Genomic DNA, 142,393 nt, shown 5'->3' with positions numbered 1-142,393 from the left:
ACTTGGCAGCACTTTGTGTATAGTCAGTCTCACTGGTTCCCCAGGTGCAGACCGAGTTGGTTTCTCCTGCTGTTGGAATGCTCTTTCCATTAACAGGAGATGGGGAATGGGTGGAGGGAAGCGGAATGGGAAAACGCGGATGCAAGCCCTTGCAATTTGCAAGATGGGTCTTGGACAGGCCTGAAAACTGCTTCTGATTTGCCCTTTAAAGACTGTACTTCAAATGGAAGGTCTCCGTGTGGAGAATCATCTTGACACCTCCTTTTCTCATCGTGACCTTCAGAGCAACAGGCAAAGCTGTTCACAGTCTCTTTCCTTGAGAACAGTTCCACCAGCACAGCGTGGCGTGGAGAAGATCAGGATCAGTAGAGCACTGTGACAATGTTTGCCTTGGGGATGTTGGTTGGAGTCCACGCAGGTTCCTTTGTCCTTTGTTCCTCTTCTTATGTCCCACATGACTAAACTGATTAGTGATACTTAGATTAGTCTGTCAGAACTTGACTTAAATGATCCTGAGGGGATAAAGTCCTTTTACTAAAACATGCAATAGGCCTCATTACCAGTGCACTGTTTGTTAGTTAAAAGTCCTTAGCAGATCTGCTACTCAAGTTAGTGGTAGAAGAGGAAATCGAACCATACAGCTATATACCTTGTTTAGTTTTCCATTTCATGCTCATTATATGGACTCTAAAGTCTTGTACAGTATCTGATGCCTATGCTGTATTCATTACAATGGTACTCCTCCCCCTAACCTGCACTAACACGATTTGTTTTTCATGCCAGTCAGGTTGCTAGTTGCTAGCCCTGCTTCACAGATCTGCAGCAGCCATCAGATGGCATTCAACTGATTCAAACACCTGACGTCACCGTTGGCAGTGTGATGGTTCTCAAATAGGAGCAGAGTTCTAGGTGGATGCTAGACAAGCGCTGGGTTTATTCACAGTCCCAGATAGCATAGACCAGGTAATTGCTAGCAGAACGGCTGTCCTCCAATTCCTGCCACAATTAGATCGAAACTGCCGGATAGGTTAAGATCTCAGACACGCTTACACGAAATACAGTCTTGTCTTACTCCTGTGTGCTGTTTGTACGTTCACAGAGAAATCTGGAGTTCCTTAACATCACTCTCGTTCACGCTTGGCCTCGTTTTTCTTTTCTTTCTCTAGAAGTCCTGCAAGCCGAGCTCTGTGCAGAGCTTAACCTGTGCATTTCAGAGTCCTGAACCTCGATTGTTAAATCTCTTCCATCGTGACTTGCTCCAATATCAAAGGGAAAGGACCGAGGGGACGCACGCTGTGTGTGCGGGAGGTGGGGAGAGAGACGTTGAAAAAACTGGAATTGTTGTTGTTGCACATAAATTGGGTGGTGCTGTCACTGTCCTTCCCCCCCCTCGCCAGAAATACCACGTGCATGAGAAACACGATGCATTAAAACCTTTATAACGGAAGTCATGGTGGCCTCAGTGCTCAAAGGGTTAACTGCAGTTTAATAACAGCTCATGTTTTTAGATTTGCAGTACACAACTGTTTAAATACTGTATTCCTTGTAAATGAAGTAAAAAAAGAAAAAAAAAAATGTTAAGGCTGGTGCCAATATTTTTGTTAATGAATTGTTCAGCATTGTCTCACTACAGTCTGGTCAGAACTCTTTGTGTATAAGCTGGGCCTGAAGCCATTTTATAGCTTGTAGGCCTAATTGTGTAACTTTTCTTTCATAATGTTTTTGTTATAATATCTACTGTCATTTCTTTCATATAAATATGACATGTAAATTGTCATAATAAAAAAAAAAAAAAAAGAAATAACTGGATGTACAAAGTATAATGTGTATTGAAGCAACGAGTGCTCTTTCATGGTGGTCGCCTCCATCCAGGAGGGATTTCTTTCAACATAAGCACCAAGAAATGGCTGCTGCTTTTTCCCAGCAGTGGCTCAACGGCTGCCATGGGAATGGAGAATTCATGGTTGGCAGTAATTTTGTTAAAATCCAGTTTTCCTCTCCTTGCCCAGCTCTGACTGACAATGAGGAAGACCTGATGGAACGATTCTTGCAGTTGTTCATCATTTTAAATCCTGACTTCAGGGCGATGTTGCAGTCAGTTGACAAAAACCAGGAGCGAGGATGGAATTCAGCATTTGCTTGAGGCCACATCGTGGTTTTTATTTGCCAGTGGTGAATTCTTGAAGGTGAGGGCCCACCCAGCACTTAGCAGTACTTCCTGCCATGGCCATGGAGTCCTCTGCTAGGCTTTGCTAGCAGACATCCCTGAGGTTTCCATGTGGTACTAAGAAGAGGAGCTAGGTTCCTTTATTTAGTAAAGACTAAATGTATGTTGGCAGAGAAGCTGTGTGGCAATGAACACTGACAACATCATGAAACTTAACTGGAAGAAATCAGGGAGAGAAGCATGAACCGGGAGAAGTGTGATTTCTCTCAGCGTTAACCATGGAAGCCTGCTGATCCTTTTTCTTTTCCCAATGCATGTGTGGTCAGAGCCAGGCTGTGGTGCATTCCTGTAGCGATGAGAGCTCCATCCTCTTCCTTGAAATGAAATGCCAAAGTTTTACATTTGTGTTTTCAACGGCCTGAGCGTGATGATGATTATCGTGCACTGAATGCTGAAGTGCTGTGCAAGCAGTGAAGAGAGTCAGGCACGGTGAGCGCTGTGTGCTGTGCTAAGATGGCTCTTTGCCACTCTGGGTGGGTGCTGGCTGATCCCTCCTGGCTCTAAACATGTCTAAATCCCTTTTGGACATCCAGGGTTCACTCATCAGTGTGGGGGTGAATGCTGAGTAGCTTTGGTAAGCTCTTAAAGCCGAGGAAAAGAGCTTTCAAATGGTGCCATTCTGTTCCGTTTGTGAACTTAGAGGAATGTCTGCCTACTCGTGCTAAACTGCCTTAAGATTCAAGACTTGGCACTGTGTCATGAAGTAGATGGGTCTTGTAAACCAGGACAATGTGGCTTTTTCCTCCTAGCCTCAAAAGCAACCTCTCAAGCTGGGCTTAAACCACGCTTTTACCCGTCCTCTTCAGGGAGGGTGGTCCGTGACACACGAAAAACGCATTTGTGTGCAGGAGGAGAAATGAACTCTGTATCACTCCACCACACGGGCTTAATTCAACTCGAGCAACGCAGAAAGATTCATGTAAAACCGTTGGAAGGAGCTGTGACCATTTCCAGCTGGCTACAGAAGAGCTGCAGATCTCCATGGCAGATGTGGACTGTCCAGTCAGGGAACGCGGGATGAGAGAGCAGAAATGCTGATTTCTAATCCCTGAGTGCAGTGAATGGGCGTTTCATACAGCTGCACCTCACCCCGCCAGCTGCTGCCGCCTGGGCTGTGCTCAGGGACAAACTGTACCACTGTTTCTGGGTGAGCACTTCGGTATCGCCTTGGCACGACACACATGAAGATGGTTGAGAAGCTTCAGCTTCCTCATCTCTTCCCATCTCAATTCTTGCATTGTTTAAATGTCACTTCATTACTGAAGTTGCTTTGATTTCTGCCAAGGTCGTTGTTTCTATGAAGAGTAATTATCGGTTTAATTAGAATCCTAAATGGGTAGGAGTGGCAGAGTGCTCACAAAGAACCCCTGGTGTTCTCATTGCCCCTGGCTTCTTCATACATTCTCTTCTTCCAGATTATTCTGCTGGGGCATTTTGCTATCAAAAATTATGAGCACCAAAATCCAGAGAAGGAAAAGCATTCAGTATTTTGACGGAAAAGTCTGTCAGCGATCAAGAGGTGCCTGGAGCATGGCCTCACAAAGATGCTTCAGCCTTCTGCCAGCCCTGAAGCGCTCAGGCCTAGAGAAGCGGTTGCACCAGATGGTCTTTGAAGGTCCCTTCCAAATTAACCCCTCCCCTCCTCTCCCCTTTCCTCCCCTCCTCTTTCCCTCCCCTCTCTCGGCCAACGACAGCACGCGATCGGCCACAAGATGGCGGCGCTGATACACGGTCCTCCTACACCATAGAGTCAAATCCAGAGCGGCCCGACAACGCCGGCACTTCCGCTTCCGGTGACCACTGCTTCCGGCGGCGGAGGGAGGAGGAGGGGGTGGCTGCGCCATGAGTTTTCTCAAGCGGTTCCCGCCGCCGGCTGATGGTGTCCGCCATCGGCAGCCCGACACGGAAGCGGTGCTGGCGGGGCGCAGCCTGGGCGCCGGCACGCTCTACATCGCCGAGAGGTGCGCGGGACCACGGGGGGGTGAGGGCTGTGGGGACCGCAGTAGGCCGCGGGGAGCGCGCTGAGGGGCAGCTGTGTGGGGCGCAGCCCTTCCCTCGTAGCCCCTGGCCTTCCTTCATGGGGCGGCAGAGCTCAGCGCTGCCCCTCCTCGCGCTGTGAGGAGCCGCAGCCGCCTGGCTCAGCCCGCTGTGCTCAGGGCCGAACGAACCGAGGGCCCTCAGCCGCTTCTCTTGTGTTAACTTAATTCTGTGGGTGCTGCACGTGGTCACCAGGCGTTGGTTAACGTGTTCCAAAAGGCGATAACTGAGATGCTGTCTGAGCGCTTCAGTTATCGGTTTTCAACTAAAAGAGGGGAAATTCAGGTTAGGTGTTTGGTAGAAGCTCTTTACTCAGAGCTTGGTGATGCCCTGGAACTGCTGCCCAGAGAGCTGTGGGTGCCCCAGCCCTGGAGGTGCCCAAGGCCAGGCTGGATGGGCCCTGGGCAGCCTGAGCTGGTGAGGGGCAGCTGGGTGGGCTTTAAGGTCCCTTCTAAGCCAAGCCGTTCTATGATTCCATTTATGACTTCTTTAGAAGTTCGGAACCCCAGCTTGTTCATTAAGGCAATACACCTTTCCTTACTCTTTGAAAAGTGCTCTAAATGTGGTGCAGTTGACACGGTGGAAGGAAGAGATGCCATACAGAGGGACCTTGACAGGCTGGAAAGGTGGGCCTGGGTGAACCTGATGAGGTTCAACACAGCAAAGTGCAGCTTTTCACTTGGGCCGGAGGAACCCCAGGCATCCATACAAACTGGAAGGAGCGGTCCTTGAGAGCAGCCCTGCAGAGAAGGACCTGGGGGTTTTGGTAGAGGAAAAGCTTAACATGAGCCAGCAGTGAGCCCTTGTGGCTTGGAAGGCAAATGGTATCCTGGGCTCCATCAGAAGACAGGTGGCCAGCAGAGAGAGGGAGGTGGTTGACCCTCACTACTCTGTTCTTGTGAGGCCCCATCTGGAATACTGCGTCCAGGTCTGGGGCCTCCAGTACAAGAGAGACAGGGAGCTGTTGGAGAGGGTCCAGAGGAGAGCCACAAAGAGGATCAGGGGACTGGAGCACCGCTACGAAGACAGGCTGAGGGAGCTGGGCTCATTCAGCCTGCAGAAAAGAAGGCTACGGGGTGACCTCATAGCAGCCTTTCAGTACCTAAAGGGAGCCTACAAACAGGAGGGGAACCAACTCTTTGGAAGGGTTGATAACTGCAGGACAAGGGAAAATGGATCCAAGTTGAGGGAGGGAAGATTTAGGCTGGATGTCAGGGCAAAATTCTTTACAGAGAGAGTGGTGAGGTGCTGGAACAGCTGCCCAGAGAGGCTGTGGATGCCCCGTCCCTGGAGGTGTTCAAGGCCAGGTTGGATGGGGCCCTGGGCAGCCTGGGCTGCTATGAAATGTGGAGGTTGATGGCCCTGCACGTGGCAGTGGGGTTGGAGCTTCGTGATCCTTGAGATCCCTTCCAACCCTGGCCATTCTGTGATTCTGTAAATTGAATGCATTTCTGCAGCACAGAGAAATGAGTTGTCACACTGCTTTCAGACTGAGACGTTCCTGAAGTGGTTAGTGTTATTTGAGGACTTTCAAGCCACTGGAAGTTGTTAGTGCTGTTTTATCCCTGCTGACGGGGAATCTGTCTGGAATTTCAATTTTAATGGCTGTTTATGAGGGTGCATGGTGATAGGACAAGAGGGAATGGTTTTAAACTGCGACAGGGGAGGTTTAGGTTGGATATCAGGGGGAAGTTTTTCACAGAGAGGTTGGTGAGGCACTGGAACAGGTTGCCCAAGGAGGTTGTGGATGCCCCATCCCTGCAGGCATTCAAGGCCAGGCTGGATGTGGCTCTGGGCAGCCTGGGCTGGTGGTGCACATAGCAGGGGGTTGAAACTGGATGATCATTGTGGTCCTTTTCAACCCAGGCCATTCTATGATTCTGTGACTGTTTTGTTGAGCTGCTTGGTTGCAGACACGATGGCTTCTGTTTGCACAGCATCTGCTCTTGCTGGGTATGGTGCTGTGTTTCCTTCTAACTTGATTTCAGTAGATGTCACAAAGATCAGCATCTTTCAAGCAGCTGCCAAACACAGTTAGTGTGGGGTATCTGTGAATGGTGAAATCACAGAGCTGCATCCAGGGAGGGTCAGGGGGCTGTGAGGAAAAGGCTGTGCCCCAGAGGGCAGTGGATGTGGAGCAGGCTGCCCAGGGCAATGAGTGCCCTGAGTGATGGAGGGAAGCACTGGGACACCGCTCTCAGATGGAGGTTTTCTCGAGGAACGGTCTGGGACCTTTTCACTGGTTTTGTCCTTGATTTCTGCTGCTCAGTGTTTCTGTTCGCTCTCACGGAATCACAGAATATGGGGCGTTGGAAGGAGTTGGAAGGGTCCCATGAGAATGACTGAGCCCAAGCCCTGGCTCCACACAGCACTGCCCAAAATCCAAACCTGCTGTCTGAGAGCGGTGCCAAAATACTGAGCATTTGAGGGCTGAGATTTGAGAATGTTTGATAATTAGAGCAGCAAACGATGCTCTGGGATCTCTGTAGTCGTCTTTGGTATGGTGGATATCTACAGAGAGTGGGAAACGAAGAAGTAAGGAGAGAAATTCAGTCTTCCATCCAAATGGGGTGAAGCTGAGATGTGCTTGAGGTGCTCAGGTTCACGTTCTGTAAGGAAAGATGGCCTTTCCCTTCAGCTTTGAGATAGGCTGTGGCAAGGTTGTGCTGAGGCAGTTCAAGGATTGCTCATTAGCTCAGTAATTCCCCAGAATGTCTCACTTTTTGGGTTTGGTTTGGTTTCCTACAGGTGTGAGTCGGGTCCTTTTATTCTTCTCTTGATTTCTAACTTCTGTTGGTGGTTTTTTTTTTCCTATTTTTTTTCTTTCCTCTTTTTTAGCCGTCTGTCATGGCTGGAAAACTCAGGAGTTGGCTTCTCCTTGGATTATCCCACCATAAGCTTACATGCTGTCTCCAGGGACCTGAATGCGTACCCCTGGGAGCACCTGTACGTCATGGTGAATGCCAGGTTTGAAGGTAAGCCCCACCAGTGCAATCCCTTCCTCAAAAAGGGAACAAATTCCAGTTTTTAAAGCTTAAGCTCTTAATTCAAGTGATATCTTTTCCTTTTTTTTTTTTTTTTTGTAAGAAGTGGGAGATCATTATTGTGGCATTGAAGTTTTACCCTTGTTTATGCCAGTGTTCTTTGGTATCCCAGCACGTGAATGGGTACAGCCAGGGCCACTGAAGCAGGTTCTCTCCTTTCTTAAAGCCATTTCAAACCACTCTGTTCTGCTGCAGCCTCCCTGTGATTCCTGTGCTTACGTATCATTTTTGCTTCATTACATTTATGCTAATGTTTCCACCCTCTGCTCCGGCTTCCTGAGTTCCTGCTGTTTGCCATTAGCCTGGAAGCCTGACTTCTACTTTCTCCTACATCTTGCTTTTATTTTTTCATTAAAAAAGAAAGACAGTAATTCATGTAATTAAGCTTAATAGATATTCATAGCATTCCCAGTTCTGCCAGACCCTTTAATGTTTTTAAGTCTGATTAACTCTGCTGTATCGTTTGAAGAGCAATGAGTGCCAAGTCTTGAGCTGGCCTGAAGAAAGATGTTATTTCCAGCTTCTAATGGTTACAGTGGTGCTTGGAAACATGTCATCTTTCCTGTGATAGCTCCTAAAACCTCAGTAAAACCTCAATAGATTGACGTGAAAGAATTCTGGCCACGGTAGGTGCCCAGCTAGGGTGAGCCTGAGTGTTCAGCTCTCATGTCTGCCCCTGGCCTGTGGATTTTAACTGCTGAGTAGTGTTACATGGAAATGTCTCTGCTTTGTAGGCTGCAGGAGTCTTGATTTCAGTCAGGCAGGATACGTCCTGTTCGTCCTCGGATGTTTTTGTAATGCTCTGTGTGTATATTTGCCTCGTCCTCAGCCTTAGAAGAAGGCAGGCAGGGGTTGACTTGGTTGAAAACAAAGAGCTGGACGTAGCAGCAGCAGCAAGCTGAGCCTGGGGAGCTCAGTTCCAAAGGGATTGGGTGAATTCCTTGGACACTGCATTGTTTGGGGTAGCAGGCTGGCAGCTTCTTGGCTTCTTCATGTTCTTCATGTTGCCAGTTCTCTTTGTAATGAAAGGCACTCTTTGTGGAACAGCCTTACTGTAGTCCTCTCTTTCTGTAGAAAGTAACCACGCAGTTCTGAGGCTGTCGGTTCAACCTCCCCAGCCACAAAGGGATGAGCTGCAAGCTGTGTTCTGTGTGGATTTTGTTTTTACATAAAGTAGAACGTCGTGTTTTTGCTCAGTTATTCAAATATGTGGTGCACAGAAATCAGGAAGCAAGGTTTCACCCGCAGCTGACTTGGGCTGTGAGGAGACTTTCTGCTTCATTGCCTTGCTGGTTTGCTAAGAACACGCGAAATTAAATCACAGATCACAGAATCACAAGGTTGGAAACGACCTGCAAGATCATCTAGTCCAACCACCCTCCCATTCCTATCAGTGCCACAAGCACTAAACCATCTCTCGTAGCTCCACATCCAGGCACCTCTTGAACACTATCAGGGACGGCGACTCCACCACCTCCCTGGGCAGCCATTCCAGTGCCTGACCACCCTTTGAGAGAAGAAGTTTCTCCTAATATCCAACCTAAACCTCCTCTGGTATAACTTCTTGCCGTTTCCTCGGGTCCTACTATTTGCCTGGGAGAAGAGGCCAGACCCTTTTGCACCACAACCTCCCTTCAGGAAGTTGTAGAGTGCAATGAGGTCTCCCCTGAGCCTCCTCTTCTCCAGATTGAACAATCCCAGCTCCTTCAGCCGCTCCTCATAAGACTTGTGCTCCAGACCCCTCACCAGCTTTGTTGCCCTTCTCTGGACACGTTCCAGGACTTCAATATCTTTCCTGTAGTGAGGAGCCCAAAACTGAACACAGTACTCGAGGTGCGGCCTCACCAGTGCTGAGTACAGGGGATGATCACCTCCCTGCTCCTGCTGGCCACACTATTTCTAATGCAGGCCAGGATGCTGTTGGCCCTCTTGGCCACCTGGGCACACTGTCGGCTCATGTTAGCCGAGCATCAACCAACACCCCAAGGTCCCTTTCCTCTTCGTCCACTCATCCCCAAGCCTGTAACGCTGCCTGGGGTTGTTGTGGCCAAAGTGCAGAACCCGACACTTGGCCTTGTTAAACCTCATCCCATTCATCTCAGCCCAGCGATCCAGCTTACCTAGATCCCTCTGCAGGGCCTCCCTGCCCTCAGGCAGATCGACACAACCTCCCAGCTTGGTGTCATCTGCAAACTCAGGGTACACTCAATCCCTTCATCTAAGTCATCAATGAAGATATTAAACAGGATGGGCCCCAGTACCGACCCCTGGGGGACACCACTTGTAACAGGTCTCCAGCTAGACTTCAATCCATTGACCACCACCCGTTGAGCACGGCCCTCCAGCCAGTTCCTTATCCAACGGAGGCTAAAACTGTCCAAGCCACGGGCAGCCAGTTTCCACAGAAGGATACTGTGTGAGACCATGTCAAAGGCTTTGCTGAAGTCCAGGTAGACTACATCAACTGCCTTTCCCTCATCTACCAGTCTGGTCACCCAGTCGTAGAAGGAGATGAGGTTGGTGTGAGTGTGCCTTCTGTCAGTGTCAGTCCTCTGTGAGAGGCCAGACTGGAAATGGGCTGATCTGATGGCAGCAGCGCTAGGGATCCCTGATATCTGAGACTTTTAAGAAGTTAATGATTTTATATGTACCTCAACCACTCTGCAGGTAAGTGATAAGGATTCTAGATTACATGAACACTGTAGGAAACTTGGCTCCTCAAATTGAAAACAGAGTTCTTGTGTGCATTGCACGTTTTTCCAGGCTGCTGTGAGAGGACCTTGTTGTATGTATTGTATCCAGCATGGATGGGAGCGGGTTTGTCGCAGACTGTGCCCAGGTTCCTGATTAGCTTACGATTCTAAAGGCAAAACCTGTCTTTTTTTGAACAAAATAAACATTTTTCTCTTTAATCCTGAAGAGGAGGAGACGAAGGAGGCCCCCATGGCTGAAGGGGAGGAGGAAGACAGCGATGACGATGTCGAACCAATTGCAGAATTCAGATTCGTACCCGGCGACAAATCGGCCCGTAAGTGAAGGGAAGCTGTGCTGCACCCGCTGTGAACGGCACGTCCTGCAGTGTCTGTTAGTCAACAGTGTCTGTTAGTCAACAGTGTCTGTTAGTCAACAGTGTCTGTTAGTCAACAGTGTCTGTTAGTCTGCTTAGCATTGCGTTGGGAGCGTGCTGATGTTTGATGCTGCCACTGGGAGCCAATCATATCTTGTCTTGTAGGCAGCTTTCAGTTGGATCCACGTTTTAGGAATGTGATGCATTAGCTACTGCAGGGGATCCTGAGGAGGGTAACCAGAGGCTGAGTTGTTGCCGTTGCCTCTGCTGAGCCTTTGTTGTCAGTGACAGGAAGCATGCATGGAGCACCAGGCTGCATCTAGGAAGTTTTTTTCCTCTGGCCTGGCTGCTGGCTTGTTGGATGATGAGTGTGAGCTCGGTGGCCATTCTGTTAAAATAAAAGTCTCTCATCACTCATTCCAGAATTTCTTGCTGCTGCCTGTGGGGTATTAATGGAAAAACAAAGAAGGTTTTTCTCTAAATCTCTGTAACTGACTGCCTTGATGTGTTTTTGGTACTGCTGCCTTTAGTATCTTATGTTTTCAGAATCTGGTCACGTCACGTCTGGTCACCAGCTGTTGTGACTTCATAACTTTGGAGTGTGCCAGGCCCTTAATGTCAGATCAGACTTCTGATTTTCAACTCATGCAAGCAGAGCAAATATTAAAATGCAGTGTAAGAAGCTGCTTCTAGCAGCATCTTAGCTGAAGTTGCCACTTCCTAGCTGAGGTGGGAGCCTGATTCTGCAGGTGTGGTTCCTGGAAGTCCAGCTGTGCTGCCAGCTGCTGCAGGTTCCCTGCTCCTCAGTTGAGAGGTGCCAGCCCTACTGAGCACTTGTGCTTCACAGCAGCCAACTGAAAGCACTACAAGGTAACTACTGGTGTCTTTCTTTTGGGCTGCTTGCTGAGATGATTCTGTTTTGTTCATACAGTGGAAGCCATGTTTTCAGCAATGTGTGAATGCCAAGCTCTGCACCCAGACCCAGAAGATGAGGATTCAGACAATGACTACGAAGGCGACGAGTACGATGTTGAGGCCCGCGGTTCGTAAGAGTTGTTTCTTTCCAGATACCTTCGGTACCTGGTACAACTTCTGTGCTGTTAGGAGACTGTTTTGATCTCTTTAAGTTGTTCTTTGTGTATTACTCATCTTGCCCAAGCATTTCTTGTGCAACAGGCACAGTATAAAACATGGAAATCCACAGAAAATCTCTAACCGAGTGTGGCCTATCGCTGGAATTCAGCAAAAAATGTTCTGATTCTCATAAGCTGTTTGCAGTGAACATCCTAGCAGGAGTGTGTGTTGTCCTACTGAGCCAGACTCCTCAGTGCAGGTCTGATAAACGTGCCTTTGTCCTGCAGAGCTGGAACAGGGCGACATCCCCAGCTTTTACACGTACGAGGAAGGACTGTCACATCTAACGGCAGAAGGTCAGGCCACACTGGAGAGGTTAGAGGGCATGTTGGCCCAGTCTGTCAGCAGTCAGTACAACATGGCCGGGGTGAGAACAGAAGACTCCATAAGGGAGTTTGAAGGTAAGATGCTCTTTTCTCTTCCTAAAGAATGCATGAGAGCAGTGGTTCTCCACTCTGGTGTCCGTGAACACCAGGACTGAGCAACTACTGTGCTGTGGGTGATGGCAAACCATACTGGATGTATGGTTTTATTTTTCACAGCCATGGGTTGTAAAGATGGCAGTGGTTCTGCATGCAGTACGTTGCCTGTGATGGGTTGTGGGCAGCGAGGGTTGCTGTGGTAAAGATTGTCAGTGGGTGCCATTTCTTCTGCTTGGAGGAATTCAGTGTCACCTTTGCTTCATATGCACTGCTGTGTCACATGCCACTCTGTCACACTGCCCCTCTGCTGCCATCCATTGCAATGCAGCAAAATATAATGGAACATCTGTGGGAAGGTTCAACCTCTGCTGCCTCACCACACCACCACCGTGCACCTCTGACACTGTGGGCCAACAGAGTACAAGAGGAGGCATTCCTTTTGGAGCAGCTCTCGTAATATACACAACATCATTAATAAAAATCCAAGTGTTTTGTTACTTAGATAATATTTTTCTTAAAACATTAAGAAAAGCAAGAAAAACATAAAACTAGTGACATATTTGACCTTGTTTTTGTGAAACTAATGCATCAGGGTCGTTCGCTGGCAATGGTTGCAGTTCTCAGTGAGCTGTCAAGGTGTTCATCAGGGATTTTTGATGTAATTTTGCTCTTCCTGTACTCCATCCTTGGCAATTGTTCACAAGTGTGCGTGCTGCCAAAAAGCCACGGCACGAATGTGGTGTGGTTTGAAGCAAAGGATCTTGTGCTCTGGTAAGAGAAGTCTTAGGGAAGTCTGGTAAAGAGACATGAGTTGATTTTCTGATCACAACTCGATACATGCCATTTGAAAATTGGCTGGTGATGTATTTCTATCAACTGAAAATGGTGTTGCAAACATTAGCTGATGAATTTTTTGGCAATCTTAAAAGCTATTCTCAAATTCCTTTGTGAAACAAGCTGCTGCACGTTCCTCACTGGTCAGAGCTGACGTATAGAAATGCACACAACTGTTTGCCAACACTGTGCCCTGCTTTCAGTTGATAGTGTTAATGGCACGTGAGAATTAAAATAGAAGTGAACATCAGTCATTTATGTCATTTATCTTTGAGCCATCTGGATAAGTTTGATGAGCCATCCTGATGTTATTTGCTGCTGTACCACTGCTTGGTTTTCTGTGCTTATTCGTATCCCCAGGGCTGCTCAGTTCCAGACCTGCTATCTAACACAGGGCAGTTTTCCTTTTTCTCGACTTGCTGGTTGCTGAAGGCAGTTTCAGAATGAAATCTGGCCTCTTTCTGCTTGAGCCTAACTGATGCTTTTTAAAGGAATCACATTCGTAACACGGAACTTTAATTTAAAAATTATTTTAAGTCTGATGCTGAAGTCCTTTATTAGGATAGAATGACTCGAGGTTGCAGGAGGTGGTGAAATCTTTAAGGAACCTACAGGTACACCTGAAGTAAGGCCATGGACTTGTGAGCACATCAGTGTCTTAGGCCACGTTCTGAAGTTCAGTCGAGGCGTTTCCTGCTCTGATCATCTCTTGTCAGCAGAGGGCACTCGCTCTCTTCTGCGTGGTAACACCTGCTGTCCTGCCTGCATTTTGTGTAGCCTTGGCTGTTCTGTGTTGTTTTCCAGATGGGATGGAGGTGGACATTGCACCAACAGTTGCAGGGCAATTTGAAGATGCAGAAGTTGATCACTGAGGAGGACGTATGCTGCTGTAAGTTCTTCTGTCTTCTGACAGCAAAGCTTTTCAGTCTTGCAGAGCGTTTCATCTCTAATTTCTGTAAAGGAAGTAACTGCAGATCTGCAGGAAATGCCTTGTGGTATCAGAAGGATGGTGACATAGAGAAGGAAAAGGTCGCTGTAGTTGTTGCAGGTATGGGGAGATGCTCAGTGATCTGTCACACAGGTGTCCAAAACTGACTGTATAAGCATCACCCTGTATGGGAATGCGTGTCTGGAAGATGGGTCAGCTCCTCAGTAGGTTAAAATTTGTCTCATCTTGAATGTTTTTGGATGCTGATATATGAATTTTGGAGGCAGTACTAGGAAGTTACTGTCCTCAGTATCCACCATTTCACCCTTGGTGTCTGAGCCTTCCCAGGGCTTTCTAGGGGCCAGAATGATCCATAGCACCACAAGTCCATCTCTTCTTTCACTCTAAGTGGAGCAGGAACTCTTCCTGATTGAACCTATCCAGCCCCCTGGGTGGCACTGTGGTCAAAAGTGCACTATGGAGAATCAGCACCCTACTTAGGTGTTGCTGTGCCCTCTTGCCTACCAGCACTTGTACTGCATCACTCCTCTTGTGGCATTACAGAGTTTGTTTCCTGGCTAGTGCTGGATGGGAGAGGAAAAGCAACTTATCTGGGGAGTGCAGAGCCCAGTGGGGATGTGATCTTACCCCTCCTCCAGCAGTGCTGCATTGTCCCACCTCTGAACTGTCCCACTTGAAATGCCAGAGAAAGAACTTGTGGAGCAGACTGCGAAAAGCTGAGGGGAAGAGGAATGGGGCAGAGGAGGAAAGGGCAGAAATAGGAAGAAAGCTGAAAAAAGTCAGTGGAAACGGGTCAGAAGTAGTTGGAGATTATAGTGGTACTGAGGAAGAGTCTGCAGCTCTGAAAAAGGCTGTTATTTGGTGTAGGAGTTCTTCCAAATGAAGTCTAGGTTCTGGTTGCCCTACGTCTGAGCAGCTGCCTTATTTGATATGAAATAAGGTTATGAAATTAAGAAAACTCTTCAGCTGTGGTTGTTGCGACTCGTAGATTCTGAATGAAAAGCTTGGCTCTGATGGCTGTCTCCAAGATTATTTCTGCCCATGGTTTTTCAAGCTAAAAATAAGAATACCCATCTGTTTTAAATTCAGATCTGAGTGCTTGTTGTGCTGGTTTTAAGTTAAGCAGGTTCAGGGTTCTGGCTGGGAGCAGATCTCTAGGGAGCCTGACAATGCAGGTAGAAGTGGTTTGGATTGGTCTCCTAGCAGAGCACACAGTGCACTGTCAGTAGTTGTGGGCGGTGGGGTTCTCCCTGCTGCTCACCCTGGGAGGTGGCTGGCTGCAGGAGATCAGTACTGCCAGAAGTGGATGGGTAGAGAGTTCTTTGGCTTGCTACTAAGCTGCTGCTGACCTCAGGATGGAGCTGATCCCCATCAGGATGGATCAGGAGATCTGCACGTGCTGTAACAGGTGTTACACCGAGGCAGCAGCTCAGGAGCTGAAGAAGCTTTTAAATGCAACCATCCACCTCCCTGAGTCAATGTAATTTAAGGAAGCTCAAAACTGTGGGCTGTACTGCAGCAAGAACTAACAGAAGGTGTGACGTAGGAACAGCTCTAGGCCTGTGCTCATCATCCTAACAAGCCTGAGCATGAAGGCTGCTCGCTTCCACGTCCTGAAAACAAGGGCAAAGAGTCTGCTGTTACTCTCAGTAATCTGTGGAGCAGCTCGGTCCTTTTAGCTTCCTGAACTGCAGCAACAATTGGCAAGGACGTCCTGCTGGTGATCCTTCAGAGAGCAGTGTCCTTGTGGGTGCTGCTGGTGCACGTCGCTGCTCGTTACCCAAATGAGATGTGGCAGCTGCCTGCAGAAGCTCCTGGAAGACTTGCTGATGCGAGACATGGGCAGAGCTCATGTAACAAGAGGTGTTTTGTCTGTCACATCACGAGGCTGTTCTGAGCAGTGCTGTGTCTGTGTGCTGTGAGGGGGCTTCCCAGGCACAGGCACACAGCAGCTGACCCCAAGTGCTTGCTGTTCTCAGCTGGTCTGAGTTCAGATCCGCTGTCAAAGGTGAAGATGATGCCCAGCCGTTCCAAAAATGAATGCATTTGATGTGAAGTGCTGTCTGTGGCTGTGACCAATGGATAGTTGCTGCTCTATGTAAAGATTACTGATCTCTTCTTTTAATGCCAATTATGTAAACTTTGGTGTCTTGTATCTTTCAGATTCTTCTTGTGGCACTTCCAGAGTAAGCTGTAGAACTGAAGGCGTTGCAGTGACTGTTGGCAGTTAATCTTTAATGGCTCAAGCTCAGACATCAAGGTCTATAAATGCTTTTATATATGTTTAAAAAGGGTTTGACATTTGTGACCACTATGGGGTTATTTAAAAAAAAAAAAAAAGCAAAACAAATGAATTCTCTCCCATCTAACCCTTGACTGGGGCTAACCAGGGGTCATTTGGAAGAAGCCTTTGTAGGAATTCTGGGACTTCAGAAAGAAGAGTGTAAGTAGAACAGAATCTTAAGTTTGTCCTGGAATTCTCCATATTTTTGTACCTTTGAGTAAGTGGAATAGAATGGCAGTGTTACCATGTGAAACTGGAAGGAAATAAGGTCAGCCATGAATTAAAAGCAAAGCTAAAGGTAATGCCCCTCAAGTAATTGCTTTTGTTGGTTCGCTGCTGTCCCTCTGAATTCTCTGGGAGCAAAGTTTGGGTAGTAGAATGGAGATGGAATGAAATCTCTCAAGTCCTTCAAATGAGAACTGTTTTGTCTTTGTATTAAATGTTAACAACGTTGTTAAATAAACTTAAGATTTTTGTATCTCACAGTCAACTCTGCATTGCCATTCTCAGTCCTTTACTTCAGCAAGCTTCTGGCAGCTCTGACATTGGCATCCATTGGCTTGTTAGCACTCTAAAAGAATAATTAAAAAAAATCAGTGAAGCCATTTCCAGTGTTTACCCACATGTGAGAATATCAGGGCCAAACGTCTGTACAGTGCTGAGAGGTTTGTTCTGCTTCTCCCGTTTCACTTCTCTCTGCTTGGTGCTGTTTTCGTGCTGGAGCAATGGCAGCAAATTTATTGTTTTGTTTTGTTTTTTTTCCCCTGGAAGTTTGATACTAAATGTTGTCCGTTTTGATTTGAAGCTGACTGACTTCAAAATTTTTTTTGCAACATAATGAAGTTGGTAAATGAAGAGTTTTCCTTCCCTGTCCTGTGCTCTCGGAGTGTCACAGAGCGGTGCTGTCCGGCCTGGTATGTTGGGTTTGGTTTCAAGCTATGTGAAAACGAGAACCAGTCTGAATATTTGCTGATTACTTCAATTTGAGATAGTTAAAAAGTGAGCTCTGTTGCTGACTAACAAGTATTCAGCATGTCAGGCAACAAGACGTTCTTCGTGAAACTCCGTGGTCAGTTTTGAAATTCAGAGCACAGTGAACACGCAGAAAATCTATAAGCTAATACTTGGAATTATGGATATTCTTACATTTCTACATTGCACAGCCTGCATGTGGACTGGTATAATGTGGGTGTTGGCACATTGCTGTTTATAAACATGCTCAGGACGATGGGGAATGGTTTTAAGTTGAAGGAGGGAAGATTTAGGTTGGATGTCAGGGGGAAGCTCTTCAGTAGGAGAGTGGTGAGGTGCTGGAACAGCTGCCCAGAGAGGCAGTGGAGTCTCCTTCTCTGGAGATATTCAAGACCCACCTGGGCACCTACTTGTGTGACCTGCTGTAGGGAACCTGCTTTGACAGGGGGGTTGGACTCGATGATCTCTGGAGGTCCCTTCCAACCCCTACGATTCTGTGATTCTGTTGTGGATGCCCCATCCATCCCTGGAGGTGTTCAAGGCCAGGTTGGATGGGGCCCTGGCCAGCCTGGTCTAGTATTAAATGTGGAGACTGGGGGTCCTTCCTGTGGCAGAGGGGTTGGAGCTTAATCCTTGAGGTCCCTTCCAGTCCAAGCCATTGTATGATTCTTCTGCAGATATTCCTGCTTTTAATGTGGAGGAACAAACGTTCTGCAGACTTTAATACTTTGTAGTGTGTTCCAGCACTGAAGGAATACCTTGAACTTCTGGCAGTGAGCAGTTCATCACTTCGGACTGCACAGTCCAGATAAGTTGTCTGAGGACAAAGTAAACAGTCACAATCCTGTAGAGCCAGCGTGGAGTGGCAGAGCTTTAAAGTCATCAGCACTGTTGCATGCAACCTGTACTCTGTACTTTGGGTTACAACAGTGGATGGGATCCACAGAAGCAGCAGAAATACCATCTACCACTTTCTACTGTTCTACTCTGACCTGACAGGGAAATGAAAGTTCTGTGCAGCTAACACTTAATATTTTGTTCTTTGCTGAGCCTCCCAGTGATGAGCTAAGTGCACTGGACCAGTGAGGCCAAGCAGCTGTCTGACTGACGTTTAGAGAAGAAAAACTGTTGACTGAGACAGAGACCAACATCAGCTTAGCTCTGGGATTAAATCATAGAACAGAATTACACAGGTTGGAAAAGACCTTAAAGATCATCAAGTCCAACAATCATTGTGGTTGAAGTAAAAAGGTTACATAAGGTACACGCAGGCCCTACCTGGGTTCTACTAATCACACTGCCTTACTGGCACCTTCATATACAGGAGTAGATATGCATTACTTATATATATGACTTAAAATATTCCAGTGCCCAGATTTATACAAAATTTATTTTGTTTTAAACTATAAGCTATGCCAGAATAATAGATGTACAGATGGACTTTGACTGCAGGCCTTCAAAAATGGTGTGGTAGTAGGGACTCTAATCTGATAGAATTTGGCTTCCTCTGAGTCTGTATCAGTGCTTTCTCTTTCCTTCTCACTTAACTTTTATACTCCTTGGAGTTTACTTCTGAGAGCTTTATCCCATGGGCCTTATGGGCTCAAAGGAGACATGCAGATGAATTCATGGTGTAAGGCTCATTTCCTTAAGAAATGAAGCTACAAACTGGGCTGAAGTACAACAGTGAAGGCAAACCCAGTGCGGAGAAACAAAACGTGTAAAGTATGGATCATCTTGAAGTAGGTAAAAGGGATAAACAGTAAAGCAAGAAAGCGATAGGTAGCAGCCTACCAACGTCTGCTTTAGAAGCAGTAAGTGGTTTTCAATTAAAGGTAATGTGCATTGGTTTGGTTCTGTTCTAGCAGCCCTTTGTGGTTGTTGTAAAGAAATGGATGAATGTAAGAATGGCTGAAAGATGGAGTGTCAGCAGGCTCAGCCTGGGGTGGGCTGTTTGCTGTACAGCTTCTTGCCAAGAGAAGTTTCCTTTAGTAAGCAGTGGTAAAGAGCTCTGAAAGACAACTCCACAGTTCAATGCCATTTTGCTGTATTTAGCAGGCATTTCTTCCTTCTATTGCTCTTAAATGAAAGAACAGAGGGTCCATATAGTTGATCATCAATGTCCATATAGTTAATTTTGTAATATAATCTGTATGAACCTTGGGAAATCCAGGAAAAACGTTATTGCAAGAAGTATGAAATGAAACTACTCAAACTCTTGCAAAAAAGATACCTGACAGCAGCAGCTGCTGGAGACTTGGTTCACAATTGCAGTGCAAATACCTCATCTGCTTCCCTTTGTTCACCATATTCAAAGCCTGAAAAAAAAATCCCTAAAACAGAGAGCAGAGGAGCCTGGAACTGGAATCTTTGTACAACTTGTTGACCATCTTGCCTCTCAGAACTACTTGATCTTACATCTGAAATGTGTTTTGATGTGTTGCTTACAAAAACGAAACATCCAGAAGAAGCTTCACACTGGAAGAGAGCTTGAAGGCTGGTACTACTGGTGTTCTTCAGCTACAAAGGATGTGTTTGCCCAGTTCAGCAGTCAGCTTTCCTGGTTTTAGTCCTTTTATTACCTTACTATATTGCAAATACATTTATTTCAAGAACAGCTGGTCAGGGTTGCATAACATCAAGGATGCATCAAATTCCATGTGATTCAGCCCTATGCATTGTATCTGTTTCTGTCTGTGCAAAAGACTATCTGGGATAAAGTACTTTTTTTTATACTTAAAATGAGCTTTTAGCTGTGTGACTACAGAACTTGCTGCATTATTATTGCTCTTCCCAATCAAGGTAAACATTCAATAGACTGCAGTGAGACAGGGTGGGGCAAAACCTTCCTGGAAGGAAGGGGAGGGTTACTTACCTGCACTTCACTATTAAAACACTGCTGGTCCTACAGGTTTGTACTTTTGCTGTGGGTCACCTCTAGAATACAGCTGTGTCAGTTCTTCCAGGGATCAGAAAACAAATCAACCTGTTTTCCTCTCGGAGGTTTGTATGTGGCTTGAAAGGGATTGCTGAGGTCGCTACAGAGGGAAATCTTCAGTTTTGTTTCTGCAGCTGCTGTCTACACGAAGAAATCCAATAAAATCAAACCCCAAAAGGTCTGGAATTTATCTAAACTTAAGTTTTATGTGCCACTGTAATTCAGGTCAGCAAATGGCACTTATGGCTAAAGTGACAAAGTTTCAGTGTTCTAACAGTCTTTTGCATTCATATGGCTTAACAGAAATGCTGGTAGATATTCTCTGATCTAGTGTTACAAAGGAAGGTTTTGAACACAAAGCTGTAAGTGAAATTTCAATACATGAAATCTGAAAATACAATTGAAAGGAGGTGTGGAAGTCGATGTCAATGCTTTTTCTGAAAGCCTCATTTCATTTGGAGGTGGCTGCAAGTTAACTTGTTTGAAAATACTTCTTTCAATGCAGTTCTACTATAATTCAGATTTTAATGTCTTCTGATGTCCAAGAAAGGATTTCCATACAAAAGCCACAAGTACTGTACCTGGAAAGACAAAATACAAAACCAGCATTTCTTTAAATGCATTTTGAGGATGACGTAGTTCTTCACAGTTTTTTCAGCTGCTGCTGAAAATAAGCATTATGTTAATCACAGAATTGTAGGGGTTGGAAGGGACCTCCAGAGATCATCGAGTCCAACCCCCCTGCCAAAGCAGGTTCCCTACAGCAGGTCGCACAGGTCGGCATCCAGGCAGGTCTTGAACATCTCCAGAGAAGGAGACTCCACCACCTCCCTGGGCAGCCTGTTCCAGTGCTCCGTCACCTCACTGTAAAGAAGTTCTTGTGCACATTTGTGCAGAACTTCCTATGCTGCAGTTTCTGGCTGTTTCCCCTTGTCCTGTCTCCACTCACCACTGAAAAGAGTCCGGCCTCGCCATTCTGCCCCCCACACCTTAGATATTTATAGACCTGGATCAGGTCTCCTCTCAGTCTTCTTTTCTCAAGGCTGAACAGACCCTTCACTCAGTCTTTCTCCATAGGAGAGATGCTCCAGGCCCCTCACCATCTTTGTGGCCGTCCACTGGACAAAGTAGTATCTGAGCATCCAACATAAAATAAGGGTTGCTGCAGAATGGAATTCTCAGCTGAAAGTGCTAAAGATAGTCAACAGTTTCTGCAAACACAAACTTGTTTGCAAAGAAAGCTTCAATCAGCCACACCAGCGATCCTGAGGAGCTGATAGAGCAGTGTTTCTTGGGATGATAAACCAAAGATGGAACAGTTTGACCAAGTGAAATCAAAGTGTACACGACCCCTTTCCAGGTCAATAAGGACAGACAAGGATATACAAATATACAAATGCCCCAATCTCAGCAGACAGGTGAAGGCTGAGTCAGTGGGCACTACGTGTGGACACAGGATAAGGTGAGTTGACTGGCTTGCTTTTTAAGGTCACAATGTAGGGTTTATTCTGAAGCTGAAAGCTGGTGAAAGTGAGAACTTCAGTTCTTCATAAGAAAGGCACCTAAGTGCAGAAAAGTAGACTGACTACTTTCTAGCTCTCTTGACAAAATATGTTCTGCTTCAGAAAGGATGGTTCTGAAGGAGAGTATTCCTCACCCACAGCTTCTATTTTATTTTTCTTAGAAATGCTGCCTGGTAACCTCCCACTGAGTGCAGGGTTGTTGTCTAGGCTGCGTTGGGTCAGCGTGGCTTTGTTCAGAAAAACTCCAAGGTTGTTTTAATGTTGCTGCACTCCTCCTGAAGGCTTTTTCAGTGTCCGAATCTCCCAAGCCACAACTGCCTGCCAATACTGAGAAGATTTAATCTGTCATCTTTGTGACTACTCCTCAAACAATTGTTGACAGCTATTAATCAGCTCTTCACTTCATCTTAGTCAGACTAAGTAAGACCAGTTTCCTCAGCATCCCCTTGGTGACCAGCTACTCCAGGCCCTTCGTTGTTTTCCTTGTCTTTCATGGAATCTATTCTGAATTAGGGGATTTCAGCTCAGACATGTTCTACATTTCATAGAATCATAGAATCACCAAGGTTGGAAAAGACCTAAAAGCTCATCCAGTCCAACCGTTCACCCATTCCCAACAGCTCCCACTGAACCACGTCCCTCAACACAACATCCAGTCTTTCCTTGAACACCCCCAGGCTCGGTGACTCCACCACCTCCCTGGGCATCCATTCCAGTGCCTGACCACCCTTTCTGAAAAGTAATACTTCCTCATGTCCAGCCTGAATCTCCCCTGCCGTAGCTTGAAGCCATTCCCTCTGGTCCTATCACTGATGACACGAGAGCAGAGGCCGACCCCCAGCTCACTACAACCTCCCTTCAGGAAGTTATAGAGAGCAATGAGGTCTCCTCTGAGCCTCCTCTTCTCCAGGCTGAACATTCCCAGCTCCTTCAGCCTCTCCTCATCAGTTCCAGACCCCTCACCAGCTTTGTTGCCCTCCTTTGAACATGTTCCAGGGCCTCAATTTGAATAGAAGGAGGTAGCAATATCCCACTTCTCCAAATCGTGTAGTTTGTGTTACCTGCAGATAGAATAAACATTTGTGCCCTTGATAAATCTGTGCTGTATCTTAGTTCCAGCAAAGTCATATTTCAGTTGAGCTTTGACCTTCCTGATTCTGTTCCAAAGTTTGTGTATGCTTCATTTGCTGCCTATCCCTGTTTCTATACCTTATCTGCTCTCCTTTGCTTATGGTGAGACTTCTTGTCAACAGGGAAAGGCTTTTCATCAAAATGTTCAGGCTGTCTGATGGATTTTTCCTGCAAGTCAGAATGTTACTAAGCTCTCAGTAAGCTTTTTGGAAAAAAAAAAAACACCTTTTCATGGAACTTCTTCCTTTGTGGCAGCTTCCCAGGGAATTCTACCTCGCAATTCCCTATCTAAGCACAATTTGGTTCTGAAGTCCAAACTGCTCTGCTGTTTACCTTTCCAGTCTTCTGAACCCTGAACTCTTGCGAGGACTTCAGCCCACACTGCCACATTCACCACCAGCTCTTCTCAATTTGTGAGCAAAAATCACTCACTGACCCATGTGTTTTTGAATTAAAACTTCAAATGAGTTTTCTAGGCACCTCCTGGATTGCACTCACTCAAATGCATGAGTTTTGCTCTCTCAGGTGATGCCTCCATAGCTGAAAACTTCTGGGAGTACAGGAATCAGGGAGGAGACTTCTGCTACTTGTTTGCTGAAAGCCTCCTTTGCTACCTATGCTTGTCCAGATGGTCTACAACAGTCCTCCACCAAGATATCCCAATCTTGCTTGCCCTCCAGTCTAGATCCAGCAGCTCTCAGACAGGCACATCCCTGGTGTTGCACTGAAGTTCTTTTCCTGTGGTCAAGGAACTTGTTAGCACAGAGCACAGTTCCCTCCTTCCTTTCCCTGCCCCATGAATCACACAATTACCAAGGTTGGAAAAGACCTCCAAGATCATTCTGTCCATCTGTCCCCACACCACCAATATTTCCCCACTAAACCATGGCCCTCAGTACAGCATCTGAACATTTCTGGAATACACTGAAACGTGCTCCAGCTGTGCTACCCCACCGAGTCACTGGTGTCCCTGAGTGCTAAAAGTATCACTGCAAATGGACTTGAAATTCTTGTTTTCTCACTTAAATTTCACGTGTAAGTGTCCTGAACCTGCTGGAAGCTCAAATATCCTCTCAGCAGAAAGATGAAAATTTTACCTGTACCTTTGCTTACCTCTTCCATTTACATCTACTCCAGTGTGACTTTCGTGGCATTTATTTTCTAATCTGATGTTGAAGAAATCATTTTCTTTTAAAGAACAGCAGTAATCTTTCGGGTAAAACCAATCCAAATGAGGATCAGTGACCATTTCTCTTACAGTGTTAGAAATCTAGCAGGGCAGAGCCTTATTTCATTGCTCTCATGCCCAATATCTTGCTACCAGCTCTTCCTGCCATCTCCCTGATACTGAAAGAGAAGCATTAACTCAGTCACAACCATCATTAATGCTGCAATCATGCCTGGACAACTGGCATGAACTACACTGGCAGTGAAACAGCAACTGCTTTTGTTCCACCAGAGCTTTTACATTCATGGTACCTATTCAAGTTGTAAATATTTTGCTGACATCTATATTCACTACAACTGTTGGCTGCTTTAATGCTACTGAAGAATCACCTTCACTGAAACTTCAGTGAAAACGCCTTGAAAAATGAGTTCTTAATTCATAACTCTAAGATAATATGCACTGAAGACTCTTATGACACCAGTTGATTTGCTTATCCTACTAGAAAACTTCAATTTCCTGCTCTTCTTGTGAAGGTGATAATCTTCCTCTTGTTCCAAGTTTACTTTCTATGAAAAGTTCAGAACTGGCTTGCTGGTAGCTCTGGGTATCCATCAGACACTGACTGGTCTCTCTGGTCATCACTGCATTTGCTACACTCATAAATGAGATGCTATACTTGGCACAGGCAGTTGGAAGTTCCATGGCACACTACTCTGTGTTTCTGCACGTGCTGATTATTGAGGCACATCACAAAACCCCCCAGCAGTGTCCTAACGGAATTTTCTGAGCAACAAAATAATTCCACCATCTAAGATGCCGATACTGAGAAAAGTGAGACCTCAGATGAGCAGATAATGATGGCTCTGGGGGTGTCTAGGAAGTCTGGGATTATCCACAGACATGTGGACTCTGAAAGCAGTCCTTGCAACTACATATAAAATATTCCTTCTCTCATCATTATCTTCTTGAGCGATTTGTAGTAGAAATCCTTTCAATAAGAATTTTCTTGTCCTAACAGGTACCTTCCTAATCACCTTATCATTTAGCCCAGTTCTGGAAGAATTATTTATATTATTTACTTATTTTCAATAAGTGCCAGTAAAATGTTATTTCAAGTTAGGTGAAATGCCTCACATCTCACATTTCATGCTAGAGTTATAGATTTGCACTCAAGTATTAATTCAGTTTTGAAAAAGATCTATACGCTTCCACCTCAGGCACCTTGACATTCTTGGTTTGTAAAATAAGGCCTATGTACCCATGAATATCCATGTTTTATACCTGATCTGGTGGTTGGTAACCCTGCACGTAGCAGGGGGATTGAAACTAGATGATCATTGTGGTTCTTTTCAACCCAGGCTATTCCATGATTCTATGATATGACTGCTGAGAGACTGCCGTGCTCTTCAGATAATCCACAGGCCTGACAACTGCACCAAACTCTTCTACTGCAGTAGTGACACTTCACAACAAGTGCTTTGTCCCCCATCCTTACAGCTACTTGGTCTGGAGTTCCTTCTCCTGATAAACTGGAGACAGTATCTGACATTTTCTGTATGTGTTCTCTGCGTGTTGCTAATGTTAAGCTGCTCTCGTGCATCTTCTGCCAGGAACCAGGTGGTGCTCACCAGCTTTGCCTAGGACATTCCCTTAGCTGTATTAACTAGAACAGCTGTTGTCAAGCTTATTCTGTTGTGCAGTTATCCTGTTTGGATGTGTAATTTTTAAAAACTTTAAAAAAACCCCGCATTTTAGTTAAGACTTCATTCAAATATTCTTTCTCCATTTTTGAAAGTCACCTCAAAATAACTTTTTTCCCCCTCTCTGTGCATGTTATTTGTTACAACTGAAGCCTTTTGCAATGTTCTCTGTCCATGTTTTACTACTCACCTTGTTTTCAGTACCACAATAGCCCCTTCTAATAGGATCAACAGTCACAAAAGGACTTGGGATTGGCTGAATGCCTCTTTATATACTCTCTAAGCTCAAGATTTGGAGGGAGAAACTGTAAACAATCAACAGCATGAAGCATTTTCATCTGCACCAGATGAATCAGAATGTAAGTTAGCAAAGCTCCAGTGACTCGTGGGTATTCCTTATTCTTGAACTAAGAACAGAGTGTTTCTAACAGTGACTGGGAGAAAGACAAAGTGGGAAATGTAAAGCTTTGACAGGATGGAGATGAAAAAGATTTGACATTTGATGATGATAATTGAGATAGCATATTGCCCTAATATGATTTATCTTTAATTTAATCATCCTCTTGCGTACAAAGTAAGACAAAAACTGAATGCTAAGCAGTTTGTCTGTCTTGAGCTTTTTCAGGCTAAGAATTACTTTCAGGTTGCCTCTTCTCCTTTTTAGTACTCTTTTCAATCACATACTGAGTAACACTTTCTTAAATACATGAAGTATTATGAACTTACCTAAGCATGGGGCTATCCAATATACCAGTGAATAAGTAAGAAATCTGTCATAGAAACAATGTGGATGTAATGAAAAAGCCAACGCTGGGTTAAATATTGCTCCTGTAAGATTTCCACCTGAAACGAAACAGGAACAACATGAAGTCAAACAATCTTTCTTAATGTTCATTCTAAATGAAATACAGAAACACATGTGCACAACACTACAAGAAATGCATACCTTGCAGTGAAATACATTAGCAGAAACCATCTGAGCAGATGAACTCTTCTGCAGTTTTTTACTGTATTTGTTTAACCGATGCAGGAAGTGAAGCATCTTTCCTTCTCTGTCTTCAGATGTAAATGAAGTTGCCTCTGTTTTCTTACTAACTGCCCCACATCTGTATTATCAATCCTACACAGCAGTCACTGTGTCTATGTACATCGTGGTTTCTATTTAGTTTCTTTAACCTTATTCTTGATTGTCCTAGGCCAATTAACCAGTGTGAGCTTTCACACTGCTCCGTGTACAAACACTGTGTTGCTGTAATCCTCATCTGTCAGGAAAGTTTCACTAAGCTCTTTGCTGTTCTCTTTCTCCACGCGCTCCCCAGTGTTTCTCTGGCCTTTATTACAGTACAGAAAGGTTTTAGGATGAAATCTAGAACTGAAAACATCACTTGAACATTTGTCACTTGAAAATGTCAATGCGTGTTACTTCAACCTCAGGACATGAGATGCAGATGCACCTCAGCAATTTCAGACCATTCTGCCTTCATTGTAATACTGCCTGTAAATTAAGAACAGAACTCAAAAAGGGGGGGTTTGTCTTTCAGTCATGAAATATTTTCTCCAAGTAAATACCCAGATATTAGGTTAGATATTAGGAGGAAGTTTTTCCCCCAGAGGGTGGTGAGGCACTGGAACAGGTTGCCCAAGGAGGTTGTGGATGCCCCATCCCTGCAGGCATTCAAGGCCAGGCTGGATGTGGCTCTGGGCAGCCTGGGCTGGTGGCTGGTGACCCTGCACATAGCAGGGGGTTGGAACTGGATGAGCGCTGTGCTCCTTTGCAACCCAGGCCATTCTGTGATTCTATGTCCTTTACCAATCTGTGTGTGGCCTGCATCCTTAGCTTCTGAGTCATTCTTTTATATTCAAAGGCATCATCTTCTCTTTCTCCTATTTAGTAAAAAAAAAACAAACCTTCCTATTTGCAGCATCAGAGGGTTTGTTTTGGTCTGATGTGTACTGTGTTGAAAACTACGTCAGTGCAAGACAAAATGTAAAAAAATAACAAAAAGCAATCCAAATATTTTGAACTGAGAATAGAAATCTAAAGGGAGAGTTGGCAGTTTTCAAAATACTTACTGTAGAATCTGATGTTATTTGTTGGATTAAGTTGCATGATATGCTTAAAGTAACTTACACGTGTACCCAGTGACATACAAACACTTATTTCCACCAATTTAACTCAGTCCCTTGTGAAAAAAAAAAGACATTTTCATGTTCTGAAGCCCTTCATGTTTATCATTTAGATGGGTATAAGCCATAAGAATATGGCTATGCTTTAACACTTCATCCAAATCAAAGCTGACATAGAGGCAGAGATATTCCTTCTTACAGTCCCTTTTCAGACAGCAGTCATCCACACAGCTTTTAGACCCACAGTAGAAGATAAATCATGCATGGAAATGTGATACAATACGCATGAGATGCATTTTGTAACATTTCTTATTCATGCCTGACTGCAGTGTACACGTCCTCAGGGCACAATCAGTATAAAAAGAAACCATGAGCATGGAGGTTTTTTTCCCCTAAGTTTAATTCACCTTTCAGAGGTCCCAACTAAACCACTGCATCTTTCCAACAGAAGTTATGAGGAGAGGCTGAAGGAGCTGGGAATGTTCAGCCTGGAGAAGAGGAGGCTCAGGGGAGACCTCATTGCTCTCTATAACTTCCTGAAGGGAGGTTGTAGTGAGCTGGGGGTCGGCCTCTTCTCTCGTGTCATCAGTGATAGGAGCAGAGGGAATGGTTTCAAGCTACGGCAGGGGAGATTCAGGCTGGACACGAGGAAGTATTACTTTTCAGAAAGGGTGGTCAGGCACTGGAATGGATGCCCAGGGAGGTGGTGGAGTCACCAAGCCTGGGGGTGTTCAAGGAAAGACTGGATGTTGTGTTGAGGGACATGGTTTAGTAGGAGCTATTGGGAATAGGTGAACGGTTGGACTGGGTGATCTTTTAGGTCTTTTCCAACCTTGGTGATTCTATGATTCTATGATTCTAAGTCTTGGTGGATCATCATTCATACAATATTCTAAATTAACTGATGCTTTTTGTAGGGAAAATGATGTTGGAACCAGGTTGCCTAAATCAGCGCTGGCTGCCTAACCTTTTGGTGCTGAGTGAGCAAGAAAGAGCCATTTCTCTTAAAGAAGTACTCCACTTCTTTATGCACAGTTAATGGAGAGGCACAGATTTCCTAACAATCCAGCCCAGCTAAGAATTTGTCCTTCAAAGCATGGGTACCAGAGGCTGGCCTGCTGCAGGCCTCGTTTTCTAGGTGCTCATTCATTCAAAGCACTGCTCCTCCAACTGGGGAAAGGAAATATTTCCTTAGCAGAGCTGGGGAATCAATCTGGGGTGAACACAATCATCCTGTGGAGTCAGCAGCTGTCGATGCAAAGCATGAAGCCCCATATTTGGCACAGAAATACATAGAAATGGTGTGCTATTTCTAACCTGGAAAAGGGAAAAAGCAGCACCTGCAAGCTGTAATGAAGCACAGCATACTTAGCACATCATGCAGGAGAGAGGAGGTGGACAGATGGTGGCTGGGGCCACGCAGAGCTGCACACTGACACTGAATGCACCACGCAGGTTGTGGATGTCTCCCAGGTGCTATCGCTGCTGCTTGGTGTGCCATCAGCAGCCTTCTGAAGTGCAGGACAGCAGGTGCCCAGGGGAATCTATGTGTGTATGTGAGCAGAGGGAAAGGGGCTGGAGGAACGGTCTGAGAACCTGTCAGGAGCCCTGTGTGTACCTGGCCAACCTTCCACTGAAAAGGTCTGCTACAGTGCAAGCTTCTCACTTCATCATAGAAATACACACGAGCGGGCTCCCACGCTGCCTGCAATACCTCAGCAGTAGGAACACTGGGGTTTAAGCCCTCCATTGCTTCAAGAGGCTTCAACTCACAGTTTGGGAGAGCACAGCAGGGGGAGGATGCCACCTATCAGTTCCCCTTTGAACCTGAGTGCATGGCAAAGAACACAAACCCTGGGAAGCCTGGAGCAGTGAACAAGAACTGTTTTCTTTACAGCAGCCTTCATAGATTTTAAAATAGTGGGAAGGAAAACATCCAGGGCACAGCAGATCTGGTATTTCCTAGAAATCAATCTCTGCAGATGGACTGCACTGGATAATCAGCCTTCTGCAAGAAACAAGAGAGGAAGCCAGCCTGTCCCACAACACTGGGCATGAAGACTTTGTATGAGCTAGCTAAGAGAAAGCTGTGTGGCACGTATTATTTTACAAGAATATTTGCTCAGCAGCAAAGGAATGTTAAGAATCAGGAATCCAGCTTTCTGTGCCTGGAGAAGAGGTAGCAAAACCCTTGGCTCCACTTTCACCTACCATTTCAGGACTGTTCTTAGTGTGATAACACGCAGTTACACTTTGCTTCTACATTCAAATACTAAGTTTAGAAAGTAGTTCAAGTTGCTAATTAATGAAATTCTCCACAGGGTTTTAATCTTTCAGATATTACCTCACTTGAGCTAAGCATAATGAGCAAGGCTTCCTTTTTTTTTTTTTTCCCCCCTCATGATTACATCTGAAAATTTGAGTGTGCTTTTTATCTTATTGTATTGGTTCAACCTTTGGGCAAAGAAGTCAGCAACACTGCAGACATCTGTAGGTAAGGCAGTGATCTCCTCTCGTAGATGGCTCACTTTCTAGGTGACTTGGGGGTCCTGCTGGATGGACACGAGCCAGCAGTGCGTGCCTGCAGCCTAAAAGCCATCAGTTCCCTGGGCTGCATCAACAGAGGGCCATGAAGATGCTCAAAGGGCTGGAGCACCTGTCCTATGAAGAAAGACTGAAAGAGCAGAGGGGGTTCAGCCTGCAGAAGAAAAGGCAAGAGAGACTTTATTGCAGCCCGCCAATGCTAGAAGGGAGCCTATTAGCAGGAGGTGGACTCATTTTTTACATGGTCTGATAGTGACAGGACAAAGGGGGAATGGCTTTAAGCTAAAAGTGGAGAAATTAGGTTAGATTTAAGGTGGGAATTCTTTACTCAGAGGGCAGTGAGGCCCTGGCACTGCTGCCCAGAGAGCTGTGGGTGCCCCATCTCTGGAGGTGCCAAAGGCCAGGCTGGATGGGTCCTGGGCAGTCTGAACTTCTGGGGGCAAGCAGCCCATGGCAAGAGGTGAAACTGTGTGGGCTTTGAAGTCTCCTCCAACCCAACGATTCTGTGATTCTATGACTTCCTCTGTGGAGGCTGTAGCCAAAGATGGCATGAGGAACTCCATAACCACCTCTGTCTCATCCCCCCATGCCCCAAAGCACAGCATCTCCTTCCCTGAATCTCCCTGTAATGCAGTCCCAAGTGACCAGTGACACAATTCTGACACCTCACTGGGGAGAACACAAAGAATCCCACTGACTTCACAGGAGTTCCTTGCCCTGATCTGCAGTGCAAGGGACAATCCCAGCTCTGGGAGGTGACGCAGAGGCAAAAGTAAGGACAGGGACACAGAGAGCATTGCAAGGACATGAGATTTGTAGGTGCTGTGATACTACAGGCAACAAACTTTTTTTTTTTTTTTGCAACTTTGAATTGTGCACACATTCTACAAATAACCATTCCTGCTTCTAATATTTTTTAACAGTTAACCACTGCACTGATATGAATTATGCATTATTTTAATGCAGAACCTCTCTTCTGCAGGCCTGCACGCTCAGCATCTTTCCCTGATCCAGACTGCTGCTGTCCTGCAATGCCTCTTCAAAATCTGAGCAGTGTGGTACACATGGAATCCTCAGACTGTATAATGTCAAGTTATGAAACAAACCTTCACTGAAATATTTTAAGAAGGGTTAAGAGCTTCACAGAGCACTTGCAGATTACATGTTTTGCACGCACAACTCATTTCATCCTTAACACACACCACAGGAGCTAACCAAACTTTAAATATAAACTCCAAATGAATTCAGAATTTCTAGGACCATTTCATAGAATCACAGTTTGAGCTGGAAGAGATCAGTAAAGGTTATCTAGTCCAACTCCCCTGCAGTGGTCAGGAGGGACAAGTACAGCTCAAAGCCCTTTCCAGCCTGACCTTGAATGTCTCCAAGAAGGGGGCATAAGCCACCTCTCTGGGTAACCTGTGCCAGTGCTTCACAACTCCTATCATAACAAAACCTTTTCCTCATATCCAATCTAAATATCCCCTCTTTTAGTTTGAAGTCATTTCCCTTTGCCTTATCACCACAGACCTGCTCTGTCCCCTTCTTTCTTACAACCCCCCCTTCATATCAGGTCACCTCCCAGCCTCCTCTTCTCCTGGCTGCACAGCCCCAGCTCTCTTAGCCTGTCCTCATCATTTTCGTGGCCCTTCTCTGGATGCTCTCCAACAGCTCCATGTGTCTCCTGTACTGAGGACTCCACATTTGGATGCAGTATTCCACGTGGGGCCACATCAGTGCAGAGTACAGGGGCAGGATCACCCCCTCACCCTCTGGCCACAATGCTTTGGATACTGGCTGGCTTTCTGGGCTGTGAGGACACAGTACTGGCTCATGTCCAGTTGCCACCCACCAGCACCCCTAAGTCCATTTCCATGATGTTTCTTTTTTCCTAATTGAAGAAAACAAATTTCACGTCTTGCTTTCCTGCTTTAATAGGAGAGTTGGACTAAATGATCTTCAACCCCTTTGATCCTGTGATATTTAAATTTCCTGACTGCAATAACAGTGAAAAAAGGACTAACCTGCAAACACCAGCATGGTGATGAGGAGAGCAACCGCGTGGACTCTGTAGCTGGGCTTAATGTTTTCCACTTGCAGGATGGTCAGCTGGAAAACGACAGAGAACAGCAGCTCTATGCAGAACGCCTGCACCTCTGTCGTCTGCATGGGGTTGCCACAACCCTGAGTGAGCACTCCCGAATGGGATTCCGCCATCTCCAGCCTCCAGATTAAGTGCATAAAGACCCTGGCCAACACAGCAGCGACGAACTGCGCTCCGATCTTCAGTCCCTTCGCCCTGACTGAGGTCCGTCCGCCCCACAGGGGCTGCAGGGTGCCACAAGGGTTGCACGTGCTGCCGGGCAGCGTCAAGCCGTGCAGGACGGTGAAGCCGTAGGTGAGGGTGAGGGCGGTGTGAGGCCTGGGCTCCGTGTTACCCAGCAGGCTGAGCTCGTTGGTGCAGGCGCACACCTGGAAGGTGCTCAGCAGCTCCAGGAGCAATGAGCAAAGATCTGGGTGTTTGTACAGGCGGCGAAGAGCCAAACTCCGGCACAGCCCCACGGCCGCCACGATGGCCACCATCAGCCCCAGCGACGTCCAGATGCCGCCCGCAGCCATGGCCACAGTCCCACTCGCTGAGTGACTGGAAAAAGGAGTTCGCTGCGCTCCAGCCTTACTGCCTGCAGGGAGAAAGGAAGAAAGAGGGAGGGAAAATAGCAACACTTGGCCTTACAAGGTAGGAGGCGGCTTCTTTCCCCACCTGCTTGCAGCTGCGAGGTCTCTGCCCTCAGCTCGGCTCAGCCTGAGGCGGGAGCGGGCACGGGGATCCCCGTCCCACAGCGGCGTGGGAAGGAGGACCGCTCTCCCCTCAGGAACGTCTCTCCCTTCAGTCTGCGGGGGAAGAGGGGTGCCCTCTCTGAGGCGAGGACAGCCTCACAAGAGAAAGCCCCCCCGCGAGAAAAGAAGCCACAAGCCAATTCCTCTCGCAGCCGTATATAAATCAGAGAATAACCGCGCAGCAGGGCTGGAAACACCCCACTCCGCGCTCACCGCCGCCCGCCCTCCTCTCAGCGGGGCGGCCGCGGCCCCCGGCGGTTTTGCGCATGCGCAAAGTCAGCTCCGGTGCTTGTGGTGGGGGGGGCGCGCGCAGGGTGCTTTCCCGCCCTTTGGCGCAGCGGTGAGAACGGTGGCAGCGCTGGGGCTTTACGCCTCTGCGCCCGCCTCTCCCTCTTGCACAACTTCGGGCGTTGCTCTGCCGGGAGCGTGTAATAGTGGAATAAAGCAGCGAGTTGGCGTCCACGGGGTGAAGGAGGGGGGGGGGTTGTGTGAGGGGAAGCTGACAGGGTGTTGAGGACCGAGCCCAAGAGAAGGCTTTGAGAAGTGTTTCCCTGAGGGCAGCGAGGTGCAGGTGTGGTTGGACCCGCCGCCTCCGTGCTGCCTGTGGGGGAAGACGGTCCTGACAGGGTGCCGGGAGGAGGCCAGGGGCAATCCTCCATGGAAATAACGCTAAAAATAGCTGTTGTCCTCATGCTCCAGATCTTTTTATCAGGGAGGCCCCGAAGGATCTCAGGTGGCCTGGAGAAGTTGAGATTTCCTCCTTTAGGCTGTGTGCCTGCGTCTTGTGGCTGAGAAGAATCATGGAATCATAGTGTGTCCCAGGCATGCATCCCAGGGTGCTGAACGAGCTGGCCGAGGTGGTTGCCGAGCTGCTCTCCGCCATATTTGAACAGTCATGGCTGTCAGGTGAGGTCCCGGAGGTCCCAGTCGGAGGAAGGGTCACATCACTCCCACTTACAAGAAAGGGAGCAAGGAGGACCCTGGGAACTACAGGCCGCTGAATCTCACCTCTGTGCCTGGGAGGATCATGGAACAGATCATCCTGGATGACATGCTTGACCACATGAGGGATGGGCGTGTCATCTGTGACAGCACGGCTTCATCAGAGGAAGGTCATGCTTGACCAATCTGGTGGCCTTCTATGATGGAGTGACGGCACTGGTGGATGAGGAAAAGGTGACCGATGTCATTTACCTGGACTTGAGCAAGGTCTTTGACATGGTCCTCCACCACATCCTCATCTCCAAACTGGAGGGATGTGGATTTGATGGGTGGACCACTCAATGAATAAGAAACTGGTTGAAAGGCCGCAGACAGAGGGTAGTCATCAATGGCTCCATGTCCAGGTGGAGGCCAGTAACGAGCGGCGTCCCCCAGGGCTCTGTCTTGGGACCGGTGCTCCTCAACATCTTTATCAATGACATCGATGTAGGAATCGAGTGCACCCTCAGCAAGTTTGCTGATGACACCAAGCTGAGCAGTGCGGTCAACACGGTTGAAGGAAGGGATGCCATTCAGAGGGACCTCGAGAGGCTAGAAAGGTGGGACCGGGTGAACCTAATGAGGTTCAACACGGCAAAGTGCAAAGTTTTGCACTTGGGCCGGAGGAATCCCAGGCATCCATACAGGCTGGAAGGAGCGGTCCTTGAAAGCAGCCCTGTGGAGAAGGACCTGGGGGTCCTGATAGATGAAAAACTTAATATAGCCAGCAGTGAGCTCTTGCAGCTCAGAGGGCAAATGGGATCCTGGGCTCCATCAGGAGAGGTCAGCAGGGACAGGGAGGTGATTGTCCCCCTCTACTCTGCTCTTGTGAGGCCCCATCTGGAATACTGCGTCCAAGTGTGGAGCCCGCAGTACAAAAAAGACAGGGAGCTGTTGGAGAGGGTCCAGAGGAGGGCCACTAGGATGATCAGGGGACTGGAGCACCTCCCCTATGAGAACAGGCTGAGGGATCTGGGCTTGTTCAGCCTGGAGGAAAGAAGGCTGTGGGTGAGCTCATTACAGCCTTTCAGTACTTAAAGGGAGCCTACGGAGGGGAGGGGAATCAACTCTTTGAAAGGGTTGATACATGTAGGACGAGGGGAAATGGTTTTAAGTTGAGGGAGGGGAGATTTAGGTTGGACATCAGGGGGAAGTTCTTTACTCAGAGAGTGGTGAGGTACTGGAACAGGCTGGCCAGAGAGGTTCTGGATGCCCCGTCCTTGGAGGTGTTCAAGGCCAGGTTGGATGGGTCCCTGGGCAGCCTGGTTTAGCATTTAACGTGGAGGTTGGTGGCCCTGCATGTGGCAGGGGGGTTGGAGATTCATGACCCTTGAGGTCCTTTCCAACCCTGGCCATTCTGTGATTCTGTGATTCTGTTGGGAGGTACCCATAGGGATCATCAAGGCCAGCTCCTGCTCTATGCGGGGTGTGTAGGCTGAGCTTCTGTGAATTACTCATTTACTTTGTTTCCGCTTCAGATTTAGTCCTTACATCCTTACAAGAGAAGAAAATAATCCCAGAAGTTTCTTTTTTTGGGCTCTTGTACCTAGAAGAAGTATTCTTAAGGTTTTAGTGTGATCTCCTGGAAGCCAAAGGGACTCAAATGCCCAAATGTCAGACGCTGTTTGCTTTTAATGACAAGGACCTTTTTGCAGTGTGGAAAGAGTAGAAGTGCTTTAAATGGACCTCAAGTTTGCAGATGACCCCAAGCTGTGTGGTGCAGTTGACGTGTATGGGGGATGGGATGACATACAGGGAGAGCAGTGGGATCAGGAGAACCTTGTGAGGTTTAACAAAGCCAAGTATAAGGTCTGTATCTAGGTCAAGGCAACCCCTAGTATCAGTACAAGCTGGGGGATGTAAGGATGGAGCACAGCTCTGCTGGAAATGACCTGGGAGTGCTGGTGGATGGCAGCTCCTATGAGGACAGGCTGAGAGAGCTGGGGCTGTGCAACCTGGAAAGAGAAGGCTGCGGGATGACCTGATAGCAGCCTTTCAGTATATGAAGGGCGGCTGTAAGAAAGAAGGAAGACTCTTTAACAGGATCTGTTGTGATAGGACAAGGGGAAATGGTTTCAAATTAAAAGAGGGGAGATTTAGATTGGATATAAGGGAAAGGGTTTTTTACAATAAGATTGATGAGGTACTGGAACTGTTTGCTCAGAAAGTGGTGTATGCCCCCTCCCTGGAGGTATTCATAGTCAGACAGGACCGGGCTCTGAGCACCCTGATCTAACTGTAGATGTCGCTGTTCATCCGCAGGGGAGTTGGACCAGATGATCTTTGAGGCTTCCTTCCGACTCAAACGATGACCTCCAAAGAGAGCTGGGTGTGGAGTATTTTCATGATTCAGTATTCTTACCACAAGGCGACACCAAAGATGGACTCTCACCACACCTCACAGGAATCACTTTTGACCGAGATCTGCGCAATGTAATTATTGCAGGAAAGCAGAACACAGACACGTGGCTTCCAAGCAGCTAAAGCAAACCCTTACTTTTAGGTGAAGGTCAGTCTGCCATAAAAGCCAATGTTGCAAAATACAGAATCGTTTCTCGTGTAGGGTATCCCATGACAAACTCTTGTCTTCTGAAATGGAGGATTGTTGAGACATCTCACCTTAAGAGGTTTGGATAGAAAAGTATTTGGATCACCTTCCAAGGTAATCATTTGGCTTTGAGAAATGGGGATGTTTTAAACCACAGGGGTAAAAATCTCCACAACAGTTGAGCAGTGATAATGTAAAGAAGGGAAAGGGATAAGTGGCGGAGTGGTTAATGTTTGGCTTTTATTGTTTCTACAAGATCAGACGTCAACAAATGTGAGGCAAGGCTGGAGACATAACAACTGTGATAAGTCTTTGAGAAGTCCTGAAGCACTTTTGTGAAAAAGCAATTGCTTTTTGCAGTGGTGGCTTTCTGTGCTCTACAATGGTAGTAGAGGGGAAAAAAACAGTGATATCCAAGATTTTGGAAGAAATGAAGCAATGCTATATTCGAATAGAGGGTCAGTATAATAAAGTGATTGTTTTGTAAGTGGCAGCTGCAGCTTTAGGAGACAGGGACTCACTTCTAAAAGGCAATAATGGAAGGAGTTAATTCTCAAGGCTTAAAAAGCGACTGGGCTACAAATACTGAGCAATATCAGCATCTGAAAATCATGTACTTTCACAGCCTGTATCAAAACATCCCCCTGCAGCTTTGAAATGCCTCTTTCCTTATGCTTCAGACACGCTTCTGTGAGAAGTTCTGTGCAGGATTAGTGACACTTGGGTTTCTATAGCTTCATGTGCAACAGCAGTAGTCACTGTGTTCATTCCAGCTTCCTTACCGAGAGAGTGGTGAGGTGCTGGAACAGCTGCCCAGAGAGGCTGTGGATGCCCCATCCCTGGAGGTGTTCAAGGCCAGTTTGGATGGGGCCCTGGGCAGCCTGGTCTGGTATTAAATGTGGAGGTTGGTGGCCCTGCATGTGGCAGCGGGGTTGGAGCTTCGTGATCCTTGAGGTCCCTTCCAACCCTGGCCATTCTGTGATTCTTTGATTCTGTGATGTCACTGCTGCAATGAGCTGTGTTGTCTGTTGTCACTTTCCTACACCCTCTCACTTCTGTAATCTGTGGTGCTGTTCCCCCAGTACTTACAGATCCTTATGTATCTACAGCCTGCTTTCAAACAAGCCTTAGGGGTCTGTTGGACTCCACCCTCCTGAACACTGCGTTTTCTTTGGCCACCAGATGGTAGTGTCATTCCAAACAACTGCTTTTGGTGTCCTGTGGCAATTTTCTTTTGTGCTCTTGACACTTATAGGTGAGAATCTGGACCTTCTAGGTACAGGTGCAAGCCTTTCAGTTTATAATCTGCAAAAATGCATGTTCACGCCTGGAATATCTTTTAAAGATCATTTAATAACTTCTCTCATAATTTCTGTAAACTGAATGAGTTGAACTCATTACCTGGGGTAGGGAACCTGCTTTGACAGGGGAGTTGGACTCAATGATTTTGGGAGGTCCCTTCCAACCCCTACGATTCTGTGGTTCTGTGATTCTGTGGTTCTGTGATTCTGTGGTTCTGTGATTCCGTGGTTCTGTGATTCTGTGATTGTTTTCTTCTTTCCTGTAGCACTGCTGGCTTCATATCTTATTCCAGATCTTCCTTGTGCCTTCTCTCTCCTCTCCTCCATGTCCCAGATTCTCCTCATGCTCCTGCCTGCTCTGTACAGGGATGTACGTATTTTCTATTCTCTCCAGTACTCAGTTTTCTTTTCTTTCCATTTGAGTTAATCCACGTATTCTTCCACTTTTTCTTCCATGCATATCATTGCTTGTGTTTTTATTGTGCACATTCCTATTTCTCCGCCCAAGTCCCCATGTTTTCTGCTTTTCCTGTAGCTCTAATGCAGTTAACTGTTCCTAGCTCTGTGTATGGTCAGCTCCCTTCCTTCCTAAAACTCCCTGATCTGCTTCCTTTTCCTATGGGAGGCTGAGTCATTCGGGGCACAGATGTGGCAGAAATTCTTGGATGGGTTTTGCAGGGCAAAATCAAACTCTAGAATGCAGGAAATTGTTGGCCAACACTGGGAAAGTGTCTCCCAGACACTTTAATACCAATCAACAACTGCAGATGAGTTCACAGAATCAGAGAATTGTAAGGTTGGAAACAACCTGCAAGATCATCTAGTCCAACCACCATCCCATTCCTATTAGTACCACGAGCTACTAAACCATATTGTGTTGAATGAGTGTTCATTGAGTTGAATGAGTAGTTCAGCTAAGTATACAGTGGGGAATTTGTGTGCCCTGTGTTCTCTGTTGTGCTTTCATCAATTTCTCCCCAATCAGTAGTTTTCCTTTGATACTTCAAATCTATCTGGGAAACTGGTACAGAAGCTAGAAGTAGTCAGAATGCTCCAGATAGAAAAACCTTGCTGAGCACAGGCCTGGCAAACTCAAGCACAGCTTTCTTAGCAAGTGGCTGTACAGGTTTGGGATGTGATCCCTTTCCAGCTGCTTTTGGCCATCTCCAGTTGGCAGGCTGTTTGCTGTGCCCATCTTCAGGAGGCCTCAATAAAATGGACACTGGACGTCCTATGCTGCTGGCCTCAGGGACAGACGCTGCACCTGATGGGTTATTATCCCCATCTGTTCCCCTCTGCTACCAGAGGTTACTGCTTCCTACCAAAGGGTCAGAAGATTTATTTGCTCTTCAGTCATTTCTGGCCACTCTGCCCAGTAAATGAGAGCTACCAGCAGCTTTTGTTTTCTGATCATGCTGTTAGCTTTGAAGAGAAACACTTTGCCCTTAAAAGTATGAAACACATGAAGTTATTTGAATGATTAGGTGAGAAAGGAAGACTGTCCCCGATCTTGTCTTCATAATCTCTGATGCAGCAAGAAAAATACAAATTCCACATTATGCAAAAATAGATAATTTGCAGTAGAAATATACCTGATTTAGATTTTAACAGAAAAGTCCGAATGTAACTGGAGCAAAAATGATAGAATCACAGAATGGCCTGGGTTGAAAAGGACATCCGTCCAGAATTCAGGATCTTGGTCTTCAGGGAAAATAATGTAAGGGTCTTTTGCCAGCAGCACTTGCCTGCAAGTCCTTGTACCCCATTCCTGGAGGCATTCAAGGCCAGGCTGGATGTGGCTCTGGGCAGCCTGGTCTGGTGGTTGGTGACCCTGCCCACAGCAGGGGGCTTGAAGCTGGATGATCATTGTGGTCCTTTTCAACCCAGGCCATTCTGTGATTCTCTTATTCTAATTCAGTGTGGTTGTATCTTTAGGTTTCATTTAAGAACAGAAGGATCTAACATCCCTGGGTTTGAAGACAAGCTGGTAAGCCAAAAGGCTAGAAAATAAACAGGCAGAAAGCCAAAGGCACATTTTGCAAAGGCTGGGTTTTTTAAGCCCATTTATGCATTCTTTTCTTTCTTCCTTTAGTTCTCTTTTTTTTCTTTGGAGTCCCACTTGTAAGTGTGGATATTTGGATGAAATATCTGCTGACAAAGGGTACGAAGGATCTCAGGACCTCTTGGAAGGTTGTTTTTTTCTGGAATGCAATTAAACCAGCTTCTGTTCTGGCTGAAGGCTGCACTCTTAAATGGTGCAGAAAATGTCTTTGTTATATTTGGGATGTCTGTCACATCAGTGCCTGTGCTTCTACAGAAACTTCTGTTAAAAGAATCTACATTTCGTGGACTTACTGCTGATCATTTCTCAAGAGGCGCTGTGTTATTTTGCCAGATATTCTTCTTTTAAAATAAGAGGGAGCAAATCCTCTGCTATGGGAACTGAAACTCACAGTCTGTGATGTCTTAAATAACTTATCCTAAAATTGTGGGAGGTAGGTGATGGACCAGGATGGGAAGCAATCTGCATTTTCATAGGTATACTGAAATATGCAGCTCACAACAGCAGCTGAGTAATTTTCTTTGTCTAATCATAAATATTTGTGATAGAACACTAACATATAAATCTAAAATCAGTCGCACAGTATTTTTTTCCAAGACAAATGCTATTTTTTCCTCTTGAAGTCAGATGGATTATGTCAGAATTTGTATAGAGAATACAGAGATCGTTTTGCTGTCGATGCAGAGTGTTGTTATTTTGTGTGCATGAGACAACTCCATCTTTTATCACCAGCCGTATGACTTGTCCACACAACTGACATTCTTACCAAGGAATGGATTCTGTCCTGTGGATTTTCGTTTCTATGCAACTGTGAAAATTCCATTTAAATTTGAGTTCTGTTTAAATCATCATGGAATCATAGAATGGCCTGGGTTGAAAAGGACCACAATCCAGTTTCAACCCCCCTGCTGTGTTGCTAACCATCAGACCAGGCTGCCCAGGGCCACATCCACAGAATCACAGAATCACAGAATCACCCGGGTTGGAAGGGACCTCAAGGATCATGTAGCTCCAACCCCCCTGCCTAGCAGGGCCACCAAACATCCACATTTAGATCAGGTTGCCCAGGACCCCGTCCAACCTGGCCTTGAACACGTCCAAGGACGGGGCATCCACAACCTCCCTGGGCAGCCCGTTCCAGAGCCTAACCACTCTCCTTGTAAAGAACTTGCCCCTAACATCCAACCGAAATCTTCCCTCCTTCAACTTGGATCCATTTCCCCTAGTCCTGCTATTGTCAGCCCTTTTGAAGTTTACTCCCCTCCTGGGTGTAGGTTCCCTTCAGGTATTGATAGGCTGCAATGAGGTCACCCCGCAGCCTTCTCTTCTCCAGGCTGAACAAGCCCAACTCCCTCAGCCTGTCCTCATAGGGGAGGTGCTCCAGCCCCCTGATCATCTTAGTCGCCCTCCTCTGGACCCTTTCCAAAATCTCTACATCTTTCTTGTACTGAGGGCTCCACACCTGGACACAGTACTCCAGATGGGGCCTCACAAGAGCCGAGTAGAGAGGGACAATCACCTCCCAGTCCTGCTGACCACCCCTCTCCTGATGGAGCCCAGGATCCCATTTGCCTTTCGAGCTGCCAGAGTGCACTGCTGGCTCATGTTAAGCCTGGAAGCAGAGGTTTCATTGCCAACTCTCTTGTTTGAAGTCTCACCTGTCTAACATTTGAGAAATGTGGCAGCTCTGTGAGTGATTTCTGGGATCTGTGATACAGAACACCCTTAGCTTTCTTTCCTTAAGCATTAGTGTTACCCCATCCTTGATAGTAAAGTGATAAACTCAACAAAATCATAGCCCAGAGTTTGCTGATAACAATTGGACAGTGTGCACTCCTTCATCTGAAGTAGTTTTCCACTTCTGCAAAGGTAGCATCAGTTTGAACTTTAATGCTTAACTTTACATTAATACCTAAAAAAAAAGGTTCTACCTGATAAGACGGTAAAGATGCTCTGAAGAACATCAGTGTGCAGTTTTTTTTCCTTGCTCATACTCAATCATACTTAGTGACGTAAGATAACATAGAAACACACTTCTAAGAATTGTAAATGCTGAAGAGCCAGCAGAAGGCCCCAGGAGGTAAAAAGATTAAATTTCGAGTGTGTTTGGAAAAAATCTCTCAAACTGCATTTGGACTGAATTCTCTGCTGCTGTTTATGATGCACAGTGCCACAGATCAACCAAAATAGTCATTGCTGGGTTGTATTTTTATCTGTGGGTGTTTCTGGGAATAAATACGTAAAAGTGAAATGCAGCATTCTGCTGAACTGGGACAGAAACAATATTGACTTCCAGTTGCTAGGAGTGATGATTACCTTTCTCTGACTTTGTGCATGGGAACAAAACCAACAAATAAATTGCCACTGGTATTTAGACAGGCTTAAATTAGTATTTTTGTACAAATATATTTAAGTATACATTTGTTGTGGGGTTTTTTTGCTGGGCTTAATTAGAACTTGGAGCCCAGCTGTCGTTTAGCAGAGCACTTAGATCCTGTGAGAACTTCCCAGACTGATTCATGCCCATGTTTGGGTTTTTTCTTCATAGATCAGGGCCGTGAGCAGCAGGGTTTGCCTCAGTGTTCCCTTTTGCTCTTGGTACCAAAGCAGTGTTTTGGTTCAGCCAAAGCAGTTTTTCAATTTAGGTTTAATTACAGGTGAACTGTTTATGTTAGTACAACTTACTGATGTGTGCCTCAACCTGCCGAGTGCCCTTCTGAGCCCGCTGTCAGATGGCAGGTATGAAAGAATGTATCCAAAACAGTGTGATAGCAAGTGTGGCAAAAAGCTTTGTGGGAAAGAAGCGAGCTTGTTTGTTCTTCTCTCAACTGTTAGTGATAATGACTCATGTTGCTTATAGCTTCCAAAATACAATAGAAGTAGATCAAAAAGCAACTGGGAACTCTGCTTTCTTTATGAACAGATGAGGAAAGGCTTAAAGAAAAAAAGAGGAGGAAACACATCTTAGGGTTTGAATCAGACAACTGCAACAGCAAGTTTGACCAAAGGTGAATGAAGAAACATGTTAGGGGGTGATCACAACTTTTAGTTGACTCTGATGTTGTCTTTGGCTGATGCCAAAGGAAAGATTTGGAAAAAGGAACATGACTGATTTGATGCCTGCTTAGTGTTTACATATTCTGTTCAAGCTTTACCGTGCCCATGTCCTCTGTGGTTTCCTTCAGGGAGAGCATTGTGTAAGCTCATCTTTTCTGCTATCCCTGCTGATCCAGGCACATTTGTTCTTTGGGAAGCTGGGAAACTGAAGAAAATGAAACCTTCAGCATTAGACAGAAGGAGCAGTTTGAGTGAGTAGCTCCCTGTGGCAGAAGATCTTGTGAATGCAAATGCTGCTCTTAGCACTGAGACATATCATGCCTGTTTATCATTCTGCTCACATAATTGTTTTGAAAGTTTAATAATATGAAAGCCTTATTAACACAACTGCTTTTCAGTCAGATACAATATTTATCCGTGGGGGATTACCACATCTTTTGTTTGCTTGTGTTTTATACTTTAATATCTACTTTTTTTCCAGTGTGAGAAGGTTTGCTAAATGGAGAACTTCTATTTAGAAGTATAACATAGCTATGAAAGGTGAGTTAAGGTGGTGGAAAAGCACTGGCAACAAAAGTAGCCAACAGAGGTGTAATCTAGTCTTTTTCTGCATTATTTTTGTTTTGTATTGTCTTAATTTGATCTCTGAATATCTGTATCCTTCTGCTTGTCTGTTTGCAGTGTAAACATGTGGATGTGTGTATCATCATTGCAGTGGATTATCTGAGACAGTTAGGTCTCAGACGAGATCACCTGGTAGAATGCAAATGATTGTTACTAACAGCAATCTTAGAACGTTGCACAAACAGTAGAAGTGTGTTTTGCAGCCCTGTTATGAGACGCGGTGGAGAATTACTTGTTTTCCTAGTTATTAAATCAACAGACAGCTAACTGCCTCGCCTGAGATGACAGGAGGGCTGTGGATTATGTGGAGGAACTAAGCAGCAGCTAGACCTCCAGGCTCCCAAGTCTGTGCAACCCCAGATACTCCCTCCAGCCACTTCAACCCAAAAACTGAGATATCAGAACATGTAACCCATCTCAAGAATGGAGAGTGCAATCGTTGCTGTGGGTGTGATACTGTTTGTTGCTTTTTTACCTTCAGCTGCTGCTGCATGGCTATTCTTGGCCTTAAAATTGAGCAGTAGCTTTGCTGTTTGCTCTGAACCCAAGCTCCAGTTGAGTCAAGCGGAGCTTTGAAGGTTTTCATGAGGGTAAGCTGAGGGCACTGACTATAAGAAGACTTCTTTCCTCACTAAAAACCTAGGCATCAACTTTGAATACAGATAATGAGAGGTAACTTGAAGGATGACACTGAGACACTGAGTCTTTGAAACAGCTTTCTGTGCCAAGCCTGCCACTTCTCAATTATTCTGTTTCTACTTCTTTGTGAGTTGCAGCCTGTGGAGAGATGCCATGTTGAAGTCTCTGAAGCCTGACCTTCCATGTCGCCTTTAATTGAAGGTTGGACCAGGGTCAGATTCAGCCAGAGCATAACTACAGCCAATCACTAATTTTCTGTAATGCCACTGCTTCCCCAAATTGAAGCTTCTGTTACACACACATTTCTCCTACCTTCTCTGATTTCTAGCCCTCAGGATTTCAGAAAACAATTCAGTGTGGTGCTGAGTTGAGTTTTCAGCAGTCTTAGAAAAATAGTTCTGTCAAACAACAGATACCTTTCTTCTCAGTGGGCAGCATTTTTGAACTTAACAAACAAGGTCACTTCATTTTAATTGGAATATCATTGAGGATTTGGACAGAAGTGCCTTCGCAGTTTCCCAGTCTGCATAGTGGCAAATCAGCTTTGAGCAGTGACAGTTTTAAAGCCGGTTGAAAAATCTTTAATGGGAAAATTGGTACAGTAGTACCAGTTGTGCTTCTTAGAGAAACGTGTATTGTTAATGATTAGGTTACATGGTTACAGGCTTGTCAAGCATTTGCAGCAAAGCCAGAGAAAAATCACACAATGCAGGTAAAACATAATAATAAATGAATCATGTTTTTGAGGCTACTTGCTCTAAAACACAACAGTAGCTGCTAATGAAGTTTACTGATGAGACAAAATTGGAAAGCAATATCAAAACACAGGAAGACTGAAACATTGTAAAGAAGTACCACATAACCTCGAAGACTGGAGGAATAGAAATAAAGTGCTGTTTGGTATTATTCCATGTAGTGGACTAAGAAAAAATATTGGTTAGAGGAGTTTTGAAAGGGTAGAGAGAAACCATTTGGGTATGGTTGCCAGCAGCTTATGTTCAGGAGACCAGCAGTTAAGCGTGTCCCAAATGAAGACAAACCAAGTGTTACATCTCTAGTTGCTGTTTTGAAGAACATGGAGGAAGCTAATGCTCAGCAGAACTCTGCCATGCAAGCAGCTCACCAACAAAAACCAAACACGTTTATTTGAAGCTTGGATTCCCTTGCTTGTAGTAGCAGAGAACATGAACGCGTGATTCAAGGCTTCCTTTCCCACCGTATTATCAGTTATTTTCTCAGAATCATAGTTAAAATATTTGCAGGCTCATTTGCTGTGAGTAATACTTTGCTGAAATGTAACAACCTCCAAGAAATCTGAGAACAATTTTAAAGTGAAATTACCAGTTAGGTCAGTTCTCTAGGTTGTGCCAGTACAACCCTGCCTGATTTGCTAAGCAATAAATATAAAGGGAAAGACTGAATCTTAATGAGGCTACTATGGATGATTTCAACCAGAAGATTTCATCCCCCTGTACTCAGCACTGGTGAGGCCGCACCTTGAGTCCTGTGTTCAGTTTTGAGCCCTTCACTGCAAGAAAGACATTGAGGCCCTGGAGCGTGTCCAGAGAAGGGCAACGAAACTGGTGAGGGGTCTGGAACACAGGCCTGATGAGGAGAGGCTGAAGGAGCCGGGAATGTTCAGCCTGGAGAAGAGGAGGCTCAGGGGAGACCTCATTGTTCTCTATAACTACCTGAAGGGAGGTTGTGAGGAGGAGTTTGGCTTCTTCTCCCAGGCAACGAACAGGACCCGAGGAAATGGCCGCAAGTTGTACCAGAGGAGGTTTAGGTTGGACACAAGGAAGAACTGTTTCTCTCAGAGAGTGGTCAGGCACTGGAATGGCTGCCCAGGGAGGTGGTGGAGTCGCCGTCCCTGGCAGTGTTCAACAGGCGTCTGGATGAGGAGCTACGAGATGTGGTTTGGTGCTTGTGGTGGCAGTGGTGATGGGAGGACGGTTGGACTAGATGATCTTGTAGGTCGTTTCCAACCTTGTGATTCTATGATTCTATGATTTCTGAAGTGCAATGTCTGCTAGTCTGCTCTAGGCAGAATCTTCAGCCCAACTCCCCAAAGGTATAATGAGACTGGCTGAGGATATGGGAGAACTAGCTTGTGTGTTGAGCAAAACTGAAATAAACTGAAATAACCTGCTGCAAAGGTTTCAGGGTTATCTATCCTTTCAAAGAGTTGACTCCCCTCCTGTTTGTAGGCTCCCTTTAGGTACTGTAAGGCTGCAGTGAGGTCACCCCGCAGCCTTCTCTTCTCCAGGCTGAACAAGCCCAGCTCCCTCAGCCTGTCTTCACAGAGGAGCTGCTCCAGCCCTCTGATCATCTTTGTGGCTCTCTTTGTGGTCATGTGGAAAAAAACCACAAGTGTTCCTTTTGGGTGCTAAAGGATGCAGTGTATTCAAAAACATATTAAGTAAATGCATGGAGCCCATTGGGCAAGTTATTCAGCAAGCACCTGTGAAAAGGTAGTTCCCTCTCTTTGCGTTTACAAGCTAAGAGTATTCTAATGGACTTAATTCATGAGTCAGTGGACCACAACTTTGCAGATTTCTTCAGAAATGTATCTGAAGTGATATCAAGGTGACAGCAGCTCATACAGACTTTGAAAAACCATCATTTGCAATGAAAATAATTGTCTTCCCTTAGCCAGTTGTAATGTGGCATCTGCTTGAAGCTACTTATCTAGTTTTAGTTAACAATGAAGTTTTTCAGTCAAATGCCTGTCTTAGATGACTCTTTCCTCCCTACTTTCTCCTTAAATTTCAAACAGAGCTGTTCATTTCTCTCCCAATATGAAAAGAGAATAGGTTGTTCTTAGCTTTAAAATACTGGCAGCAACTTATCTGAGATGCTTAGATGCTTTTATGCTTTTTCAGCCTGGCAAGAAGATAGACAATGAGTCAGGAATGTACCTCATGCCTGTGAAAGCTGACCCAAATATGGCCAAGTCTTACGACTCTGAAAAAGAACCTCACTTCTTTTCTTCTGGGGAGATGTACTGAACTTCAACAGTAAAATAAAACGACGGGTGGGAGAGTGATGGAGACGGGGTGAGAAGGTAGTAGGAGGAAGGGGACATGAGCAGGAAACTGGGACTGGCCCTACGGAGGTGTTGGAATGGCTGTGGGGGAGTGGAGACATTTACCTAAATAGTCTGGTGTGTGTGGAGGTAAATGTATGGGACAAACAAAAAGGAGATGACAGCATGTATGGGAAGTGAGAAACTAAGGCCAAGTAAGAGCGGTTCCCTCTGAGGCTGGAGATTGCAGTTCTGCTTCCACGTTGTTACAACAGATTAAGAAATGCTGAAGTTCTATTATGATGTAAAGAATAGAAAGCTGTAGAATAAATTAATGTTTTCTGTCTTCAGGTTTGGCCAACGTACAATGAAAAAGGCATTGGGATATGCATGAAAAAAGAGGAGGAAAAAGAATTTGAGCTGCTATTTCTATTAAGAATGGATTACTGAGGTACCTAAATTAACATTTTGTACATTCACTGTTTCAAGATTTGTATTTCAAAAGGAGATTCACCTTGCTAAGGATTCAGATTACCTAAATTTGGTGCATAAAGCCAAATGACACCTAGCCCTTAAGTGAGTGATGTTGTTTTGTAAACTAAATGAAGCAGGGATCTGTGGAAAACCAGCACTAAATCACATAATTAAAATCCATTATAGGGTATCTGCAAAGAGCACTAATTAAAGTGGCGCAGCTGACATTCACTTTGGCATTTCCTGGCTTTTGAATACTTAGATATGCAAATTTCATTAATGTTCTTCTTACACATTTAATTAATGTTGTATATGGTGCATATAGTGGTAGAATCTGGAACATCTGGGCAAGGACTGTAATTCTGTGCAGTCACAGCACTGAGTATCTGTCGAAGTTCTACTATCTTTGGCTGAGCAAAGGCAGCTGGGATGTGTGATGGTTGTTTTCAGAACGCTGATAGCAGGAGGCAGCCCCTCACTTGTCCATGTCTGTGCTTTTCAGAACAGGAGATGTGTTATCTTTGGACTGTGCTGTGTTATGACCTTAGGTCTCTAAACTTTGTAGTGATAAGGGTGGTTAGTAGTAATTTGTAATAGAAAACCTTCTGATCTCCTTAAGGCCAACCAACGCATGTCAGAACTCCCCAGCTGGATGTTATAGGCTGAGTGTTGCTAATGGACAATGGAGATTGTCATTTTGTTTCATTAGAAATGCCTGTGGGTTTGGAGACATCCATTCTTCTTTCTTCTTCCCACAGAGCTCGAAGTGATTCGGGCATGCAGTAGTGACCATGAACATTTCTGGCTTCTATGCATTTCTTAACGGTATTAGATAAGCTGCTTGGTTTTGTAACAGAAAACAGCTCAACTCATCTTCTTTGAAAACGCTTGAGTGGCCAGCACTCGTCTCATCAGGCAGGCAGGCAGTCAAGGACGGTCTGGCTGTCTCATTCTTTGTGCTGCAGTCCCATCTGATTGAGCTGGGGGAACAGAGCTTTCTCAGGTCAGGGAGCTTGTCTGAGGAGCTCAATCCCTGTGGATGCCTGCCATCATTCTGCTGTAGCTGTCTTCAGGTCCCTGGGTGCAGCTCTTCAAAGTCAGTGCATTTTTTGGCAGCTCTGGCTCTGTCTTCTCCAAAGTGATTTGGTGTGGTTGGTACAGAGAGGCTGTGATGTCCACTTAGTTTAGTACCATATGCTAAAAGCCTGGATAAGAGATTGAGTTAAAAAATAAATAAAAAATAGTGGTAGGTTTATGTGCTTGCATGGAAGGCTGTAGAATGACACCTGGGGTGACTGGTCAAATATATATGTGAGCTTGAGATTGGCAGGGGAATTTGGCCCGGCATGCAGGCATGTGGATGAGCAGCAGGATCAAAACTTTCCATTCCAATTGAAATAACAAGACAAGTCATCTCACGCACTCTGACAAACTTTGGTTTCCTCAGCAGCATTTTGATCAGTGGTTAGGTATCAGTGATCACACTTCAAATGATTACTTTGTTACACAAGGGAGAAATGCTAGTGTTGATGTCTGAAATGACTTCCCCCTGCTGTAGGTGACACCACAGCAAATAAAAATAGTGGGCATAGCAAGCAAAAATGTTATCTTGCAACCAAAGTGCAAATAACACTTCAGTGCTGTGATTTCACTGTCATGTAATGCTTTATTTGGGACTACATTGCAAGCAAAATGGAAAATTACTTCCAAGAAAACCTGAATCTCTGTGGAGTAGAAGTCTCAAACGTTCTATTTCTTGGATGCTCTGCAGAGTAAGCTGCAGTTTAGTGAGTAGGCCTCTCAGACCCACTAATTTGACCTTGATGGGAGCGAAAGGCTTAATGGCAAATCTGGGGAATTTAGAGTCAGGTGATGAGGCAAAAAGTAAAAGGAGGAAACCAAGATAGATAATATCAGCACAAGGGTGTAGACTTATTTTACAAAGTAACTGATTTTTACAAGAAGAATGGAGTCTTTCAGGCCTCCAGTGAAATAGTTGACACACTGCCAGAAAGAAAAGGGAGTCAGCTTTTAGTGAGGATGACATCAAGAATAGTGACAAAAACAAGTATGATCTAATTTCCCTACTTAGGATTTTTCATGACTGTGTCCCTGAGCCTATTAAAATGTTGTGTGCCACGTGTTAGCAAGGCCAAACTAACAGGTTGAAAAGGAGAGACACATGGAAAAAACACAGATAGCAAAGATGCCTAACCATATCCTGGGATTGCTAAGCTCCATCCGGGCTGCTGACTTGCAGGTGCAGGGATACAGTCACCATGAATGTGAAGGTTCTGCATGGCTTTGGAGCTCTGTGTCATTTGGATGTGCAGAATTGACTGTGATTGAAGGAAGTGAATGAGTACTTGCACAGTGTTGCTGAACGTGGTCTTTGGCAAATGCAGATTGCACTGTCTACATAATGCCTACAAAAGGTCAGTTTTCTATTGCAAGTAGAGCAAGACCTCATGAGCTTGTTTGGGAAATACGTTGTGGAGTGGGTTGAAGAGAGAAATTTTTCTGTCAGGCTTGGATTTATCTATTGAATTTATATACCAATATAGATATCTTTTAAAAACGCCCTGGGAAGTAGACAGAAAATTCAGATTCCTGGTTTGGGCTGGGTGGTTCCCTTCCAGTTTTTAGATTGAGCTTAGCATCAGAAAGGTAGGCTGAGACAGTCAGAAGGGAAAGGTTCAGTATGCTGAGAATCATAGAATCATTCAGATTGGAAAAGACCACTAAGATAACCTATTCCTGTTGACCCATCCATCCCCACCATGCCAACTAACCATGCTCCTGAGGGCCACATCTACACATTTCTTGAGCAACTCCAGGAACGATGACTCCATCACTTCCCTGTGCCAATAAGAGAAGAAAATTTTGGCAGCAGTCTAAAGAAGTTTTCCAGACAAAACCAAGTTTTCATTTGACAGTGACTGACCAGCAAGGAGACTTGTTCTATAGCAGGAATCTGCTAGTAGCAAAGAAGTAATTTAAGCTGCATTTCTGATCACCCTGAACATCTGTAAAATTGCAGTTAATGAAAAACAAGCTAAAACAAAACAACAACAACAACAAAAAAAAACACCTGGAAGGCTAAAAGAAGGGAGAATAGATTGAAATAGAAAACTTCCCATGCAGTTTCTGGTGTTGCTTTCTGACCCAATTTATTTTCAAGCCCTTAGGTTTGTGCTTTTAAATTTATTTTGTCTTACTAAGTGGGCCTTACAGCCCGTGATTGTGATCTTATTAGTCATAATATTACCTCACAGGGTTTGGGGAAGAAAAAAAAAAGGAGAATGTATAGCCACTGGCAGTCTCTGATCTGAGCATCCTGTTTACTTTTTTTCATTTTTCCCCACAAATATTCTGTTCTGCATCTCCTTATTATGTATGAGAACTCTGCTGCAGGAAATTTACTTCCTGTAGTAGGGGTGAAGCACACACATTTCTTTTTTAGGCTAATGAAAGCTTAAGTGTTCTTACTAGCTGTTTGAATATAGTGGTACGTACTCTGCAGTTGATTTTATTTTTGTTTCCACTAAAATGCATATGTACATGAGTTGCAGAACAAAATAGAGGTTAAGAGAAAAGGTGATGAACTCTTGATATCCATATCATAAATGACTATGGAGGGCAGTGGGCAGAAGACAATCAGGCCTCTGTAATTAGTGTTCTAGTGGTACCCATGAGCCATCCTGAGACTGACAAAACCTTCAGATGAAAGCCTTGCTCTTGGCCTGTACACGTGTGCACTCTGGGCTTTCCTTCTGCATATTGGGCCGGATGCTGTCTCAGCAAGCGCAAGCAGCTCTGGCTCCTGTATTGCTCTTAACTCTACTCAGGAGACTGGAGCAGGTGTTCCTTTGTCTGCATCCACTGAGGGCTCCTGCCCCAAGCACACCTGCCCTACAAAGGATGGAGCTGATTTGAACACACGCCCAACAAACACGGTTATGCATCAGGAAACAAGAAAATAACCCAGGGTGTGGAGCAGCATTGCATGTAAGCAGTCAGATTGCTTAGCCCAGAACTACTCAGCTCCCTTTCCCTGGGCTGTGCCTTAGCCCTTAGGCTACATTGTCTCAGGCTTCGTTTTGGCCTAATGGTCTCTAAATTTTTTATTACACTGTAGCAAAAACTCAGTAGAAGTTTTCTCACCCTAATTTTCTTGGTAATATTTATTCACAATTCTGATTTTGTCTGAATTTCAGGTATCAGTGTGATGAGTGCTGCTGGGGCAGTTTAAGACATCATTATTTGCACTGCTTCTCTGAGTGGGGAACTGCCTCACAGGAGAGCTGTCAGAGTGAGTGTGTGCTGAGATCCTGCTTGACAACAAAGCCCAACTCGCAGATGGTCGATAACAATGTGTTTGAGTCAAGACATTGGATTGTGAAGAGGAGCAGCCAAAATGCAGGGACACATTTTTCTCCTGCTGACTTTGCTAGAGGGATGGGAGCTTCAGCCCTAGGTGACAGCTAACAGCTGCAGAATGATCGCATTTTAAACTGAAGCAGCTGTTGCTAAGTGACTGAGCTAAATGTGGCATTTTAATTTTGCAAATTTCACAAATTAATTTGGTGTACAGGTTGTTATCACCTTAGCTATAAATATGTTTATTTTCTTTTTTTTTTTCCCCATCTATTTGCATTTGAGACTGCCTAGCAATAACCGGGCAACAAAAATAGAATCCCCAACACTGTCTGCTTTCATTATTGTTTCCTAGCTGATCCTGTGATGTGATTTATATCTTGCCATCTGATTCCCTAATTGCAGTTTGCAACGATGAAGAAAACTGTACAATGCTTGAATTGCGAGCCTGTTTCTGTTAGAAGCACATGAAATACTTATTTGAAGACCAATCAGGAAGCATTCAAATCTTCCTTGGTGACGTGGGCTACTTTAGTTGTGTTGCTTGCTTCCTTCTGGATCTCAGACATCAGGAGTAAGATTAGCCTTGCATTGTGAAAGTGCTTACTCGACATTTCAGTGCAGAAGGAGTACTGCCGGATTTTGTGATCCCACTTCTCTGCCAATGTCAAACAGGTTCATGCAGAACAAGCCTTGCATGCTGAAACCTGGTCAGTCTGAAACAGCATGTTAGAACAAGAGCTTACAGTTGGACAAACTTTGCTTTGGGGATCAGCGGAGAGTTTGGAGACAGATACAGATACCTTGCAACTGGATATCCATGAGAATGAAAGAGCTGAAGAGATTAAGTAGCTCTTTGTACATTCTTCCCTGTGAAGTGTAAAGAACTGAGGGCTTCATTGTTTTGTAACCACTTAAAAATTAAAGGGGAAGAACACTTGCTTTAGCACGGTCCTCTTGAATATGGTGTTCTTAGATGTGCTCTTCCCAGAAATCTAGGCATATGTGCTCAAAACAAAAAAAACCCCTCCACGCTGAGATTGCACAACAGAACATTGTCCTCTGCTTAACCTGAACGTTTCCAATTCCCTGTGAGCAAGGAGCTTTCCCACACTTTCAAACACAATCCACATACATCAGCAGTTGGCTCACTTTCTGCAACAGCCCTTTGAAAATTATTTACCTTACTTCTCTGGGCCTTCTTTTCTCTATGCAGCCAATTTGCATCGTACTGCCTCGGTGGGAGAAGGCCACCACCAGCAGGTTAAGATTTGGTGTCCTGTTTTCATGCAGGATTGCTGTCTCTTAACACACAGCATTTGGACAGAGGCTGCCAGTCTGATGCAAACAGCAATATGAAGTGTGTCTGGTTTGGTCCCCCTTGTAGTTCACCAGCCTGCTGACGATTAGATCTCTGTATGCCTACGCTGAGCCAAGTCTGTCCTATTAGATTTGTATTTCCTATTGCAAATGCAGTCTAAAGGAATGATCTACTCTGAGAAGAGAGCTGGGAGACAGGAACTCCTGAATTCAAGAAGCATAATTTCAGTCATTTTTTTGCTGCACAGCCTCAGGCTACTGGTTGAGTGAGCTCTTATCTCATTTTCCCCATCTGTAATACTGCTCAAAGGGTGCTTTGGTGATTAATTTATGCTGATGAATTTAATTACTTGGTAAGAATTGAATACTTTGATAAGAATTGCAACAGATCCCAGAAAATGTGGCAAAAAGAGAAGCAGAATAGCCAGCCTTAAAACTGCTGATTAACAAACCCAGACGAGATGGTGAGACTCAGGGCAAGAAACCTCGGTGCAGAAAGTAGTGCAGTTACAATGGTGCATTTTGTCTAAAATAGAGATCCTAGTTGAAATTATTCTTCCCCAACCGGTGCAATGTGATGCTTCTCTGATTTCAGAGTGTTTGACAGTAAAGTTAGACTGAAATCTCAGTTTTGGGTTGTGGTGCCCTGTGAAAAGGCTCACCTGGTGCTATGATGTTATTTTGCAAGTCCTGCAGGTAGGAATGGGAAAGTATATGTGAAAACAGACAAAACTTACACAACTTGCACCTCCCTCACTTAAGACAACATATCTGCTCCATATTTTATATCTACAACATCATGCAATACAGTCAATTCATGAAGTTTTCCTGGGTCCTGCAGCCCAATCTGCAACTCATCAGTGGTTTGGAGAGCACTGAGATGTACATCATACCAAAGGAATTCTGCAGGGCCAGCTCTCTTGGCAGGCTCAATGTGATCTGTATCTCCGGAGTAACTTTGGTGTTAGTGTGACCAACCAGTATAATTGAATTACCAGCATCACTGTACCCAGCCAAACTGTCCCTGAGCTTTTGCAGCTCCCTCTGTTGGATTAACCATGGAAGCAGCTCTCTAACTGGCAAAATGAGCATTCCAGCTCAGCATTTTTGGTGAGCCAATTTTACTACACACCTATACAAATTACATTGCTGAAGACCTTTACTTTGTACTTTCAATGCACTGTTGTTCAAAGCTGGCAGGAAATGTTTCAAAACTGTGTATATTTTTTTTCTAAACATTTCAGGCAGCTGCTCTATAATCTTTGTGTTATGATTCACTTAATTCATCTCGGACATTATGCAAATAGGTGGGAATGGAGAATGTTACTTCCATATTTTCACAGCTTCCTTGTGAAGCAGCAGCACGGATCACCCAGTGACTCCCTGTCTGTCAATGCTCTGCAGTTTTTGGTTGCTATCCATGTAACCCAGTGAGACAGAATCAGAGATAAGGAAAGAAACAGGGGAAGGTTTTCCTCTGCAGTTCATTCTCCAGAGCTTTGTTCAGTCCAGTTTTAAATGGCTCAAGCTACTGAAGTGATTCAAGCTCTGACATTTTGGCAGGGTGTGAAACAGTGTCTGGCAGAGGTGCTGTGACTGAAGGGCTGGTTTTGTTCTCTCTGAAATGTGTGGCAAACATCTCTCTAGCTTCAATCAGAACAGGATTGGGTCTTGGGAGTCATGCAGTGTGAACAAGCTCAGCAAAAGCAGCAAAAGAATTTAACTGTTACACCATTACATTATATAAAGCCCTCCAGGCTGGCTGTCCTCTATTTATTTGAGTGTCCTCATATGTAGTGAAAGCAAGAAAAATGAGCTGATTTTGTTAGATTTTGAGTAATGAAATAGCTCTAGATTAGTGGTCCCTGTCTGATGTCTCATTCAAACCACTGCATGCATTGGACAGCTTTTCTTTGTAGACACTGAAGTGGAATCTCTCCAGAGATATACTTTTAAAAAATCAATACAGAGGGAAAACTAATTGATTTTTAAAATTATTATTATTTCCTTTCTAAGACAGCCCCTTACATTTGGGCAGTCCCAAATGAAAGGTGAATTTATTGCAGTCTGATTCACTGCTCTCTTTCAGAGTCAGGTCCCTTGTTGCCTTGATGTTGCAGCTTTCTTTTCTATTTCTCCCTAATTATGAGTAAAAAGAGATTTAATATACATAGGTGGATTAATTTCACTTTCAGCATTGTTACTGTGGATTTCTCCCTGGCTCAGCAGGAATTGTTGATTTCCAGTTACCTGTAAATCTACTGTGTTTATTCCAGATGTTCACAGACAAGGATTTCTTGCACCACTGGACTGTAGTAAAGTAGACAGAATAAGATGGACAGAAAATTACAAGAAAGAAAAGCGATTCTGAGTGCGTGTTGTAAAACCATTCCAGCTCTGTATGCTGGATCCTGGAAGGAAAACCTGTCACAGATTTGACTGCTGGAAGCAGTGTTCTGTGCTGCAGCAAATTTACCCATTTTTGAGTCTCGCTTTTTGTCCCCGAGGCCAGGAAAGTCCAGATCTGAGAGCCAGGCCATGCTGTGGGCAGGGCAGCTGGGAAAGAGACAGCAACCATAGCACACCCTGTGATTTCTGCAGGTATGGTATCTTCCCAGTCTAAAGGCATGCTGTCATGTGCTTAGGATGTTTGTCTGCTTTCACCATTCTACTTTCCATGCTTCCTGTGCTGTCAGCAAGTTCCTTCATGCTCCAAAGACCCAAGTGAATGAGCAGTATTTATGAGCTTCCCCTCTTCCCCCCACCCCACTTCTGCCTACCTCACAGTGGAGCCCCTCTAACTCTCCTCCAGTGCCTCGTTCCTCGTTTGCAGCTCTGCCCAGATGCATAGAATTTACAAATCAGATTTGCTCTTGTGATTTCTAGTCAAGATGGAGCACTGAGGGACTCGCTAAGGGACTGTCTAGACTACATGTACAAACCAAGGGTTGGCTGGGGGGAATCAGGAAAGAGAAAGACTTTTGAAAATGAGGTGAATGATGAAATGAACGATACAGGCTTGGAGGATGGAGGAGAGGACCAAGTAGGAGTAGATGTTTTTAAGTGGCTGAGGAAGAACAGAGGCAGAGATAGGCTTTTTTGACTGCAGAGAGAAGCTCTGATATTGGATAAAGCTGAGAGATTGAAAGAAGGGACATTCTGAGCGTCATGGTTACTTCTGGAACAGGCTGATGCTGTTTGTAATATCTGAAAGCAGGTTTTCAAGTTACAACATTTATTTTTCTCAGTGTAGGCTTAAGATGTAAATGGTCAGATTCTGGTGTGAATTAGTGACTGACCCAGCATGGTCAAAACATATGAGGAGTTGGGGGAAGAAAGCTTAGACATTTAAATATGTTTTCTACAACAGGATTACCAATGGCTGGAGATGAGTTTTCAAGAAATGAAGCTCTTCAGATCACTGAGAAAACAAAGTCCAAATCAAAACCAGAAACCAGTACACCTCCACAGAGCAGGACAAATCTGCCCATCTCTTTAAGCTTGAATTAGCAGCTTGCCTCAAAACTGGGATGTAAGTACTTAGATTCAGCTGTTAGCTAATGAATCAAAGACTGAGCTCATTGTTAAGCCTTTACCCATCTGTATTTTATGACTTCCAGAGCTACATAAGGCTTCCAGAACCAAATAGCCACTTGTGGCTTCCCTAGTATTCATCCTTACTTGCTGACTGCTCACCAAGGCACTGAGTTCTCTTAGCTGTCACTATGCAATTTCCTGGTTAAAACAGATCTGGAATGTAAAAGTATTCATCACCAGAGGTTTTGCTGGATTCCAGGGCTTCAGTGAAGCAGTAAGTGATGATTTAACATTGGAATGACACAAAGATTCCTCTGGGTTTTTAACCGGCTACAGCATAGCTCAACAAACAAGAAAACCCTTAAGGAGAACCTGAATGATTTGGGATGTAAGTGATAAAGTGCACACTAGGTTATAATTACTGTTACACCTGAACCACACAGACCATGAATCTTTACCACAGTCCTCTCAATGCAGAAATGAAGGCCCAAGTGACACGTGGGACCATCTCTGGTATGATGCTCTAGCCTTTTATCCAGAATGAAGAAACTGGAGATAGCCAAATACTGAGAAACGGTACTGCAGAAACTGCAAGTGCCTAAGCTGTGTTTTCAAGTTGGTAAAACTGCAGACAGTGGTAAGATCCATTGTAATTCAGAGCCAGGTTTGCCAAAAGGGATCTTATCTCTGCATTTGACCTCACTCTAGGCAGCAAAATCTCAGCAAATCAAAGTTGGAATTCGAACTGGCATAAGCTGACCATTTTCTGACATTGGAACACTCTAAAAGGTATGGAGAAAACTAAAGATTGCTGCTCCTGTGCATGCATGAATGCTGTTGCATTCATTAGAAATAGGCATTTGCTCTTGAGCATCATAGTTTTGCACCAAGAAACACAATTTTTGCTGCTTTAATCTATTGTTTTATCTCAACAAAGTGGAATGAAAAGGAGATGGTTCTGATTTTGAAGTGTTTTGTGCATGTTTTGCAGAGCTGTATAAGTTTATATGATACATAGAGTAGTGATGAATCATAGTCCACTTTCTTCATCACTTCACACCACTGTAAAAGCATTATTTTGCTGGATTTAATTCTGATTTACTGGTTGAGAGACCTCAAGATGGTAGAATGCTGACCTACTGTCACCTTCAGTTTTGCTTGCTATTACTTGCAACTTTTCAATCTTGTTAGCGAGGTCTTTGGCTGAGGAGCTTCCCTTCCCTTCCCTTCCCTTCCCTTCCCTTCCCTTCCCTTCCCTTCCCTTCCCTTCCCTTCCCTTTTCCAATCATTGCCTGACTGTTAAGTCTTAGAGATTTGTCATTAAGTTTCTCTCTATTTGTGACAATTCTTCAAGATATTCATAATCTCTGATTCCTTGTAGGCTGAGGCCAACTTGTCTGTAATTGCTCGAGTAGGTTAAAGGAATGGACAGATGATTGCAGGTGATTAAATCAGTTCACCACAGCAAGTTACTGTCCCTCAGTCCTGTGACTTCACATACCCCTCCACTCCCTGTGCATCATTTCAATCAAGGCCTGGGGATTTGATCTGCCTGAAAATCTTACTGGAAACTTTAGGTGGAGAAGTTTGCTGATCCCTCCCAGGTGCACACATCGCCACGCTGACACAATGCAGGGAGTAGCATAGGAGCAAAGATGCACAGCATGGTATGAACCATCAATGCTGGTCTCGCTGAGAATAAACTTCTTAGAGAATAAACTGTTAGTCTGTGCCCCACGACATCTGGGCTCCTCTCTCTGCTCTGCATCTAAAGTATAAAAAAAATGAACAGTGTTGGTCTTTGAGGCCAGGACTGGTCTCCCACAGAACCCTTTTTCACCCATATTGAAAATGGGAGACCCTTTTGAGATGTAAGAAAACCCTTTTTACCCATATTGAAAAAGGGCCATCTGAGTTTATCCCGAGTACAAGGCAAGATGAATCATTTCTATGAAATTCCCCCTGAGCACTTTCTCCGCTCTGAGGACTTACAAGGCAAATAAATGATCTGCATTTCACTCATTCCTCTCTCAAGTACAAATTCTGGTTTGCAGCAGTAGCTCCCTGTCCCATTCTGCCACAGTGCATGGACATCTCAAACAGCCCTTCTGCCAAATGTTTGGGAATCCTCTCTGAAACACGGTAGAGAAAGAAGTTTCGAGATCTGGATACAGATATAAAAGCAGCCATAGCAGGGGCTATTAGAGCAATCCACGGGCTGATTTTGGGCCAGGCCTTAGGCCAGCTACTGCCAGTAACTTGCTATCACCATTCTCCATTTCACTGCCAGGTGGTTGGATAATTGTGTTTGGTTAGATATCTTGCAGAGAGGACATGCTTAGGAGTACTTTGCACCAATCTCCTGCCTGCCTTCAAAACTTGTTCTCAAAATTATCAGGGTGCGTCCTTGCTTCTTAAGAGGCTTTCTGATATAGAGTACAGGAAGGGTCACTCTTCAGGACTTGGTTTGGGATGGAAAAGGAGCTGTGCTCATTTCTTCCTTCAGCTCTGTGTGCTTCCTTTGCAATATGGAATTTGAGCTCAGCTGTGCAGTTTTCCTCACTGCAGTGATCATGTAGGCATGACTCCCACGTACCTGGGGGTTCCCGTATCAAGGGGGAAGTAATTCTAAGCGTGATTCTAAGCAGATTGAAATCAGCTCTGCTGCGCTCCAACCTTCCCTGCCACTCCCTTGTGTTCTCACTTCCTCTATTTGTGTGTTTCAGTCGGATTCATTTATTGCTGCTGAAGTTCCCGAACAAACTTATCAGGGGAACTGATAAACGTTGATACAGGAGGGAAGGGCAAGGCTGTGCTGCTGTATACGGGCATGCTGTGCCAGTGTAAGAGCAGGTCTGATGCGGTGACCTGCATTATTTCCCTCCCATGTATCTACCTGCTCCGCTTAGTGTGTGACATCTCTATGTCTAGACCAGCCTCACCGTTTCCTGTTCCTGAATGCCTGTGATCAAGTCCCATCTCTTCTCCTCTCCCAGCAGAGCATAAGTGTGGAGCTGAACACTCCTGCTAACTGTGGGGACAAGTTTCTTGTGAGCTTTACATCGTGGGGAGAGCAAACCCCAATCTCCTGCAGTATGAGGTAACATCCCTGCGATACGCACATCCTGCTGTGCAGCACAGCAGCAGAGCAGAGCCCGTTTCCCTTCTTTCCTTTTTTGGATCTGCGTGCACACGGTCCCTAATGGAGCCGGTTCTGAGATACCAAGAACAGAAACCAAGTCACTGCAGCGCCTCACGACTACCGGCGATCGCCTTCCTCGTCATTATCACCGTAATCGCGAACCATCCTTGACGCCCCTCACCAACACCAGCTCCAGGTACCGGACACCGAACAATCAGCCCATCTCAAAGCTCCGACACAACCCACCGACCCCAAACTTCTCCCCCAGCTCTGGGCTGCCCACCTTGGTGGAGGGGGCGGACCCTTGGACCCCTCCGGAGCCAATGGCAGCGGGGAGGACGCGGGGAGGCGGCGCCGGGCGGCCGCGGGGAGCGGGCAGGGCAGAGAGCGGGCGGCACCTTGCAGCGGGCGGAAGGTGAGTGCTGTCGGGCCGGGGATTTCCTCCCCGATTTTTTTCTTTTTCTTTTTTTTTTTTTGCAACTGGAAAGTTTGCAAAGAGGTTGAGCGGTTGGGTTCTTATTTTTCTTCTCTCTCTCTCTTTTTTCTTCTTCTTCCCCTTTCCATTCAATTTAAGAAAGGGGGTGGGGGTGAGATTGCCTCCCTCCTGCTTTGCCAGCTCATTCATTTAACAAAGGGAGTTGTATCCAGCCTCGGGCTGTGCGATCGAGAGCCTCTTGTGGTCTTCGGGTAGAGGTTGGAGGGGGGAAAATCGGGGCTCAGCCCGCGCCTGGTGCTGGCTGTGGCTGGAGGGGCTCCGGGGGCCGTGGGATGTGGGGGGGGGGGAGAACACAAAGAGTTGAAGAGCCGACCCCGTGCTGAGTGATGCAGCCTCGGGCTTTGTGTGTGGCTCTATGGTAGGGATGCAGACGTGGGAGCGTGTTTCTCCTTAGCCCCCTCCGTTCCGTGTGTGAGATCTGTTGTTATTCAAGATCTTAACGGCAAAGCTGAACTTAAGATCGTGGCACGGCTTGGATTGGAAGGGATCTCTCGAGGTCTCCGATCCAGCCCCCCCTCCGGCTCGGATAAGGGAGCGAACGGCAGAGAGGAGACCTTGCGAGTTGGGTGGCACCTCTGGGTGCTCCTCGGAGCCCCAAGGAGAGGCAGCACCGCTGGGCGAAGGGCAGCAACTCTCGTCCTTTCCTCAGTGCATGGAAACCCGCAGCTCTCCCATGCTTGCAATCCTTGCTTTTGCTGCTTTTGTTATCCAAAGGGCTTAAAATCCACGATTAGTGGGAAGAGCTGGCTCCATCCGTGTGTGTGTCACGGTGCATCTGCTTCTGCTGGGCATTGCTTGATCCTTACTCAGACATTACTTCCAGCAGCAAGATTTATAAATAAATAGATGTCAAGACCTCTGCTTGTTACCAGCTGTAAGGCATGTACTTTAGGTGGTGATTAAGTACACTGTGTGCGTATGTAAGAACAACTGTAGAAGCTGTTTAGTTCTTGCCAAGCTTTTTAAAGTGAAAGCAGACATTGTAGCTGGTGAAATGGCTGTGCTGGGCACGGGAGGGAAACTGTTTGTTCTCCTTGCTTGCGATTACTCTTTGTACAGTGACTCACGGATGCCTTTCACTGAACCGCCTCCCTGCTTTCCTTACCTGGAGTTTCCTGGTGTTGCCTGGTGCAGCAGTGAGCATCACCCTATCTGCTGCTCTAACAGCCTTCCCGTTGTTTGGGTGCTTTTGTCTTGCTCAAAGCTTTTTAGGATGAGGCTGGAAAAACTCATCCGTGTGGAGCAGCTCATGTGTGTGTCCACTGGGTGGTTAGACATTACTTTTCCCTCTGTGTTTTCACTGGGTTAGGCAGAAAAGGGCTGTAAGAAAGAAGGGGACACTCTGTAACAGAGGATGATGTGAGAGAACAAGGGGAAATGGCTCCAAACTAAAAGACGGGAGGTTTAGGTTGGATATAAGGAAAAAGTTTTTTACGTTAAGGATGGTGAGGCACTGGCACAGGTTGCCCAGAGAGGTGGTGGGTGCCCCATCCCTGGATGCAGTCACGGTCAGGCTGGATGAGACTCTGAGCACCTGATGGAGCTGTGGTGTCCCTGTTCATTGCAGCACAGTTGGATCAGATGGTCTTTAGAGGTCCCTCCCAACTCAAATGATTATGTGATTTTATGATAAAATATTCTGCTTGTCTATTGCTTTTCTGACTGCTTTGATTGCACTGGAAATACAGACGTATTGTTTTGCCCCAGAGATCTGTTGAATTATTGCTGATTCTTGTGGATTCTTTCCTAGATCTGTGCAGAGCTTTCCTCAGCTTTGACTGCAAGTGCATGAATTACACCTGGTTTCTTAAGCAGTTTTGTTTTTGTTTAACTGAAGATATGAGTGAGCTTCAGTGTGGCTTCTTTCTCTGTTTTGCACCTTCATAGGTGTGGGAAGTTTCGTTATTTTGTAACCATGGCTGTGATGGCCCAGTTCCCTTACATTCTTATGAGCATATTGAAACACCTATAAAAACAGACTTTTCTGGTTAGCAAAACAGAAACGATGCTGAGTTCCACCCTTCGAGTGATCTGGGTTTACAGTTCATCCTGTCAACAGCACGTGATAACAGAAGTAAGTAGACTTCGTAAAGGGTCTGAAAGCAACCATGCTTTGTGAGGAAGTATGAGAAAACAGCCTGAGACCAAGCACCTGTAAGCAAAAGCCGTATTTCTTTAAGTCTTGCATTGTTAGACCTTTGACACATGCACGAATCTCTCTTGTTTTTTACCTCTTTGGGAAGGGGAAAGAATACTGCACGTCAGAAACGTATTGTGCCTTTTTCTGTGCTTGCCCAGGAGCTTTGCTTGCGTGTTCAACCTCTATGTGGAATTGGGAAGAATGTAGGAGTGTTCTGCTTGATGGCAAGGGCTTGTGCTTATGGAGAAAATTATCTAGTGTGTTGCATTTCATATGGACTTGCACAGCTCTCACCTGGGGGGAGGTGCTTTGAAGCCCCATTCCCAGTGGGAGCAGAACCAGGGCTGGCAGCAGATGCTCAGTGATGCAGTGCGTAAGGCACAGCGATCAATTCTTCCCTCCTGAGCAAGAGGCATGTGGTGCTCTTTAGGATTAGGTAGCTTGAAACACACCAACACTATTTATGCTAACCGGGATTTACTCATTAGAAAGAAAAAGGCTCTTACAGGACATGCTAAGTATTATAATTTATCATCATTTGGGAGGCAGTGGAGTCGCCGTCCCTGGAGGTGTTCAAGAAACGTGTAGATGTGGCACTGAGGACATGGTTTAATGGCTGGTGGTGATGGTTGGCTGCTGGACTTGGTGATCTTAGTTGTCTTTTCCAGCCATCATGATTCTATGATGCCCCAGTAGGTGTTTTAAAATAGGTCAGTGAGTTGCACTCTAAAAATGCAGATTGCTCTTTGTGCTCATGCTGGTCCCCTGGATCTCACTGTTACTGCGTTGTACGTGGAGCAGAGAGCTGAGAGTATTGCTTCCTCATCTCGATTTGGGGATCCAAGCAGCTGTGCTAACAAATGCACTGGTATTCTTGCATAGCTTTCTCCAGCTCCTTTCGTTTTAGCAATTGTTTGCTGGGGTGGTGCAAGAGGAAGCAAAAAAGCTATCTGATGAAGTGCGTTTCCAGGGGAATTCAAAGAAACAGTGGAAGTATTCAGGTCTTGTTTATGTACCAATGTACTTCTCGTAAGTTACTGAAGCTCTGGAGTAGCTGTTTAAGCTGGCAATCCACGTGTTCTGTTCTTCCCATCGTACAGCAAACGATGGCCTTTCTGTGTCTCTTACATCTTGTCTGAGACGCAGGTTAAACAGCAACTGTCCTTCTGTGGTTTCCTTCCTTCTCACAGTCTGTGCTCTTTGGACCTGCTACACAGCCAGCTTATTTTGCTCTTACACTGATATAACTCCCTTAAAAATCATTGTTTTTCCTACTTCTCTTCTAGAATTACTGAAGTCAGGTGGTGGTAAGTGAGGCATCCTTTTGTCAAGGAGGAGAAAATGCTGATGGGACAGAGGAAAGGTCATATTTTGGGTAAAACAGACCAAAGGAGAAGATTGCACAAGTAGTAATCAAGTGTTCTTTCAGAAAGGAAAGAATTTCTCCCATAATAACACTTTGTGATCCCAGTTAAGGTATAGGAAGCATGGCATGTGATGTATGGTGTGTGTGTGTGTGTGTACATACATATATATATATATATATATATATATATATATATATATATATATATACTGAAGTTCATGATGTAGCTACTAAAATCTTCTTGATCATGGCCTTCAACTACGAGGCTAAGAGATACAAGAGGCAGGTATGCATTGTGTAGGGCATAAAACCTTGTTTCATCCTCTGTTCTCTTCTTTATAAATTTAATCCATACATGTAATCTAAAGTGAAAATGGAGTATAAACATAACAGGTGTTCATATTTGTGTTTTTAGAGCAGGGAGTGTCATTCCAGGTTCACCTGAAGCATTGTCTCCTGCCTGATGTGTGTAGTGCCTTTCCACAGTTTACAGGTGAGGTAGAATCATGGCTCTTGGTGACTTTACAGATGGCAGCAGAGAGAAGAAAAATCAAATAGAATCATAGAGTCAAGGAAAATTAAGAATCAAGGCCAGGTTGGATGGGGCCCTGGGCAGCCTGGTTTAGCATTAAACGTGGAGGTTGGTGGCCCTGCATGCGGCAGAGGGGTTGGAGATTCATGATCCTTGAGGTCCCTTCCAACCCTGGCCATTCTGTGATTCTGAGTCACAGGCTGTCCTGAGTTGGAAGGGATCCATAAGGATCATCAGGTCCAACTCCTGGATAGAAACATTTAAGATGCAGTCTGGCATCCAGAGTTGTAACAGCACCACTTTGGGACTTGGAGTTACTTTCTGGAAGTGTGAGTAGGGTTTGAACTGTTGGTTCTCTTAATGTCTGTAAGTGGCACAAGGATATTTGGTATGACAGCTCTCTTACAAGATAGAGCTGTTTCTCAGGGCTTGGATTCTATTCATGAAGCAGGAGCTGGAGTGAGAAGCATATTTCATTGGAACTGGTGTCTTACTGCACGTGGTTTTTCTCCTCGTTTGTATGCAGAAAGCTTTGTATGATGTGAAATACCTTATTGGTTCTTTAGCATAAAGAATTTCCAATATAAATTATTTTCTATACTTGCAGATTACCAAATGCACGTTCTCAAAATATGAGTGCCTTGGCCATTTAGCCCAAACTCCTCTGTAGAGAGAGAAGAAAAGTAATTCCTTTTATAAAACTTGAATTTATTTTTCCCAGCTAGCTGTAAATGAACATGCAGTTTCACCAGCAAGCTGAATTCAAAGGCTTTGTGCCAGAATGAATCTATCCTTTGCCTTTAGGAGGTATTTCAAGAATGTCTTATTTCAGTCTTGCTTTGGAGAAGCTATAAGTCAGAGCTGAGTGTAGAATTCATGTGCATCCATAACTCAGTCTTGTTTGGAATGAAGAATAAACTGCTTTCCTCCATCGTCAGTGGGGAGGAGTAGATCTTTCTGTCTCAGTAAATCCAGTCACTACTGCTGAGGCTATTAGGTTTGTTTCAGCTCATGGCTGTGATTCTTTGTAAGGTGCAGCATGGGCTTGAGGCCATTACTGAGCTCTGTAACCCTCTGTGTTGATGTAGAAGGGGAAAAAAGTACGAGGCCGGACTTATAATTTATCTTTTGCTTTTTCTAGTTCATTGAGCTGCTCACCTGAGTCTGAACTCTGGTGTTCCTTCACAATAAAAGGTAAATTTAACAGTCAGGTAGCAGCTGCAAAAACCAGGGAGTGTATAGGAAAAAAAGGAATTAGCAGCAAATGGGCATGTCAGAATTTGAAATGCAGTATTGATTAGTTCATTAATTTTAATAAGACACTCAATTATAAAAACACCCATTACATTTTGCAGTTTCTTCTGGAAATAGAACAAGTTATACATCCTTATTCTTTCAGGAACACCTCACTCATGCTGAATTTTAGCATCATTTCCTTTGCAAACCACAGAATGTGTTAACTCTTCCTGTAGCCCAAGTTTGGCTATGTCTTATTCTAGCAAAACATTATCTTTAGTAGGCCACTGTTTTCAGTAAACTGCAGGACTTACACGTAGCATGTACAAACTGAAAGGTACCTTAACTGAGAGTGATCCAAATCAGCATGTCGTTGAAATAAAGACTGCAGTTGAGGTCAAAAGGCAGATATTTAAATACTGGCTAATTGCTAGAAAATCAGGCAGATCCATTTAAAACACAACACATAAAAACAAGCCTTTATTTAAGCTCAGGAAACAAGTGTGAATGGGAGTGATGGCTCATGAAGGGTGTCACAGTTTTCTTTATGTTTAGAAATATGTTCTATGGCCTTTATAATACAGAAATGTACTTTTCAGTCTGCAGGTCTTGATGACTTCAGGCTTGTTTCCAACGTGGATCTCTGACTTTGTTTAAATAATATCTCTAATAAAGGATTTCCTGCAGGTGGTTCGAGGCACTCCACTCTTGGCACTTCTTGATGAAGTCAGGAATTGCTGTAGGAATATTTGGTTTCCATGCAAGAATGAGGCTGCTGGAAGACCTAAAATAAAGACCCTGGAATGATTGTTTACTATGGATTCTCTGAGGGCTGTACTGAATGGCATTTTCATGGATGTGGTCACTGCTAACTCTTTTTTTCCACAACTGTTTGATTGAATTTTATTGCCAGACTACCCAGGAAAGCAAACTTTCCTGTTTAAACCACAAAATATTAACCACAAACTTAGAGTTCACATCCCTGCCTTGCCCTGCTGTTGTGCTTGTCTTCAATCCCACTTGGGAATGAGATGTAAGTTCAATTGCAGTGTTGCTCCTGTGGCCTTGCAACCACAGCAGCAGATTGTAGAATCATTCAGGTTGGAAAAATCCTTTAAGATGATCCAGTCCAACTGTCAACCCATCAGTGATGATAATGGGAAAGCATTGGGAGCTGAACTAAGAGGGGTAGGCATGGGGGATGGTGGTGCTGCAGAGCACTTTGTTTAAACCATCCCATTTCTGATAATCTAAGTAACTGCTGAGCTTTTTTGGTAAATCTTAATGCGTTTTATGGGTGTGTGTGAAGGTGTTTGGTCTTTCTGTTAAGCTCCAAGATTCTGGAGATGTGAAGTCTATGTAAAAATCTGTGTCACACAATGGAGACTTCTCCCACTCCTATCTGCAGGAAGAGTGACAGGATTTGATCCAAGTGTGCCTTGGAGACTTAAATAATGAGGTTTAAGTGTGGTTGAGCCTTCAGTTCCTAACTTTGTGTGGGAAAGTGAAGGATTCTGCGGCGTTTTAAAATTCAGGGAGTTTATTAACAGCAGAAGTTGTGGATGCTCCATCCCTGGAGGTGTTCAAGGCCAGGATGGATGGGGCCCTGGGCAGCCTGAGCTGGTGCCTGATGTAGTGGTTGGCAACATGGCAACCCTCCCTGCAGCAGGAGGGCTGGCACTACATGATCTTTGGCTTGGTTTGGAAGGGGCTTCGTTCTATGATGCTATGAACTTAGTTCTGCTCAATCACCAAAATCTTGAGTTGATAGCCTTACAAAAGCCAGAGAAGCGAAGGGGGGAAGGAGGAGGTACTGCAGCACTATACTGCACTTACACTGATCTAATAAAAAATCTCTTCTAATTTCTGGCTCATCAAATTTCTCATTGTTACATCAACCCATTTGTCTTGGTAATAAGATGACAGGTGAAAAACCTGCAATCTCTTACTTTTCTGTATCTTAACAGATTCTTCTCCCATGCCACTTTGAATCCTTTAATAGCAGGGATGATGATTAAAAGGGCCATATTAAACTCCTAAAAAGCAGCAGAAGTTTCTTCCACTGTGAAACCAGTGCCAGAAGAATCTGAGAGAGTGGGAATAGCATTATTTTTTGAGGCTGCCTTCAATCCCTATCTCATGTTCCTAAATAAGACTTTGAAGACATTTTATGAGCAAAATTAAGCTGACATTTTATCTTGATGAAGCTGCAGCCTGGCAGTGTCAAACTGCTGTCTCTCCTTTCATATCTGGGAGCACTGACAGTCATATTAAATGTAATTTGGTGCATATGTGGGAACTAACTTCTGCAGGTATTGGACTCAGTGATCCTTTTGGGTCCCTTCCAACTTGGGATGTATCTATGATTCCTTCTGTATGCTTTTGATTCTTTTTTCCCTCCCACCCTCTATCTTCATTCCTTAACTATATCTCTTAAAGCCTATCTCTTCTTTTATTTTTTCTTTTCCTTCCCCCTTTCTACAGTAACACTGTTCATCTCCTGTCCAGCTCTACTTTCCCTGGACGCCCACAAGGCTGATGAGAAATGGAGGCCTAAACCATCTGTGATCCTGAAGATGAGCAGTAGGGAGGTAGTGTGCTTCGTGTTCCACCCCACTAAGAAGCAGCTGCTTCAGGGCTCTGCAGGGGGATAAAGGTTGGATAGGGGGAAGAAACTCATGGCCTGCCTCTACGGAGAAGGCAGTTTTGCTGATGGGACATGGAAACTTTAAAATGTGCTGATGTCATTCAGAAAGGCTGAAGAGGTGAGGATAGGGCTGGGAATTGCTTGTCCTTCTAGAAGAAAAAGCAAAAAAGCTTGGATTCCTCCAGGGCTCTTCTGGAAGCCGGAAGGATCGTATGATTCTATGAAAGCAGAACACAAACAGTATATTCTTCTGTGTAGGCTGTCTTTAAATGGAGGCAGACGGCCAGAGACAGTGTTTGAATTCTAGGTTCAATAAAGGCACATCCTCCAGTTAGACACAGCAAAACAGTGTCAATTTTTAGAATTAAAAACAGTGCCTAAATGCTTCAATAGCTTGTCATCAGGTGACTCACTGCGCTGTCATAGTGGGGACTTCTGGCTTGCATGAAAGTTATCCTTGCTGAAACAGCATCCTGCCAGCTCATATTAACAGCCCTCTCTCCCAAAACTGTTTCTGATTTACTCCTGGTGAAGAGGGGTTTTGGAGAGAGGGGCAGGACCAGAAGCTAAGGGGGAGTTTAAAGATGAGAAATCCCATTACATTTTTCTCTCTGTTGTTGATGACTTCCGAGTGCCAGCTTTTTCATTTCTTCTGTGTTTGTGTCTCTGAATTGTGTCCAGGGGTTGCAAAAGAAAAAAAACATTCAGAAGTGATGACCATATCTGTAAGAATTTAGTCATTGACTTGGTCTGACCAAAAATGCCTTTTCTTGTCTGCGATGACTTCATTTAAAGTTATAGGCTACTTAAAACAATGATAATAATGTTTAAGTGATCTCAGCTTGAGTTTTCTTCATCTCCTGCAGTTGATTTGGGAATTGTCAGAATCATGATTTTTTTTATTATTATTATTTTTGCTGAATTCACATTATCAGTTTTCTTTTAGATGCCCTTTTGCTTTTTTAGGAACAAATCCTTTGTAACATTAGGTATTAGGTACATCCTGCAAGAGAGCCCTTCCTGCCTTCTGGTCCAATACTTATTCATCCTCGGACCTAGTCCAAATGCCACCACCAGTGCTCATGTGAGGCTTTTTCTCTTCCCACTTTTCTTCCCGAAACATTTGTTCCTATGCTTTCAAGCAGCATAAATGCGTCAGTTCAGGAGATAATGGTCACAGAGATTAAAATAATCTCATCCGAGCAGTGAGTGGCTTTATGCCTTTAACATCATACTTACTTCTGTCATCAGCTTCGTGCTTAGTATTGCAGTGCAGATCTTGCATATCTGCTGATGTTCGGTCGCTCTCACAATGCCACCCTGTTATTTTGGCTCAGATTCCAGGAGCAGTGACTTCAGCAAGGTGATCTCATCCTACCTGCGGTGTAGCTGTGTTTGTTTTTGAAGAGTTGAGATCCCAAAATCTGTTCTGTCTGCACCTCCTGTAGGCAAAGGCAAATCCCCTGAAATCCAGTAGGATGAGCATGTGCGATCTCTGTTCTGTCATCCTCCTTTCTCAGCAGTTTAGTGGGCATGGTGGTGATGGGTTGATGGTTGGACTAGATGATCTGAATGGTCTCTTTTCCAACCTTCATGATTCAATAAATTAACACATTTCTCTGTTTGGGAACTTAACGTTTTTCTTTCCACTGGGATGTGAATGGGGTGAGCAGTGAAAGGCTTCTGTAGCATAACTTACATTAGTTTTTGTTTGTCCTCTCTGTGACAGCTGCAATCCTAAATTCCGTAGGAACTAACCCTATAAATTCAGAAGGAGAGACTCTGTGGTTGGTATTGCACTGTTCTTGATTAACAGATTAGATGCTTGTTTGCCTTTTTCCTGAAACTGGCTGCCTCCACCCCATCTCATTACAAAGCTGTAGAGTGAAGATGTAGCTGCTGGCAGCTGTTTTCCTTCTCATAATCGTTTTTAGTTGACCACATTAAAAGTATAACTCCGATCTTGCACTTTCTTGGGGATAGACTATGTGCTGAAAAGATGAGATGTCTCCCTCTCCACCTGCTGGGAGCGTGCTTGAGTTTCCCTGGGAAGCGATGTTACAGGGCGAAGCTTGACAGAGCTGAGCTCATCAAGGCATGCTGCCATCCAAAGGCAAGGTTGCTTTTCCTCTTCAGCACTTGGCTGTGAGCTGAGCTGGAAGAATACTTAACAGAGTGACATGCAGTGTCATATTAAAGATCCTAGAGCTTCTGTGCCTTAGGAACCTGGATGGGGCTGGCCGTATTTAGTATCTTTATTGATGAGTGAACCTTTAGTAAGTCTGCAGATGACACCCGTCTGAGAAGTGCAGATCTGCCTGAGGGTAGGGAGGCCCTTCAGAGGGACCTGGACAGGCTGCACTCCTGGGCTGAGGCCAATGGGATGAAATTCAACAAGGGCAAGTCCCAGGTCCTGCACTTGGGTCACAGCAACCCCATGCAGCACCGTGGGCTTGGGGCAGAGTGGCTGAAAGCTGCATGGAAAAAGAGGATCTGAGGGTGTCGGTTGATGCTCAGCTGAACGTGAGCCAGCATTGTGCCCAAGTGGCCAAGAAGGCCGATGGCATCCTGCCTTGTGTCAGAAATAGTGTTGCCAGCAGGAGCAGGAGCTGATCGACCTTCTGCATTCAGCTCTGGTGAGGCTGCACCTTGAGTGCTGTCTTCATTTCTGGGCCCTTCACTGCAGGGAAGATGTTGAGGCCCTGGAGAATATCTGGAGAAAGGCAACAGAGCTGTGAAAGTTCTGGAGCACAAGTCTTATTGGGAATGGCTGGGGGAACTGGGATTATTCAGTCTGGAGAAGAATAGAGTCTGGGAGACATTACTGCCCTTTACAACTTCCTGAAAGGAGGATGTAGCGAAGGGGAGGTCAGCATCTTCTCCCAGGAAACAGCGCTAAGGCAAGAGGTAATGGCCCCAAGTTGTGCCAGGGGAGGTTTGGGTTGGATATTAGGAAAAAATTATTCTCAGAGAGAATGGTCAGTCAGTGGAACAGACCCCCCAAGGAGGTGGTGGAGGCACTGTCCCTGGAGCTGTTCATGAACTGTGGAGATGTGGCACTGAGGGACACAGTGGGGATGGGTTGGTAGTTGAACTTAGTGATCTTAGTGGTTTTCCAACCTTAATGATTCTTTGTAAGGACTGTAAGACACGAGAGCAAATCTGGTGGCTTCTCAGAGTTAGTTCATAAATAAGTGTTTTTCCTTTTGAAAGATCTACCTGCTGGGGTGCCTGCTTTGTGTAGCTTTTCATTTCTTGTTGTTTCGTTCTTAACTGTATCTACCCCCAAGCTCTCTAAACCTCTACCCCATGCACATTCAGCTCCTGCTGCTTCTGCTTCTGCTCAGTATCTGAAAATCCTTGCAACAAAATGGGTTTTTAACTCTCTGACTGGTTCTCTGTCTTCAGTAAATACGTTTCGGAGACAAAAGGCTTGACAGAAAATCCCAACTGGCACATACATTTCCTACTGCTGTCTTTGTGCTCTTCTCCTCAGCCTGGGCTCTGTGATACAGTGTGGAAGCACAATACTTGCAATCCCTGCCATGCTCTAAGGACTTTGACCAGAGGATGCTTTCAAAATCCATTTTGTAATGTATGAGAGCATTTTGGGTTTTTTTCTATCTCTTGCCCGCATAATGTCAGCATTACATGGCTCCCAATAATCTTGAAACGATGGTTCAAAATTGGAAGGATGCTTTCTATAGCAGGTTAGAAACAGTCAGCTAAGACAAAGCTTCTTCTTGGTGTCCAGCTGAAACAAGTTTTAATCCAAGACAGAATTAAGTTGCTAATGCTGCTGCCATTCACACTACCTTGTGTTTTTATATAATCCTGTTGTTTTCCAGTGCTCCTTCCTTGCAGTCCTTCAGCTTGTAATTAAAATGGTGTAGTGCAGGAGTCATCTCCTGCACAAACCATCCTGGCTTCCTCATTGAGGTGCTGCCCTTCTCTGTCACCTTCCACCTCAGCACTGCTTATAAAGGCTCACAGGGAGAATAAAATGAGCATGCTGGAGAGGTAGCGTTCTTTCTTCTGTTGTGCAGGTGAAAAGGGCAACACAGAAGCAGCAGGTGCAAAGGGGAACAGGAAAACACGTATCTGAACAGCCTGAAATATGGGTGGAGAGGCTGGCAGTGTCTGTGCCTCAGAGCCCATAGTCAGGATGAAAACAAGATGAGAATTTTTCACATTGTCAGGAACTGTGCAGGACGTATTCAGTAAAACCTGTACATGAAGAAACAAAAGCAAAAAAGGTGTTTTTGATAACCTGGGGCCGTAACTCTGGCAGTAGCCTATGGGTGTCAGTGGGGACATTCAGGGGTTCTCTTAGCAGCATTTCTAACCTTGAGAGCAAAAGCAGAGCATTTCTAAAAGCTGTGGGTAGGCATCTAGTGGGAACCCAGAACGCTTGTGGGCGCTTGATTCCCTTGGAAGCTGTTGGGATTTGGCACCCAAGCTAGTAAAGTATTTTTAAAGACTCATAAATATCTTTCTGGAAATTGGGTCTGATGTTACTAGTCAGCCTGAGAGGTGAGATTTTTTTTTTGTTAAGTAACTGCTGCCTTTGATCCCTGTTATTTCTAGCAGATTAACAGAAGGAGATTGAGGAAAAGCAGTAAGGGTGGCTGTGGGGCTAGCAAGATCGACTCAAGAGGAAGTTATAAGCCTATGTGCATGGGTGATTTTATAAAATGAGGAGAGCAGGAGTGTTTATGGGCTTCTGCAGAGTCTAAGTGGCATGGAATGGAAGGTGTGGAAGAAGGAAAACTTTGGTCTGTGCTCTACTAGTGCCTGTGCAGGGTAGTGTGGGAGTTGGACTAGATGACCTTTAAAAATCCCTTCCAACTCAAATGATTCTTAGGGTACACTTGGGGGTGTTTGGGGACAGTAGTGTAGAAAGTTGAGTTTGGGTACAGTTGGAGTTGATGAAGCCCTTGCAGAGGGTTGATTCTATCAGTCTTAACTTCTGAAGATACTGCAGACATGCTCACACCAAGCACGCTGTAACCAGTAGGTCAGAAAAATTAATTTGAGGTAAATATGAAACAAAAATTAGACCAAATAATGAGTCAGCAGGATTGAGTGGCATTCAACTCAGAGTCCGGAGGAACTTGAATGTGAAACTGCGGAACTGCTGGCCAGCCTGTATCATTCATTGCTATAGACTGCTGCTGTGCCAGAGGACTGGGTTGTTGCCAGCGTAATTCCCATCTATAAAAAGGACTCTTGAGGGGATCCTGGGAACCACACACTGCACAGTCATGATCACAGAATCACAGAATCACCCGGGTTGGAAGGGACCTCAAGGATCATGTAGTTCCAACCCCCCTGCCTAGCAGGGCCACCAAACATACACATTCAGATCAGGTTGCCCAGGACCCCATCCAACCTGGCCTTGAACACGTCCAAGGACGGGGCATCCACAACCTCCCTGGGCAGCCCGTTCCAGGGCCTAACCACTCTCCTTGTAAAGAACTTCCCCCTAACATCCAACCGAAATCTTCCCTCCTTCAACTTGGATCCATTTCCCCTAGTCCTGCTGTTATCAGCCCTTCTGAACAGTTTACTCCCCTCCTGGGTGTAGGTTCCCTTCAGGTATTGATAGGCTGCAATGAGGTCACCCCGCAGCCTTCTCTTCTCCAGGCTGAACAAGCCCAACTCCCTCAGCCTGTCCTCATAGGGGAGGTGCTCCAGCCCCCTGATCATCTTAGTCGCCCTCCTCTGGACCCTTTCCAAAATCTCTATGTCAATGATGTCTATGATACCAGTTTTCAGAACTGAAATATGGGTCTCTGAACACATGGGTAAATGTTTTCTGCTGGAAAAGAGTCAGTGTGGCTTCTGAAAATGAAAATCTTGCTGCACTACCCCGTGAAATTCTGTGGGGTCTTGTTAAGAATGGGGTTAAAGTGGATGAAGTATATTTGGAATTTCTGAAGACTTTTGTCAAGATGTGAAACTCTTCCAACCTTGGAGCAGAGGTGGTTTTGTGGTTTGAAAGCTGAATGGATAATGACTGTTCAGTCTGGAGAAGAGGGGGCTTAGGGGAGACCTTACAGCTCTCTCTAACTCCCTGAAAAGAGGTTGTAATGAGGTGGGGGTTGGCCTCTTCTCCCAGGTAACAATGATAGGATGAGAGATAATGGCTTGAAGTTGCATCAGAGGAGGTTCAAGTAGGATATTAGGAAAGATTTTTTTCTCAGAGTGGTGAGGCATTGGCACAGGCTGAACAGGGAGGTGTGGAACACCTCTAAGGACAGGGACTCAAGAACCACAGAGATGTGGCACTGAAGGACAGTGGGCATGATGGGGAAGGGTTAGGGCTGGACTTGATGATCATAGAGGTCATTTCCAACATTAACGATTCTGTGCTTCTAAGTAAAACACTGGGTGTAATTTCACTTCTCAGGATGGAGACGGAAACATCCCAACGTAGCAGTAACCAAAAAAGCCATCTTTCTCATCTGGTATTGGGTCAGTGGTATCTTTTTGCTGTTGTATGAATGCTTGGTGCACCTGCACCTTCTGTGTGCTGTGTAGCTCTGGTCTCTGTGTATGAAGAAGCAGGCAGTGGAGCAACAGAAAGGCAGCAAGAAGGGTCTCAGAGATGAACTGCATCCCCACAGGAGAGGCAAAAAGCTGTTTGGTGAGGAGAGGGAATGTTACTGAGGCTTAAATGGTAAAGTCAGTGCGCAAAACTGAAAGCGTGAACCTTGTCCTGTAGATCCCATGCTATTACAACAAGTTGTGGGGTTTGATTTTAAAATGGATGGAGGAACGTGTTGGCGCTGTGGTGAAGAATGGCTACGCATGGCCTCAGAATAGGTGGAATTTGGTGGCAGGCTTTGCAGCTCTTACCCACCTCCACTGCCTCTGCAAGAGCCTATGTGACTTTTCTTTCCCCCAGAGCTCTCTTCCATAGCTTTTCAGGGGAAGTGATCATCCAGGTGCCTGGCAAACATTCGACTCTCCTTTGAGTACACACGGAGATTGTTTTAAATTACAAGCAACTTAACCCTCAGAAGTGATTTATTTTTTTTTTATTATTATTTTTTTTTAAGTGCTGCCTTCAGCAGGTTGTGCATGTGAACTCTGTTTTAATTAAGGGCGAGGAATCTGTTTTACATAACTCTTATCCCAGATTCTCATGAGAGAGTGAAAACAGCCCTGAGGGTCTGATGAAGAGGCCAGCAAAGTCAGTTGCCTCACAGATGGGAGACCTGATTCTCATCTGCCTGAGGTTCTCTCAAGCTGTGTGACTGGCCCTGGGCTGGCTGAGAGCCAGCGAGGTTGAGCTGAGGCAAAGGGGTTGCCTTGATTTTCCTGAGGCATTAATTTGGGGTTCTGGGTAGATTCAGGTGCAGTGAGTGCAGATCTGCCAGAGGTGTTTGCCCCCATAGTGGGAATGGGGATTTAAACCCACCTATTAGTGTTAGTGGGATTGGGTCAAGGTGCTTTTCTGAACCTTTGAAAATGTGAAACAAATCATACTGGAAGTCGCCCTTTAGAAGTGATTATGTATTTCTTACTTTTCTAAATAGGAATCGTAGAATCACAGAGTGGTTTGGGTTGGAAGGGACCTCAAAGATTGTCCGGTTCCAACCCCCCTGCCACTAATTCAGGCACCAGACAAGGCTGCCCAGCACCACATCCAACCTGGCCTTGAATACCTCCAGGAATGGAGCATCCACACTTAAGTTCTAAAGTCTAAGAGGGACAGGGAGCACATGAGTAAAATGTTTCTGTGCAGTAAGGAGGGAAAATCCAGGATGCTTGTGTGTTTGTTTTTTTTTTCTTAAGAGAGAAAACAAACAAGTGATAAGCATATTAAAACTCAATTGTTGCAGTACTGGAAGCAGGTCATGTAAATTAGAGGATCTCTCACTCTGCACAAAGGGAAATACGAAAAAGCAAGCAGCACACTCTGTAAAGATGCTAATGAATCTTCTGAGTCAAACTTGGCATGTCACTGGCATATGCTGTTTGTTTCTTGTTGCAGAAGCAAGCCTTTCTCTTGGTAAGGTAAGCTGGTAGTTTCACCAGTAGTTTTACCATCTTATTATCAAAATTTCAATGTGATGTTGGAGAAGTTATGCAACTGACAGCACAGTTGTGACCTTGTGGTGGCCTGCTGACCTGGCGGTGGCTGGCAATTATTTTTTTGGAAGCAAAACACCCTTGAAAGGTTTGCAGTGTGTGTTTATTGCATCCAGTGATATATAGGGCAGATACCTTTCCTTTTTGCTGTGAACATTAAGCAGGTGGGGCAAAGACAAACCAGCTGGAATAGATGTTCTTCAGCTGCTCAGTGAATGAGCAGACAGAAAGGAATGTCATGGTCGTGTCACAGCTTGGATGTGTTTTGCTGGGTAGGGGAGTTGGTAGGCTTGAGTGTAAGCGTCAAGTGGAAGGCAACAGAGGTGCAGCCTGGTGCCAAGATCAAACCTCTGCTTCATGCCCCTTGTTCACTTAATCTGTGTCCCCACTTTGTGCACGGCTAGCAGAGCAACTGCAGCTTTCAGATGTTCTGTGTTGCCTTGTAGGTATTTTAGCCTTGGAGGAGCAGAGCAGCTGTTCCATCACCCATGAGTAACATTTTGTCACCAAGTAGTAATTTATGGAGCGATCATTTCCTGCGTGTTGTTCAACAATTAGAAAAGGATCCTGAAGTTTTATTGGCCTCTTCTTTAGGTGGGAAGAATTGGCCAAAATAAAACCCAAGAAAGAAACATCATCCATTTCTGCAGAACCCCTTATTCATTTTGTCTTCCACAGCTATTTCAGGATATTTCTTTATTTCAAATGTCAGTGAATTCATTGTGCAGTGAACAGTTGGTTCTTTGTGAACTCTGCATGAGTTAGAAGATGCTCATATACGAAAGCCATAAGCATAATACAAATTGTGATGCTTTCTGGACAGCTGCATAACTGAAAATGATGGGTGAAGTGGGATTTTGCTTGCATAGATACCCTAATCCTCAGTACTTCAAGTTTTTGCTTTGTTTTCTTTGGCTTCAGAAGCAGCCGGTGTCTGGAGCTGAAGCACTCTGGTTGGTGCTCTGCTTAGCGTCCCCAGAAGACTTGCAAACTTAGCCAAGCTTTCAAGCTTGAAAGAGATGAGCTGCAAAGCTTGAATTGCAACTGGATGCCTCCAGTTCTGGGAGTCTGCAACGACTGTGACCTTTTGAAATCTTGTTCAAACTGTTTTTGTTGCACTCAGACAGGAATGTTATGTTCTTTGTTCCACTTCCTAAGAGGCGAAGCTTTTTGTATAGGCTGCTTGCAGCTTTTATAGTTGGATATATACGGGGCAGGGGAGGAAGCAGGCAGAGGCTGTTAGATGTTTTCCAAGCTGCTTAAAAAGTCCTTCTGAACGCATGCAGGAGGTTTGAAGTTCCTAGTTGAATTTTGCAAATAACTTCTGTCTCGATTAGGAACAGAAATAACTGCCGGATTTGAACTGCTTCCAACTTCTGGGCACCCAATTTGTGTCTGTTCAGCAAAGGGGACTCTGTTTACAAATTCTCAGTTTTTCTGAACTCTGGAAGGAAACATCCAACACCTCAAGTACCCTTACTGAAATGCTCTTGTTTATCCAGCAGGATAAAACTACATTCAGGAATTACAAATAGTGTAACAATTTGCGGTGCCTGGTGAAACCACTTAAGCACCCTTCTCAAGGCCTGTGTGCCTTCAGGTATGCGGCTCGAGTCCTCACCAGGCTTTATTGATTGGATAGTTAATATTTTGGGATGAGCAGGTAGAATGGGAATGGCACCATTTCCACTGTTAGTGCAGTTAAATCACTAGGAAGAACCTTACACCTAAAAGGCCTCTTGCTTGAAATTGGGTTTGTCAGAATAGCCAAAACTTAGACTGCTGAAGCAGGAGAGCCTTACGTGTAGGAGTAACCCAAAATTTCAAGGCCCTGAGAACTGAACCTGTTCTTCAGTAATCATGGCATCATTAAGGCTGAAGAAGACCTCTAAGATCCCCAAGTCCAACCCCAACCCGTCCCATGCCCACTGATCACGTCCCTCCATGCCACATCTCCACAGCTCTTGAACACCTCCAGGTACGGTGACTCCATCACCTCCCCAGGCAGCCTGTGCCAGTGTATTACCACTCTTACAGAGAAGAAGCTTTTTGTAATATCCAACCTAATCCTCCCATGGTGCAACTTGAGGCCATCACCTCCCATCTTTCTATTGTTACCAGAAGATGCCAACTCCCACCTTGCTACATCCTCTTTTCAGGCAATTGCTGAGGGCAATAATGTCTCCCCTGATCTCTTCTCCAGTCAAACAATCCCAGTTCCCTCAGCTGGTTCCCATAAGATCTGTGCACCAGACCTTTCATAGATCCTGCCCTTCTCTGGACATGCTCCAGGGCCTCGATGTCTTGTATTGAGAAGCCCAAAACACATTTACTAGAGGTACAGCTTCACCATACTGTTGAGTCCATCTCTTATTTTCCTCCCCCATTGCCCACTAGACATCAGCAGTCAGGCACTGAGAAGCACTAAATGTGCATGGCATGGCTGCAGTGGATTCAGCTTTGGGTTCAAAGCCTACAGGGAACAGGCTTTAAAACGGGCAGACCTTTTTTTGGCTGGCTGTGCCCATAGGCATGCAAACCCTCTGCACACAAATGCAATTTGGAACCTGTACCCTGGGCAATGTGTTTTCTCTTGTGCCTGGCTGAGGACTGACCATGGGACTTCAGCTATTTGCTTTGGAAATTGAAGTTTCAATTGCATCTGATAACCGCGCTGATTGTTATGTTACACATTTAGCAGTCTTTTTGTTTGTTTGTTTGTTTGTTTTAATAGCTCTTTCCTTAATTACTTCTGTAAATAATTTTAGAAGGCTTTACATCAATTCCAGAGAAGCTGGCATATCAAATCCTGTGAGACTGGCAGCAGGTGCTGTAAGTAATCACTCATATAAATTAAGCAGCATATTCTGAGGCAGTAGGTTAATTTCTAGGTAAACAGCCTGCATACATATTATTGAAATCACCTGCATCGTGACCTAGCAAGTTACCTAAGGCTGTGTGTAGCTTGAATCACTGGATTTTCTCAATGAAGTTAAAGGGCATTTCATTTTTAGAGAAATCTGGGACTGTGTGTGACTTCTAATAGTTGTAATAGTGCTGTGACTCCGAATCATTGAAGCTGATGGGCTCTGTGGTGTCTGTTAAATGACTTTCATTGACTCTACGAAACTCTGTTTAAAATGGTAAGCCTTTGTGTTGCTGCACAGAGCCTGGCTTTGGAGCACTGCATCTCACTTTTGGGGTAGGAAAGTGCAGTTCTTACAAACCTAAGCTGTCTTTAAAATGACTTTCTGCATAAAGGTCATGTAAAAGGGACAGAGGAAAGGGAGAATTTGTCATTAAGTGGAATCCCATGCAAAGTGGAGTAGAGAGAAACAATGCCTTTCTTCCGTGGACTCAAGTAAGGAAGTAACTTATGTGAATTGGAACTAAAAAACATGGATTTGTGGTAGACTGTGACTCATCCCTCCTCTGACTTACAGTTGGTACCTGCTATGTCTTGGATGCTCAGCCTAGTTAGCAACCTGCTAAATAGATTTGGAGCTGCTTTTCACAGCCTTCTTTTTTTTTCTGTTTTTCTGTTTTTCTGTGCTCAGTTGTCTCCAGAAAGAACTGCTGTCAGGTTGGAAGCTTGTATTGGGATGCAGCCCTTCCATATGTGGGAAAAAAATAAATCCAGATGACAAGCTTCTGATAGTTGAGCTCAGTCTTTGACCAGTGTCGCAGAATGGTTGGTTTAAGGGGCTCCATCTTCCTGCTTTGTAGAGCTACTGATTTGTATGCTCTGAAGGCTTATAGAGGCACTGTTGAGATGCTAGTGCAGAGTACTGATTAATAGGTTTTTACACTCTAAGATAAATTCTTTCAATTTTTGTTAATAGGTGAAGAACATCCTTTAAATAAAGAGTGGGACTTTGATTCCAAGTTATGTTTGTCAAGTGAAGGTGTGTTCTAACCCTGTGTTCAAGAAACTTTCTTTACTGGAGAAAGTGCTTACCGCCAACTTGTAGAACTTGGTTGGGTTCCATGCTGAATGATGGAAATAAGATGGATGAGTGGCTTCATTTTTTTCATAGCTCAGCTTCTCCTTTGAAACTTGAAAACTCATGTGAAGCTGTAAGTAAAAAGTCCTCTTCAAGAGATGTTCCAGCACTGTGAGAACTGGGACCAAACTGTCTTCAAAAAATAATGGAAAAGGAAGCTGCTGCCACTGCTTGTGCTGACTGCTCACTCTTTGCAGAACTGATTATGGGTGAAGGTCTGAATGTGCGCTGATGCATTCTCATGGTCTGAGCGTATTCTCTGTGATGCTGTGCAAGGCTCGGAAATCAAGAGCTTGGTCACTTCAAAATGGGTCAGAAATTGACCTAATCTAAATATTGTGGGATTGAGGGGCAGAAAAATCCTGTTTCCCAAATGATTCATTGCTTCATGAGTTGCAAAGATGGAAAGCATCAGGTAATGCAGTGATGAGATAACTCAGCAAATATCTTGCAGGCAGCTGTCTGAATGGACTCTTGGAAGGGAAAGCAAAGAACTGAACATCCTCAGTTCCTAAGTATGTCATTGAAGAGCACTGCTTTGCATCTTTCCCACTAATGACTGACTTAAACTCAGCCTATCCAAATCTTTTTTTTTTTTTCCAGGCTATATAAAGGATTTGTAATGCTTTCTGTTATTCAAAGCAGAACTTGAAGGCAAAACAATCCTTTACCAGCCATACGAATACAGTGTTAAGGGGCTTGGATGCCTTAATAACACAAAATAGTAGTCTGCTAGCCTGTCCTCAGGAATGAAACACATCAAGCAAATTGCTGTAACATTAGATTGAAACTTGGCAATTACATTTGTGAGGCAATTTGATTCTGCTCCCTTAAATTGCCTCTGGAGAACATCCCACTGTAGTCCTGGTCTGATTCCAAGCCTACTCTGCAGACGCCCTGAGCATAGCCGTGTTAAGCAGCCAGTTCTGATGGTGTGGTCTGTGGAGTCGCTAAAAAGCCTTCAAACCTCGTTTGCATTCTGAGAGCTTTCCGTTTAGGAAAGAGAAACTGACACCATCCCAATTTTAAATTTGGAAGAGGAAGAAAAAGTAAAAGGCCTCAGAGAACCAGGCTTTCGTTTAGAGTGCAGAGCTAGCAGGTTTGTTTATTGCTCTGGCTTTCCAACCTGCCTTCTCATTTGAACTCCTCCTGACTGCTCTACTACTGCATCCCCTCATTGCATCTCTCCGTTAAAACAGAATCACTTCTAATTTTACAAGCTCAGTTCTCCCATAGGTGCTCTTGGTCACAGTTGTGGACCCTCTCTTTGTCCTTTCACAACCATCATCTGAAAATGTTTCTGCTGCTTTTGTCTTAAAAATAACATCTGAAGTTAAGGCTCCCTGTTTTTTACTGCCATATAAATTCTGCATGATAATTACTGGATAACAGCTGTGTAACTGAGAGACTGCTGCCATTTCAGATGACAAAAGCCTGCCCAAGCAGCAGCAGTCCAGCTTCTTTCACACAAATTCCAGGGGCAGTGATGATGAATTTCCTGGGTTCTCTGCTTGGTGGTGACAGTGGTATCTGTGTGGCTGCAGTACATTATGCTGTAAGTAATAGTTTAATGGGCTTGTGTGCAATAAATTGCTATTTTCTGTTGGCGTGTGGTTTTCAACAGTATGTCAGAGAATTACTTAAGTCTTTTAATTTTTATTGTTCAGAGGCAGTATTTTAAAAATGGGATCATGATACGAAGGATTTGTGAAGAGGAGGGCCTACAGGCTTTTATCTGCTGCAGATATTTCCTAGCAAGAGTATATAAGTCATGAATATGGCAAATATGTTTTTTCCCCAATGTAAAATGCACGCCTGTTAACTATTCTGTGGAAGTCTTTTTGTCATTTGATAACTCAGAGCTGCTTTTAAGCTTTTTAAGTTTTAACCCATCTTGTCTTTTTGGCAGTACGTGTGCTCACAGTTGGACTCTTGTCCCAAAGTGAGTTATATTTAAACACCTGAAAGATCCACTGTCAAACTTTCCCTCGGCTGTCTTTTAAAACTGTTGTGGATTTTTTTGTGTGTGTTTTTGTTTGTTCTGTTGGTCCTCATGTCAGAGAGCTGCTGTGACAGCTTGAGTCTGTACCCAATGATTACATGTGATGTCTCATTAGGAGCTGTGGTACCATATAAAGCTCTTGGTTTGTGGAATGCAGGAACTGGCTGTTGCTTGGCTCCCTGCAAGAAACAGGTCAGGTTGGGTTGCACGAAGCTGATGAAACTTTTCTTCGAGGGAAACATTCAGCTTGGGCATATGGTTAACAAATATTGCCTAGATAAGAGTGCAGAATCAGAGAATCGTAGAATGGTTTGAGTTGGAAGGGACTTTTAAAGGCCATCTGGTGCAGCTCTACTGCAATGAACAGGGACACCTACAGCTCCATCAGTTGCTCAGAGCCCTTCCAGCCTGACCTTGAGTGTCCCCAGGGATGAGGCATCACCACCTCTCTGGACAACCTGTGCCAGTGCCTCACAACCCTTATTGTAAAAATCCTTTTCTTTATATCCTTACATCCAGCTTAAATCTCCCCTCTTTTATTCGGTGATTGTTTGATGATGTCATGGTTGAAAGTGCTCTGTGGGGTTTTTGCTTTTAAAAACCTGGTTTGTTTGGCATTCAAGCAGCCTTTGGAGCTGTGGTTTTTGATTGTGTGCTTTTAAAATCGACGTGATAAAAATCCTGCTATTATGGAATGGCCACAGTATGTGTGTATGCATGCATGTATTGGCTGAACTAAGCTGTTCCAAAATACACCCTTGGAAAGCTCATCTCGGATGCCGTCCTTTACATTTTGCCAGTTTTCAGAAGCTGTCAGGTAGTACTGTGTGGGAAGTGTTACAGGGCAAGATAGGATGAATCCTGAAATCCTAATTTGGGCCAAACACCCACTGTTTTCAGTGGGTGGCTTGCTGGCACCAAGGCCAAGTACCCCTTTAGCTATCACAGTTGACCTTTCATCTCTTTTAAATTACTGAGACTGAGCATTGGTGTCCATATCTTACATTACAGATCAACCTGCAGGATTACAGCCCTTAACTTCATCCGTGCAGTTGGGTCTGTGATCAAGAAGTTGGTTAAATGAAAACATTTCCAGTGACTGTTCTTTAGATTCTCAGTAAGGCTGGGGTAATGCCAGCAATCTGGTAATAGAAATTAGCTGGGGATGCAGAGCACTGCATAAGGAAGACTTCCATTCTGTTGGGAAAACTCTGATGTTCTAAATTCAACTTTTCATAAATGGAGAAAATATAACCGCTTTCACTTTAAAATAGAAGCTTCAAATTCTCTCAGAATATCAACACAACTTTACTGAAGTAATTATTGTTCTGATAATTGATGTTATTTATGTGTTTAAGGAAAATGTTTCAATGAAATGCCTGCTAATTTTCCCAGGCTGTTTCTTTCCAGCTTGAGATTTGGAGTTGCATGTATGTTAGAAGTAGGTACCTGAGGCTCCTCACTGGCACCATGCAGTTGAGATCATAAAATCTTTTGGCTTCTTCTGTCCATGCAAGAAAGAGGAAAATGTTGCGCTTGTGTTGGCGGCATCCCAAAAAACAAAACAATATCCCAACTCTTATTAAAATAATTGCACGCAGGTCTTTTTTTTTTTAAACCAAGTACGTGTTTCTTACGGTAACTGCAGTTGCAGAAATACCTGGAAGGAATTTTTTTCATGCTGTTTTCTTTCCATACCTGACTTTCTTCTAAAGAGTTGATTAAGGAGGGCACAGCAAGTGAATAGCACTGTCCCTTTCCCACCCCCAACCCCCCTTCTTCTGCCTCCATAATCACAAACTAGGTCAGTGCAAGATCTGGGACAAGAGCTTGCATCTCCCAAGTACCAGGACTGTACTGCAGACCTTAAAATTCAAAATGAGGGGTTGTAGTGCCCAACTCCTTCACATACTTTTCTGCTCAAGGTTGTGACTTACCTCCTTTTTTAATCTCCATCACTAAATTGAGGCCTTGAATACCGTAGACTGACTGAAAATCTGCTTGCTTTAGATAAGCCCAAATGGTTTGGGGGTGGTGCCCCTCTCCGTTAGAAGCTCCCTGCCACTTTCTGTGGCTGGTAACTGCAGACTTAGTGAGGTTGGCAGGGAGTCACTTTGTGCAACCTCTGTCTCAAAGCTGCTCGGGCAGTGTGCTCTGGGGGCATGTCCTGATGGGCTTTGAGTGGTGTCCAGGATGGCAGCTCTACAGTCTTTCTGGGCAATCTGTTCTAGGATTTGACTCCCTATGTTAAAAAGGGGTTAATTTAAAAAATAATAATAATAAAATTATTTTTTCTTTTTGTTATTTTGTTACTGTTTATTGGGATTTCCTGTGTTTCAGTTTATGCCCATTGCCTCTTAACCTTGTTGTTATATACCACTGAGAAGAGTCTGGCTCCAACTCTACACTATCTCTATAATACAACTCTATACTATCAGGTATTTACACATATTGATAAAACCCTCTGAGCTTTCCATTCTGCAGGCTGAGCAGTCCCAGCTCTCAGCCTCTCCTTATATGAGAGGTGATTAGAGGTTGAATATTTGGTAATATTTCCACTCAGAAAGAGTGGTAATGTATTGGCACAGGCTGCCCAGGGAGGTGGTGGAGTCACCACCCCAGGAGGTGTTCAGGAACAGTGGAGATGTGGCACTGAGGGACAGTGGGCATGGTGGGGGAGAACTGGGATTGGACTTCATGATCCTAGTCTTTATGATCCTGTGATTACGTTGACGTCCTTTTACGAGACTCACTCCAGTGTCTCCACATCTCTCTTGCTCAGGGGAGGTGTGCACTTGACCCAGTACTCCAGATTTAATTAACCAGAACTGAGCTGAGGGTAAGAATCCCTTTCCCTTGACCAGCCAGCAGTGCTTTTCCTGATTCATCCAACAAGCAGCTGAACCTTCATTGCCACCATGATGCATTGGTGGCTCATGCCCAATGAAGCACCAACCAGTGCTCCTTAGTGTCTCTGCCCAGCTTTTCTGCAGGTAGACTCCCAACCTATACTGGTGCCTGGCATTATTTCTCCCCAGCGGCAGAAGTTTTGCATTTTCATTTTGTTGAACCTTGGCTCCTTTCTCCAGCCTGCCCTCATCCCTCTGAGTGGCAGCACACCCGTCTGCTCTGTCAAACACCCAGCCAGATTCTGAATGGTCTGCAAACTTGCTGAGAGTGCACTCTGTGCCATCACCCATAATCTTTCCTTTATGAAGAATCCAGAGCCCTTTGTGGAGTGCTTAATGAATCGAGTCTCTCAACAGTCCTTGAAGTTGCTGTTCGCTAGGGAAAATCAGTCACAGATGAGGTAACTTCCCTTAGAATGAAAGAGCATCAAGTTGTGCACCGTATAGCAAGGGGCTTGATTTTAAGGTTGGACACTTAAATTCCTTGAAACTCTGATACTTGCTTCAATACCAACCATGCTGACACTAACAACCTGATCTGTGGCATTGCTAGTTGGCCAAAAGCTGAACAAGGAATGCTGTCCAGGGAAGGAAATCTGTGAGGTTGGTGGGTAAAATGCAGTAGAAGAATGAGAGAAAAATCCTATTGGAATTTGCTAGTATCGCAGTGATTTTTTTCCCCCCTAAACTGTGCCCCATAGGAAATAGGGGCATCAACTGAAATTGCTCAATGCTTTATTTATATCCCCCCTCCCCCCAAACCTACACCCTAGGCATAGTCTCAACCTCTGGGCTAACAGATGGTGTGGGGAGGAAGGAGGGAGGGAGAACAATTTGCATCTAAATAGCTGAAATAAAAAAAGGGTCCCACAGACCAGCCCCACTCACCTGCTGTTTAAATCCCCCTGAGAAACAGGCAAACGCACTCAGTTTTTCAACGTCTGTGTCAGCTGTACTGAATCTCTGAGGTGTTCTGTCCCAGAAAGGATGAAAGCATGTGTGTTGTGCTGGCTTGACTGTGTTTGGCCCCAAAAATACAAACCTGCAAGAATTTGCTTCTTTGAAGCTGGCTGACAGCTGTTTCACTTCTGTTCAACCTTCCTAGCAGGACAACTGCTGTTGGCTATCAAAATTAGTGCTGTGCAAACACTAATTTGATGGGAAGTTTAGGAACAGTATTGCTTCCTCCCTCAGCTTCGTACTCATATGACCATACAAGCCAGTCTTCAAAGGTGCTCTTGCCATCTGGTCCTTTTGCCTCGTGCAATGTGATCTGGTGCTGCAGCTGTGCCTGCAGGTGAAATGGGGTCTGGCCCCAGTGACCAAGCTCCAAGCTCAGTACAGTGGTGACCCTTCAGGACTGGATCACTGGGCTGAGGCCATTGGGATGATCTTCAACAAGGGCAAGTCCTGGGTCTTGCACTTTGGTTGCAACAACTCCATGTAGCGCTATGGGCCTGGAGCAGAGTAGCTGAAACCTGGATGGTAAAAGAGGATGTGGGGGTGCTGGTTGGCACTCAGCTGAACGTGAGCCAGCAGTGTGGCCAGGTGACCAAGAAAGCCGATGGCTCCTGCCTTGTATCAGAAATAGTGTGATTAGCACGAGTAAGGAAGCTGATGTCCCTTCCGTATTCTCAGCTCTAGTGAGGCTGCATCTCAAGTAATATGTTTTAGTTTTGGGCCTCTCACTACAAGAAAGATGTTGATGTCCTGAAATTTGTCCAGACAAGGGCAGTTAAACTGTGAAAGGTCTGGAGCACAAGTCCTATGGGGAGCAGCTTAAGGAACTGGGATTGTTGAGGCTGGAGGAGAGGAGGCTCGTGGGAGACCTTATTGCCCTCTACAACTTCCTGAAAGGATCTTGTAGCAAGGGGGTGTAGGTCTTTTCTCCCAGGTAACAGCAGTAGGACAAAAGTGAATGGCCTAAAGTTGCACCAGGAGAGGTTCAAGTTGGATATGTGGAGAAACTTCTCTGAAAGAGTGATAATGCATTGGCACAGGCTGCCCAGGGAGATGGTGGAGTCACCATCCCTGGAGGCATTCAGGAACAGTGGAGATGTGGCACCGAGGGACGTGGTCAGTGAGCATGGTGGGGATGGATTGGGGTTGGACTTGATGATTTTAGAGGTCTTTTTCAACCTTAATGATTCTTTGATTCTAGAAATAAATACTGTGAAGATATTACAGGTGGTTAATGGATGTTAATAGTTTTGTCTCTTGACATCTTCTCTATCTCTCAATGGGCCTGAAGCATTTGGAGTTTACTTTGGCAGTCCTAAGGGCTTAGCATGCTAAAGAGCAGTGAAGGAGATGGCTGGGGACATCCCAATATCTTCCGTGTGGTGACCTGGTGGAAAAATGCTTCTGCAGAGAGCTATTTCAGTTTGTGGACTTGGAAGACCTTGAATCTTTAGCACAAGCCTATAGGGAAACATGAAGGGATGCTGTGAGATTAAACTCATTTGGGTTATCCAGCCCTCCTTCCTGCAGAAGTGTCTTGAAAGAAGGAATGTGCTAAAGAGGTGTGGCTTGGTTTTCTTTTCTCTTTTAAACCCTAAGTGCATTTCCATACAGTGAATGGTAGTAGTTGAACAACCCATAGGCGTGAGGTAAATGTGGATTTGAGCAACAACCATATTTACATGCCTCAAGGGTCGGTTGATTTTTATTTTTAATTAGCGTGGATTCCAATTAGAAGAAATGAGATCAGATGTATGTATACACACAGAAGTAACTAGGCAATGCACAATACAATATTATATGAACTCAGCCCTCTCTATAAAGCTTTATAGCTTTTTTACAGCTTGTGTTTTTTTAGTAGTTGGTATCACCTGAGGTTGGATGCTGTATAAATTGTCACATGATGCATAGTCACTCCCTGGGCATGAACACAATGGGTGAGTTGCTTGGGTGGTGCAAGTTACGTGTGTATGCACTTATGTATGGCTGCAAGTGTGTGTATATGTTAAGTCCTATGTATACATGTGTGTGTTTAACATGCACTCTCTGCACTGTGCTGTATGATGTGCAGCATCTCCTGCATTGCTCCTCTTCTGCCGTTTCTCCTGAAGCCCATCAGTGCCCCGTGCAGGTAACTGGCTCTGGCAGCTCTGCTGCCTCGTGCTGCTGTCTCAGCTGTATAAAATGTTTGTTATGCGGCAGGACCCCGCAGAGCATCTGAGAGCAAATCCAGAAATGAAGAATGGGAGAGCAACTTGTTGTACAGAAAGGAGTATTCCGATGTTTTGTGGTGCTTCTTCTGGGTACAGACCTGAAAGCTTCAAATTAGAAGTGCTGGATTGGAGCCACGCCTAAAGCAATCTTCAGGATAATAGGATTATTTGACTGATTTTTAATTAAAGTAGATTCTAACTAGATTATTCTTAGCACGCATTCAGCTCGGGTTTGTTGTTATTGGTCTAATTGCCTCCTAAATTAGACACACCAATATTCTAATTCACCTTCCCTCTGAGGACACTGGCATTAAGTGAGAGAGTAAAATGCTATGTAAATGATATACAGGCTGTGTGCAAGGTAGGAAACTGTCTTGAAAAACATTAGCCAGAATTTAAGTCTTATCTTTATGTAGATATCTTGCCAGGCATGATAAATTGATATTTTTTTCTGTATTATCTATTTCTCTGTCCTGACAGGACTTTTAAAATGCTTAGAAATGTAGAGTGAGAAAAATGCCAATGATTGCAGCCTTTGAGGAAGGAGCAGTTAATGGATCTCCAAGGACATACCCGGAATACAGCTGCCCTGTGGGGGAGAGGAGGTCAGGAGCAGCTGAGCAGGGGCTGGAGGCAGCTCACCGTGTCAGATCTGAGATATATGCTGGCTGCTGATAACGTGGGATGTTAAAATGACAGAATTGGGGTTGATTTGCTCAGAGCTTTTTTTTTTTTTTGAGTTCCTTACTGAGTTCCTTACTGAGTTCCACAATCCGAGCTTTGACCACTTCCATTTGAGATACTTTGGTTCAGCTTTAAACAGAACCAAGGCATTCAGATTTTGCAGATTTTAATTGTACTGAGGATCAGGACCCCTTGGGGAGGTTTCACATATGGAGATGCAAATGCAAGCTCTGTTCAAAGTTTAAAGCATATGCATTAAACTCAAATGCAACTTCTATATTTAAATCTAGCAGGGACCTGATGGAACAGCAGACCACAAATTTGGATGCCTGATTTATCATGTTTTAATAGAGCAACAGAGACTTTGAGATTGTGGTCGCAGTATTTAGAGAGGAGGAACAGCCTGAAGTGACTGCTGTTAAAAATTAAAGCAGCCAAATGTGCATTGCTTGGGAAGTTGTGATCAGCACCTGTAAATACAGCAGTACAAAAATAACCTGGCATGGAGGAAAACTCAGCTTGAAGGAAATCACTGGAGGAAAGACTGGAAGCAGCTGCCTTGTACTTGGAAAGGAGAGAATCTACTTAAGCCACTGGGTCGTGTTCACTTCTGGGTTGAGTCCTGGGATCTTCTTTCCCCCAGAATTTCACTTTGCAGCATCTCTCTGTAAGCACAGGAATGGTATGAATGAGAACCTCAGCAAAGAGGGAGGCAGGATGTAAATGCCACGAGGTGAAGGGAGCAAAATTAATTGGGGAAATGCAACCCTATTCATTCCTCCTGGATCTGCTCGGGGACTGGGATTTCTTGTGTAAAGCCAGTGGGTGAGCTTACAGTGTGCTAACTAAAGAATTTATAATACCTCTTTTTGCACCCTCTTGCATTGAATTTATAATAGGAGGGATAGGGAACCTGGGCAGGTAACCTGGGGTTGATGCTGAAATAAGAGTTCTTTTGAATGATTCTGAGGAAGCTTTAGGCTCTGGGTAGGTGGCAGGAGCCTTTGTAAACGCATGCTGGTGGTGTACAGCCTTGAATTTTCCTTACTGGAATTAAAAGTCTGGTGATTGTCGACCTGCATTTGGGTCTGCTGCATGCTGTGCTCTCACAGGGATGCTTGTTTACATGCTGATTACCTTATGAGATAGCAGCAGTGGGACTTCAGCAAGGTGATTTGCAGGTGCTGAGAAGGGAGCTACAAGCTTCTTGGCAGCACGTTAGTGACTGTATTCTGAAATGATTTTTAGCATTTTAAGGACAGGGAGGAAATCTGACCAAGCAGTTTTGATATAAATAAAACATGTGTACTGGTAGTCTGTCCATCAGTGAACCTGAATTCTGCTGAATTTCCAGGTCATATAGGTACTAATTTTAAGATGTAGATACCTGTCCACTGGGAAATGGATCGAAGGAAGGCAGTTGCTTGCTGAAGATGCTTTCAGGACTGGGTTCAGGAGTTCTGTCGGCCCTATACACAGACTTGTAACACTGGAGTGGGTTTTGTGCCTGCAGTTGATGTCATTCATGAGAGAGAATGAGGTTTGAATATAGAGTCGTAGAATCAATAAGGTTGGAAAAGAGTAAGATCAGCTAGTCCAACCATCAGCCCATCACCTCCGCTAGCAGAGAAGATCCACGTGTCCTACCTAAAGCTGCTTAAGTAACTGCAGCCTGAAGACAGGATAGGAAGATTCATGCCCCAGAAAGAAGCTATTATAGAATCACAGAATGGCTTGAGTTGAAGGGACACCAAAGATCTTTTCGTTCCATTTCCCCTTCTGGTCATCTTATTGAGTTCTACTCCTCATAGTAATATGGTGCCTTAAAAAGGGTCTGCTGCTGTATTAAGTGATGTCCTTCTATTTCCTTTTATTCAGCAAAGTAAAAATACTTCAGTTGGCTCATGGCTTTATTTAACTGAGTGCTAATGTGCGTTCTGCCGTAATATATTGTAGAAACAGCAGATCCTTTCACCAGATCTATAGAGCTTTCTGTTCTCTGCCTACGTACAGTAAGTACTGTTTGGGATCTGAGGAAATGATGTGATAGGAGGCCGGATGGTATTTCCTGAAAACAAACTGCTGCTCGTTAAATTAAATGATGATGATGATTCTTAATGGACTACTGAATGCTCTGCAGTCCGTTTGATGGAAGTAAGGAAGTCTAGGAGCAGGAGACCTTGGCACAGTGTACTTGCTACGCCTTTGTACATAGTAGGATTACAAACTGCCTGCAATAGCAAGTTGAGCAAACTGTATATCATTATAAGCACAGCTGATGCTTTAGAGTCATAGAATCATTAAGGTGGGGGAGAGCACCAAGACCATCAAGTCCAACTCCAGCCCACCCTCACCGTGCCCCCCGGCTGCGTCCCTTGTGGCCCATGTGCCACATCTCCATGGCTCTTGAATACCTCCAGGTGAAAATTAGGAATTTGGGTGGAAACCCTAAGCTACCGTAGACTTTCCTACTCTTTTAGATGAACTGTGTTGCAAACTTGAACCAAATTTATGTCCAGTTCTTGAACTGTTGGTCTTTAGTGATGCCAAATTAGGCCTTTCATTTATGGGTCTTTCAGTTTATTTTCCTTGTCTCTAAAATCAGTTTGTGAACAAAACCCACTTGCTCAACACAGAAGTCATTTTATCTTGGGAAAAGTATTCACTCTTCCCCTTTCTCCAACTTTTGAAGATGAAGCAGAACTTGAAAGGAGCAATGTGAAACCATTCTGTGATTTCATGTAATTGAAAACCACTGCCAGTATGACAATCCTGGCTAGTAATTAAGGGAATGTGACAGCTTTGCCAGTCTGTTACATAAATACCACTGAGCACAGAGCTTCCCACTGTCATTAGCTGCAGTGAAGACAATGGGGCTACACAGAGCACTGAGCTCCTCTCTGATGATAAATGTTTGCATTTCTAATTAGCACTGAACTGTTGTGGCATTTTTTCCTCAGTCTAATTGGAGCTCTTGGATGGCTTCACCAGCTAGCTATGCTAGTGGTGTTTTCTTGCTCTGCAGTTTCCCAGAGAGAAGGGAACTGGATGTGTTGCAGCGTTAGATCATTGGATTCCTCTTTGCAGGTCTCTGTCTGGGTTTCTCTTCAGAGAAGAGTTCATTTTTTCTGGGTCCATGAATATTTTCTGTAGTTTGCATGCTGTGGCTTTTTGCTGCCTGTGGTGCCCTCTGTGCTCACAGGATATTTCTGACCCGACCTGACTATGTTATAGTTTTTCTCACTTATTTCACATCTCTGCCCCTGTTGCTGAATAGCAAATGTCAAATCTCTACATTTAACAAGATGTCTGCATACATGCTGTGACTTTGCAAATATGCATACGTGTTCAAAACCCAAATGAGACGTTCAGGATCAATAGAGCTATTTACATTTTGAAATCTGCTTTCAGCTCCTTCAGGCAGGTACTTATTAGAAATTGTTATAGATCAGTGGACTTGTGTATTTTTGTGATTTACAGACAATGTCTGTCTGACGCTAAAGAAATCCTACTGAGCAAGCCTGCCCAGCTCCAGTTATCAGAACAGTCCTTTACAGAGAGATTGCTGATCTTGTAGAAGAGCATCTGTCACCCACCACAGCTCCTGCAGTTCCCAGAGAGGATGCTGTAGTGAGGCGGGGGTTCGCATCTTCTCCCAGGTAACAGAGATAGGAGAAGGGAGGGCCTTAAGTTGTGCAAGGAGGGGTTCAAGTTGGTTATAAGGAATGATTTCTTCTTGGAAAGAGCAGTGATTCATTGGCACAGGCTGCACAGGGAGGTGGTGGAGTCACTGTCCCTGGAGGCATTCAAGTACAGTGGAGATGTGGAACTGAGGGACGTGGTCATTGGGCATGGTGGGATGGGTTGGGATTGCATTTGAGAATCCTAGCAGTCTCAATGATTTAGCTTCAGAGCAGCCTTTCCAATTTGGCTAGAGGTGAAGAAAAAGGAGTTTCCATTTGAGCTGCACGTAGGTGGGAAGGCACTGTACACTTCCACGTTAGGGGGTAATGGGGCTTACTTCTGAGCCCTGTGCTCTGGGTTCATCTTCCGGATTGAAAACTTTTGAACAGTAAAAAAAAAAAAGATCTGTGATTTGCTTGCTTTCAGTGCTGTGCTGCTAACATGCAGTTTGGACTCAGAGCCAAGTAACTGATGTGGAAAGCAGTGGTGGTGCGTTTAACTGCGTGTTTTAATATATTTTCTTTATGATGCATCTAGTCATTTCCTCCGGAACACAGGTTTCCTCCAGGAAACCTGCTTACATGGGCTTTTGGTATACTTTAATATAAAAGGTCTTTATTTTCCCCACCGTGCTTAGTGAGCTCTGACTCCAGTTGCTACTTTGACTTTCGGCTGTGCTGTGAGCTCAAGTTGAATCCCAGCCAAGGAAAAAGCTGGGAAAAGGAGCCTGCACCGACATCTGCCCCAACAGCATCACTTGTTCAAGCATGTAGCTGGGGAGGGGAGGCACATTTCTGGAGGTGAGGAAATAATGATATGTGGGCTGAGAACTCCTTAAAAAAGCGATACTCTTGGTTCCTTCTCTCTCAACTTGGATTTTTTTGTTTTGTTTCAAATATGGGTGCAGTTTATTTCCCTTGGGGTTTCTAGGAGGAAATTCTTTACTCAGGGGGTGCTGAGGTCCTGGCACTGCTGCCCAGGGAAGTTGTGGGTGCCCCAACCCTTTTAGTGAAAGCTGCACCTTGGTTATTTAAAATGAGAAGGAGCTTCCTTAGCTTGAGTGAAAGGAGAACTCTGCTCTGTTGCTAGGAATCGAGCAGTTATAATTAGTCTGTTCTTCCTTAAAAGCGTATCTGTGTGGTATGGTGAGTTGGCATCTATGTCTGCCCAGGAAGAAATTCTGCAGTTCTCCTACCAAGAAGCAGCACTCAAAGTGGATCAGGTTCTTCTGCAAAATACAGGCTGGGGAATCCCACCAGCAGTGCTTTTATTTAGCCCAAATGGGCTTGCATTAAAGAGTACCTTTTGAAAGGACCCTCCTGTCTTTTGCCTTTTAAAATTCCAAGCCTCCAGCATTCCTGTTGAGGTGTAACTGGTCAATTATGCTTTATGTCTGGCACTGTGGAAATGGTGCTGGCAGAGCATCAAGGCTGCAACCGGTAGCTGGCCCTCAGCCATGAGAGTCTGTTCCCCAGCCTCTCCTCATCCCACCCTCTCTCACTGCAGCAGTGGATACACTCCCCTTTAAGTGTGTAAATTTCTTTTAGTGATTCAGTGATGGCTTTGTTTAATATAGTGATTTCATCTGTGTCTTTAGGTGCTGGCAGCAACTGCGGGGTTCTTAACAGGTGACTTTTTTAAACAGATGAGTAAACAAGGTAGTCTTCTAGTTCATTAGAACTTCATAAAAAAAAGCTGTTTTTCTCCTTACATGGGAATAATTCACTGGTAAACGTTGGGTCTGGAGCAATGCATCATTGCCCTTGACTTTTTTGTTTAATTGGCGCTCTTGCAGAGCACTGAGATATGCAGCATAACTGGCTGGGGAGCCAGCTAGATGCTAGTTACTGTTTTTTGTTTTAATTCATCTAAATGTGACCATCAGCTTGTCCTGCCCTAGGAAATGAGCATTGCTACTGCCCTGCTATGTGATGGCATGTCCTAGATCCCATCCGCTGTCTGGTGGCAGACCTGGACACGTGTCCTACCTCAATTCCAGGTGGAACATGCATAGGGTGTTTTTCTTTCAATGCAAGACTGTGCTTGAGACTGCAGCTTAGTCCCATGCAAAGTAATTAAGAAAAAAATGAATGAATGCCTTTTTCAGCCTTTGTTGAAACCCAGCTGGTGAACTGCACAGTTAATTTTCTGCTGGGATTTGGATGACACACAGTGAGAGAATCTCTGCTGCTTGCAGTATGTTTGAACAAAGCAGGAGCCTGCCCTGGCTTTTTTGGTTGGTACAAGGAGGAAGGAGATTTTAAATGTCCAACCTGGAAGTGAAAGGATACAGGGATGCTGGTGAGGAGGTAAAATGCTGGTTCTGATTAGGAAAATATCAACTGAGAGTAAAGTCTCCTTCTGCCTTTTCTGTGGTCAAGATGCTCTTGTGTGGTCTTTCCTCACCCTGGCAACAACAGGAAAGCAGCATTTTGGAAAAATGTGAGATTTTCATCTGGTAGTAGGCAGAGCTACAAAAGCACTTGCTGAGCATCCTCCTCCCCCCTCTCTTTTCATATCATTAATTCATCTGTAAGTCGTAGTGAGTAACTTACAGCTACTGTCTTGCCAGACTGCATGAATTATAGATGGCTGTTTTATGAGTTTTTGTGTTGACTCCAGCCATTAGTGTGTGTTGGGCAGTTTTCTTTGTTGCATCTACTGTAGCACAGGTTTTCAACTCTCATGATTTTTTATTTTCCTGCCTTGCTCAAGGAATGCAAAGAAAACACAACCAACTCAACAGAAACTTACAGTTTAGCGTGGAGCATCAGGTTCCATAGAATCGCTTGAGTTGGAATTGACCCATAAAGGTCATCTAATCCATCCTCCCTGCTATAAACAGAGACACCTATGACTAGAGCAGGTTTGAAATGAGCTTGTTTACCAGAGGCAAAAAATGGCATAAATGAAGGATCTTTGCTCTCTTTCATTTTCATGCATGTGTCTTAAATACAGGAGTGCCAGAGGGCTCCACATATGTTGAGGTCCCACTCTGCAAGACGAACTGGATAGCCTGTGACTGTTACTGTAGGAAAGAAGCAGAAAGTAAAGGATTTTGAGCCGTACCCGTGTAATACTGATAAGCAGACCTGCTCAGATATGTGCATATCTGCACACTCTGACTGCCACTGTTGGGATTTTGGGTGTCTCTACTGTCCTGATAACACCATGTGTCCCGTCTTGAGCTGCCAGGCAGTTTCCTGAGTTGCTTGCCTCCGTGCACACAGTCTATCCATTTTTCCCAGATGCAGAAATGTTTCGTAGAAGTGTGAGAAGGATTTGTCAGGTTTGCTGTTTGGTTCTGTTGAGGCTGGGGCAATCTCATGGGCTTCAAAAGCTGATGGATAGGGACAGAGAGCTCCTGGAGGCCACCATAACTTCTGATACAAGCTTGGATGCCATTGACCTTCTTAACCACCCAGCACGCTCTTGGCTGGTGTTCAGTTGCTGGTCAACTAACAACCCCAGGTCCTTTTCCTCCACAGTCCTTTTGAGGGACATGCTTTAGTAGGCATGGTGGTTATGGGTTCATGGTTGGACTAGATGATCTTAGTGGGCTTGTGCAGCCTTAATGATTCTGTGATTCTGTAACTTGACTCACAGTAGTCATAGCCTGTGTAAAGTTGTGTAAAACTGTTAAAAGTCACAGTATATGTAAAACTTTTATTTTCATTAGGGCTGTCTGCTGAAACAACCTGGTCTTCTGTCTTTCAGTGCACTGGAATAGCTGCAGAAATCATAGTCCTAGACTATGCTTTCCTAGTGGTGTCTGGTTTGCTTTGAGTGCTGCTATTTTAACATATAGTTGTAGAGAATAATGGTGTCTGCATCTACCATGTGCTCCCTCATCCAACGGCAGTTGAAAAGTTCACGCGCTGGGTAACTGCTTCCACTGTTCGTTTATAGTCCTGCTGCTGAAACATAAGATGAATTTCTCTCGGAGTTCAGCATGAGCAGCATGATGTGGAGAGGGAAGGAAGCTCAGTCCAGTGCATTCCTGTTGGGATGGATCGTGTGGAGCAGTGACTCACTTCACCTCTAAGGTTTTGCCAACTGCTGAAGCAATTGCCTGCTGCTCTGAAATTTAGCAGAGCCTCTACGCAAGGGAAGTTGCTTCAGTTTTGCTTACAAGGAGATTATTTTTGGGAGGAAAGAATTTGAGCAGTCAACCAGGCTACATGATGAGGGCTGCCTCTGTAGCCACATTGGTGCTGCGAGGCCGTGGGGAGATAAATGTGGTCCTGTCAGAGCAGAGCTTCATCCAAAAACTTTGAAGCACGCAAGAGTTTAAAGCGCAACAACATTGACTCCAGGGTAGACCATGTTTCCATATTACAGAGAGATGTCTGAAGCAGATTCTTAATTTTTCATGTAAATATGTTGTGGAAAAAGCCTTATGGGGTCCCCCAAGAATAGCAGTACTTATTGCAAGGGCTAACTGCTGCAGAAGCAGTCTCTTAATTTGGTAGGTTGAAGGATTTCTCCCACCTTTGGTCTCCAAGCAGATTAAATATTTCTTGTGACACATAACAGTTGGATTGCAAGAGGGATTTGGGGACTTGAGTGATAGAAAGGAAAGGCAAGGCTGTGCTGTAGGCTTTGTCCTTGTGAAAGCTGCAGCTACCAAATACATATAAACAAGCATTGTTCGTTGTAAAATATGTGACTTCTCAGTAGTTAGTTTCTCTTTTGGGGAATAGCAGAACGTAAACAAGAGCTTGTACTGCCGGTGCTTCCAGCCCGGCCATAAAACAGTAATTCACTTGTACTCTGTCCTTTCTGACTGGTGGTTTTGAAAAGCTCTCTTACACTAAAGAAAATGGAAGCAGATTTCCATGGTGTTTTGCACTGATGCAGCTGGGCATGAAGATGCTTGACGTTGGGAGGATTTTCATGGTCTTATTTTGCTTACATTCTCTTTTACCTCCCCCTAGTATTACACCAACCTTTGCCTATTATCTGTGGGATTTTCGTGCTCTTCTCATTTCTTTTTCTTCAGCCTTGCTGTTCTATTCCCTTCCTTCTCCCATGTTCCTCTCTGGTTTTGCATCCATTTCCCACTACAGGAATCTCATCCCCACCTCCTTACCTCTCCATAGGAGACAGACTGCTGGAATTTTTTTTTTGGCTGGTGGAATTCTTGGATGCTGCTGTATGCAGGTCACCCTGGGGTAAATCAGTGTTGCAGCAGTTGCGAGGATGGAGAGGGTCATTTGGCAAGTGTAGAGCTGCCAACATTCATTTTACCTGTTGGATACATATTCCTAGCATCCTTGCAGCAATTTGCTTTCCACTGATCAAGTAAGTGAAGAATGCAGATCTTCCATGACACTTCTGATTTTGGCTTTTCAAATTGTTTAGTAGTTCCAGTTTGGTGCTGACACCACTGACGTGGCAATGTGCAAAGCCTGTCAAGGAGTCCTCAATGTCTTCGTGTTGCACAAAGTATGTGAGCAACAGTGGCTGCCAAACTTGCTCAACTAACTCAACTTGCAGTTGAGTTTAAGGTTAGAATTCTTTTGCCCCCCTGCTTGGATAGAGAGGAAATAATTTGCTTTACTTTGTTGCTGTCAGACCCTCTGTTACTTACTTCTGCTAAGTTTTTACACTGGAAAATGGCATGAGTCTAAAGCAGGAGCAATGGGAGATAAACAGGGCACATGTCCTTGCATACCCGTGCAAGTGCTCAACTCATTTCTGACACCTCTCCCAAATGCCCAAACTGTCTCACTATTAAAATAAATACCCCAAGTGCTAGTCTGTAATTTCAAATACCATTGTGTAGCTTTGTTAGGAGGAAGCAGGGATGGAATCAAACTTAAAAATCTGTGTATGAAGGGTTGTCCATAGCCTTATGGGCTGTGCACCTCTGCCAGCCCTCCTGCTTAAGTGCATCTTTGAAGAAACCATGAAACAAATACACGAATATGGATCTGCAGACCAACTGTGGCTTGGCAGGCAATAGCCAAGGAACCACTGCTTTCAGCAAGGTCCAGCTTGTTGCTAGTAAGTGCCTGTAGTGGTCAGCATTTGCTTTCTGTTGACTCCATGCAGCAGAGGGAAATTGTAGTAAAGCATGCTCTGAGTCCAACATCATTAGTTGGACCTAAAAAGTCTTTGAAGAAGACCTCAGTGTGGTTGTGGGATCTGTTTGAAGTGTAACCCAGAGTATTAAAATCCACTTCAGTGCAGTTCCTCTGAGTCCATCGTATGAAAAAGCAACTCCCTGGGCCAGCAGGCTTTGTAAGCTGACTTCTTGCTTGCAGAGAGCAAACCAATTCTTGCTTTCCACTGCCGCATAATCTCCCGGAGTGAAACATCTTCCCCTATTGCTTGTGAAATTCAGAAAGCTGTTGAACTTTTCCACCCAAACAAAATTGTTCCTCCTTTGGTCTCTGTCCTTTGGTTAACTCCCAACTTTCTGTTGAGAGCATAATGCAGAATTTCAGTCTCCAGAAGGATCCCTCTGCAGCCAGACCGCTTCTGAAGTCAGGCTGATGTCATTTGGGTGGAACAAACTAGTAGTTGCAGAATAATCTATTACCCAGTTCACAAGCTTCCGTCTTTAAATCCTCACAGGGTTTATTTACTGTGCTGATTTACAGATTAATGTGTATGTTGAGGATCAACGTTCTGGCTGCCTGAATTGTGCTTCAAGTGTGCTGCTAGGGCAGGAAGGCCAGCAAGCACTGCAGGACTTGATATGGAGGTGACGTGGACGCAGCTCTGATGCTTTCTGCCCATCTCCCTCTGGAACATTTCACCACATTTTCAGTGGTGGAGCCTGAGTGGCTGCATCCAAGCTCTTTCATTGCAAACTTCAGTCCCTGTTGCATTGTGTTACTGCTTGTGCTGGAGGTTGATGCAAACCTGTTGAGGCAGATTTTGGCAGAGCTAGAATGGATCAGAGAGGTCTTATTAGGAAGAAAGTATTTCTGGAAAAGTGATCAAGCATTGGAATAGGCTGCCCAGGGTGGTGGTGGAGACACAGTGCTTGGAGGTGTTTAGGAACTGTGGGGAGGTGGCACTGAGGGATGTGGTTAGTGGACATGGTGGAGATGGGTTGGCAGTTGGACTTGATGATCTTAGGGTCTTTTCCAACCTCAATGGTTGCATGATTATCTTGGCTGCTGTCAGGTATCCCTGCTCTTTGCTACCTGGTATTTGCTGCTCTTCCTGCTCACTCTACACTTCTGCTTCATGGTATACTTGAGATCTGGCTGTACCCTGCAGTAAACTTTTTGTGATAATCAGCAACTGAAACTCTTGAATGTAATCTTAATAGAAATGATTTGGATCTTAAGTGGAATTTGTGCTGACACTTTGCATTGGTGTGAGGCTACAGGTTTCTCTGAAAATACGTGTGTGTGGTTTATTTGATAGCATGTGATTCTAATTTACAAAAAAAAAAAAAGAAAAGAAAAGCAACTAACCCAACAAACCACAAAGCTTCTGACTTCTTTTCTTCCTCCTTTGCTAGTAACGGCCTCTACGTCTGAAGATGTCCAACAATGGAGTTGAAACAGAAGACAAACCACCTGCTCCTCCGATGAGAAATACCAGCACTATGATTGGGTCGGGAAGCAAAGACGCTGGGACTTTAAACCATGGCTCAAAACCTTTGCCTCCCCACCCAGAAGAAAAGAAGAAGAGGGACCACCGATTCTACCGATCTATTTTACAAGGAGATAAAAGTACAGTACTGCGACTTTTCTTGTAAACCTCACGTCTCAGTTTTGCTCTGGATGTCTGTTGCTTAACGATGGTTTGGGGGATGGCTCATGCTCATTTCTTGCACTGCTGTCGTGGTCATTTTGGGGTGTATGAGATACTGGCTGGAGTTCTGTTTTCTTTTCCTAATGATTAATTCTGCCACAATTAATCTATCCCTCTTAACCCTGTTTTTGTGCTTTTTCCCCCTTAAATTATGAGAACAGCATCCCTGAAAGGTAGGACTAGCTCTGCAGCTCCCAGCCTGACTTATCCTTAATGATGTTAAAAATAATATAAATGTTGTTCCCAGTAACAAGCAGATCAGTTACAACTGCAATTGACAGTTCCTTTGGTGGGAAAGGGGAAGCTTTTTGCCTGTTTCTTGTTACAGCAAGTAGTTTGTGTAAAGCATGAGCAACAGTCCATTTCCTGCCAGGACTGTTGTGTGTTACTGCATGGTCTGCTGTGACAGGCTTACAGTCAAAGGTGTAATTTCTCATTTATTCTAGTTTTTGTGTCATGCATTTTCTACTTGCTGTTACAAATAATTTCTCACCACAAATTGTTGCACGATTCTTGTGAAGGGAAGGAATTTTCTCCTTTTACAGGCACTACAACAGATGGAAATAGAGAGAGAAGCTGTGAATTGAAATTCTGAATCATAACGATCCAGATAATTTCAGAGTCCTCTCATGAATCTCAAAATGATATAAGGAAAAAATTTCGATCATCTGTTATCTGCTGATTTCTTTTTATATCTGACCTATTTTTTGGACTTCTCTTTCTGGTACATCAGAGTCTGCATCTGGTATCTAAACATTGGATAACTGAAAGTCTAAGTACCTGCAACTTGCTTGCCTTCAGGAAGGAGGCTGCCTCCTTGATTTTTTTTTTGTTATAGAACAAAGTCTAATTGGTGTGCTAATTTAAATCACAGATATACAGGTTCAGGGAGAACTTGGATTGTTTTATAGACATTGATTTTTAATTCTGCAGCCCAGGAACCCATGAACTCTATTAAACATTTGCAGGATACTGGTTAGAACTTGCCATTATGTGTATTAATCCTGAAGAACTGTCAGATTTCGGTGTCAGCTTACTTAACAATGTTTCTAAAACCTCTAGGGTCAGCAGTTGCAAAAAAACCAATGAAATAACCTGAAATGTGTAAGACAAAAATAAACACAGCATTAAATAGTGTAGAATTTAAAGGAGAACTGATATGGTAAACAGCTCAGGTAAATGAGACACTACCACTAATACTAAGATTTAAGCCTGCATGTTCTGAAGTTTGGCCAATGTGGCAGATGCTTCGAGACATGAGAGATTTTTGCTTAGCCAAGCCCAGCAGAGCCTTCTGTTGCAATACACCTGCCCAAACTAGAACGACTGCTTCTGTCCTACAATTCTTGTCAAGCAAAAACTGGCTTTAACACCATCACCTCCACTTCTGATTGGCTGATTTTCACTTTAGGAACATTTTTCAGATGACAACTAAATTCCCTCCTGCTGCTTAACTGTTAGTAAAATTCTCAGGTGCTCTGACAGTCTGTTTGGTCTGTGCCTGAATGAATTGAAGTGGTGTTTGCTGGTTTGGCTGGACACTCAGAGTAATGTGATTTGGAGTGTTGTGTGACTTTGTGTCCTAAATCAAAGAAGACAATGATTTGTGCCTGCAAAAATCTGAAATGCCTTTATATGTGTGCACACGCTTCTCTTGAGTTACATCTCCTCGCCAGGCTGCTTTGGAAGTGCTGTGCTTTGTCTGTGAGTGTAAAGTGTAATTTGTAGTTCTAATGTCCCAGCCTAACCCTCACCTTTAATACTGGATGGAAGCTCTCCAAATGCATGCTCCCATTCAAGTCTTTTTGGGTTCAGTCACTTCTTGGGGTGTACGAACCAGGCGCACGTGGCACATTTTGTTCTGCTGATGTTTGCTGAGCTCTGCTACTGATTCACAAAGAGTCAGAGTGGTACCATGAAGTAATGATGTCTGGTGCCTACGAGCCCTTTCCGTGGGGGTTACACTGCTGCAGATGTGTGGTGTCTTGCATGTGAAAGGGGAACGCTTTCCTTAAATTTACCAGTGAAGAAGACATTCAGGATGGGCCCATGGCCTTTCTTTACTGGAGGATGCTGTGCTTCCAAGCTGCAGCCCAACTTGTCAGAGCATCATGATGGAAGTCATGCTCTTTTCACAGCATCAAACGTGTGAGGCTTTGAATGGGGAGGTGGTAAGATGTTTGTGGTGATGATGCACTTAGTGATAGATAGACCTTCCCAAGCAAGTATAAGTTTCTCTTCTATTTATTTTGTTTTATTTGAGATCCTTCAGGGCTTTTTGACTCGCTGCATGGATAACATGATCACTGTAGATGGGGAGTACATGTTCAGTGAGACTTGAGAGCCCATCTCTTTAATTCTTTTCAGTTATATGCCTCCTGCCATGACATACATCTCTACCACGGAAAGCAATTATTAATGTTTGAATGCATTTAGACTTGTAGGTCTGTTAGATTTTTGAACAAGAGCTTGTGGAATGCATTGTCTTCTGGGAATCCTGGAGGAATGCTTCTGAATTCATGTGCCACCTCCATGTGCATTCACATGAGGCTCTAAGTCAATGTGGGCACTACAAAACCCTGAAAGTGGCATTCAGGCAGATTTAATAAAGTGTACAAGAGAACATTTATGGTTTCACCTGCTGTAACGTTATAGCTAAGGCAAAGTGATTTTAGCAAGAATTTGTAGAGCTGTCTCAAATTGTTACTGAGAGTCAGGAAAAATGCAGACAGTTGAGAATCTGTAGGAAGTGGTTGCAAGAAACTGTAAGGTTGTGGGGAAAGCACTAACTGCTGCAGGAGTATGAAAGCAACATAAATGCAGAAAGCTGTCTTCCTCTTTCAGTCTGGAGATGAGAAGGCTCTGGGGGGACCTCATTGCAGCCTTCCAGTACATAAAGGGAGCTTAGAAACAGGAGGGTGACAGACTTTTAACATGGGCTGATAGTGATAGGACAAGAGGGAATGATTTTAAACTAAAAGAAGGGAGATTCAGATTAAATATTAGGGAATTTTCCCTACTCAGAGTGCTGCACAGGCTGTTCAGTGAGCTGTGGCTGCCCCATCTGTGCAGATGCTCAGGGCCAGGCTGGATGGGACCCTGGGCAGCCTGAGCTGGTAGGGGCCAACCAGCCCATGGCAGGGGTTGAAACTGGGTGGGCTTCAAGATGCCTTCCAACCCAATGATTTTGTGATACTTTGATTTTTCTATATTCCATTTTAGGCCCACACTTGATCTTTCCAACTGGGTACCAAATTTGAACATAAATCTGGATTACTGATGTGACAGAGGCCTTTACGTTATTTAGTCAGTTCATCCAAAACTGTGTATGTGTGTCCCTGAAGCTCATTCAGGCTATAAGTTTGTTCCTCCCAGAGAAGAAGAGGCAGAGGGGAGACCTCATGGCCTCCAACTTGGGATATTCCATGGTTCTATGATTTCCCATGCAGCACTCCTGCACACTGGTAGTGGTATAGTTGCCCTCTTCCTCCTCCCCTATGTTTCAGGCTTCTGGACTGTGTCTGACAACTGAGTCTGGCTTGGAGCAATGGACTGCATAACATGATGCTTCAGTTGGCTCTCTCCACATCTTTTTTTCTTGCTTTCTATCTGCTCCTAGTGCATGCAACATTTTCTGTATACCTGCTGGATGCAGCTGCTTGACCTTCTCTGGCAGGCCTCCATGTTGCAGATGCTCACCATCTGATAACAAGCAGCTGCTTCTGGCTTCTAGCTTCCACCTCTGCGGTGGCTGCTCCAGCGTTTCAGCTTTCTCTCCACATTCATAGGCTCATGGAATTACAGAAGGCTTGGGCAGGAACCGACCTTAAAGATCATCCAGTTCCACCTCCTGATGCGGGCTGGTTGTCCCCCACCAGCTCAGGCTGCCCAGGGCCCTATCCAGCCTGGCCTTGGGCACCTCCAGGCCTGGGGCAGCCACAGCTCTCTGGGCAGCAGTTCCAGGGCATCACCATGCTCTGAGTAAAGAATTTCTCAACATCTAACCTAAATTTCCCCTCTTTTAGTTTAAAGCATCCCCATTTGTCCTATCACTTTTAGACCTTCCTCTTGACAACTGTCTCTCTTGTCATTCAGCTTCCTCCATTCCCTTTGTTTGAAAGAGTGATTGAAAACTGTTCCTTCTCCATGTCTCAAGCTCATCCTTTTCTTCCTCCAAAATTACTCTGTGCAACACTAACTCTGTAATGGCACTGAGAACAGTGCTTGAGCACTGGAGAAAACAGGCATTGGACCTCCAGCAGTGTCTTAAATAATGGCAATACTAAGCATCATCCTCTCAGGCTTCTGAAATGCTTGAGGTTTGGCATTTGTATGGCCACTGTGGAACATCAGCTACAAAACAAATCTCTGGCTTTAGATCCAGAAGGTAGCTGCTGGGAAACACAGGAGCTTTAATCACCTTCTTCTGGTTCTGCTTAATTTATGACTAAAAGCAGTGGCAAATCTGAGTAGAACGTGGTTCTTCTTTAAACTGATCTCAATTTCTTGAATATAGTAAATATTAAAAGGAAGGTGGAGTCTTTAATATGTCATGAGTATGGATAAACTTAATCCAAGACATAATGATAATCTTGTTTGAAGTCTGAACTTGAAAATTTGTGGAGTGCATCTGCTTTGGTTTATTTTCTTTCCTGTTTTTTCATGAGTTCTGCTCCTCACCTGCCAGATTCTGCTCTCTTCCTGCTCATGGCTTGTTATTAAAACCACATTTAGTTCATTTTCTGGGAAGGAACATAAAAATGGTTTTGCTTGTAAGGTTTTGTAGTAGAAACACATGCAGCATATCTGGTTTTCTTCATAAACTCTGTTTTGATGCTGGACTCTGATCTTTATTGCTCCGTTGCAGTGTCTGCTCTGTAGTGGGTTGATGAAGTTTTGTAACTTGCTATTCTGCCTCAGATTGAAGTCTACCACAGAACAGGCTGTGGATGTTGAGATAAATTGGAAGCTGTCAGGGAGATCTGAATTCTTGAAGGACTGATGGATATTTCTGTTGTCTCCTCTAGCCAATAAAAAGAAAGAGAAGGAGCGGCCGGAGATCTCCCTCCCTTCTGACTTTGAACACACGATTCATGTGGGGTTTGATGCAGTCACTGGAGAATTCACAGTAAGTGATTTGTAGGAAAAGAGAACTGTGTGGTTTGGCATATTGCTGGGAGGAGCCAGGACCTATTAATCTTTTATATGGTAACGCTGGAAAGGCTATTACCATCATCTGGTTTGATGTGCATCTGTAGAAGCAGCCCACTAATTCCTGCTGAGAGATTGCTTGTCAAGCCTGACACATCCCAATGGCCCAGGCTGCCAGCAGACTTTTCCTGTCCTGTTTCTTGGCTGATGTGAACAGCAAAACTTGTTATATCTCCCCTCCCTTCCTCTTCTAGAGCTGGATCAGTTCTACAGCATAGCCCGTGCCCTTTAAATGGGGCTCAGGGTTTTGCTTTAGGACTCACACAACTGTACATACCTGTTTGTGCCAGAATGTGCATATGCTGTCCTAAGGCTAAATGGCAGATACTTCTATGCATTTTTTTTTTATTGACATGCAAAAGAGTAGGGAGACAGAGTTGTATTTCATCGTGTTGTTCCTCTTAATTTGATTGTGAGATAGGGTTTAATAACAGCAGTTATTCACAAGCAAGATGGTTTTGTCTGTGCTTATTTCTTTTAAAGGCACTTTGTTCTCCTAGCCTGAATTGTGTGTACAGATGTATTTTCATGTCAGCTTCCACACTTGCTCAAGTTAACTTGGATGTACCAGTGGGGCATTACCTCTGAGGGCATCCAGCAACTCCTTCTAAAAGGGAGGGCAACTTTATCAGTAAAGTACCCCAGCCACTTGCCACTTCGTCTGCACACAGTTGTCCTTGCTGGTGCTCAAAGTTGCAAGCCACATTGTATTCTGAATCTGTTTATTTTATGATTGAAATTGTGTCCTTGTAATGAAATTATGAGCTCTGTATGCTAGGTTAACATGGGGTCTGATCCTTTCAGTCTTTTGAGTTTTGGTTTTCAAAGGATCTGGGGTTCACACAGATCCCTGTGAACTGAGGGGCATTGATCTGTTCATGTAAGAAAGACATGGCATAGGATACTGGAATGTGATGATTGAGCACTGGCACAGGGACCAGGGAAGGGCTGAGGGCTGCTCCTTGGAGATCTCCAAAAGCCACTTGGACGTTGTGCTGGACATCCTGCTCTGGGTGGTGTCCCTGCTGGAGATGTGTGGGACCAGAAATGCCTTCCAACCTCAACCATGCTGTGATTCTAACTTCTGACACAGATAATGGCTGTCATATGATGATAGATGGGCTCGGGTTGGAACGGACTTCAGAGAAGATCTAGCTTCAACCCCCCCCCTTCTTCTTTTCTCCTCGTTTCCTTCTCAGTATGGAGTAACCCCAGAAGCAGTGTGACAGAACTGTGTGTGTGTAGAAGCACACTAGGTCATCTGTGGGCTAATGTGGTACATCTCCCCACAGGGCATGCCGGAGCAATGGGCACGCTTACTGCAGACTTCCAACATCACCAAGTTAGAGCAGAAGAAGAACCCCCAGGCAGTGCTGGATGTACTGGAATTTTACAACTCCAAGAAGACCTCCAGCAGTCAGAAGTACATGAGTTTCACAGGTATTTATAGGGCTGCTCTGTCCAGCTTTGTGTTATTCATTGGATATAGGGATTTTATTTTGTTTAATCAATGAGGAGATCTGTCTTTTCAATGTTTGCTTGAGCACCCTTCTTGCTCTGGATCTTGTTCTGTTAATTTTGTTAATGCCCAGCATAGTTGTAAAAGGGGACGTTGGTGAACTGGGCCTTGCAGGTCTCAGGCTAGCTGTAGTGCCTGTGCTGGTGATTTAGCATCAGATGATTTTTCAACTCCACTGCAAGCACCTTGTGTATGTGAGTGAATAACAATACAGATCCCATGTGTTCCTCTGAGAAATTCCACCTTCCTGCAACAGGGATTTGAGGTTTCTGCATTTGCCTGTAGAATTTTGTACTCCTTGCTCCCTTATCCAAGTATCAGCTCAGTCTGGGGAGTTCCTTTGCACTGTACCTCCACAAAAGTGCATTCAGGTGCAAGGACCCTAAATAAGATCCAACCTATAGATTCCTGCAGGAGGACAAAAAAAACCAAAAAACAAACAAACAAAAAAGCATAGACATTGAAATACAGCTACCTGTTCTCTTAAGCTTTATTGGATTTGAAATCATTAATTCTGCTTCAGGGCTAATCCTTCTGAGAAGTGCTGCAAGCCTGCAAGCCATGATCCTAGGATAATGAATGAGGTGTAGGGTGGTCATGAGACTTGAGACAGCCTTTTTCAGACTTGCTGTAGGGTGCAGAAGGTATCTGGAAGCCTCTAAAAAGAGAGGAGCCATTTTTCCTGTCCCTTCCAAAAGGAGTTTGTCCCTTTCTCCTCTCTCTAGTGCTGCTGTGTTTACAACTCATTTATAATTACATCAGTATCTTTTTCTTTCAGATAAGTTGGCAGAGGAATACAATTCATCAAATACTCTGGTAAGTCTTCACACCATTTCTTGAGTTGGGGCATTTAAAGACTTGCATTGGATAGTTTTATCTGTGTAGCTTTCAGTTTGCTTAGTGTTTGAAAATCATTTTAAAGACACTTAGGGGGCATAGTGGGCATGGTGGTGATGGGTTGATGGTTGTGCTTAATGATCTTAGTGGTCTTTTCCAACCTTCATGATTCTGTGATTCTATATAATGAATATGTTTATAAAAACAGGCAAATTATCTTAAAAGGACATGTTGTTTGTACACGAAGAAAAAAAAAGCTGTGGTAAAGCCAAGTAGACAGAAGAGGCCTTTATTATGAAAATAATAGAAGCTAGTGAATGAATGAGTAGAAACAGTGCTGTTTTCATATAAACTGATCCATTCCTGCATCTGTTTATTTTGGGTGGAGTAATCTAGAAAACTGTAACCACTTTGCTTTCAGGTTTTATATGTCTCTATAAACATCTGTGATCCAACAAAGTTTAATCACTAGCTGGAGAGGTTGGATTGAAGCAGTGTTGATTAACCAAGCTAATCTCAGCCTAGAAGGAAATAAAAGGTTCTCCTCCTCTCTGCTCGACCTTTACTCTGTCCTTACCAGGACGGCACCACTCCTCTTCACTTTGCTTGGAGACAGAGTTGCAATGCTCTGTAAAATTTATGTATGTATATTTATGAGGTAAACAAAACTTCACGTTTGGGGTGATTCATAAGAGCACACAGTTCTCTCACCTCTAATTTTCTCACAGCCATGATGTTATCTGGAGTTGGCTTGTTCTGCTCCCTTCTGGGAGCAGCGTGTTGCTGTTTGACTCTACTAAAAGAAAAGGAAAACATTTTTGGTCATTTTTCATCATTTTTCATCATTACACTTTATTGTGCATCAGTCCTCAGAAGCTTAGAATGTCTGAGAGCATTGGATTTTAAAGTAAATCCTGAAAAAAGCAGTAGTTACCAGTCATAGAATCATAGAATCACCAAGGTTGGAAAAGACCTAAAAGCTCATCCAGTCCAACCGTTCACCAATTCCCAATAGCTCCCGCTAAACCACATCCCTCAATACAACATCCAGCCTTTCCTTGAACACCCCCAGGCTCGGTGGTCTATTGAGGCGGCCCAATGTTTTCTGTAAGATGCTGAGTAACCTCTAATTTTGGAGAGATTCAGGAAATTGACAGTATTTTGGTAGTTTTTGTTGTTTTTAATAGACAAAGCTTTTGTGTTATGTCAAGGGCACTTTATCAAATATATGTCAGTGTGCTGGTTGCTCCAAAGACGTAGAATGAGTGAATTGTGAGATGTGATCAGTGAAATCTTTTTACCCCCTTATTTCAGTGATAGATAACTTTATTTTAATGCTTCAAGAAGTCTTTTTCCACTACTACTCTTAGGGAACTGATGGTAGCATGGAAGCAGAAGCATGGGCAGAACTGGGCCAGTGGGTTGAGGGGGCTTGCCAGGTTTATTTTGGAGTGCCTATAGGGTAAAGGCCTCCGTGAACTTCAATTGTAGAATGGCTTGGGTTGGAAAGGACCGACCCCAAGGATCAAGTTCCAACTCCCCTGCCACAGGCAGGGCCACCAACCTTCAGATGTGGCAGTAGACCAGATCGCCCAGGGCTCCATCCAACCTGGCTTTGAACACCTCCAGGGGCATCCACAGCCTCTCTGGGCAAAAAAATAAAATATTTCTGTGTTTCCTTCAAGCCATTCTCTATTAGGAGCTTAATCAAACGTTTGTTACACGTTTACAGCAAGCAATTAGGTTTTTATTTTTGCTATTTGTGTGACCACATGCAGAATGTGAAAGCTGTGTCTGAGACCCCTGCAGTGCCCTCGGTGTCTGAAGACGAAGATGATGAAGATGATGCAGCTCCTCCCCCTGTGATAGCTCCACGACCTGAACACACCAAATCTGTGAGTACCAGTCCCTCCTTCAGCACAGTCACGCTCAGATATTGAAAAGATGAACGGTGTTTAAGTCATCATCTGCTTTGTTTTTATTCATTCAAATTTAGATATACACCCGCTCTGTGATAGACCCCCTTCCTCCTCCTACCAGAGATGTGGCCACCTCTCCTATTTCTTCTCCCTCGGAAAACAGCACAGTGACACCCGACATGCTGATCAGGAATGCAGAGAAACAAAAGAAAAAGCCAAAAATGTCAGATGAGGAGATTTTGGAAAAATTAAGTATGTCTTCTTGGGGGAAAAAAAAATTGAATTCTGTGTTCTTTTGTGTTGATATCTTAAAAGCTGGGATGTTTGGGCACTGCTATTTTGAGAACCCTTACTGAAAACTTTGCCTTGTGACTGCATGCCAAAATTGGGGCAGATGAAGAAGGAGAATGTAGATGTAAGCTGAGCACCTGTGATGCCAGCTGAAGGGCTCTGGGAGCTGCAGATCCTCAGACTCTGCAGAACGAGCCCTGAATATGTAACATCTACTTAACCACAAAGTCTGAGACTGCTCCACATCTTGATATTCCACAGCTCTGGAGTGTGGATGATTATATTGAAACGTTGCACCTAAGGTGAGCAGAGCTTTCAGCTGTGACTAAAAGACAGAGAAAATTCATTCAAACCCAAGTTTACCTCCCCTGATATCATGACATTAAATGTCTTGCTCATTTTTAAGTGTCCTGACACTGGGTGTATACCCAGTAAATAACCCAGATTTGTGGGTGTTGTCCTTCTGTTGTGTCCTGGTTTATTTAGCAGTCCTTTCCTTCACTTTATGGGTGTTATTTAAAGTGCTCTTCTACTGCTTGGCACTACTGGGATGTGCTGTGGCAGCATTTGACAGCTGAAACAGCTGTTCTGTGCAATTGACTGCTGTCCTCAGCCTGGGCCAGCTTTTATTAGGGTGGAGCATTTCTAATTCTTTGAACTACTAATGCTGTGTTAATTACATATGTGACTTGCATGTCAGATGGTGTAAATTGTGTTAGCACCCCTACAGTCAGGCTAGACACCTCTGCTGAGAGTTTTTCCCCCTGTTTGATGAAGCTTAGCCTAACACCTGAATCAAGAGAAACTTAATCTGAGGGCACAACTTCAACAGTGTCAGTTCGGTACCTCATTCCTCTGAAATTAAGCCTAAATTGCATTGATGGCATGTAAGATGGAAGTGTTTGCTATTTGAAAACTTGCCCTTTCAAGACAGGTTTCAAAACTTCACTTGCTGCATTAGCAGGACCTTTGTATCATTAAGGATTTAAGCCATTCTGTGACCAGGTTGGGCAGGCAGGGTCTGGAAAAAAGTGCTATTCTAATGCAAGTATGTTCGCTTCTGTAAATCCCCACCTCTTAGCGTTAGTGCAGCATTAGTGCAGCATTAGTGCAGACATTAATGAATCCTCACCTGGCTTCTGGGGAGGTAGGAGACATTACCCCCTTTTACAGAATGAGAGGGTTAATCAGGGCAAGACTGACGGCTGCCTCTTGTCACTGCCCTGCAGCTCTGTCCTGTGACTGCCTTGGGCAAACATTTGCCTCTCGCAGTCTGAACTTGCATCCTGTGTTAGGCTTTAAGGGAAAGTTTATGAACATTTGTCCAGAAATGTTTGTCCTCAGGGCAGACAGCAGTGCTTCAGTAATTGTGCAGTAAGGTGTACACAGTCTGATTTCTCTTCCCACCCTTCTCCCCAGGCATGAAGCTGTATTCCCCTCTTTTACTTCTGCCTGCCCTAAACCCTGTGGATTTGGCTGCTGGCCATTGGTGTCTGAAAATAGCCTGCTCTTACTCTGCTCGCTACTGGATTTCTTGGCATGATGACCATGAGTGGTTTCCTTGCCAATATGCATCTGCTTAGGCTCAGCCCTAGGCCTCTGCAAAGGCAGCACCGTATGTTGGCTGCTTGAGCAACTTGCAAACAATGCAGAGGCAGCTCTGCATCCCTTGATCCTATTAGAATCATCAAATTATGTTTTCATCAAAAAATGTTGGAAAAGACCACCAAGATGATCTAGTCAACCCTGGTGATGTTGTAGGGAGACTTGTACCCAGCTGAGCTCTAGGAATTGTTGGCCTGGATGTCCTCAGCCCTGAAGGATATGATTCCCTTCCAACTTCGAGGACATGATGAATATCAGTGTCTTCAGGGAACTTAAGGTTCCAGTGATGCTGCTTTTGGCAGCTTCTTCTAGCTTAATCCTTGGCCTTGGTTCCTCTGTGCCCTTATTCTGCAAGCTCCCTCCGCTACAGAAAGCTTGAGGTTGTGTTCCTCATGGCTACCTTGAACCTGAGCAGCCCCTCACCACCTTGCAGAACACTAAGCCAAAAGCTTTATCCTCCAAGGGATGCAATAATAGACTTTCTTTCAGCTGAGCAGCCACATTAGGGAAAATGAGCTGAGATTGCCTCAGGGTGCTCTCCAAACCCAGGAAAGCATGGCTGCAGTTGCATGGCAACTGCTGCTAAAAACCTCCTGCCCTTCCTCTTGCTGCTGGGCTCCTAGTAGAGGAGCTGAGCAATACCCAGGGCAATTCTGAGGGTCTCTCTAGCTTCCTCCCCATGTCTTGCAATCTATTAGTTAGATCAATAATGGCTATGTTATTGCTGGTATGGAAGAGTGGTAAATATGTTTGTTCTGACGGAAGTTGTCATGGTGTAGTTGTATGGGAAAGTACTTCTAAAATTATTATTTTTTTTAAATTTCTTTTGCAGGAAGCATTGTGAGTGTGGGTGATCCAAAAAAGAAGTACACGCGTTTTGAGAAGATTGGACAAGGGTTGGTATATGCTTCACTTCTCTCCCATACCTTTCCTTATGTTAAGAAAGAAGTGCTGAATCCAGGCTAAGTTAGTCTGCTGAAAAAGCTGGTGATTACATTTTTCTTTTTATTCCTTCCCCAAAGCTCTCTTCCCCTTCCTATCAAAGTTTTGAGTCACAGTGACTGGGTTCTTTTGCGCAATTGTGTTTTAATAGAAGAAAACATGGCATTAGATGATCAGGTTGCTAAATATAGCTGTAGGCAGGGATGGAGCTGCTTATTTTCAGCATGCAAGGCTGAAAGCACAGATTTGCTTTCTGAGTTAACTCTCCTCGATGCTGGTGTTGTGCTACTCTTAGCAGAGTAGGGGAAAGAAGAGGTTTGGGGAGAGGCCACAATGAGGTACATCATGGAAAGACTGTGCTGAGGCCCAGACTCCCATTCCTCTCACTACAAATGCCACATTTGTTTACTTTATCTCATCCTGTCTGCCCAACGTGATTACAGCACAGTCTGCAAGCCAGGGCACTGCAGTCATGCCAGTTTAGATCATGGTCCTACAAGCTGTGCTGCATTGCTGGTTTAGCAGCAAAGATTTGGATGGCCAGACTCTTCCATACCAGGAGCTTTGTTCCCCGCTGGAACTTCTCCAGTAGTGATGTTGGCTAAGAAGTATTTCAGATTACATTTACCACTGGAATTATTGATATGATGAAAAATGGGAGGAAGAGGAGGAGTATATTAAATTCTGTCTTGCTAAGAGACAATAATAAGCTTCTTACTATTATTATTCTTCCCTCTCATTATTATTGTTCTCCCTTTTCTTTAGAGCCTCAGGTACAGTTTACACAGCAATGGATGTAGCTACAGGACAGGAGGTAAGTGCTGCCAGAATACCACTTCAGGACACAATTCAACATCCACAGAAAGTTACAGTTGATGCTATAAAATAAAGACATTCTTCCACAGGTTCATGACATTTTGTTTTTAATGAGGCATTTCTTTCCTTACTAATGAGGCATGGTCAAGTGGTCTGAGCAGTAAATTGCAAAAATGATTTCCCAGGTTTTAATTCCTGAATCGCTTTGTATTTGTAAAAAATAAAACCTGTTTGTGGCTACAAAGGCTGGAAGCAAATGTGGAGACTGGGTAGCTCCTTAGCAGAAGTTTCTCTCTTCATCCCTGATATTTCATAGTTATAGAATCATGTGTACAGGAAGGGACTTTTAAAGGCCATCTGGTCCAACTCCACTGCAGTGAACAGGGACAACCACAGCTCCATCAAGTGCTCAGAGCCCATCCAGCCTCACCTTGGGTGTCCCCAGAGATGGGGAACCACCATCTCTCTGAGCAGCCTGTGCCAGTGCCTCACCACCCTTATCATAAAAACACTTTTTTTTTTTTTTTATATCCCATTGAAATCTCCTCTGGTTTAGTTTGAAATCATTTCCCCTTGTCTTATCAGAAAGGTCCCTGCTAAGGGGTCTTCCTCCCCCCATGCAAATTCTTTTACATCTTCTTTTCCTTTGCTTTGTACACTTACACCAGTTGACTTGCATAGAAACAATTAATTCCCAACCTTTGCCCACCTGCTTTTTGCCCTTGGCTTGAGAGACAAGGAGTGTCTTTTTATTTTCTTCCCCGAATATTGAAAAGTGCTGTGCACATTGCATGCATGCATAATAAACTAGCAGTGATGGATATGCAGCACCTGTGGAAATGATTATTGCTAGATGGAGGACTGTTAAAGAGGGAAGTGTATGCATTATTCCAGATATCTTTATGGAAGTCTGCAGCACTGTGTGTCTACTTTGCATTTGTACAATGTCAGGGTTATCCACCAGTGAATTTCATAACTCCTCTTCTCCAATGCCTGAAGAAATAACAGAGTTTAATTGCTGCCTCTGAGGAAGGGGTTTTGCATTTATTTTGAAGCAATGGGAAGTTTTGTAGAAGGAGGAAATCCTTCGGTGGTTTTCTGTTTTCCTTCTGGATCCCTTCAGTGATTCCCGTGTGAATATTTGATCTCTTGCAGTACAACAGACTTTTAAATCATTCCCTTCGTACTAACTTGATTGGTCCCTGGATTTTTAAAATTGCATTTGGGATCACTGTAGTTCTGACATGCTGTTAACCTGTTCCTTTCTGTGAAGCACTGCTGGTACCAACGCTGAGAGCTCAGGGACTCAGTGAAAGGCAGCACGTGTTAGAAATTTCTTTATTGTGCAATGTACAAGAGCCTTGGGCAGCTGCCAGGATTAAGAATATTCATGATTGCCACTGATTACGCCTATTTAATATAACTACAGCTATTTACTTTGTACCCTAATACATAGATAAGGAAAACACCCCTACATGCAAGCATGCCCTTGGGTCTGCCTCTGAACAGGAGCGTGGACATGCAGAGGCTTCCTCAGTATTGCTGTGGAATTTCTTTATCTGCAGCAAATGCTTCCTTCTCTGCTTCATCTTTCATTCTCTTCTCCTTGTGCAAAGAGCAGCACAGGGTCTTTGTTTCTTAAATGCTGTCTGGCAGCCTTATGAATACTGTGGAAAAGAAGTATGATGTCTCTCTGTTCTTGCCTTCTTGTGTGTTGGCATTTTTCGGTAGAATCTCCTGCTATACTATCAAAATGCTAATTGTAGCTATCTATATTGGCTTGTTGCTTCTAATCCTTGCTTTTGTGAGCTCTAATTACTGGCTCCTCTCCATTAGCCTATAGTGCTTTCTTTAATCAGCAGTTTTGTAAAGGTGTAATTACATATCACTCCCTTTGCCTAAGTGTTGGACCAAATACAATTGGGCTGCAATGCCTATCAAAGTGTTTCTGCCTCCTGCTGTGCTGGGCAGACTTACTGGACTCAAGGTTTTCTGTGGTTGGAAGGCTTTTCTTTGAAGGCCAGGTGTTCTTGTGGAAATACTGGTTGTGGGATATGATGAATGTAGGAATTGAATGTAGGAATTCAAAGCATGTTGTAGCCAACTGCTTTCTGCACATGAGCATGTGGAGCAGGTATAATGAAACAGGTAGACAGCTACCAAGCAAAAAGACCACAGCTAATGAACCTGCTCATATTTCTCTTTGTTATAACTGGGGATAAAGCTGAATCAAATTCCCATCTGTTCAACCTTTAATCTAACTATTAGTGATTCTTCTCCCTTAGGTCTTGCCGTAACAAATAAGAGAATTATCTCTTGAAAGTGATTTAGCCCATGCTATTTACCTCCTCCCTGCATTCCCAATCTGCTGTAGATTTATAGAAGCATAGGAATGGAAAAAAAAACAAACAAAACTACAAACACAACAACTAAAACAGAACTTCCAAAGACATCTGATTCAAAACAGAAAGTCTTTGAATTATCAGTCCAAACTAGAGTAAGGGTCTCTCTGCTGTCTTGCTAAGAAACTACAGCTAGAGATGGCTGTCCAACAGTGATGTAAAAGTCTAGTATGAAAGCAGTAAATTCCCTTGCTCTTTTTTGACATTATATGCCCAGCAAGAATAGAAGTGAACTGGCTGCAGGAGCTCGGAGTTGCTGAATGACTGAGTAACTCGTGATGAATAAATGGCTTCCCCCTTCATGTGAATGTAAGACTAAACCAATCAACACTACTGGCAGAACTCTTGGGAAATCTTGTAATAATGCTCTCTATCTTGCTTTTTCTTCCCTGTAGGTTGCAATCAAGCAGATGAATTTGCAGCAGCAGCCCAAAAAGGAATTGATTATCAATGAAATCCTCGTAATGAGGGAAAACAAAAACCCCAACATTGTCAACTACTTGGACAGGTATGTCACAGTTCAAAGAGTTCATGAAAGAGCTCTGGAAAACGCTTCCTTGTCACTGTCTTAAGTGATCCTGTCTCAGCTTAATGCAGATAAAGGACAGTCTTGCATCTGGTAAGGCTGGGGTGTGGGTGATGTAGTGATCTCTGTCCCAATCCTAGGAGAAACAAGAATTGGTGCTAATGGAGAATCCAGGCTTCTTAGAGATACTGGCATTAGCAGCATGCTGTCAGGACTCCATTTTTCAACGTGCTCTGCCAAATTTAACACAGTGAGCCATTTCCTCCCTGCACCTAGAGGAGAAGTGAAAATAGATTGAACTGTGTTATTTATATTTGCTTTCCTCTCTTTCCTCATTTCTGAGCAAGACAAACGTTCTGCTGGCATAACTCCTTCCAGGCATGGGTGGTAATCCTGTCCCTGTTGCTGTCCACTGAGGTTTTCTAGGTAGTGATGAGGGTAAACACCATGTAACAGAACTAAGCAAAACGGCTTTCTTGTGGATGTGGATAAGGGAGAGAAGAAGAGCAGGCACAGTGTATAAAAATCCTTTGCAAGGTGTAAGGAACAAGCTTACTCCTTCCTTGCAGCTGAATTCTGTGGACTTGTACACACTCTGTGTTACTGCTGCTCAGCCTTGCATTCATGTGGAACATCTTTTTGAATCCCTGCTTCTTCTTACTTCAGGAGCTGCACATAATTGCTTACATATGTAGGGACCTGCTTGCACTTGTTCCTCGGATTAGGACAGAAACAGAGCAGAACTAATCAGTGCTGTGACTGCTGCCCTGTGTAAGCTGTTTCTAACATAAATGCATGTAGCCATGAAAACTCTGTTCACTATGTAGCTCAAGGCAATAAAATACCAAGTCCACACACAAATGCGGCTGTGGGTTCTTCCCCACGGGGTATCAATATTGTACATAAGGGTGGTAGTAGCAGTGCTGCAATCATCAACATTTTGGAGGTTGGCTGCTTCAAAAGGAGCAACTGGGTAGCTTTAGGGGTAGGGAGCTGCCTTTGAAAGAAAGCACAAGAAATGCTTGCATCTCTCCCTGGTTGAATTCCAGGAAACAGTCACGAGCTGCCAGCATTGAAATCTAGGATGTGTTGAAAGCTGAACAGAGCGAAAGTGTTGCACAGTGAATTGAATTCAGCATCAGTTTAACACTGATGCATTGTGTCAAGCTTGAATCATTCATCTTACGTTACAGCTTTTTCCATTGGGGCTGCAGCAGGATTTCCAGATTGCTGCACTCTTCAGAAACAAGCAGTCTTGGTTAACTACAGGTTTGGCTTATTGTAGGGAAAGCAGAAAGTTCAGATAAGCAAGCTTCAGACTTGAATAATGGCAGTTCATCTTCTGAAGATAGAATGGAGGGACATGACCTAAAATCACTTTTGGAAATCTGAGAGAGAATATTTGGACATGTATTGCTCTGCATGTGCATCAAAAGCCTACTGGCTGTTTTCTTAGTTGGCTTATTGTGATGTCTTAGCAAAAATAAGAAAGAATAGTTCTCATGCTGCAATATCAACATCTAGTGTGATGCTCAATTTAGGTGGTGCTGTGTCCCACATTATGTGCATAACTGTGAAGAGCTGTGTTGTTGAAAGGACAGATGCCCTCTCCTAGAAAGAGCAGAAGGATATTGCCTGTGCAAAATGAGAACTGTAGAAAAGAACCTTTAAGTACTGCATGCAGGCTGGAAGTATGTATTTCTCCAGGCTCATTAGAGGCTTTGTTTTGGGAAAACTGTTTGAGATGCATATTCTCACTAGAGAGTGCATCACAGTGTCCCTGCACATGCTGTGCCTAGGCAGTACATCCTAGCTGCAGGGTGGCTGCATGTCCTGCTGTCTTGTTTAAACTTCCAGCAAGATCTGCTGCTTTTGCCCTCAGCTTTCTCTCAGTAATCTTTTGCAGAGGGAGAGAACAGTGATGAGGGTGCATATGGGAGCTCTTGTGCCTATTGTGCCACTTCAGCTTTGCAACTGCAGCTTCCTGCTGCCGGGGAGCTGCATCCTCTCCTGCCTGGCCTCGTGTGCCTGTTTGTTCCTGAGTGATGAAGCTTGCTGGCTTCTGCCTACTGCTGTCCCAGAAGGAACATATGAGGAAGGATGCATTGCTGATGTGGGACCTGGTTTCTTTTTTGAGGCTCTGTTCCTGACAGTGTCTCCCCTTCTCAGTACCTAATGGGAGCTCATCAAGGTGCTCATTGGAATAAACCATCTCTCTGATCTCTGCCTCAGCTCCTGCCCTTACCAGTATAGAATCATAGTCATTAAGGTTGGAAAAGACCTCTAAGATCATCCAGTCCAACCACCAGCCCATTCCCACCATGCCCACTGACCTTCAGTGCCACATCTCCACGGTTCTTAAACGCCTCCAGACACAGGGACTCCACCAACTCTCTGGGCAGCCTGTGCCAATGCATTATCGCTCTTTCTGACAAGAATTTTTTCCTTATATATAACTTGAACCTCCCAAACTTAAGGCCATTACCACTCATCCTATCACTGTTACCTGTGAGAAGAGGCTGGCCCCCACCTCGCTACAGCCTCCTTTCAGGATGCAGCCTTCAGCTGAAATTGAAGTTAGTAAGTGAGGTGAAGAGAAAACTGTAGGCTGCATCCTTCCTCCAAGACTCATCACCCTGCTTTTGCTGCCAGCCTTCTTTTGGAGAGCGACTGCAGGTGATGGTGTGTGGCACTGCAATACTTTTGATGTCAGTCACATGGAGAGCAGTACATAGCTGTCCTGGCTCCCCTTGAACCCAAGGGAACAGCATGAAACTGTGACACAGGAGGTTCAGGCTGAATATCAGGAAAAGGTCCTTCACCAGAGGGCGGTGGGCATGGCCCCAAGCTGCTGGAGTTCAGGAAGCATTTGGAGAATGCTCTTAGACATATGGTCTGATTTGTGGGTGGTCCTGCGTGGAGCCAAGAGTTGGTCTAAGTGATCCTTATGGGTCCCTTCCATCTTAAGGTATTCCATGATTCTATGATTTCTGGCTTTTTTCAGGAACATCTGATAGAGCCGTTTTGAGGCACGTCTGCAGGAGGCAACTCAGGGACTAAAGTGCCTCTGCTGTGGTGAGAGAGTGAAAAGAGCCCTGAGATGACACCATGTTGCCTTCTGAAATTACGCCTGCTCAGTGTCAGCTGGCAAGGATCCACTGTTAATTTTACCTCCCTGCACGTTGTGTCAGAGCTATCAATTATTGAGGTGCCTGGATCTTGGCACGTGCTGCTTGTGGCACAGCTTTGGTTTGCAGTGGGCTCCTTGGCTTGCTCCATCCCTTTTGGCTGTGAAGAGGAACCAGCTTGCTCCCAGCTTGTGCAACCTGAGAGGGTTACAAAGGAACAGTGGATCCTGCTCTGCCCATCCCTATAGCCAAGTAGATTTGGGCTTCTCATGTCTAAGAGCATGCTCCAAATGCTCTGTGTAGTGGCACAGAAGGGGAATGTTGGTTTTCCAGGCAGCCGCTGATTTGTGGTGAGGGTGCTGATAAAATTTGGAGAGTCTCTAGATTGGCAGGAGGTGAAGAAGAATCAACAACAGCAAAGGGAACAGGAAGGAGAGATCTGGATGGAGTGGCTTTTAGAGCCCATGAAGAGGTTGCTGACCTACAGAAATGCTGCTGAAAGCAGTTCTGCTCCTCTGTCACGCCAACAGACTGCTGTGCAGGTGATTCTGCCTTTGTTGGGCTCTGTGCTGCCAGGAACAAGCTGCCAGTGTCAGCACTTCGGGAGTGGGGCTGGAGACCTGTCTGCTCTGTGAGCTTTGCTCTGTGTCCTTGGGCTCTGGATACTGAAAGAAGCTTTAGGCTTTGCCTCACTGCAATCTACAGCATCACCAAACTTAGATCACATCTTTGTCTCTAATACTAGAAGCTCTCCGTAGCTGTAATATTTCTAGCATCCAGGTACAGCTTAGATTGCAGTTTTTTATTTTTAGGAGTTTTTTTCATCAGCTCAGGTGCTGGCAGTATGTTCTTTTGGGGCCACAGTGAACTTCTTGCTCACTCCTGTGATGTCTGGCTCATCTCTGTCAACTTTCTGTGCCAAGTCAGACTTTATAACCTTTTTCTCCTTCGCTGTTCTCTGGATCATGTCCTGCTTTTGCCTTTGGCTTCTAGCAGATTCACTGTTCACTTTTTAGCAGGATCAGTGTTTCTGAGCAAAGCAAACAGCTTGTTGATGAATTCTAGTGCCAGCAGAGAAGCTTTTAATTTGAATCTTTGCCTTCCTTCTCTCTTTGACTCAACTGTCTGCTCCAGTCAAAAATGGTCAGATAGTCTTGAAAGTGGGTTTTATAGTTTCCAAACTAATGATTCCTTCCTTCATGAATGTGTCATACCTACGTGTACGTTATGAAAAGCTGTGTTGATGTTTTTCCAGATGGGCCCCAAAAGGCAGAAGTGGTTGGTGATTACTGTTATTTTTTTTAACGTGAGTTAATGCTGGTGCCCTCATCCCAGGTCGTCAGCTTCTAGATGTCAACATACACGCTCTCAGAAGAGAATAATAACACAAAGGCTGAGAATATTCACCCTCATCTCAGCTTTCTCCTCTCCATCTTCCTGCAGGCCTTTCGGGGCAAGAGCTGCCCTCCCAGGCTTTCCCAGTTTTATTCTTTTATTCTGTAGAAATGCTGTTTCATCCAGAAGGATGTACTCAGTAGCCCTCATAGAATCATTGGAGTTGAAAGGAACCTATAAAGGTCCAACTCCCCTGCAATGAGCAGGGACACCTACATCTCTGTCAGGTGCTCAGAGACCCATCCAGCCTTATTTTGAATGTCTCCAGGGCCAAGATATCCACCAGCTCACTGGGCAACAGTTCTGAATGTTTTAGACAAAATCTAAACACCAGGAAGCACTTCTGTGATTCTGTGAGAATGCCAGACTGAATGGTGCCATAAAAAAGATTGATTTTATTTTATTTTTTTCGTAAACATGATACTTAAAAATACTGTGTTCTTCCTCTGTTGTTTGTGGGTAACCAACCATTGTGTCATCCAGGATTGCCTCCGTGCCTGAGCAAAGTAGATGGTTTCTCTATACTTCTATGATAGTTTAAAAACCCAGTGCATTCTGACTAGGGAAATGGTGGGATGCTCATAGATCAGCTTCTTCTAAAAGCTGTTTCTTTGGCATTTCAGTTACCTTGTAGGAGAAGAGCTCTGGGTAGTCATGGAGTACTTGGCAGGAGGCTCCCTAACAGATGTTGTTACAGAGACCTGCATGGACGAAGGACAGATTGCAGCTGTGTGCCGAGAGGTAAAGCTGTGCTCACACTGAGTGAGCTGTGAGGGGTGGGGGACATGGGCTTTGTGTGGTGTGTCACTGGCTCTGCAGCACAGCCACCTGCAGCTTCTCTAATGCAACAGTAATTTTGCAGAGGGTGGATTTTACTTAGGGGTTTGCAGCATACTCCTGTTAGGTTTCACCCTCAAGTGAGGATCGTGGTGCAAAATGGGATTGGAATTCCCATGGTTACATTTATCCTCTTTGCAACTACCCTGTCCACCTGCTGGTCCCAGTAGGGATGTCTCTTTGTAGCCCCACGCATACTGGATATGGGAAAGGCTCTTTAAGAAGCTAAGCCCGTGCTACTCAAAATGCGTGATGTTAGTGTCCATCAGCTGGCTAACTGTAGCTGATGAATCATTTCATACTCAGAAAGAATACCTCTGTTTTTATTTATGTGATTTTTTTTAATTATCTTTTTCAGTGTCTTCAGGCTTTGGAATTCCTCCACTCAAACCAAGTTATTCACAGAGACATAAAGAGTGACAACATCCTACTGGGAATGGATGGCTCTGTTAAATTAAGTATGTGGGGAACAGTGCTGGTTGTGGCTTTAGTTGTCAGCCCAGGCTTCTTACATGCTACAGGATAGGCCTAGTGGGAAGAGGGGTTTTTGAGTTACTTGATGCTGCAGTGATGAAGAGTCTATAGAAATGCTGCTGTACTTATTTTTGTGGCATCTGTTTTAATGGAGATTGGCAAGTGTAAGTCCTTTTGAACTGATACCAGACATGCAGTGAGGTTTGGAATTAGAATCATAGAATCGTTAGGGTTGGAAAAGAGCTCTAGGATCATCAAGTTCCACTGTCAACCCGTCCCCACCATGCCCGCTAACTGTATCCCTCAGAGCCATCTCATCTCCTTCCTGCATGTGGCAGGGGGTTGGAGATTCATGATCCATGAGGTCCCTTCCAACTCTGGCCATTCTGTGATTCTTGAGCACCTCCAGGGACAGAAACTCCACCACCTCCCTGGTCAACCTGTGCCGGTGTGTTACCAATTCTTCGAGAGAAGGATTTTCCTAATATGAAAATACCTGAATCTCTTAGCTTTGGACCATCTCCTTTTGTCGCCTGAAATGACAATATTTTAGTGCTACCCCAGTCTGTAAAGCTGAGTTTAAAGATGTAGGATCACAAGCCTTTATTTGTGTGTGATCTCTTCAGACTGGAAAATACTTGTGGGTACTTGGGAGATGGAAGCGAGTGAATGGATAACTGAAAGCTGTGCAACGAGATAGCATTTAATCTTACAAACCCAGCCCAAACTGAGTTCTTAGTGTTGTTTCCTCCTTGTGTTATCACTGATAATGAAGACCTTGAGACTGTTCTGCCCCTCTGGTGCTAAGGTGGCGGCTGTGCTTGCGATTGCCCACGCAGAGACAAGTTTGGGGACCAGTGAATGATTGCTTTCCACCTATGGCTCTCACAAAATCCCGCTCCCTCCCTCTCCTTCCCAGTTCTGTTGGCTAGCACCCAACAGGCATAAATAAATCTATTTTTGTCAGCAGTGACAGCAGATATGACTCAAAATTCACACAGTGCAGATATGCTGAGTAAGATGGTGTTGTTGTTTGCTTTTTTTTCCTTTTTTTTTTTTTTTGGTACGTAATTTCCTTTTAGACTAAAGTTACACTTTGGTACAGTCAGATCTCTGGAGTGTCAGCAATGAACAGCTTATCAGGGCCAAAGTGCTCTGTTCTTATGGAATAGTATATTTGAGCACAGTATGCAGGTACTTGGCTGCAGTTAGGAAAGCCCCTGTGGATATGATGCAGTAACCTTCTGGACCTGGGCTTCATATTGGCTCTGTTAGCAGTTTGCTCTGTTTATGAATCATATGTACCTATCCTGGTTGTTACCCTGGATAAAAACTCAGTTGGGGATTAGTTTAATTTTCATGGTTCTGCGTAAAATTGAACTCTTGGTGACACAGGAGATCAGCATGAGCATTGCATCTTGCTGTGTTAATTCTGCTGGTCACACAAGAACAGAACTGGTTTTCTTTAGATAAGACAACAGCAAATAAGACATTGGACCAAGTAATTTTCATGTGCAGGCTCCCATCTTTCTGCCTACTCCAAGAAAAATGTTAAGTATACATTTTGGTACTTTAAGCTTATTCTGAGAATAGTATTTACCCTGTAAAGCAAATCTTGTTTGAGGAATGATGTGTCTTCCAGGGAAGAAATATCTCCAGGAATGAAAATCAGACCAGATAATGCAGTGTGTGTGTGGAGGGGTGTATCAAGATCAGGCTGGGCATTGATTTATGTTTTCACATACCCAGGAGTGATCTTGAAAACATAGATGGTGTTTTACAACTGCAAAATGCTGCACAGTCAAGTTTCACAACATCCATATACGGCTGTTTGCTGATCACCAGCCTTCATGTAGACAAGGCAGCAGCTCTGTGATCCTCGTGGCCTCAGTGAGTCACATTTAGAAACGAACCCCTGAACACCATATTAGCCACAAAACCACCCTTCCTTTAGAGCTGCTAAGCAGTGTAACAAGCAATGCAATGCAACAGACCAGCTTGTACTGCTGGAATCAGTACATGTTGTTTTTGGAGAAACCTGGCTGATTTCTGGCTTTTCTCTCTGTCTTCACTTCCCAGCTGACTTTGGCTTCTGTGCCCAGATCACTCCTGAGCAGAGCAAACGCAGCACCATGGTGGGGACCCCATACTGGATGGCACCTGAAGTGGTGACACGGAAGGCATACGGGTCCAAAGTGGACATCTGGTCACTGGGGATAATGGCCATCGAGATGATTGAAGGAGAACCCCCCTACCTCAACGAGAATCCCCTGAGAGTAAGCAGATATCTTTTCATCCTCTGTTTTTGCTCTGAGCATTCTGGCTAACTCAGGCTCTAAAAGAGCCTGCAGTGTGGTTTCATCACATTCAGCTGCATATTTCCTTGGACATTGTAACGAGGAGATTGTGATCATTTGAGTTAAAAGCCATAGTTGATTCTGGATGGTAGAAGCACAGGCTCGTCTTGCAGTCCTTCTGATGGAGCCTCAGTTAACCAAAGAAACTCATAATTCCCTGCTTTTTCAAGAGGCTGATGGGACAGAAGGAGCACTGTCTGGCACCAGTGTACCTGGCTTCTTGAATCCTTGTGCCCTGTGAGTGAGGAAGAAAGCCCTCCTTGCACTGAAGGATACATATCAATAAACAGGGTTCTTTTCTTCTGGCGAATTGTTCCACTTTGCATGCTCCAAATAAAACTCCAACCTTAGTAAGTCTTTAGACAGGCTTTAACTTCCCTGGTGTCTTTCTCATTCTTTAATGAAAAAGGAAATCCTGTCAGTTTGTAGTAATGTAGCTGTTCTGTGTGTAAGCCAGGTTGATGTTTGTTTGGGGTTTTTTTCCTCCTTAAGCTGAAGAGAATGCAAAGCTCTAGAGCAGTTGTGCTTAACTGATGTTTCCATCTCTTGCACTGGAAATGATTTTGGGTATATACATAGGCATTTCCTTTTAAAATCCACCCAGGAAGTTTCTGGCATGAATTTGGCATGTTGAGTTCCTTGGTTCTCAGAGGATTTACACGCACACTTATTCCCAAGCAGTAGCACAGCTACTTGTTTCTTTAGCCTGTCAAATGCTGCTCGAGGATCTGCTGAACATCATTTATAAAGCGTCAAGTCCATCTTCACAGTACTGACTTTATAGGCCTTACATACTCAGGCAAAGTACCAGCAGAACAAAATCTATTTATGCAGGAGTACCTTCCCATGAGGATATAGCTATTGCAGGAGTCTAGCACTGGTAGAGCTGTGCCAGTTAGCTTCCCTATATAAACACAGTCTGGAATGTTGTTTTTGTCCTTCTAATCCCTCGAGAGGGAAGCAGGATTCAAACCCAGATTATGAGGGTAAAACAATAAAGGATTGGATCCCATCCACATGAAAATAGAGCCAGCAGCTATTCTGTTTGCTGAAACTTAATCATTTATTAGTCACCCTGATAAGGCTTGTTGTTGTTTTATTTTTCCCATTGAGCTGGTGGGTGGGAGGGGAAAAGTGGATGTCTGTGTAATCCGGAGATGGAACCTGACCTTCATAACCTCCTGTTTCTTTGGTGCTTGTTTTGCTTTAGGCCTTGTATCTCATTGCTACCAATGGGACTCCAGAACTGCAGAATCCAGAAAAGCTTTCACCCATATTCAGAGACTTCCTAAACCGTTGTCTTGAAATGGATGTGGAAAAGAGAGGTTCTGCAAAGGAGCTGCTACAGGTAACTGCTGGGGGACAGGGCTGAGTGAGGCATTTCAGTTAGACAAGGCATAGAAATCATAGAAAATCATAGAAATCATTGGAAAAGACCTTAAAGATCATTAAGTCCAACCACAACCTAACCATACTGGCCTAACTCTATCAACCCTCCACTAAATCATGTCCCTGAGCACCGCATCCAAACGGTTTTTAAACACATTCAGGGATCGTGACTCAACCACCTCCCTGGGGAGCCTATTCCAGTGCTTAACCACCCTCTCTGTAAATATGGAGAAATCTCATCTGGGGTCTTGAATACTACTTCATCTCAAGGCATAGGGACAGCTGGGGTAACTTGCCAAAACAAAACCAACCAACCAACCAACCATCCAGAATCCATACCAAGATGTTAACAGAGCACTCCCTTTTCATGCAGTACTTGCTACTGGCAGCAGCTTTGCAGCATGTTCTGTAAGAGATCTCAGATAATCGCAGTGCCCCAGACCTGCCAAGTGCTGAGCCCCTTAATTCCTGTGGCTTCTTCGTGCAGCTCACCCTGACATCTGGATGTGTTGTGATCTGGCCATGCTTGTTTTGATTGGGACAACAGGAGGGCTTCCATCTGTTGAAATCTCTGGTTGTCTGCTTTCTGATGGAGGGATCCCAAAGCTTTTTGGTGTGGGCAAGTCTAACATTAACTGGAACGCTTTGGCAAAACCACATTTTGCTAGGTACTGGTCCTTAATGCAGAGGCAGTGGAACAAAACCTGTGAGAAATCTTTCTTTTATTTTTTCACTGAAAACCTGGTATCTTTGCCTGGACTCCTGGTGAAAGTGGAGGACCAAGCTGCCAGGCTTTTCACTAACACAGATGAAGAATGTTTTCCATCTGTCAGATCTGCCATGGGGGTGGAAAATGTGCTTCAGCTCTTTGTAAAATAGATCTGTGATCACCCTCAGACCTCAACTGAGAGACAATTCCCTTTTCCCTTTTTGATTTTCAACTAGTTTGTCTCCTGGGTTCAGGTTCGGATGTATTGCAGCCTTCTGAGACTGTAATGAAGCATTAATCACTGGCAGAGAGGCAGTGGATGAAAGATCCCATTTCTCCTGGTCTCGCCAGTTTCAAAGTATCAGACAGCAGTAATGTTCTGTTCCTCAGAGTGGGAGAACATTTTGACTATAGCTCTTCTGTCAGCCTTTATCTTCTGGCCTCTGATTTCTCCATCTCTGAAGCGTGTTCAAATGCAGTGCTTTGGGTGTTTGATCCCTTCTGATGCTCAGAAGTCTTGTGGGACAGAGCTGCTTTTTGCTTTCAGAGGAGGTTTTGAACTTGCTCTATGTGCCTTCACTCCCATCTGATAGCTGTTTTGTATCTGATAGCTGTTTTGTGTCTGTTCTCAACCTGGACTTCCTGTGTGAGGTTGGAAAATCACAAGTTTTCCACTTAAATCTGAGCATGAGTAGAGGGAACACCAGTCCTGCAAGCAGCACTTTGTGACACCACCTACTCTGTGTTGTGTGTTTGATCACCAGTACTGTTCTACTTAACAGAGTGCTGTGTATGGGAGCCCGACTGAATGACCAAATTGCAAATCTGTGCTTTGCCCCTAAATTCCAACTGTTTTGGAAATTTCTAATATGTTGAGAAGGCCAAGGTAATATTATCACCACATCTGTGATGACAGGGAAGAAAGAATTGAGAGATGATTGCTTCAGGAAGCCCTGTGCCCTGTGATGGAACTGCACAGGTTGCCTTTAGCACACTTTCTTTCCATGCAGAATTTCAGTATAGGTTTTGCTGAGTTTTGCTTGGTCCTGAGAGCATACAAACAGTGGAGAAATTAGCATGGGTTGGATGCAGAGCTCTTTATCAGTTCAGACAAGCCCTGAACTGAAGTTCTTGGTGGTAACAGATGCTTGTTTGGAGATTAGAGTATGTTGTTGATTGTCATATGGGTGTAGGTGCCAATCTTTTGTGTAGCTATTAGATTTCTGGGACGTATTCTGAAAAGTTTAACCCTTTTTCTTTTTCCCTTTTGCTAGCACCAGTTCCTGAAGATCGCAAAGCCTCTTTCTAGCCTCACTCCTCTAATTATTGCTGCTAAAGAGGCAGCAAAGAACAACCATTAAAGTGATGGAGTTAACATAGTCAGCCATCGTGTCAAACCCTTTTAGATGTCCATTTGAGAGACTGAGTTCCCTGCTCCTCTCCTTCCCTCCTGCCCTGCCTTCACAAGGATGTTCTTAAAATGTTGGTCTGTGCTGAAGGGTAGCAGAGGAACCGTTTGCTGAATGTGGAACGTTGCTGATCGTACAGAGCAAACTGCCTTTCCATCTGCCTGCATGGGGGCAGGAGGGGAAGGATATATTTTACGGCCAGGAAGATCTGGGAACATCCAAGCCTGTAACAAAGCCAGTTTGTTTTCATATTACTGTGTTTATTTTTTAAAAATTATGTGGAACCTTAGACTGTGTTTATCTTAATAAATGAAATCTTTTGCTGGCTGGACTCTTCCTGCTTCTGCCAAGCTGCTCTTACACCACTGAATCTGCTCTGTGCTTTGGATGAGTCGAGGAAGGAACGAAGCAGCAGCAGCAATTTGAACAGCTCTAACAACTGAGAAGGGAGTGAGGGCAGGAAGATGCAGCCCTCCTGCAGCACTGCTGGATGCTTCGAGGGAGAGAGGAGAAAGCCTCTGTGTGCTTCCTGCTGCTGCTGGACAGCTTAATTCACGGGTGATCTTTTGGCCAAATGGTGTGAATCAAAGCCTCTCCCCACACGCTTTTGTTTCAGCTCAACTGGTTAAACAGATTTCAAATATTTGTGATATTCTAGAAAAATCAGAAGATAAAATGAATAAAGATTCCTTTTGGGGGTTATTGTATCAGCGCTCTGAGGCTTCATAGAGACCTGCCTTGTATGACAAAGCAAACAGAGCAATTACTATTATAAAGATAAGATTTGCCTGCAAGATGTTGTTGACAACGAGTTTTTCTTAGACCAAGTCCAACAGAAAACAAACTGGTCGTGGACGCTGTTTTCCTGAAAGCATAGGGAAAGCATTAATTTTCTTGGAATGAGAGAGTAACCTGGTATCTGTATGCTACTGACTCCTTTGGTTGCTAATGATCTGTAAAAGAACAACAGGAAACCCGGAACTACTAGAGAGATTGGTTGTAAACACTGGGCTTATGTTCAACTGTATACTGATTTTTAATAAAATGACTGTTGAATTTCTTAACCTGGGGCTGAGGGAGGATTGGAGAATTCACTGTCACCCAACACTTCTGTCAGATGGGATTATTTTTCATGTTACTGTCACTGGGTGCTTGAAAGTACAAGGATGGAAGCTTCTGTAGCCCTATGGCATACAAGTGGTCCTGAAGGGGAGTAACTACACATCAAGGGAAAGGATAAAAGATCTTGCTGTACATATTGCTTTGGTTATTTAAGGAATGAGTTTAAATCAGTTTTGGAGTAAGTTTCCCTCCCTCACCTAAACACTTGTGTTGCACAAAAAACTCATTGCTGCTTCTTGCTGCTCAACCAGTCCTTTCCTTTCTGCCCCAGGCTGTCCTCTGAATGTATGTTTTTCTCCACTCACTGTACAATATGTGACAGCCCTTACCCTGCTTTTGCAGATAAAGTTTGCAAAGTCTCTTGCTTTATTGGTGCCTTCCTACCCTTTGTGCCACAGGGTGGTCACTCTTTGATTTGAGGCTACCATGTCTGAAGTCTGTTGCCAAATCTGCTGTCTGTGTCCCTTTGTATAGATTTTTCATCTTCATGTAAGATTGAGAGGTTTCCCCTCACAAGATGAATTTCCTTGGGCAAAGCTGGCAGCCCTGGGGGAATCTGCTCTGCTTGCAGCTTAGGTGAGACTGGGAAGGGGGAGGCCACTACTCCTGAATCGTTGTCTTTGATAAAGAGTTTGTTCTTATCACCTGTGAAGTATCAGAATGGCATATGTGGGGAGATGGGTATGATGGACTAGATCTGGCTGAACTAAAACCTGATGTGGCTCTGGTCCTACAGACTGAGCAGTTGGCTTCTTACGATAGCACATGACCCATGTGTCATAGAATAGCTTAGGTTGGAAGACACCTCAGAGATCTGAGTTCCAGCCCCCAGTGAATGCTCTGTTTGTCCCTGACTTCCCTTCACCTTCCTTTCCCACTCCCCCCTTGGTATGCCATGGAGCTGCAAATCATACCACAGGTATGCCCTACCTGCCAGCACATCCAGGAGCTTATTTTTCTGCAGGAGGACTCCTACATTTCCATGAAGGAGATGAAAAGGATTATTTCCATTTCCATCTCCATCTCTGTTTCCATGAGCTCCTCTCTTGGATTCTTTGTTGCCTACTGGAAAAGAATGGACATGAACGTCTTTATTCCTTTCCTTACGTTGATGGTTTGCTTCCATCTCTCAACTTCAGCTTTTTGGATTAGTCCTCGCTGGTTTCTACCAGCTGCTCAAGAGGAAGGAAGATGTAAGGAAGTGTCAGTGGTGCATCAGCCTGTCCCAGGCTTTTTTTTTTTAACCCACCTGTGATGAGAAAGAAGTCAACTTGCTGTGATGTGCCTGGCCCCAGTTCTGAATTAACAGAAATATCGTATTAATAGAAATAAGAATTGTAGTTACCTGAAGCTCAGGAGGATTTAGGTATGTTTTTCATTCTCAGATGCATCCTTTTCTCCATTCCATCAGCTGGTTTCAGCACCTGTATCAGCTCTTGTAGCACATTCCTGTCACGTAACGAGAGCTCTTAAATAGCTCTTGAATGACTTGGAAAGTCACCTCTGTGGCTTATTTTTTCTGCAGACATTTTGACTGCTGTGATTTGAGAACAGCTTTTCACTAGAGAGCTGCTTTGGTGGCTTTCCTGTTGGTTTTTCATTTGTTTGAACCTGTGTGAACTGATTCTACCGAGTCTGAGCCCCTTGTTGTCACAGCCCTCAATTATTTATTTGATTATTAATTCTAGATTCTCTTCTATATTAGAACATGCGATATGAAGTTGTTTGACTATCCATTCTGAAAACCTGGTTCCTTTTTAAGGGATCTTAGGCAAGTCTGTCGGGTTAGGTGCAGAAGTCGTATAATGCACTACAGCTTACAAACCACTGAATCATTACGGTTGGAAAAGACCACTGAGATCATCTAATCCAACTGCTGACCCATCACCACCGTCCCACCAACCCTGAAGCATGTAAAGTCACTTCAGAGCTGGGATTTCCATTGCTGTCCTAATGCATCTGTCTTTCAAAATACCACAGGTTGGTATCAATAGGTGATATTTGCAGCAAAGTACTTAGCAAGAATGGTCTGAAATGGCCAGTGGTAGGTTGGTACTTGCTTTTAAATTTGCCAGTCTTTGCAGACAATGAAAGGTTCACACCAAAGACCCAGGGGGAAGATATTTGAGCATCTTTCTTAACTAAGAGCTGGCAATTCTATTTGTACACTCAATAATAATTTAAATATTAGAGAAACACAGGGGCTGGAAGGGACCTCAAAAGATGGAGTCCAAACCCCCTTGCAAGTACTCTACATAGGTGGCACAGGTAGGCATCCAGCTGGGTCTTGAATATCTCCATAGAAGAAGACTCCACCACCTCTTTGGGCAACCTGTGCACTGTTACCATAAAGAAAAGTCTAGAAGTTATTATAAAATTGTAAAGTTGTAAATTTCTTAACAAAGAAATTAAAATTGTTAAAGATGAAGTCCGATTCTCTGCTCATCTTCCTAGCGTGAAACACCAACGCTTCTCAATGGCTTCTCATTGTCATCATAGTAGAGAACCTGTGGATGTATTTTGGTGCTGTAAACCCACTGGATCAAGTGCAAAGATCATTGCTGTCCTAGGGCTGATCCCATCGTTTGCAGCCAATGACAGATCACAGCATCACATGTGGGGTCTCGAGGAGGAGATGAAGTGCCAGAGGGGACAAAGCAGCAATACGTATGGGAGCTGGATGGAAACTTGCAGACAGTATGGATGCCTCTGGAAAAGGAGCAGAAGGTGGTGTTGGTCCAAGGAAGAAGCAGAGGTTAAAAGCTCAGTTCCACAATCCCTGGGGAAATTCAGGAAGGAGTGGGGGGATCCCACTAGAGCCAATCCAGGAGGTTGGCAAGAGTAACAAATTTCAGCTGGAAAGAAAAAGGGGATGTTTGAATGGAAGAGGTAGCCTTGTTGTGCCAAGGAAATGGAGAGAGGCCAGATTTTTCAGGTACACGAGAACACAGAAGCAAATGTAAATCAGGCTCCTGCGTATGGCAAGAAACTCATTCCCATCTTTCAATTCAGCACCATCAGCACTGCTTTGGGTTCGTGTTGACAGCTGCCGTGCTTTGGGATCATGTTTGCAGCGAAGGCTTTGTTGCTCCACTGCAGCATTGACCTGTGGGCAGATCATCCGTGTGTTTGCTGGGAAATAACGAGGGCTGTGGCCATAAAATCAGGTAGGAAGTTTGCTCCTCTTTCTTCGTACTGTCGTGGCATCGCTCTCCGATGGTGCCCAATTTGTTTGAAGTGCAAGGTCAGCTCAGCCGTTTGGAAAACAAAATTGAAACCTTAAATAAAACCCGAATGAATTACCTGCTTCTACTTCACTTTGTTTCAGCGACGTGTGCAGAAATGAGTGGGATGCTTGAAAGAGAAGCTGTGTTTCTCTGGTCTATTTTAATTAGATCTTACTTGGTAGAGCAGAGTGATTTTACACTGAAAACTGTTGAAGTAAATGTGATTTCTGCTGCTTTATCAAAATTCATTTGGAAGCAATTAATGCTCTGAGAAATATCTGGAAGAGGATCTAGACCACAGCTTGAGGAGGAGAAGAAGTGGAGGATGTTGGCTTCCCAGTTGCTTGTTTTCTTTCCAGGTAGAACTTGGTGTCCTTGGCTCCTAATGCAGAGAAGGAAACAGGAGGATTCAGGAGAACATGTACAGACTGCTTCCTCCAGCACTGCTTTTTCTTGTGGGATCAGTAGGGTGAGGATGGTGAAAAGAATTCACCTACAGGTTGGTTTGCACAAGTACCTCATTGCAGCTTGGATCAACCACAGGTTGGACAGGATGTGTCCACCACCACCAAAACCCTTCAGAAATTGGCTGTCTGCTTGTGGCTGTTGGGCAGATCTGGGTGTCAGGAGCCAAACAAACCAAAGCTGGTGGGAAGTCATTCTCCTGGGAATGTGGGGGTTGCCAGGAGTGGAGATCTGCCATGCTCTTCCAAGTCGGGGTGCTGAGCCTGGTGTGTTAGAGAGGAAGCTGGAAGGAAGGGGAATGCCTTGAATGGGCATCTAGCCAATTAGAATAAGGCAATTGCAGGTTACTTCTTAAATTCCTCCTCTGTGTCCAGAACTGATGCTTTGCAAGAGCTCTTTGGACAAAAATGAAGGTTCCTGTCTCTTGAGTAGGAAGATAGCAGCCCAGGTGGCTGGGATTCTCTGCTGAGATGTTGTAGCATCCCGTGTTGATGTCCTCATCTCGTTAGAGCCAGAGCATCTTGGTGCTGCAGCCCCCTCCTCCTCTTCTTCCTCCCCCTGTAAAACTACAGAAGGTTTGGTACCTGGCAGACTGGTGGTCCTGCTATGTGTCCTCCCCCAAAATGTGCACATGAAACAGGTGACTGGGTTGGTGTTTGGTGGCTCTGCATGGCTGTGCTGCCAGATCGGGGATCATGTATATTCCACAATGGCAACTCAACGTGCATTTCTTTGGAGGTGGCACCTACTCCAAACTTCTGAACTTTGACTTTTTCATACCTAAATGCAGTGTTTTGGCCTTTTAGTTCCTGTATGGCTCCAGCGCAGCCCCACCTATTGCTAAGCTTTAAGGAGAGGCGATGCCTTGTGTTAGAGCAGGATTAGTGTGAAATGGGAAAGGGTGGAAGCCAGAGGAGAAGCTCTGGGGAACACACAACTTTAGCTCTAAGCCAGACAGCAAGCTAGCATCTAAATCTTTATGGGTTTTTCTGCAGATCTTCGTTTATATGGGAGAAAAAAGGGGGAAATGAATACTAGGAGAATTGATGCCGGTAGGTACAACGGGTTCATTATCCCCCCATGCAGACGATGTTTTTTCTGCATCCCTGATTTTTAGCACCGAGAGCAATTCCAGGTTTTGGTCGCCAGGCTCACGTCTGGGGAGAATTTAGAGGCTGCTCAGGCTGCTCCTTTCCCATTCCTGCGGCTGTAATGCCCTCTCCTGGTAGCTGCACTGGGGATGCATTTCTCTTTACATTTCCCAATTTCCACTGCAAAGCTCGAAGTTTGTGGGCTGCATGCTGAGGGCAGCTGGTGCATAGCAGCAGGTGTAAAAGGGCTGTCCTAGAATCATAGAATCACAGAATTGATTCAGTTGGAAAAGACATTTAAGGCCATGTAGTCCAGTTCTTCTACACTGAACAGGGACAACCACAGCTCCATCAGGTGCTCAGAGCCCCATCCAGCCTGACCTTGAGTATCCCCAGGGATGGGGAACCACCACCTCTCTGGGCAACCTGTGCCAGTGCCTCGCTACCCTTACTGTAAAACACTTCTTACTTATATCCAATCCAAATCTCTCTCTTTTACCTTGAAACGATTTCCCCTTGTCCCAGAGTTCCTCCATCATCACTCTGTGTCCTCTGTTCCCAACTTTTCAACATTTTTATCAGTGACCTGGATGCCAGGTGTGAGTGCACCTCAAAAGTTTGCTGGCTTTTGGCTAGCTCTGAAGTGGTGATTTTTGAAGGTCCCTTCCAATGGAACTGTCTACCATACTCATCACCTGAAGGCTGAAGGCCACCTCCTGAAAGGAGGTTGTGGTGAGATGGGGTCGGCCTCTACTCCCAGGTAACAGTGATAGGATGGCAGGTGATGGCCTTGCGTTGCACCAGGAATGGGTCAGGTTGGGTAAGAGGAAAAGTTTATTCTCAGAAAGAGTGGCAATGCAGTGGCACAGGCTGCCCAGGGAGGTGGTGGAGTCACCATCCGTGGAGGTGTTCAAGAACTGTGGAGATGTGGCTCTGAGGGACGTGGTATGTGGGCATGGTGGGATGAGTTGGAGTTGGATTTGGTGATCTTAGAGGTCATTTCCAACCTTAATGATCCTATAATGCCAACCTTGGTGTCTCCATGTTTGGACGAGTGCAAACCTGCCTAGGAAGGAACCATCGCATGAACACTGGGTTATTGCTGAGGTGGGATTTGCTGCCAGGGAAACCTCTCTCCCCCACTTCATCCTGTGATCCATTGAGGACAGGATTCTGTGATTCCCAATGGACTTGGAAACGACTTGGACAGGACCCAAATGACAGGTCTGTAGCAGAGCTTGTTCCCTGGGAGTCCCTTTGCAATACAGGGGCACTGCTCAACATTCTCTCCTAACAACCATGAAATATCTCTTACCCTACATCTTGTGTCCCAAACCCTTTGGTTTGGACCTGCACAACTTTGTGGCTATTTACCCTACTTGCCATCAAAGCCATTGTCCTGCAATAGCATCCAGGACTTGAGTGCACTGGGATCATGCTATAAAGGGCACTGGGCAGGTGGTAATCCACCAATTTCTCTCCAGTGCAGAGCTGAAATGCTCAAAAGCTGCTCCTGGGGGCTGGACTGACACAGAAGAGAGGTACCTGCACCGTTTCCCACACTGCTTTGCTAAGGTGTAGAAACATTTGGCATTTCCCCAAGCTTTTCCTCACTGCTCCTTGCATCTGCTTCTCCAAGCCCTCCTTGGGTTAACTCAGCTTGCACGTCCTTCATCACCAACCCTCATTTCTGCTGGGAAAGAGCAACATGATCCCGTAGTATAAAGGATAGCCATGAAATATGGAAGAAGAAATGAGAGGACAGGCACTTACCCTCTTTATATCATGCCACATAAACTGGTCCACACTGCACGCAGCACCGATGGAAGAGAATGGAAAATGGAGCTGCTGCAACTGCAAGAGGCAGAGTTTGCTGCAGTGGGATGGAGGTTTTGGGGCACAGTGTAAAATCTCCCCTGGCCACACCACAGTCTGTAGCTGTGCTCCCTGTGTCTGGGTATTGTGCTGGGCTGCATGATGCAAGGGCTGAAGTCCCCCCTTCCTGTGCTGCTCCTATAAACATCAGTGCCATAAATGCCACAGTTTCTATGGTTCACCTTGCAGGGATCTTGCTCCCTGCATGGGTCTGCTGCTCTGTATGCAATGCTATGGAGCACAGAGCAGCAGACAGGACACACATCCCAAGTCAGAGGTGGCAGGACATGAATCTATATATTTTTCACCCAAATGCAGCCCTGGACTCTTCGTCCTGGCTGGTACCTGAGGGAGGAGACATCCCTGCTCCGGCACTCCCTGTTTGTGCCATTCTCCATGGTTTTATCTTCAGATGCACAACTCACCTGAGTTCAAGGCTGATATCCCTGAGTGGGGTTTCTACAACACCAGGTCTCTGCAGATACTGCCTTTATGGGCTCATAAACCTCAGGGCTGGGCTTGCTGGTGGCAGATCTCATTTCGGTACCAGTTTGGATGAGGTCCATCACGTGGAGCACAGTTATCACCCAGCTGTGCTTCAGTGACAGCTGCTGGCAGGGCAGGGACAGGTGGGAGTGTGGGGCAAGGGTGTTCTAGTTGAGATAAGGCACTGGACTCTGAGCTGGAGATACCAAAGAGCGAGCAAACTGCAGCGCAGAGGGCTTTGAGTCTGCCCCCAGAAGGAAGGGCAGGATGCAAAACCACGCTGTTGTTTTTGGGAAGGAAACAGGAGTATTTGACAGGATGAGAGGGAATGGCCTCAAGTTGCAGCAGGGGAGGTTCAGGTGGGATATTACAACAAATTTTTAATTGGAAGGGGTGGTAATGGATTGGAACAGACAGGGAGTGGCAGAGTCACCGTTCCAGGAGGTTTTCAAGAACTGGGGGATGAGGGATGTGACACTGAGGGATGAGGTTAGTGGGCATGGTGGGGTGGGTTGGGGTTGGACTTGGGGATCTTAGAGGTCTTTTCCAGCCTTCATGAGTCTATGATTCCTTGATCGACTCCATTCGAGTTTTAGCCCCAAGACAGCCTGCACTAAAACCATCTGCTTCTGCATTCACTGCATAGCTTGTGGTTCCTTCACTCCTTTGATGTTCTAACTCCGAAGGAAAATGATGGTACTGTGGGATCTAGTGCTATCTAGGAATTATCAGTACTGCTTTTACAGTGGAAGAGTTCAATGCCCTCTGCCTGCTCTGAAACCCATCATCAGGTTTCAGAGCGAATCAGGCTGTTTATCTCTGTGACCCATCTTCTAATTGAGAGTTAATCCCCGCAACAACATGGACTGCCTAAAAGATTGTCATTTCTGCCCTCTCCTTCCCCACTCTTTAAGGTACTTTGCTGAGTCTGCTGTTGAGGGACCTTTGGATCCATCTCTTCATCCAACAAGAAAAACCCCAGTGTAAGAGATGATGGATGACAGGTCGACATTGGCGGTGTTTCTAGCATTCTTTTGGGATTGGGGGGATATTTTTTTGGCCTCTTGTGCAGCAAAGAGGCACATAGTTTAGGGACACAGTCAGTGGGCATGGTGGTGATGGGTTGGGGCTGGACTTGATCTTAGCAGTCTTTTCCAACCTTAATGATTCTACGATACTATGAAAGAGCTTTGCAGGAGAAGGAGGAGCTGTGTAAGGTGAGCTGTGCAGCCTGAGAAACTTCACAGCTGCCTCCCCTGCGGCGACGGCGAGTTGGAAGTTACAAAATTCAACCGCACAAAATGCTTTTGTTACGCTGATCTGCCCCTCACCCCCCTCCGAAGGAAGTTATGTCTCTAATAGGATTAAGTTATTAAAGTCCCCAAAGCACTGAAAATAAATAAATAAATATTTTTAAAAGCACGGTTTGTGTCTGGAGCTGTTCAGAAATGGTGTGCAGCGGATTTCTGCCTGAGGCTCGCAGATGCAGGAAATGCTCTCCCAGAGGATGCTGAGGATCAGCGCTGATGCATCTTGCCCAAATATTTGGGATATTTCCTCGAACCCCATCCTGCAGACACCCCCGTTCTGCTGGAGCAGCATTTTAGCACCAGGTTCTCACATTCTGCGTGGGATGAACCTAACCTGGACTCACCTAATTTCTCTCAGGGCTGTGTGGTGAGTGGCTGCCCGCGTCCCGTGATGGGATTTCAATTCTCCCAGCCTTCAGGACTGAATTTATTAAGCCTCACGTGGCCCCTCCTACCGTGGGAGGGACGGCTCTGCAGCCTCTCTAATGCTGGGTGTCACAGAGCCGTGCCACCATTCGGGACCAGGAGTGTCACGAGCAAAGGACACCGTCAGCCAAGTGTGGCAGAGGGCAGGAATACCCCTCCACGTGCACCCTGCTGAGGTGAGCTCCTTCCAGCATCCTCATTCTAATGATGATCTTTGGTGAAATGCATCCCTCCACCTCATCCCCGCCTGCCTGAAAGTTAGTACCGCAGCGGGGGGATTTTGATGACTTTTCTTTAATTCTTCAGAGTTTTGGGAGCGTTGTTTGGCATCCAGTAGTGATGCGACCGAACCGTTTTCTGCATGGGTAGAAAAAACAAAGCCTGAAAAGCTGGAGAATGGGGAGAATCGATAACAAAGGGGGAGCAAAGGGGATTATTGCGATTTGGGGGGTTTCTGGTGGCTTTCTGGGGAGGAAAAGGCATTAAGCAGCCTGGCTTCTCTCTCAGATGAGTTTGCTGTGTGCTGTGGAGAGGAGGAAAGGAGCTGGGATGAGGTATGAGCAGTGGGTGGCCGTGGGGCTGGAGGGAGGGAAGCGGCGGGCGAGCATTCCTAATGCCTCTTGGATAAAGGGCTGTTTCCATAGGAATCGGGAGAAAGGAGCCTCTCTCTTTCTTCCCATGGCGTGTGAACGGGGAGGTCGTCCCGGGAACAAATAACCCGTGGAAGGGGAACATCTGGGAACAGCTGCAAATAATCACGACCCATTCAGGGAGGCTGAGAGCAGGCAGTGGCACTCGGGTCCGACGCATCCCTCATGTCCCCTGCTTCCAGGCTGGGAGCCTTGACGTTGGGTGCAGGTGTACATCTGGATTTGGTGAGCTGTTGTAAACCTGGGGACCAGTACTGAGCCAAGTTTGGGTTGGATAATGCGGGTTTGAGTTGGATAATACAGGTTTGGATTGGATAATGCAGGTTCTGGTTGGCTGGAGGTCCAGCCTATAGTGTACATCTCTTGATTCCTTCTCCTTACTTTGGGATTCCTGCTCTCCCAATGGGGTCTCTCTGCATTCATCCTCCGGCACAAAACTCCAGGTGGAAGGGCAAGAGAGATTGGAGGTAATTTCCTACAGCTGCTCCAAGTGTTTAGCTACATTTCACTAAAGAAAATGCAGAAAGTGCTGTGGGACCAGCTGGATTTTAATTAAAAAAACCCCTCTGGATGTAAAAGGAGACAAAGCCTCTTCCTTTCCAACTTTGCTATTTAAATGTTTAAAAGATGTGTGACATTTCTAGGCAACTTTGAAAACTTTGATGAGATACAACAAGCTGGGTTCCACAAGCAGCCCTGTGACTTTGTTATGGCATGGCATCAGACTGGGGAGGTGACTGGATGGGGTCTTGCAGGCTTTATGTGCCATTGGTGTGATGAAAATGCAGCTCTTTAGACTCAGTGGCAGCTTGTTGCAGGACTACCTGTGTGCAAGTGGGTGCTGAGTGTGATAAAAACAGAACTGTAACAGAAAACATGGTTTCTCTAAGTTTGTAGCCCTTGGGCAGTAAGTTTTGCTAACACTTGTTGCTGTTTGGCAATGGGTTCAGGAGGCAGCGCATCAACAGAGAGATGAAGCAAATCCCACCCCATGGCCAAGTGACCACTTGGCAGCTTTGCATGGGAAACATGAGGGGTTTGGACTAATCTATAAATAGGAGAAGAAGTTGGCAAGATCCTATGGGCTCCAGGTCTCAATAGGAAGAAGGAAAGGGAGGTGACGTGGACAGAATAGTGTGGAGATGGTACTTTTGATGTACCCTGGACCATTCTGGGAATGCCCCATCCTTGAAGGTGTTTAGGGCCAGGGTGGATGGGGCCCTGGACAGCCTGATTTAATACTTGGCAATCCTGTCCATCGCAGGGGGTTGGAAATGGATGATCTTTGAGGTTCCTTCCAACTCAAACTATTCTATAGTTCTGTGATTCTATGCTTTTGCACCAGCCTGAGCTTGGGCTTGGCTCCACATTGCAGCCTCTGTTCCAGCTTTGGACACCTCACACAAGGGAGCAGAGGAGGCTGCCTGCAGGTGCTCATCCCTTCAGCATCTCATCCTCACCTCATCCTTCGTGTGCTGGCTTTTTGGTGGCTGAGGGTTTGTTGTTTGGCAACATCCCTTGTGTAGAGAGGGTGGTCTTGGTCCTTGTTCCCTGCAACTCCTCACCAGCAGAACATTGGCACATGTGGCATTTCTGTGGCATTTCATCTTGTCTTTGTACCCTCCAGGAAAAAAGAGGGAAGGAGAGTCCTTAGAGGTCTGAACAGTCATCATTCCTGGAGGTTTTCAAAACAAGCGTGGATGTCACATTGAGTGACATGATCTAGAGCAGCCACAGACAGCAGTTGATGATTGGACTAGATGATCTTATTGGTCATTCCAACCTTCATGATTCTATGATGCTATGACCTTATCCTACCCAGATCCTGGCCTCATACCAGTCCTTCTCTCCTGCCCCTAATTGCCCTATAGGTCTTTGTGATGTCCACAGGTGCTGTGCTAAGCTTGATGAGGACCTGCTGTAAGGTTCTGGATGGATTTTCCATTCTCCCAGCTCATATCCTCTCTGGTGCTTGGGTGGTTGTGATCTAGGTAGTACATGTGATGCTGTAGGAAAAGAGATGAGGAGCCTTGTCCTTCGGCTTCTCATCAGTGGAGTCTCATTGCTTGCATAGAAATGTTTTGAGTCAGGATTGGAGCACGATTCTGGCTGGTCCCTTCCTGCTCCTAATCCTGGACTTGTTTTGGAAAGCCTCCAGAGTTTGAGAAATGAAAGGCACTTTAGAAAAGGAGAAGGGGGAGTGGGATGGAGTTGGCAGAATTGGCAAGAGCAATTGCTTTTTAAACGACTGCCTATTTCTTAAGATGTACTTGCTACTGATTAACCTTTGCTCTATGATTGCTTTAATTGATTCATGCCTTAAGGCAGTCAGAAAGGTTCTGTGGGGTCACCAGGCTCTCTTCTGAAAAGTTTTTAACACTTTCTAGTTGGGCGAAACCCAGTTTGTGCAAGTAATGTTGGTGAATGGCACCAAACCAGTTTGCTTTTCCTTCCCCCAAATTATCCAACCCCCACTTCAGTGTTTCACCCCTATGACTTCTTCCCTCTGCTGCTATCAGACTGCACCTATCCCACCCTCCTCTTGGGTTATTGCGAATGTTGTTTGGGGGGATACATTTTTTTTGGCCATTCTGTGAATACGAGGCACTACAACAGGGCAAAGTCCATCATGTGCCTGGTAGTGCCTGGCTCTCCCAGATCCTGGGAAACACTTTCCTTATCTCATCAGCTGATGCCTGACTGACTGCTCTGAGCTTTCCTATGGGGTGGTCTTCTATGTAGCAGTGCCCTTTGGTAACGGAGTACCATAGCTATACAAAGACAACTCATGAAGCCCAGGGTGCAGATGTTATTTAAGATGTGTTGGGATTGGCTTGTTGAGTTTGAGTGATGAAAGCGCCTTCGTCTTGGGCTGGATTCATGCTATAGCACTCAATGAACAGGGACACGCACAGCTCCATTGGGTGCTCAGAGCTCATCCAGCCTGACCTTGAGTGCAGGGATGGGGCACCCATCACCTCTCCGGGCAATCTGATGGGGAACTAGAATGTGGATCTTCAGTGTCAGACAATCCTTTCACTCCAAAGTTCATTCAAAACTTTACTGAGATACAAAGGTGCAGTAGTGTTTAATGAGCTAGAAAGAGTTTTGCTCTGGAAACAGCAGAACTGCATCTTAACAGCATAAGAATGGGCCAGCCTTGATGCGTAGAGATGCTGTAAAAGAGAAAGCTCATG

At 44.8% G+C, this 142,393-nt stretch overlaps 3 protein-coding genes and 1 long non-coding RNA gene across 4 annotated transcripts; 3 read left to right on the top strand and 1 right to left on the bottom strand.

Moving 5' to 3' along the window:
- The first annotated feature begins 4,028 nt into the window (after positions 1-4,028).
- CLNS1A (chloride nucleotide-sensitive channel 1A) lies at positions 4,029-16,488 on the top strand. Its single transcript, XM_042862539.1, has 7 exons — positions 4,029-4,188; positions 7,103-7,239; positions 10,229-10,336; positions 11,307-11,417; positions 11,737-11,910; positions 13,570-13,654; positions 15,878-16,488. Exons 1-6 carry the CDS (start codon positions 4,070-4,072, stop codon positions 13,635-13,637), a joined length of 717 nt encoding a protein of 238 aa, XP_042718473.1. The 5' UTR covers positions 4,029-4,069; the 3' UTR covers positions 13,638-13,654; positions 15,878-16,488.
- A 2,061-nt stretch (positions 16,489-18,549) lies between these two features.
- Positions 18,550-33,186, bottom strand: AQP11 (aquaporin 11). Its single transcript, XM_042862592.1, has 4 exons — positions 32,863-33,186; positions 32,126-32,782; positions 26,157-26,273; positions 18,550-20,489 (listed from the first exon to the last, which is right to left on the bottom strand). Exons 2-4 carry the CDS (start codon positions 32,718-32,720, stop codon positions 20,419-20,421), a joined length of 783 nt encoding a protein of 260 aa, XP_042718526.1. The 5' UTR covers positions 32,721-32,782; positions 32,863-33,186; the 3' UTR covers positions 18,550-20,418.
- Positions 33,187-47,545: 14,359 nt separating this feature from the next.
- On the top strand, positions 47,546-52,358 carry LOC122175142. Its single transcript, XR_006177317.1, has 2 exons — positions 47,546-47,627; positions 51,868-52,358. It is a non-coding gene; the product is annotated as an uncharacterized LOC122175142 (long non-coding RNA).
- Positions 52,359-60,382: 8,024 nt separating this feature from the next.
- PAK1 (p21 (RAC1) activated kinase 1) lies at positions 60,383-129,608 on the top strand. The gene is made up of 15 exons (XM_042862571.1): positions 60,383-60,441; positions 100,483-100,696; positions 105,806-105,906; positions 107,282-107,429; positions 108,287-108,324; positions 110,124-110,240; positions 110,342-110,516; positions 112,993-113,056; positions 113,868-113,916; positions 116,716-116,828; positions 121,993-122,110; positions 122,565-122,664; positions 124,760-124,956; positions 126,248-126,385; positions 128,410-129,608. Exons 2-15 carry the CDS (start codon positions 100,504-100,506, stop codon positions 128,494-128,496), a joined length of 1,638 nt encoding a protein of 545 aa, XP_042718505.1. The 5' UTR covers positions 60,383-60,441; positions 100,483-100,503; the 3' UTR covers positions 128,497-129,608.
- The last annotated feature ends 12,785 nt before the right edge of the window (positions 129,609-142,393 follow it).

The sequence above is a fragment of the Lagopus leucura genome, unplaced genomic scaffold (genome assembly GCF_019238085.1).
Source record: "Lagopus leucura isolate 7727_CA_CO unplaced genomic scaffold, USGS_WTPT01 Super-Scaffold_702, whole genome shotgun sequence".
Classification (NCBI taxonomy): Eukaryota; Metazoa; Chordata; class Aves; order Galliformes; family Phasianidae; genus Lagopus; species Lagopus leucura.
This window is presented reverse-complemented; position numbering and strand designations above follow the sequence as displayed.

Excerpts from the sequence above, each read along its gene's own strand:
- CLNS1A (XM_042862539.1), top strand. The coding sequence starts at position 4,070 with ATGAGTTTTCTCAAGCGGTTCCCGCCGCCGGCTGATGGTGTCCGCCAT. Across the intron at positions 4,189-7,102 it reads ACGCTCTACATCGCCGAGAG|CCGTCTGTCATGGCTGGAAA; the intron begins GTGCGCGGGACC and ends CCTCTTTTTTAG. Across the intron at positions 7,240-10,228 it reads GGTGAATGCCAGGTTTGAAG|AGGAGGAGACGAAGGAGGCC; the intron begins GTAAGCCCCACC and ends TTAATCCTGAAG.
- PAK1 (XM_042862571.1), top strand. The coding sequence starts at position 100,504 with ATGTCCAACAATGGAGTTGAAACAGAAGACAAACCACCTGCTCCTCCG. Across the intron at positions 105,907-107,281 it reads CAGTCACTGGAGAATTCACA|GGCATGCCGGAGCAATGGGC; the intron begins GTAAGTGATTTG and ends ATCTCCCCACAG. Across the intron at positions 113,057-113,867 it reads TTTGAGAAGATTGGACAAGG|AGCCTCAGGTACAGTTTACA; the intron begins GTTGGTATATGC and ends CCTTTTCTTTAG.
- AQP11 (XM_042862592.1), bottom strand. The coding sequence starts at position 32,720 with ATGGCTGCGGGCGGCATCTGGACGTCGCTGGGGCTGATGGTGGCCATC. Across the intron at positions 26,274-32,125 it reads CACCATGCTGGTGTTTGCAG|GTGGAAATCTTACAGGAGCA; the intron begins GTTAGTCCTTTT and ends GTTTCGTTTCAG. Across the intron at positions 20,490-26,156 it reads TTGGATAGCCCCATGCTTAG|GTACAGTACTTGTGGCTTTT; the intron begins GTAAGTTCATAA and ends TTGTCTTTCCAG.